This window comes from Vulpes vulpes, unplaced genomic scaffold, assembly GCF_048418805.1.
Source record: "Vulpes vulpes isolate BD-2025 unplaced genomic scaffold, VulVul3 u000000652, whole genome shotgun sequence".
Taxonomy (NCBI): Eukaryota; Metazoa; Chordata; class Mammalia; order Carnivora; family Canidae; genus Vulpes; species Vulpes vulpes.
The window spans coordinates 3,046,142-3,187,778 of record NW_027325771.1 but is presented as its reverse complement, the minus strand read 5'-3'; the positions used below and the strand labels follow the sequence as shown (position 1 = coordinate 3,187,778).

The 141,637-nt window shown below is 41.7% G+C and overlaps 6 protein-coding genes, 1 non-coding gene and 2 pseudogenes across 24 annotated transcripts in view; 4 read left to right on the top strand and 5 right to left on the bottom strand.

Moving 5' to 3' along the window:
* Positions 1 to 24,724, top strand: part of CDK7 (cyclin dependent kinase 7) — a 38,765-nt gene extending 14,041 nt beyond the window's left edge. Inside the window, exons 8-13 of one of the 7 annotated variants that reach the window (XR_011999154.1) lie at positions 1,870 to 1,969; positions 12,110 to 12,196; positions 13,899 to 14,048; positions 16,361 to 16,508; positions 21,492 to 21,619; positions 22,703 to 24,724. Coding sequence is in view for 5 of the 7 variants with exons in the window: in XM_026019832.2 (XP_025875617.1) it covers positions 1,870 to 1,969; positions 12,110 to 12,196; positions 13,899 to 14,048; positions 16,361 to 16,508; positions 17,923 to 17,954 (517 nt within the window). In the remaining 2 variants the exon portion in view is untranslated. Of the gene's footprint in view, positions 1 to 1,869; positions 1,970 to 12,109; positions 12,197 to 13,898; positions 14,049 to 16,360; positions 16,509 to 16,914; positions 21,274 to 21,491 lie in introns of those variants that run through there. The other 6 variants (XR_011999155.1, XM_025981950.2, XM_025981941.2 and 3 more) reach the window with 6 other exon arrangements.
* On the bottom strand, positions 11,403 to 11,509 carry LOC112908342 (U6 spliceosomal RNA). The gene has a single exon (XR_003232900.1). It is a non-coding gene; the product is annotated as a U6 spliceosomal RNA (small nuclear RNA).
* CCDC125 (coiled-coil domain containing 125) lies at positions 19,499 to 50,416 on the bottom strand. 6 transcript variants are annotated; one of them, XM_026019817.2, is made up of 13 exons: positions 47,799 to 48,069; positions 43,974 to 44,067; positions 42,686 to 43,028; positions 39,958 to 40,004; positions 38,241 to 38,327; positions 36,316 to 36,393; positions 35,552 to 35,637; positions 29,694 to 29,776; positions 27,645 to 27,760; positions 26,773 to 26,880; positions 25,453 to 25,627; positions 21,728 to 21,858; positions 19,499 to 20,686 (listed from the first exon to the last, which is right to left on the bottom strand). In XM_026019817.2, exons 3-13 carry the CDS (start codon positions 42,987 to 42,989, stop codon positions 20,384 to 20,386), a joined length of 1,518 nt encoding a protein of 505 aa, XP_025875602.1. In that variant the 5' UTR covers positions 42,990 to 43,028; positions 43,974 to 44,067; positions 47,799 to 48,069; the 3' UTR covers positions 19,499 to 20,383. The 6 variants fall into 6 exon arrangements, 5 of the variants coding, with proteins under 5 accessions (XP_025875602.1, XP_072601455.1, XP_072601454.1 ...); XM_072745354.1 differs by lacking the exons at positions 43,974 to 44,067; positions 47,799 to 48,069 and adding an exon at positions 50,278 to 50,416; XM_072745353.1 differs by lacking the exons at positions 43,974 to 44,067; positions 47,799 to 48,069 and adding an exon at positions 50,211 to 50,402.
* LOC112908441 (U2 spliceosomal RNA) lies at positions 34,521 to 34,675 on the bottom strand (annotated as a pseudogene).
* Positions 50,417 to 58,850: 8,434 nt separating the features above from the next.
* AK6 (adenylate kinase 6) lies at positions 58,851 to 75,522 on the bottom strand. Its single transcript, XM_072745365.1, has 5 exons — positions 75,441 to 75,522; positions 74,451 to 74,543; positions 63,679 to 63,737; positions 63,205 to 63,350; positions 58,851 to 59,617 (listed from the first exon to the last, which is right to left on the bottom strand). The coding sequence occupies exons 1-5, from the start codon at positions 75,466 to 75,468 to the stop codon at positions 59,425 to 59,427; spliced, it is 519 nt and encodes a 172-aa protein (XP_072601466.1). The 5' UTR covers positions 75,469 to 75,522; the 3' UTR covers positions 58,851 to 59,424.
* TAF9 (TATA-box binding protein associated factor 9) lies at positions 71,251 to 74,543 on the bottom strand. The gene is made up of 2 exons (XM_025981995.2): positions 74,451 to 74,543; positions 71,251 to 73,492 (listed from the first exon to the last, which is right to left on the bottom strand). Exon 2 carries the CDS (start codon positions 73,473 to 73,475, stop codon positions 72,678 to 72,680), a length of 798 nt encoding a protein of 265 aa, XP_025837780.1. The 5' UTR covers positions 73,476 to 73,492; positions 74,451 to 74,543; the 3' UTR covers positions 71,251 to 72,677.
* A 254-nt stretch (positions 75,523 to 75,776) lies between the features above and the next one.
* RAD17 (RAD17 checkpoint clamp loader component) lies at positions 75,777 to 105,793 on the top strand. 2 transcript variants are annotated; one of them, XM_072745363.1, is made up of 18 exons: positions 75,777 to 75,922; positions 76,249 to 76,567; positions 77,219 to 77,322; positions 80,598 to 80,846; positions 81,352 to 81,435; positions 86,838 to 86,994; positions 87,693 to 87,829; positions 88,917 to 88,969; positions 89,050 to 89,175; positions 89,266 to 89,335; positions 91,123 to 91,234; positions 94,072 to 94,257; positions 96,133 to 96,218; positions 96,338 to 96,484; positions 98,328 to 98,477; positions 100,209 to 100,329; positions 102,693 to 102,750; positions 105,034 to 105,793. In XM_072745363.1, exons 3-18 carry the CDS (start codon positions 77,281 to 77,283, stop codon positions 105,296 to 105,298), a joined length of 2,043 nt encoding a protein of 680 aa, XP_072601464.1. In that variant the 5' UTR covers positions 75,777 to 75,922; positions 76,249 to 76,567; positions 77,219 to 77,280; the 3' UTR covers positions 105,299 to 105,793. The 2 variants fall into 2 exon arrangements, with proteins under 2 accessions (XP_072601464.1, XP_072601465.1); XM_072745364.1 differs by lacking the exons at positions 88,917 to 88,969; positions 89,050 to 89,175; positions 89,266 to 89,335 and having other exon boundaries at positions 75,787 to 75,922.
* A 237-nt stretch (positions 105,794 to 106,030) lies between these two features.
* Positions 106,031 to 126,886, top strand: MARVELD2 (MARVEL domain containing 2). Of its 6 annotated transcripts, XM_072745390.1 has the most exons (9): positions 106,048 to 106,173; positions 108,599 to 108,650; positions 108,844 to 108,911; positions 109,775 to 110,923; positions 114,171 to 114,206; positions 120,415 to 120,563; positions 120,829 to 121,000; positions 124,242 to 124,292; positions 125,113 to 126,886. In XM_072745390.1, the coding sequence occupies exons 4-9, from the start codon at positions 109,790 to 109,792 to the stop codon at positions 125,233 to 125,235; spliced, it is 1,665 nt and encodes a 554-aa protein (XP_072601491.1). In that variant the 5' UTR covers positions 106,048 to 106,173; positions 108,599 to 108,650; positions 108,844 to 108,911; positions 109,775 to 109,789; the 3' UTR covers positions 125,236 to 126,886. The 6 variants fall into 6 exon arrangements, with proteins under 6 accessions (XP_072601492.1, XP_072601494.1, XP_072601489.1 ...); XM_072745393.1 differs by lacking the exon at positions 114,171 to 114,206 and having other exon boundaries at positions 106,037 to 106,173; XM_072745388.1 differs by having other exon boundaries at positions 106,037 to 106,173; positions 108,599 to 108,911.
* A 13,462-nt stretch (positions 126,887 to 140,348) lies between these two features.
* LOC112907840 (MICOS complex subunit MIC27-like) lies at positions 140,349 to 141,315 on the top strand (annotated as a pseudogene).
* The last annotated feature ends 322 nt before the right edge of the window (positions 141,316 to 141,637 follow it).

The following is a 141,637-nucleotide window of genomic DNA, read 5'->3' as shown; positions in this document are numbered from 1 at the left end:
GCTCAGTCAGTTAAGTGTCTGATTCTTGATTTTGGCTCAGGTTGAGAGCTTAGGGTTGTGAGATCAAGCCCTGAGACCTGCTTTGGGCTCTATGCTCAGTGGGTAGACTGCTTGGGAGTCTCTCTCTCCCTCTGCCCTACCCCTTGAGGTTTCCTCTCTCTCTCTCTCTCTCTCTCTCTCTCTCTCTCTGCCCCTCTCCCTACTTGTGCATGCATGCATGTGTGCAAGCTTGCTGTCTCTCAAAAATAAATAAGTAAATCTCTCAAAAAAAAGATAAATAACTTGGCACTTTCAAAATAGATCTCATTGGGTGTCAATCACCTGAGCCTTAAGTAAGAAGTAAAGGATATAAGTGGTTATTGATGTACTTGCTGGAGAGATACAGCACATTATTTAGGAACTCTTGGAACTGAAGAAAATGGACCCACATATAAGTATTGTATACCAGTGCTTTATTTATTTATTTTTTTTAAAGATTTTATTTATTTATTCATGAGAGAGAACAGAGAGAGAGAGGCAGAGTCACACGCAGAGGGAGAAGCAGGCTCCATGCAGGGAGCCCAATGTGGGACTCGATCTCGGGTCTCCAGGATCATGCTCTGGGCCAAAGGCGCCGCTAAACCGCTAAGCCACCCCGGGCTGCCCTACCAGTGCTTTTCATATACCAGTTTCTGGTATATATATATATGCTAGTAATAGGTCAAGTTAAAACTAAGACTGAAAATTGTTAAATTATGATTTGGACATCACTAATGACCTTGACAAGAGCAATTTTGGTGGAGTAGTAGGATTAAAGCCTAATTGAAAGTATTTTTTGTTCTTGTTTAAATTTAATTTTAATTTAAAAAATTTTTATCTTAAATAGACTTGCCACCCAATGTGGGGCTCGAACGCATGATGCCAAGATCAAGAGTCACATGCTCTATCTAAACTGAGCCAGCCACCCGCTGAAAGAGTTTAAAAAAGATAATAGTAATTGGAGACAGTAAAAACAGGCAGCTTTTCAGAATAACCAGAGAATGTAGAGATAGCTGCTAGAGGAAGTTGGGCCTAAAGAAGTTTTTGTTTGCTACTTTAATTTTTTGGTTTATTTTTTAAGACTGAAGAAATAATGGTATATTTGTACGTTAGTGGGAAAAGTCTAGTGAAGAAGAAAACATTGATACTGGAAGAAGTGAATTTCAGTATCTTTGGAAATAGGCAAGAGAGCATGGTACCTAGTGCCCCAAGTTGACATACTGGCATTACAACAGTCCAGGACAGTTCATCTGTAGTTACAGATGAGAAGGCAGATGGTATAAATACAAATGACCATAGGTGAGTCCATGGAATTGTTTTTAATTTTTCTTTCTTTCTATTACTTGGATTCTTTTTAGTAAAGCTGGAAATAAGGTCATTGGCTTAGAGGATGAATGGTGTTGTGAGTTTCTGGAGGAAGTAGGCATTAATCATCAAGGAATGGGAGAGTAAATGGACCAAGGATGTGTTTAATTTCTAGTATGGAATTGCTTGGTTTTATAGCTAGTTTATCTTGAGTTAATCTATCCCTAAAAGTGAAGTTGATCAGTAGGATGATGTTTTGCTTAGGAGTTTTCTACAAGAAACACTTCAGTAATTCCATTTTAAAATTACAGTTTTTTGGGGTGCCTAGGTGGCTGAGTCAGTTAAAGTGTCTGCCTTTGGCTCAGGTCATGATGCCAGGGTCCTGGGTTCAAGTCCCACATTGGACCCATGCTCTGTGGGGAGCCTTCTCCCTCTGCCTGCCACTCCTCCTGCCTGTGTTTTCTCTGTCAAATAAGTAAATAAAATCTTTAAAAAAAAAAAAATAAAAGTAAACATAAAATTACAATGTTGCTTTTTGTTCTTCAGATGGTATCGGGCCCCTGAGTTACTCTTTGGAGCTAGAATGTATGGTGTAGGTGTCGACATGTGGGCTGTTGGCTGTATATTAGCAGAGTTGCTTCTAAGGGTAAGTCTAGGATTGATGTATGTACTACAGTATTGTAATAGGTATTTGTGTAACTTGTGTAAGATTATCTTCCCATAGATAATTCTCAGAGGAGCACTGTTTTTCCAATAAAAAGCCAACAATAGACCAGTTTAAAAAAATAAATAAATAAAGCTACCTCGGGGCACCTGGGTGGCTCAATTGGTTAAGTATCTGCCTTTGGCTCAGGTCATGATCCCAGGGTCCTGGGATTGAGCCCTGCACTGGGCTCCCTGCTCAGCAGAGAGCCTGCTTCTCCCTCATCTGCTGTCCTTACTTGTGTGCGTGCTCTTTCTCTGTTGCTTGTGCGCGCGCGCGCTCTCACTCACTCTGTCAAATAAATTTTAAAAATATTTAAAAAAAAACAAAGCCACCTCCTCCATTGAACTTTATTGATTAATGTTAATGTGAAATGTGAAGACCTCTCATTTAGGACAGTAAAGATTTTATTATAGATCATTTCTGTAATCTGAAATATAACTATAGTAAAACTCATCAGACTTACTAGCCATTGGCACTGTTGATTAAATCATTGTTAAAGTGGGGCACCTGGGTGGTTCAGTGATTGAGCGTCTACCTTTGGCTCCGATCTTGATCCTGGAGTCCTGGGATTGAGTCCTGCATCAGGATCCCTGCAGGACTTCTCCCTCAGTGCTTCTCCCTCTGCCTGTATCTCTACCTCTCTCTGTGTGTCTCTCATGAATAAATTAAAAAAATGAAAAAAAAATCATTGTTAAAATTATGAGGAATTTGACAGGCAGCTCTAATTTTATTTTTTTTAATTTATTTTTTAAATGTTTCCTGTTTTAAACTGTTCCTGTTTTAACAGGAAATGCTCTCCACACAGTTCTGAGTCTGTGGTGAGATCTTGCCATCCAAACAGATAATAATTGAATGCAGCTTAGTTCAAAAGGTTTGCTTTTTATCAGCATTCAACCTTTTTTAAAGTGTTATTTTTCCTTCATAAATATTTTATAGCTTGAAAGACTACTTAAACTAGAAAACAGGAACAACAATAAATAAGCCAATATGAAACCAAAGTATTCAGTATAGTTTGAATCATTTTGGAAGCAAATTGATCTACATTCTTAACATCCTCTGGATTGTTAAATGAAAAGGAATACACAAATACTTATACTGGTGGATTGCATAAATCTGGTACTGTGTCCTTAAATAGCACAAATATACATTTCAATTTATGATCTTTTTACATCCTTTTTCTTAAACATACTTAGAGGCAATGACTAACAGAAAATCTAAACTTGGATATTGGGGATCCCTGGGTGGCTCAGTGGTTTAGCGCCTGCCTTTGGCCCAGGATGTGAACCTGAGTTCCCGGGATCGAGTCCCACGTTGGGCTCCTTGTGTGGAGCCTGCTTCTCCCTCTGCCTATGTCTCTGCCTCCTCTCTCTCTCTCTCTCTCTCTCTCTCTCATGAATAAATAAATAAAATCTTTAAAAAAGGGCAGCCCCGGTGGTGCAGCGGTTTAGCGCCACCTGCAGCCCGGGGTTGGTTCCTGGGGACCCTGATCGAGTCCCACATCAGGCTCCCTGCATGGAGCCTGCTTCTCCCTCTGCCTATGTCTCTGCCTCCTCTCTCTCTCTCTCTCTCTCTCTCTCTCTCTCTCATGAATAAATAAATAAAATCTTTAAAAAAGGGCAGCCCCGGTGGCGCAGCGATTTAGCGCCACCTGCAGCCCGGGGTTGGTTCCTGGGGACCCTGATCGAGTCCCACATCAGGCTCCCTGCATGGAGCCTGCTTCTCCCTCTGCCTATGTCTCTGCCTCCTCTCTCTCTCTCTCTCTCTCTCTCTCTCTCTCTCATGAATAAATAAATAAAATCTTTAAAAAAGGGCAGCCCCGGTGGCGCAGCGATTTAGCGCCACCTGCAGCCCGGGGTTGGTTCCTGGGGACCCTGATCGAGTCCCACATCAGGCTCCCTGCATGGAGCCTGCTTCTCCCTCTGCCTCTCTCTCTCTGTGTGTGTGTGTGTGTGTGTGTGTGTCTATCAATAAATAATTTATATTTAAAAAAATCTTTAAAAAAATAATAAACTTGGGTATTATCTACTGAGCAACTGCCTTATATCTGGTCTACACAATTTTTTTTTTAAAGACTTTATTTATTTATTCATGAGAATACACAGAGAGGAGAGAGAGAGAGAGAGGCGGAGACACAGGCAAAGGGAGAAGCAGACTCCATGCAGGGAGCCCGACGTGGGACTCGATCCCAGGTCTCCAGGATCACGCCTTGAGCTGTAGGCAGCACTAAACTGCTGAGCCACCGGGGCTGCCCTGGTCTACACAATTTTAAAGATACCATTTTAGTTTATAAACAAGAAGTCTATAGTTTAGGGAGGACAATTTATGCCTTAGAGTAAGGTCACCTGGGCATCTTTCAGACCCGTAGTAGAGCCTTCTTTAGAGATAATATGGTGATACAAAAGTTTGATCAACCAGCATGTGCCTGCCTGCCTTTTATTTCATTTAAATGATCAGGATGCAGAACTAATGGCTTGACATATGGTTGATCTTCAGCACGCTGTCATTCTAGTACTTGATTTTGGCTGTATCAGCTCAGACTGCAGCTTCCATTATTTGGTTTGGCATAGGCTCCTTGATACACAAGGTACTAGAGGCTAAAGTGTTCCAGTTATTTAAAAACTATATTGTTAAAAAATAAATAAATAGGGCAGCCCCGGTGGAGCAGCGGTTTAGCGCCGCCTGCAGCCCAGGGCGTGATCTGGAGACCCTGGATCGAGTCCCACGTCAGGCTCTCTGCATGGAGCCTGCTTCTCCCTCTGCCTGTGTCTCTGCCTCTCTCTCTCTCTGCATCTCTATGAATAAATAAATAAAATCTTAAATAAAAATAAAAAAAATAAATAAATAACTATATTGTTGTTATTGCCTATCGCATTAAAAAATTACTGATTTTCTAATATTTGCTTTATGATTCCTGGCTCCCTATAAAGACATGAAAAAGAAAAAATAAATTTCTACAATATCAAAATTTTTTAAAGAGATGAATCTGAACACAAAAAGATTTTATGAATGGAGTCAAATTGAAAAGAACCAGAGAGAAGTTCCTCTTGGTTTCCTTACTCATGGTACCCTTAAATTCAGTGTCTCTCTTCCTTTTAGGATTAATTTGATTCTTTTTCCTAAAACTAAAAAGATTTCATTCACATACTTAGTCACAGTTGTGTGTTGGTAAAATTTTGGTATCCTCTAGGAAGTTGTTGAAGAACAGTAAAAAAATAAACACAGGCTCTTTCTTTGGTAATGCTTCTGTTTGCAATAATATGTGGATATGTTGAACTTGAACATGATTCACTTATGTTAACTAAATATGGATGACACACTAGTCCAAATTCCATATTTAGCAAATGAAAATCAATAAGATTATTAGTTGTTACGAATGAGATTATGGGGGACGTCTGGGTGGCTCAGTGGTTGGGCATTTGCCTTTGGTTCAGGGTGTGATCCCAGAGTTCTGGGATCGAATCCTGCTTTGGGCTTCCTACAGGGAGCTTGCTTCTCCCTCTGCCCGTATCTCAGCCTCTCTCTCTGTCTCTCATGAATAAATAGATAAAATCCTTTAAAAAAAAATGAGATTATGGAAGAGCCCCCATTTGAACTTAAATATGTTATACAGATTATTAAATTTAACCATTCACATTACTAAATGAAAATTAAAAGTAGTTATTCATTACTAGAAAAAAAAAGTTTGTCTTGGATTACATACTATATCTAGTACTTGCTGAGACATGCAGTGGATTTCTTCATTAATATTGCTTTGGTGTGGGCAGCCTTGGTGGCCCAGCGGTTTAGCACTGCTTTTAGCCCATGGTGTGATCCTGGAGACTCAGGATCGAGTCCCATGTTGGGCTCCCTGCATGGAGCCTGCTTCTCCCTCTGCCTGTGTCTCTGCCCTTCTGTCTCTCTCTCATAAATAAATAAATAAGTAAATAAATACTTAGTGAACTTAAAACTAATTTAAAAATATTGCTTTGGTGCTTAATAGAGGGAAGACATTTTCAAAATAAAGTGATAATTGTATCTTAAAGATTTCAAGATGCCAGGGCAAGCATCATCCCCCATAAATTATCTCTAAAAAGATAATTTAGAGATGGCTCAGCTTTGAGCACCTGCTTCAGCTCAGGGCATGATTCTGGGATCCCGCATCTAGTCCCACACTGGGCTCCTTGCAGGGAGCCTGCTTCTCCCTCTGCTGTGTCTCTGTCTCTGTGTGTGTGTGTGTGTGTCTCATGAGTAAATGGATAAAATCTTAAAAAAAAAAAAAATATATATATATATATATATAAATATGCCATCTTTGAAACTAGGAGATGCCCAAAATACTATGCCAGCAGATGTAAAACCAGAAATTAAGAAGGCTAAAATTTTACAGGAAAAGATGCCAACTAGAGGCAGTTGTGGCTTGGCACACAGAATCCTGAAGGTGCTCAGTTATTGAGAAGTACCTATGATCACTGATCACTGATAATGATAATGAAGTATAGGTCTAAAAACTTGGTCGAAAAAAAATTTTTATGGGCAATTAATACCAGGATCCCCCTACACAGCCAGGTCCCTTCCCTTTTTCCACCTTTATTGCCACCTGACTTATCCCTCTTCTAGAGATAGGTTTATTCCCTAAAGAAATTGAAACACAAATCTCCACGCATCACCATCTTAGACACAGTGGAGAATGTGAGTAAAAACATGCAGATTATATGAAAGTCTGTATGCTGAACTGTGAAACTTTCAATTTAGTTCTCTGCCCAGCTCCCAGAACCCTTTAGCCTCGTAATACTCTGTAGTAACTCTTTAACGCAGACCAAAGAGTAGAGGATCCATTACTGGAAGAACTGAATGACCCCGAGAATAGATCCACAAATAATTGGCATAAAACTCCTCACCCGGTCTTTCTAGAGAAGGCCTGTGAGCTGTAATCAACGTTTTTAGTACCTTACCCTTGAGTATGAACAGTTAGTGATTACCACATAGTTATCAAGGATTTCCAAATATTTAATGAGTGCTTCCATCCTGTTGGAATTACCAGGTAATCAGCAAGGATCATTAGATATTTGATGAAAGCATCCCACGTCAAAGACTAACTTAAAAAGAAACTTGGGAAAAATAGCAGAAGAAAATTAACTTTCCACCCCCGCCACATCTTCAGAGAACTAAGAGAGTATACTGCACCTGTAAAACAAGAACAGGATGCTCTATTACTAAAGGATCAAAGAATAAAAGATACTGAAGAATTTTCACATAGGATAACTAAAAGAAAATGAAAACTGGGGAAAGTATTCTTTTATCAAATAGGACCAAAAACTAAAACTAGCTGATTGATCCAGGATTGATCATAGAATATAACAAAAAACAGAAGAAAATGTAGGACAAGAAATTCACAGGAAAATAGCCCAGCATTGATGGATGTAAATTGACTCAAAGTGCAAAAAGACCCATCCCAATACATCTTGAGAAATTTCAGAGAACCAGAGTTTAAGAAAAATATTTCATTTCCACAGAGAGAAAAAAGAGAAGTTACATAGAAACCATAATGAAGGTTTAGAGAAGAGAATGGCATCAGGCTTCCCAAAAGCAGCGCTGAAATCTGGAAGGCAGTAGAATGCATTTTGAAGGAAATAATTTCCAACCTAGAATTGCATGCCCATTTGTATTTTCAGTTAGCTCTGAGAATAAATAGAATTTATTACACTAAAAATTTTACACCTTCCTTTCTTAGGAATTTCTTGGAAGCTGTGCTCTATTACATGAGAGTAAATCAAGAGAAAGGTGTGGGATTTAGAGAACATGAGATTCAACACAAAAAGGGGATGAATAGAATTCCACACCTGCACCAGCTATGCAACAGGCTAGAGAGCAACTAGTCAAGATTGAAGCAGGAGGGACGAGAGCTTTAGCAGGGGAGTCTTAGGGGAAAAATGATCCTCAGTGTGCCTACCAACCAGCTGCAGCAGTTTTTAACACATGACGAGCTTTATTTTATAATTCTCTCACACCACATTTTTTTTTCTGCCACAAATTCCAGACATGCCATCTTATTCATATTGCTATTTCTCTAAAAGATAAGAATTTTTTATAATTATAATACCATTATCCTCTGAAGAAAAGCAAGTATATAAATCAATATCAAGTCTATGTTCAGATTTCCCACTTTTTATCAGAAATGTGTTTTATAGTTGGTTTATTTTTGTAAACTTATTTGTAGAAATCCAAGTTCACACATTAAGCAGCTCATTATAATCATGGGGTGCCTGGCTGGCGTGGTCTGAGGAGTGTGTGACTTTTATTTATTTTTTTAAGATTTATCTCTTTTAGAGTGAATAGAAGGGACAGGGGAAGAGAGAAAGAGAATCTCAAATAGACTCCACTGAGTGCAGAGCTTGATACAGGGCTTGGTATCATGAACCTGAGATCACAACCTGAGCTGAAACCACGAGTGGGACACCTAAACTACTGCAGCGCCCAGGCACCCCAGAGTGTGTGACTCTTGATCTCAGGGTCATGTGTTTGAGCACCATGGTGGGTGTAGAGATTACTTAAATATTTGGAAAAAAATTTTTTTGTACATCATACCAAAACACCCATTTTTTTTTTTTAAGATTTTATTTATTCATGAAAGAGAGAGAGAGAGGCAGAGGGAGAAGCAGGCTCCCTACAGGAAGCCCGATGTGGGACTCGATCCCAGGACCCTGGGGTTATGACATGAGCCGAAGGCAGATGCTCAACCAGTGATCCACCCAGGCGTTCCCCAAACACCCATCCTTAAAATCTGATTAAATTGCTAGCTTGCCCGGGAAAGTAAGGTTATAATGATGAGTGTCCCATTCTTCAGATCTTACAGTATAATTTATATTAGTAGTCTGCAAAATAGGAGATAATCTTTTGCAGTATGAGAAGGAAATGTTAGGATGCCTAAAGATATTCATGCAGTGTAACTTAGTGTAACTTCAGGTTTCTTTTTTTTGGATGTACATTTCATATACATAAATGGTCCAGTATTATATATAGGGATTGTATTAAGTCTGGATCCAGTCAGAAAATAGAAACCATACATTGAAGAGAGGAAATTTTTTTTTTAATTTTTATTTACTTTTTAAAAGATTTTATTTATTTATTCAGGAGAGACAGAGAGAGAGAAAGGCAGAGCACAGGCAGAGGGAGAAGCAGGCTCCATGCAGGGAGCCCAATGTGGGACTCGATCCCGGGTCTCCAGGATCAGGCCCTGGGCTGACGGTGGCGCTAAACCGCTGAGCCACCCAGGCTGCCCAAGAGAGAAGTTTAATAAAAAGAAATAGAAGTGATTGCAATAATGAAGGATTGACTAATAAAAAGTAAAGAGAGCGGTTCCTGGGTGGTGCACGTCTGGCTCTTGGTTTCTGCATAGACCATGATCTTTGGGTTGTGAGATCGAGCCCCCCATTGGGCTCTGTGCTTGGTGCAGCATCTGCTTAAGACCCCTCTGCCCCTCCCCTGCATACTGTTTATCTGTCGCTCTCTCAGTCTTTAAAAAAAAGAGAATTTTAATACAGGAATAGACAGAAGGAGCAGCCAACCTAAGACTGAGACAGCACCTACGGCAGAGGACTCTGGGACTGAGAGCTGTTCTTTGAAGAGAGCACAGCGTGGCTTGCTGGATGACAGAAAAGTCCCTGTAGAGCTGTGTTGGCAGATTGTGTTGAAAATCTGTCCTCTTGCATGCAGAGGAAAGCTCATCCGGGGCCGGGGGTTTCTGGAGGCACTCTTGTGTACAACCATCTGTAGAGGGAAGCTGCTTGGTGCATTGGGCGCTGAAAGAACTGCCCACAGGTGCGGGAACCTGTTGCTAGAGGAGCTGAGAGTGGCTCCAGGAGCCGGCTAGTTGAGCCAGCTGGACCCAGGAAGCAAAAGTCTTCTCCTGTAGTGTTTCTCCAGCAGCTTCTGTTGACAGAGCTTCAGCTGGCAAAAGAAAAACATTTAAAGCCCCAAATGTGTTTTCTCATAAAAGGCAAGAAGGGTGAGATTGGAAAAAACTGATACCTGGCAGGGCTAAATGCTTTTTTGGCAGGGGTTGTTGGGGGTGGGTGGGAGGGGTCCACAGTAATAGAAATTTTGGAGACCTCGTACTTAATCTCATCTTCTCATTGAGTTTATAAACTTTTTTTCAAGGCCTCTAATAGTGTGAAAGGCCTCTTATTCACAGTGTAAACTCTTTTTTACCCTCCTATTATTTACACAGATGTTTGAGAATGAAGTGGAAAATGATGTCTGTGTGTAGCAAGGATTTTTATTTTATTTATATATTTTTAATTTTTTTTTTAATTTATTTATGATAGTCACAGAGAGAGAGAGAGAGGGGGGGGGGGCGGGGGCAGAGACACAGGCAGAGGGAGAAGCAGGCTCCATGCACCAGGAGCCCGATGTGGGATTTCGATCCCGGGTCTCCAGGATCGCGCCCTGGGCCAAAGGCAGGCGCTAAACTGCTGCGCCACCCAGGAATCCCCTATAGCAAGGATTTTAATTATTAGCCTTTAATTTTTAGCTTGCGGTCACTTAGCCTTTTAAAATTTGCCATCCTACCTCTTCAAAGAAATAGAACGCCAAGATATTACTTAAATAAGATTTCTATTTTTATTTTATTTTATTTTTTTTATGATAGTCACAGAGAAAGAGAGAGAGGCAGAGACATAGGCAGAGAGAGAAGCAGGCTCCATGCACCGGGAGCCCAATGTGGGATTCGATCCCGGGTCTCCAGAATCGCGCCCTGGGCCAAAGGGAGGCGCCAAACCGCTGCGCCACCCAGGGATCCCCGTTAAATAAGATTTCTAATATAGTGTTCTGCCTTCTAGCCTTTGCTCCTGTACTTCAACTAGAATAGTCTTCCTCCACCTTACACATTGCCTCTGGCTAACTCTTCTTCATCTTTCAACTTTCACTGCTGTTCCCCTAGGAAGCCTTCCTTGACCTGTCTGGAGTACGTTAGATGCTGTTCTGTGTGTGCTAGGACCCTGTGCTCTCAGTGAAAACGTCTGGTAAATGTCCCTTTTATGGTATTACCAGCATTCTCACATCCACCCTTGGGGAGAGCCAGGATGGTCTTGTTACCTTCTTTTTTTTTTTTTTTTTTTTTTAAAGCTCATGAAAGTCATTTAATTTCTTTGTGAAAAATAAGACATCAAAGAACAGATTACAGAAATGATGAGGTGGAAGGCTGAACCTATTTTAGCTGTTCTCCGGGGGCACAGGGGTGCTGGATGTGATTTTCATCTGTCATCCGCCTCCCTGAGCCCCAGCAGGCCTGAGCTTGTATGAAATGGGACCATTTCCTTGGGTCTGCCCGGCTGAGGGGTTCCCTCCCCTAGGTGCCTGACTCTCCCCCTCACCACCCTCCGGTTCCACATGGCATAAAAACATGGAACGCTTCGCGAATTTGTGTGTCATCCTTACCCAGGGGCCATGCTAATCTCTTTTGTATTGTTCCAATTTTAATATATGTGCTGCCGAAGTGAGCACATTTTTTTTTTTTGTAAATGTGCTCCACGCCCAGTGTGGAGCCCAATGTGGTGCTTAAACTCTCCACCCTGAGCTCAAGACCTGAGCTGAGATCAAGATACTCAAGCGACTGAACCATCCAAGTGCCCCTTTCTTGTTCCCTTCTTTAAATGCTTAGGGTTTAATTAATTAGCACAGTGCCTATTACCTGGTGGTTTTTTGTTTGTTTGTTGTTTTGTTTTGTTTTTTAAAGATTTTCCTTACTTATTCATAAGAGACACAGAGAGAGGCAGAGACACAGGCTGAGGGAGAAGCAGGCTCCCTGTAGGGAGCCTGACGTGGGACTTGATCCTGGATCCCGGGGTCACGCCCTGAGCCAAAGGCAGAGGCTCAACCACTGAGGCATCCCTGCCTGGTGTTTACTAACGATTTGAGGAGTGAATAAAATGGGAAGCATGGTGCTCTTTATTTGGTTAGTAGTGGTAGGAGCTAATGCCACATCTAGTATGCTTCAGAGTACATTTTGATTTTTGTTAGTTTAGTTTTTTTGTTAAATTTATAATACTACTTGTATAACTATTACATACTACATTGAAATAACTGCATCTTACTCTGTTTCAGGTTCCTTTTTTGCCAGGAGATTCAGACCTTGATCAACTAACAAGAATATTTGAAACTTTGGGCACACCAACTGAGGAACAGTGGCCTGTAAGCCTTCATGTTCTTTGAAAGTTAGTTAGGATTTTGTATGTTTCTGTCATGTAGGTATTAGTATTACTTAAATGTATTCTTTGTCTTAATTTACTAGTAATATATTTTCTGAAAAATTTATATCAAGTAGAAAGTTAAAACTGGTATACTGTCCAGCCTCCTTTGTAATGTTGCCTTTTCTCTATCCCAGTAATTCCCATTCCAGGGTTAATCACTGTCAGTTTGCTGAAAAGTCTTGCAGTGAGGATACGTACACAAACCACATACACAGAGAGTTGCATCTTTTGTCTTTTCTTTAATAAAAATGGGACCATACCATATAATTTTTTTGCACCCAACTTGCTCTTTTTACTTAGTATTTATTACTGATTTTTTTAAACAGCCTCATGATACTTCATTTGATGGGTATTTGGTGTTTGATTATCAACATCTTGGTGGATTTAGAGTATATTTCTAGAATTTTCACTAACAATTAACATGTCTCAGTACTATAAATATATTTAACCCATTACATTGTCTACAAAAAAAGAAATCTTAAATCTTGGTTAAAACTTACACCAATTTAAGTTGCTAAATTTTATGTATTGTAGTTCAGTAAGATAATCCCACTTGTTTATTCGTAAATAAAAATTGTAAATTTTTAGATTTACATTTAATATACATTTAGAATAATGTGTCTAATAATTTTGTCAGAATTTTGGTAGGAATTGTATTACAGAGTTGAGTCTTCAAATCCTTGAAGAAACCGGTCTCATCATTTATGTAGAACTTTGATTTACTTTACATAGTTGTATAGTTGTGGAGGTTTTTTTTGTTTTGGTTTTTTTTTTTGTTTTTTAAGATTTTGTTTTTAAGTAGTCTCTACACCCAGCACGGGGCACAAACTTAAAACCCTGAGATCAGGAGTTGCACACCTCACTGCCTACACCAGCCAAGTGCCCCAGTTGTGTAGCTTTTAGTATATGTGTCCTGCATGTTTTGTTAGATTTTCACATATTTCATTGTTCAGTTACTCTTTTTTTTTTTTTTCTTAAAGAGTGGGAGAGAGAGAGAAAGAGCACATGTGTGCAGGAGAGGGGCAGGGCAGAGGGAGAGAGAGAATTCTAAGCAGGCTCCACACTGTGTGGAACTTGATGCAAGGCTCGGGCTCCCAACCCTGAGATCATGACCCGAACCAAAAACAAAAGTTGGTTGCTTAACCAACTGGGCTGCCCAGGTGCCCACCCCCCTTTTTTTTCTTTTGAGTTATTCTGAATGGCATTTTTAATTTCAGTATTCACTTTTGTTGGGCAACCTGGGTGGCTCAGCAGTTTAGCACCGCCTTCAGCCCAGGGCCTGATCCTGGAGACCCAGGATTGAGTCCCACATCGGGCTCCCTGCATGGATGGAGCCTGCTTCTCCCTTTGCCTGTGTCTCTGTCTCTTTCTCTGTGTGTGTCTCCCATGAATAAATAAATAAAATCTTAAAAAAAAAAAAAAAAGTATGCACTTTTGTTATAGTATATAGAACAAGTTGTTTTTTTGTATGTTTATCCTACACCCTGTAACTGTGTTCTACTTAGTAGTTTTAGGAGTTTCTAAATAGATTTCTTGAAATTTTCTATATGGTTCATCATAGCCTCCATTTGACAGTTTTAGTTCTTCATTTGAGAACTATATGCCTTTCAGTCTTTAAGTTTGAATTATAAATATTTTTACAGGACATGTGTAGTCTTCCAGATTTCGTGACATTTAAAAGTTTTCCTGGAATCCCGTTACAACACATCTTCATTGCAGCAGGAGACGACTTGCTAGATCTCATACAAGGCTTATTCTTATTTAACCCATGTACTCGAATTACGGCCACACAGGTATTTTAGCATGTATTTCTTATATTAGGACATAAGAGGATAATCTTAATTCTGGCATTGATAAAATAAAAATGGAATTTAGTAAGATTTTCTAATATTCTTTAAATACTGTAAAGATGTGTTTTTGTTTTAAGGAATAACAAATTTTATCTTGTCCTTAAGCTTACAAACACTATTCAGACTGGTATTTTTTTTTTCAGACTGGTATTAAATTATATCATGCACACACGGTAATGGGAGAATTTACTTTTGTTAAAATATGTAATATAAATACATACTTATTTCATAATTAATTGGCTTTTCAGGTAGTTTACCTAGAGAATAAAAAATAAGAAGTATTCTGTACTTGTTGAGATAATGGTATTTCAATTAGGTTTGTGCTAATCCTAATGCCCAAAGTGTTTTGTTTTTTTTCCCCATGAAACGCAATCCCAATATGCTTGCTGATCATTTTCATAGTCAAAAAGTGATAATGGAGAAGAAAATAATATAGTTCTTTTTTTTGCTTTTCTTTTTTAAAGATTTTATTTTTAAGTAATCTCTACACCCAGTATGGGGCTTGAACTTAAAACCCTGAGATCAGAAGCCACATGCTCTTCTAACTAACTGAGCCAGGGACCCTAAACATCGTATAGTTCTTTTTTTTTTTTTTTTCCCATCGTATAGCTCAATACAACTATATGCTTACAAGAGATTGAAAGATACTCTAAATAGAACAAACATTGATACTGACCCTTGTTTAAGGGACATAAAAATCAAACTCAAAAAAAAATTAGGACGATCAAGATTATCTGCTCTTCAAAAAGAAGAAATGTTACCAAACGCAAAAATAAAAGACCTATAGATTGTGGGGGGAAACCCATTTTCTTTGTTTTAAAAACAAGTACAAAACAAAAAAAGAATAATGTCACAAACACTTAAAATTAAGGCAGGGCAAAGCAGAAACGCAACACAGTACAATGATTTGGCTTCATAAAGTAAGACCCTGATTCAAATGAAATTTCACAAGCCTTCATATCTAAGAAACCATGTTAATGTACAATAAATATACCAAGGATACAATAAGTGGAGTTTTTTTCACTTAAGTTTATTACAGACTACCAAATGATTGTCTAATGAATTCACTTTTATAGACCATCTCTTTTTGGCAGTACATGATGCTGCATTAATACAGCAATTGCACTGATACTTTACCATTAGAATGACTTTTCTCATTTCAAACAAGTACCTCATTGTTCTCTTTCCACCCTTACACATATACTTCTTACTTCTATCATAAGAAATTTGAGACTATTTCAGATTACCTAGAAAGTTGTTTTCATTAATAGTAAAAACTCAAAATTTATAGAAAAATACTAGTGACAACTTGAGTTGTATTTTGATAGAATGCATTTTAAAAAATGGGTTCTGACTCATGGATATCTGTCTTAAAGTTGGAATGAGATAATCTTCCATTCATAGATCTCTGATAGCTCAGAATAAGCTTAATTTAGTTATAGAACTATTATGATTCAGAAGCAGTATTTTAGAAGTAGAACTCTTGAAGTCAGGAATCTCTTAAATAATGTGGGAGGAAATGCTTAAAAAATTTATATGGGTTTAAGTTCCTAAAAGGAGTATCCAAAAGGAATATTGTAGTTACTGAACTATACTATGATGCAGATAAAGTAGAACTTGACAAGTTTGTCATTTGAAACTATTTTTATTGGAATTTTGGACCAAAGTAAAGGAAATATCTCATTGAACACTGAGCAGGTAATATATAGAAATAACTTTGTGCAGTTCCTTCCAAGTAAAATTTTTGTTAATTTGCAGTGGATTGTTAAATTTTAAAACATCATTTTCAACCTTTTACATTTTTTATAAAACTATTTTAAAGAATTTTTATTTACATGATTTGGCATTCGAATGCATACAGATGTGACAAACTTTTTTTTTAAACATGTTGTTTAAACAAAGTTTTTTTTTAAACATGTTGTTCTCTTTACGTGTTGAACCATAGAACCCCAAAGTGTAGAGTGCTGAATTATACAGTATCTTACTAAGGATATTTCATATAGTATAGGCTGTTTTAATGTAGAAAAGTTAGAAAGTAGTGTGTTTTTCTTAAGGTAGTGAAATTATTTGCCGATCTTAAGCTGTTACGTATTTATTTGTATAATTGGCTCATCGAAATTCTTGAAATTTCATTTTGGAAGTGGGTATTCACATAGTGTTTTTAATGTTCCCAACAATTCTGGAGGTTAGATTTTCTTAAAACACAGTTCACATACGTAAAACCCTACTTTCCTTGGTATCTTTCCTTTTTCAAGGCATTGAAAACTAAATATTTCAGTAATCGGCCAGGTCCAACACCTGGATGTCAGCTGCCAAGACCAAACTGTCCCCTGGAAACTTTAAAGGAGCAGTCAAATCCAGCTGTAGCAACAAAACGGAAGCGAACACAGGCCTTGGAACAAGGTAAAACTTTCATTTTCGTAAAAAATGAAATAAATTCAGAAAACTCCCAAGTAGGTAATGTATAGCTAATGACCAAGGGGCAGCTAAGAAATGTAGGTTGTGAGCTATTTACTTTTCTCAGTGTGGTAGAGAATGTGTTATTTTAGCAATATTAGTTTCCATTGAAAATAATTAAATCAAGCTTTTTGAAAGGACGTGGGCACTTTTGGGTACACCTCAGAGCTGTGAGAACTTACCGTGTATACCTTATTTTCTTCATAAATTTTTACTGGTATACCGTATGCTTAATGTTTAATAAATTTTATTAGTAAATCAAAGCAAGTGAAATGAATGTAGTTGGAATGCATTGATTGGTTAGAATTGCCATAAGATTAAATGTGAACCACCTCATTTTTTTTTCACCTAGGAGGATTACCCAAGAAGCTAATTTTTTAGTTACAGAGATCACTGGACAGTATTTTACTACTGAAGGAAATAGTCAAAAAGGCCAATAATGGAAAAATAGTAAACGTTAAGTAAATGTTATAGAAGGAATTTGTAAATATTCCACACATGTAAAATATGTAAAACTGGATTATTTTTATTAAATGTATTTTAAAACAAACAATTCTGATTTTTCTGATGAGAGTGCAAAAGTAAAATTAAAAGTTCAATTCTCTGAAATGTAGAATTGAAAATGGTTGAGGAAACCTTAATAAAAATAATCATCAGTTACTTTGGTGATCTGGCCCATTTAGCATCACAGATTAAAAATAGAAGCAGCAGTAGTAATGTAGCATCTACCTACTACCCAGAGTTAACAAATGTTAATATATACTAAATAGGAAAAAAGAAAAAATTAAAAATGAAATTGAGGTCCCTTTAACATGCCATGCCATTCTTTTCCTTTTCACCTTCCCAAAGGGAGAGTGACTCTCAGGAAATGAGTGTGTCCTTCCATGATACTATACTGCTATTTTATAAAAATACATTTGGTAATACACAGTATTGTTTGGGGTCTTAAAATTTTGTATGAGTCATAGACTGTATATCTCACACTTTTTTACTCAAAACTTTTTAAATTCCTTCCATGTTAATACATATAAGTGTAATAAGTTTATTTAACAGCCATTTAGTGTGTGTATATATATATTTTTTAAATTTATATAACACTACATATTCATGCTTTATTTATGGACTGTTATTTTTCTTTTGCTGCATAAAAGTTATAAATGTAGCAGCTTGAAATAACATAAATTTACTACCTCACAGATGTGTAAGTCAGATGTCTGACTTGGCCCCTCTATTTTTTTGCATAGCTCAAAATCAAGTTGTCAGCTGAACTGAGCTCTTATCTGAGTTTCTAGGGAAGGATATTCTTCCAAACTCATTCATTTCATGTAATTTTAATGCACATGCTTCCTGTCCTTCTTAGCTGTCAGCCTGGGGCCTTTCCCAGCTTCTTAAGACAGCCCACAGGCCTGGTCACATGGCGTCTTCCATCTACAAGCCAACAGCTGTGCTTAGAATCTGTTTGGTTTCCTTGTCTGCTACCAAGAGAGAAACTTAATGAACTTGCTTTCATTAAAAAGACAAAATAGACACCAAGATTTAAAACTTGTATGTATCAAAGGAGTGTGATAAGCACAGGGTGAAAACAACAGGAGAAATTATTTGCAAATCATATATCTGATAAAAGATAGCTCAACAATAAAAAAAATGATAGTAAAAAAATGGCAAAGGACTTTTTTTTTTTTTTTTTGGCAAAGGACTTTAGAATAAACATTTCACCAGTCATTAGGGAAATGCAAGTCAAAACCACAATGAGATACCACTTCATACCTGTTAGGATCACTACTATCAAAAAAAAAAAAAAATCGCAGAAAATACCAAGTGTTGGTTAGGATGTGAAGAAATTGGGATCATTGTGCACTATTGGTTGGAATGTAAAAGTGTCACTGCTTTGGAAAACTGCAGCCTTTCCTTAAACTTTTTTTTTTTTTTTTCCTTAAACTTTTAAAAAGCATCTTCATATGATCTGGCAATTTCACTTCTGAGTATATATCCCCCAAGATACAGCCATCACCAGTCTATGAAAGGATGTTTCACCCCATCATCTCTGTCATTCACATATTTTGTGATCTTTGCTAATTTGGTATCTCATTCTAATTTACATTTTTGAAATTTCTGTATGATTGAATAGTTCCTCACATTTGCTAAACCATATATAATCTAACTTGTGAACATGCTGACTTAGATTCTTTTGGAGTATTCCAAATTTTATCAGTTTATATGAATTTGCATTATACACGTACATATTATATACACACACATTAAAAAAGAACCTTTTATTTTTTTTCTTAAAGATTTTATTTATTCATGAGAGAGAGGCACAGACACAGGCAGAGGGAGAAGCAGGCTCCATGCAGGGAGCCTGATATGGGACTCGATCCTGGGTCTCCAGGATCACACCCTGGGCTGCAGGGAGGCGCTAAACCGCTGAGCCACCTAGGCAGCCCTATTTGATTTTTTTTTTTTTTACACTTCCTATTGTGGAACATTGCCAAATCTTTCCCTTTTCTTACCTATTATTTCACATTAAGTTGTCATATGTATGTGTGGTCTTTATCCTATTCCATTGACCCGCTGGTTACCACATTGTTCTAAATAACGTAGCTTTATATTACTGTCAAGACAGTGCATTCTTAACATCTAGTAACAGTAGTTCCTCATCATTACTTCTTTTTTCAAAATGTACTTGCCAGGTTTTCATATTTTATTAGTATTTATTAATGCCAGTGGTGTTGCTTTAACACAACTAGAAACAGTTTATATTTTCTATTCCCTCATTTTGCCCTGTTGTTACCTCATCTACTTAAGTAATATTCAACACAGCCAAGCCGTGCATATTCTTTTACTAGAGATCCTAACTAGATAAAAGTTTCTGATAATGTAATCCATTTCCTTTGACATGACAGTGATGTTATTAATGTAGTAGCATTCCCAGAAGGTTTTTTTTTTTTTCCAAAGATTTTATTTATTCATGATAGTCACAGAGAGAGAGAGAGAGGTAGAGACACAGGCAGAGGGAGAAGCAGGCTCCATGCAGGGAGCCCGACGTGGGATTCGATCCTGAGTCTCCAGGATTGTGCCCTGGGCCAAAGGCAGGCGCTAAACCGCTGCGCCACCCAGGGATCCCCCCAGAAGGTATTAAAGATCTTTACTATGTAACATTTATAGAAAGCAAGAAAAAATTAAATGGCTTAAAATTTAGCATTACAACAAGAAGTTAATTCATAATGGTGCGAGTGCTAGAATTCTGTGTAGTTCTAGCTACAAAGTGCCACTGCACCAACAAAAAAAGAAGTTATAGAGGTAACTAACGGGGCTTGGAATATACTTCTGCCAAAGTCCCACCATAATAACTTTATTGAAATTAAGGAAATTATTAGTTTTAAACTTCCTGTGACAAATGAACAATCCTGAAAAATACAATAAAAGATACACATATTTCAAAAATTAAGTCACTCCTAGGCATTATTTGCTCTAAGAAATATTTATATTGTTGCTTATGACAGAGATCCCTTTGACAGAGATCCCTTTAAGTTAATCTAAAGTTAAATAACTTTTTCTTAAAAATCATTTTTGTTGTTTTTAAGATGTTGGCAAACACTGAAAATTTCCTAAAGTATAGTAATGTAATTTATAAAATACGTCAACATGATACTAGTAAGTTTCTTGTAGAAAATGAGTATCTAAGTATTAAGCTGCCTTCTAAAACTTAAAAATAACCCAGAAAATACAAAATTTCTGAAGATATTGCAACATTTGTACAGTCCTTTTTTAAAGTCTCTCGATAGAAATAGCTCTTGGTTCTGATTTCAACTGGTTTATCTTCAAAATATATTTGATGGCAAAGAACAGGATCTCTTGAGAGTACTTGTGCAGTTTTGAACTCTGTGAGGGTGCTGGATTGAACAAATGCAGCCCACGGAATTTAAAATTTGAACACTTGAATATACAGGATCATGCAGTACAGGGAATTCTGAAGATTTCCCCCAGGACTTTAATGCAAAATTGTCTTTCATGGGATTTTTTTCCTTATTCACATTTGAGGTGGTGTTTTTCTCTTCCAGTGCCCGAGCAAGCATGTAACTAACTTTTCTTTGATGAGCCAGAGCTTCTTCTTTATCATTCAACTGCACATACAGAAAATAAAATTATGTCAGTTAGGGGTGTCTGGGGGGACTCAGTCCTGTAAGTGTCTGACTCTTGGTTTCAGCTTGGGTCATAAGATTGAGCCCTGAGCCCCATGTTAAGCTCTCACTGAGGAGTCTGCTAGAGATTTTCTCTCCCTCTGCCCCTCCCCCAACTTGCACACACAGGGTCTCTAAAACAGTCTTTTAAAAAAATAAAAATATACCAGTTAATAAATCAAAATCACAGATTGTAGAGCTATAGTCAGAAGAATTTTTCTCAAAAAAATTCTATCTTCAACCTGTCAAGTCCATCAATGAAAATACATTAATTAGGTGTCTACTGATCCCAAATAACATGCTACACATTCTAAGGACTTTTTTTTTAAAGGAACAGAAAGCTTTCCTTATGCTCAAACTTTTGTAGGTCATCCGAAGACGGGGACAATATATGTACATGGTGCGTGTGTGTATATGTGTATATAATATTAACATGTACTTATGTCTGTAAGAGAATGAAGTTATTTATATGTGAAATTGTTTTTGTATATTTATATGAGAATAAACAACTTGAACACTTCTATAGATAAGTATGTTCACATAGCATGAGTCTTTTTAGTCATTCACGAAATGGGGATAACAGGACTGATTTTCAGGGTTGTAGTGATGATTAAAGGATATAATGTGTAAGTTGCCTTGTACATTTTAAAAGTTCCTAAGTAAATAGAAGGTCTTGTCGCGGATTGTATGTATAAGTGCAGATGACAGAGGTGCCTGCAGTTAATTACAGGGAGCCCCCTCTTTTCAGAGGTGAAGCTTTAAACTTGTGTGCAGGAAGAACATGGATGGGAGAAGTGGGAAGAGCATGCAGGGAATTTAAGGAGATGAAGATCAAAACTGGAGGATGGTACCTCAGCTGGGAAAAGGGCATAAAAGGCAAGTATAGAGTGCTAAAGAATTAAATTTTTAAAAAGTTGAATTGATAGGAAGCAAAAAGACTAGCTTAACCACAACCTCTAACAAAAGGAAAGCAAAGATACTAACCAACTCTGTTAGCATCTTAAAGACTTCCTCAGGGTTATTCTGGTCATCCACCTTCTTAGAACTGTTTTCTGAAGGGAGCATCCCCAACAGTTTCTGCCCTAAGGTCTTCTTACTTCCTTGTGATGATAATCCTAAAATTGAACATGCAAATCCAACTGAGACATGAAAAGATACTTACTAATGTACTTCCAGGAAGAGAGGTAAGTATGAAGCAGGGATAATTCACTCGTAAATCAGCCAGAAGGTGGTTCTCTTCGTGAGTACAGCATTACAGTGTAATGGGAGAGGAACGCAGACCTTAGAACCAGGATGGCAAACGGAGACTGAGAGGGTGGGTGCACAGTGTGAGGACCCAGAGCAGTGCCCTGCCGGCCGCTCTGTTTCATCGAGCAGCTGCTCCCCAGAACAGCACGCAGCCCACGTTATCATTTCAGTCTTCAGAGGAGGCAGCAATCCAGTTACGTATGGGAAGTCTCCCAATGTTGAATATCATTTGTTATTTGAGAGCACAGTGCACAGCCAATAAAACATGGCCTCAGAACTATGCAAATTCTGCTTTAGAGCAGAGAGACCTGGACTTGAATCCTCATTTAACTGTACTAAATGATGTTGGATAAGGTCTCTGAGCTTTGTTTCCTTCCCTCTAGAATGAGAATAATAGCACCTATGCTTCAGGATTGCTGTGTCATTAAATAACAAGAGCACGGCGGGTGGGCGTGGGGAGGAGTTGCTGGGAGAAGGGAATTTACCCATTAAACAGTCTGGGAAGATGAAAAGAAATGTTCTAGAGATGAAGGGTCATGATGGTTAGAAAACAATGTGGATGTAGTTAATGTTATTTAAAAATAGTTAAGATGGTAAATTTTATTTGTATTTTGTTACAAAAACCTAGCACAGTTGTGAAAACTAGCCCAGGTACCGACACGTTTAAAAATCCGTATCCTGAAATGTATACACTGACGATGTTCTTCATAGAAAAACTGCAGATTCAAACAAACATCAAGAATGCCTTTGGAATGCTCCACAAATGGTCTTATGGAAAACTGAGAACAGATAAGAGACCTCTCCCTTTCTCCCTAATTCTCATAAACCACAGGGACTGGCGCTCACTCGTGACCTCCTCCAGCAACTGTGGCAAAAGGAGAAAAGCCAGACAAGCTATGCTCATCAGCTTTGATGAGTGGATGAATCTGTGTCTCTGTGTGCAGTCTAGAAAAAGAAATATGCTTATAACCTCTCTCAGAACTCCTCTAGGCTGCGTATCAGTGAGAAAAGTTGATGCCGCCTTCACATATTAACCACATAGAAGAAAATGACCTGTGACAGTCCTCCTGTTCCTCTTCAGATCATTGAACCACATGAGTATCAGTCTCATCACTAGGAAACTGACCAAAGAGCGATTGACGCTTGTATGGACTTGGGAAAGGCCTTTCCCAGAGGAATCAGTTACTAGGACTTCTGCTTCCAGTTTCTTCAGGGCCGTAATGGAAAACAGATCGAGAGCTTTACATATCAAAGCATATTTTTTATGGAAAAGTTCTTAAGGTTCCTATCAGCTAAGAAAGGCAGGAGTTCTGGAATATGAAATGAATACATACTTAAGGCACTGAAATGTCTATGAATCTACATGAATCCACCTCTTAGGGAAAACCCAGCTATTTTTCTACCAACCACTACCCTTGTGGTCAACTTCCATGCACAGGGGGTGGGGGTCCTTCTGTGCAGGTGACAATGCAGCAGACTCCCTAAGATTAAGCATGCCTTTTCCTTCCTTTTCATTCTCCCATAATGCTTTTCCTTAACTTCTTCTGTCAAAACAAGCAGTTAAGATCAGATTTCCAAAGGGATTTGACTTCACCTTCTATCACAGAACACCAAGGCTAGCCTCAAAAGGATACCTTTGAAAATTTAGCAGTCCAGCTCCTACTAGTTTAGAAGAGGTGCCCACAGGCGCCTGGGCAGCTAAGTTGGTTAAGTGTCTGCCTTCAATTCAGGTCACGATCCTGGAGTCCTGGGATCGAGCCCCACACTGGGCTCCCTGCTCAGAGGGAGCTCTCGCTCTCAAATCAATAAATCTTTAAAAAAAAAAAAAAAGTGCCCGAAGATGACCTACACATTTGTTATCCTTAACAGGACTAGATACTCTTCCATCGATTCCAAAAAGCTTAAGTATATGGACTGTGTGTGCTTATTTCTCTGGCCGACTCGCCCACCTTGAGCTGGACATTGAGGCCATGCATTCAGCTTTGACCAAGGTGTTAATTATTATAAGTATCAGCCATATAAAGAACTGATTTTGTATTTACCATAAATGACTGTTGGGGGTGAGACGTTATGTTAGCCAGCACAGTGATTTCTTTTGTAAGTCTCATGTCAGAAAAACTCTTACAGAAACTAATTTCAGGACGTGGACTGTCTCTTTAAGAAGGAATGTTCAGAAATAGGTTTTCCTGTGTTGCTCTGACTTCTATCTCGTGAAAAGTCTGTCCATAGCTCCTAACGATCTCCTACTTTCACAGTTCTTGTTTAGTGCTTCTAATTTATTATCCCTGTAAGCTTAGCACTTTTTACCATTTCAACAAAGAGAAGGTAAAGTTTAGTTATACTAAAATTTCAAACGCTTAACCAGTATACTGTAAGAAATACGTACTACTTGGAAAAGAGGCATCTATTATGAAAAGTTTAATTTTAATATTATAAGATTCTTATTCCCCAAATTCATCTAAAAATGAGAGATACTGGAATTAAGATAATGGATTTTGACATATTAAAAAAAATTTAGAAATAGTCATCTCAGAATTTTAATACTAAAACATTTAGGGCAGCCCGGGTGGCTCAGCAGTTTAGTACCGCCTTCAGCCCAGGACGTGATTCTGGAGCCCCTGGATCAAGTCCCATGTCGGGCTCCCAGCATGGAGCCTGCTTCTCTCTCTGCCTGTGTCTCTGCCTTTCTCTCTGTGTTCATGAATAAATAAAATCTTTAAAAAAAAATTTAAACTTACAAGCTTCACTGTAATTTTCTTGACTAATAAGTCTGAAATTGAGAGTTTTAAGTTGAAGCAATAGGAGCTGCAGTGAATAATATAAAAACTGGTACTGACCATTTAGAAAAACATTTCTAAAAAGTAACAGCTGCTTTGATTATATTGAGTGATTTACTTCAACTGTAATTTTATTCTTTTATGCCATTTTTATAGATTTTGTTTACAATACTCAAAGATGACAATGAGCTTTTGATAGGTTTGTGAACCTAAACCTTAACTTGTTTCATTTTTATTTTATAAGCATTTTATTAGTATTTCCAACTTAAGATTTTTTCCTCAACCCCTCAGTCTCTCTTCAGAATCACACATTTCAACAAAGTTTAGTTAGATATATTTAATGTTGGGTCTATTTTCATTATTGCCTCCTAGGCAGTTTCCCTTTAGTCACCTGGCACTCTTTAGAAACTTTTCCCACAAAATACAGTCTGGTTTAAATGAGACAAATGAGTAGTAAAAAAGAGATTCTACTGTTAATTTAAGGTTTTGGTGATCCTAATACCTCATCTGCATGTGTTACATTTAGTGACCCCATTCTTCCCATAGTTGCCAAATTCTGTAATAAATCACAACTATCTTGCAATATTAAATTATATTCTCCATTGCATTAACTGTGTTTAATCAACTTTGATTATATCGAAAACAAAATTACACCCGATTATTGCCATTATAATTCATATTTACCATCCTCTTTAAGGTGCTTCCAATTTATCCATTTTGTTGGTTTTTTACACATTTTATCCATTTGTGTCAATCTTAGTGCCTGGTCATTTTTCCTCATTAATTGTTGCTCAAATGCAATTCTGAATGCATCTGCCATTATGTAAGCTTCGTCTTTACTCTTCTGTAAAAGTCCCAACTAGTTTAGAAAGAAAGTTTGAGAGGTTTCAGAAGCAAAACGTTAACAATTCTTGCCTGAATGGGGAGTCAGACTAGCAAATGTAATCTCCCCACCCGACATGGGTCTGGTGCTGTCTGACCTCTTTCATCTGCTTAAACTAATTAGTACTCGCTGATTCCCCTCCGTCTACAGTAGCCACCCACTCTGAACTAGATTACCAGAACTTTCCCGTGTGGTGCCTGATCAGTCCTTGTTATCCATTTCTTGGACTTCACCACATTACCTAGCCAGGCCCCGTGCGTGTCCTGCCCCAAGAGGGCTGGCATGTCAGTTCCACCCTGGGCCATTCCAGACAACATCACTGAAAATAATTACATGTATCACCTTTAGATACCTGCCATAACTGACCCGGACTGTGATCCATGTAGTCAATACTTTTCTTAATGAATTGCTAATGTTTAACTGTTATTTTTCCTATATCTAAAGACTAAATCCCATACTTAAATAAAGGGAAAAATATTATTAAAATTATGGTCCATATGCTGTATTTATTATTATAACTAAAGATAATGGCAAAGGTTGTTTGTTTAAATGCCAAAGGTTGGTTGTTTAAAGGCATCTGCATGGCACTGCTAAACATTAAATGTCTGCTTCCTCTATTTTGACAACAACCTAATAAGTAGTTATTAGTTTCTGTTTAACATGTGTCCATAGCTACACATGAAAATTCTAGAGCTAAGACTCAAAACCTAGGTCTGCGGTACTAAGGTTCCTTCCACTGTACTTTGCTGCTTTTCTAATAAACTTTATGTTCATCTCCCCATTTATCAGTGTTGTGGATCCTAGTGGCTTTAAGCATGAGTGTGATTTTTCTTCTCATAAAGTAATTTTTACAGCCATTTATAGAGAAAAATATAAATTTAGGAAATATTAACTACAAACTTAGGCAAACAACTTGCACATTGCCACCTTACTGTACCAAGTGCTATTTGTATTTTGCAACCGTGTGAATAAAATCCAGTTTATAAGTTAATTCTAGGACATAAAACTAAGTATAACATCCAAAGCTAATGCCTCCTAAAATGAAGCTAATTATTGCAGATATTTTCCTTTATTACTAGAGAAACAAAACCAAAGCTTTTAGTGTTTTGATAATACGATACCTCCTGTTTGAGTTTAAGAAGCATTTTCCGAGCAGATGCCGCCATTTGGGCACAGGCACAGGGACTCCCTCCGAGACCATGGCAGAGGCAGGATCCCAGAACAGCAAGCTGTAAATGCAAAAGTGTTACTCCTGTTACCAAGTGCCATACAGGGCCTTGGCTGCACACAAACACCAGGATGCATGCACACATGCGCATTTCCATTCAAGCATCTAATTCAAAGAAACTGGAAAGAAAAATACAGCTAGAAGAAAGTGGAGACAAGGATTTCAGGAAGCAAGTGGAAAGTAACTACAAATGAATAAAGAACATTATTACTTGCAATAAAACCTTAAAGGAATTGTGTCTTGCTGCTTTTCCTTCTCCAAAACCTTAAGTTGGCACCAGTTTTCTATAGTTCTGTGTCCCTGGCAGTATTGTGACCTAATGAAGTAATATTAACACCGGGTGTTAGTTCTTGGGACTGAGCGTGGTCCTGCTGCCCAGCACGTACTCCTACCAGCTCCCACCAGGGGTGTGTGCTCAGAGATGATGAATGACTTAGAATATATCAGGAGAATAATCATCCTTCCACTTGTAAAAAATACCTGTGATCATGTAATGTGAGACACAGCTACCACAGCTTCTGCTAAAACTATGAAAATAAGTAAGAGGGGCAGGAGGTGGTCCACACATCCTGTGTCCCAGAATATAATGCATGCACAGGTATGGTGCCAGTAAGGCTGAAGAACGGCCCTGGGGAAACATGGGCCTCTTACCCTTAGTCTCAAATTGCTAAGTATAATGCTATTCTAGAACATGTAGCAGATGGTGATGGGGAAAAGGAAAGTAGAAAATTTCCCTCTTTTCAAGTTTCATACAGGCTTACCTACCTCAAGACTTGAAACCTCGGTAAAACCACTTTTATCATGGCATATGTTTTCCTGAGCCACCGTCTGCTTTTTGACCTCAAGCATGGCAAGGGCCTCCAAATACTGTTGATTTAAAACTAGGAAAGGCCAAAGAGAGCGTTAGTTATGAAATTACAGCAACAACATACACTCACTTCTAAGCAGTGCGTATACACAGACATTGCCTATTAAGACGGGCCCCATCAAAAAAATCTGATGGAGGGCAGCCCGGGTGGCTCAGCGGTTTAGTGCCACCTTTGGCCTAGGGTGTGATCCTGGAGACCCGGGATCGAGTCCCATGTTGGGCTCCCTGCGTTGGAGCCTGCTTCTCCCTCTGCCTATGTCTCTCATGAATAAATAAATAAAATCTTAAAAAAAAAACAAAATCTGATGGAATAGTGGGTATCAAGGGAGATAACGTACATGAAACACTGGATTAAACATTACTATTTTTAACATTGAAGTATCTTAATTTTTGCAACTAAAGTCTGGTCTTAGTTTGCGCAAAGAAAATTTGTAAGATTTTCAAAGAGAAGAAAAAAATGCAAATTATTTGCCCTTGCTGGATAGGAAGACAACCAGATGCCGAGATCCCATACATCAACATCAGATGTACCAGTTACATAATTTTAGCTGACTTCACAAGAGGCTCTCAACCAAACATTTAGAACAAGAAGGGTACTGCTGTCTACTGAGCAGAAAATAACTTTACCCCCTCTTACTGCAGGATGAGTTGGTAGAGGGGGAGGGGATGTGGTCATGGGCACCTTCTGTCCTGAGCTCACCCAACACAGGAGAAGCCCCCCCATCTGCTCAGTCACTGCTGTTGAGAAGCATCATCTTCTGTGTGCAGTTCTCACCCATGGGCTCTACCATAGTTCACTTACTGAACTACAGAAAGTGCCCATGACCTGATTTAGAACCTTGTCCCCTTCAAGCCACTACTTTAAAAGTTTCTGCTAAGAAAAGCAAGAATCAACATTTAAAATTTTATAAAAGGAAAAAAATAAAAATAATATTTTATAAAAGGGATCCCTGGGGGGCTCAGCAGTTTGGCGCCACCTTCAGCCCAGGGCATGATCCTGGAGACCGGGGATCCAGTCCCACATCGGGCTCCCTACGTGGAGCCTGCTTCTCCCTCTGCCTGTGTCTCTGCCTCTCTGTGTGTCTCTCATGAATAAATAAGATCTTTAAAAAAATAAAATTTTATAAAAAGTTGATGCCATCTTAATATTAAAATACCTTAACTTTTGACATATGGTGCCTCATAACAAGGGATGTATATATATATACACACATGTAAAACATTTCAAGTTTTCAGAGAAGTCATCTTAAAAATTTCTTAGTAATAAAGTCACAAGACATTTTTGAAAATACTGAATAATTATACAATTACAAATTTTTTTGCTAGTGTTCCAATAAAACATACACCTACTCAGATTCCTCAAACATCAGGTGCTCTACCGTTTTACAACAGTATAAAAACTAAAGGGTAAAGGGAGGATGGGGGGAAATAATGGATACAGGGTTTTGTTTTGGAGTGATGGAAATCTTTTGGAACTACACGGTTGCAAACATTGTGAATGTTATGAATTACTTTTGAATGGTTTTGTTATTTGAATTTCACCTAAAAATTTTCTTTTAATTACAAAAACCCCAAATGATGCATTTCTTCTATTATCCTTACAGTCTATTACTTCAAAATAAGAGCACCTTGTCTATCAATATGTATGTTCTTAACAAGGGGCACTCTATTTAAAACTGATCTTTTATTTTTTTAAGATTTTATTTATTCATGAGAGACACACGAGAGAGAGAGAGAGAGAGAGAGAGAGAAAGAGAGGCAGAGACACAGGCAGAGGGAGAAGCAAGCTCCATGCAGGGAGCCTGATGTGGGACTTTATCCCGGGTCTTCGGGATCACACCCTGGGCTGCAGGCGGCGCCAAACCGCTGCGCCACCGGGGCTGCCCTAAAATTGATCTTTTAACATACTATTTTAAACAATCATCAAAGTATCACTGTCCACTTACGTGCATTTTCTGACTTGAGCATTTTAATTTCTTCTGTTTTCATGTTCAAAGCTTCTTGGAGGACTGCATTTTCACAGTTTAGCCTGGAAAACAGTACCCTCCAAATAACTAAAACATTAACATTTCATGGTTGAATGGCAATATTTTTATCCTATAATTAAAACACAAAAACCCAAATAAAATTTTTCCTACTTCAAAACAGTGCAGAACTTACGTGAGTCACAAAACGTGTGGTAAGATTTTGAACACACTTTTAATTCTCCTATATATTTAGCTGAGAAAGAATCAGAGGTATCTCAAATTAAAAAATAAAATAATAAAAACAGGAGGGGGCAGGTCCCTAGCTGGCTCAGTTGGTAGAGCATAGGACTCTTGATCTCAGGGTTCCTGAGTTAAAGCTCCACAATGAGTGTGGAGCCTACTTAAAATAAAAATTAATAGGGGAGCCTGGGTGGCTCAGCAGGTTAAGCATCTGTGTGATTCCTGATTTTTAGCTCAGGTCATGATCTCAGGGTTGTGAGATCAAGCTCCATGTCAGGGTCCATGCTGGGCATGGAGCCTGCTTAAGATTATCTCTCTCCCTCTCCCCCTTAATTAATTAAAAATAATCAGGGGCACCTGGGTGGTTCAGTTAAGCATCTGACTTGAGGTCATGATCTCAGGGTCGTGAGATAGAGCTCTGTGTCAGGCTCTGTGCCTAATGCGGAGTCAGCTTGGAATACTTCCTCACCCTCTGCCCTTTTCCTCTGCTCGTTCTCTCTCTCAAATAAATCTTTAAAAAAAAAAAGTTACTAAGAAAATAGATCTTAAAAGTTCTCATCACAAGAACTTTTTGTTCGCTATGTGTAGTGACAAATGTTATCTAGACTGATCATTTTGCAATATAAACAAATACTGAATTCATTATGTTGTATACCTGATACAAATATACCTCAATTATATCTCAGTTTTAAAATCAAGAAAAAAAAAACAAGAAAGGAAAAGATATGTGGGGGAAAATATACTGAATAAAAATTGGGGGGGCAACTGGGTGGTTCAGTCGGTTAAGTGGCCAATTCTTGATGTTGGCTCAGGTCACGATCTTAGGGTCTCAGGATCCTGACATAGAGCCCGGTATCTGGCTTCCTGCTGAGCAGAGTTTGCTTGAGATTCTCTCTCCCTCTGCCCCCCCATCCCAATAAATAAAATCTTTAAAAAAAAAAAAAATTGGGAGTTACTTACAAGAGTTCTAAATTGCCCAGTATTAGAGGCTTAATGTTTTTGTAATTGAAAACAACAGTCAGATTGGTCATTTTAAAACTTGATAGGTAAAAGTATCAGGATACTTTGTAGTGATGTTTGTGGGGCATGTTATATGTGCTGCTCATAACTAGCCTTAGATCTTTTTTTTTTTTTAATAACAATGGGATTTTGCTCACTAACTGCACTTTATTTTTTTTTAAAGCCTTATTTTTTTTTAATTTTTATTTATTTATTTATGATAGTCACACACACACACAGAGAGAGAGAGAGGCAGAGACACAGGCAGAGGGAGAAGCAGGCTCCACGTACCGGGAGCCCGACATGGGATTCGATCCTGGGTCTCCAGGATCGCGCCCTGGGCCAAAGGCAGGCACTAAACCGCTGCGCCACCCAGGGATCCCGCCTTAGATCTTTAAAACAGTGGTTGGTCATGAAATTAAAGCTTTTCAATTAAAAGTGAAATGTAGATCTAAGGCATTCATTTTCCATGAATTACTTAACCAATTGATAAAATGTGAAATAGGTTCCTCAAGCAAGGTCTGCAGCACCTTTGTTAGTACAAATTCTAAGACTCTGAAAATTAAAGACCGAGTGTCTTTAATTTTCAAACTGAATTCTAGTAGTTGTAAGGCTATGAGAAAATTCTTCAGATGCTCACAAACATTTTATTAGATCCTCTTTAGCTATCTTATATATTATAGTTTTTAAATACCCACTTAGTCAAAAGTAAATAAATAGATAAAATTAAAAAAAATCCTACTCAATCAATTGCATTAATTTTTCTGTCTGGTTCACTGTCTTCTTGTGCAGACTTCATCATAAAGTATCTGTTGTCCTCTCTGCTTATTGGAGAATATACTAGAAGACAATTACTGACAAGTACAAATATGTGTGTCTGAATCAAGATTTTTCTGGGTTCTGTGCAGCCAAAACAAAATACGAAAACCAAGACAAAACTAGCAAATTGACAAAAATTAATATTTATGATGCATTCTCTTGATGAGGCGCTTTTCATAGATTGCTGGTAGGCAAGTGGAGTGGTATAAGCCTCATAGAGCATGTGATAACATCTCATAAATATACATATGAATTTACGTTTTGACCCAGCAATTCTGCTTCTAAGAATTTACCCTAAAAGTATGTCTCACAAAAGTATATATGTCAAGGCTGTTTATTGGAGCACTGTTTATAATTGCAAAATACTGGAAACAGATAAGTGCCTATACATTGGAGAATGGTTGAGTACACATGGCCCACCCACACAGTGGGGTGGTTTCCAGGATAAACTCTACTGTTAAGTAGAAAACACAGTGCAAAAGAGTATCTACAGCCAACCAACCATTCTCTGGTGTAAGAAAGACGTTGTTAGAGAACAGACACATACACACATATCTACAGATGGTGAGAAAAGGAAGGATGGCAGGACATCGGGAATGCGGGGAGTAGGCATGCAGGGAGAAGGACATTCCTGAGTATACCTCTCAGAATACTTCTGACTTTTGGAAGCATGTCAGTGATTTACAAAGTCAAAAATAAAAAATATGAGTAAGTAAATCAACAAGAATGGCGGAGAAAGGGCAGTCCCGGTGGCGCAGCGGTTTGGCGCCGCCTGCAGCCTGGAGTGTGATCCTGGAGACCGGGGATCGAGTCCCACATCGGGCTCCCTGCATGGAGCCTGCTTCTCCCTCTGCCTCTCTCTCTCTCTCTCTCTGTCTCTATGAATAAATAAATAAAATATTTTTTAAAAAAAAGAATGGTGGAGAAAAGCCCAGAACACAGATAGAAACAAATAAATTTAAATGAACAGTGTAACCATACTGAAGAGAAAAAAGAAATTAAATTAATTTTAATGAATTAATTTTTAATTTTTTTAAAGTTATTTATTTGAGAGAGAAAGTGCAAGCAAGTGGGGGTGGGAGGGTAGGGGCAGATTCAGACGGGGAGAGAAGCTCAAGCCAATGACTCCTTGCAGAGTGCAGAGCCTGACATAGGGCTCGATCTCGCAACTCTTGAGATCATGACCGGAGCCAAAAACTGAGAGTCAGACCATCAACCAACAGTGCCTCCCATGTGCCCCCCACTTTTTTTTTTTTTTTAAGGGAGAAAGAGTCTTAAGCAGACTCCACATTGAGCATGGAGCTAGACACAGGGCTTGATCTCACGACCCTGAGATCATGACCTGAGCCAAAACCAAGAGTCAGACTGTAACCCACTGCACCCTACCCAAGTGTCCCCCAAATTGGAAATTTTAAGCAACAAGAGAAATTATGATAGTAATGGCTTTTAACCAGCTGAATAATGCAAGAATTCATGAATCCATTTTGGTATAAATAAATGGGAGGAAAAAAAAGCCCTTTCTTGGAGTAAAATGCCAGCAAGTAAATGCAGAAGGACTAACAGAATTAGCAAATTACCTTTTGGTAACTATCATAGTAATGACTGCTTCAGGCAGAAAAATCTGTGGATATAAAGACTAGTGGATGAAAATCTGATAAATCACAATCTCAGAGCATCTCCCCACAGATGCTGATTAATCACAAAGGGAATAAATAGTGACTTTATAGCGGAGAGTGAGGGTACACACCACACCTTAACCAAGTAGTCAAGATTCACAGGCTAGGAATGGAATAGATCAGTTTCACCGGCCTCCTGAGAACACAACATTGCTTCACTGGTAATACTGCCCAAAATGCATGACCTGAATTAAATTCAGAAACATCAGAAATCTCCAATGTGGGATATGTAACTAGCCTGTCCTCAAGTAATGGCGAGGACAAAGAAACACCGAATAACTACTTCAGATTTTTTTCTCCTGCCCCTCACCGTGGCCTCCCTCCCTCCTAATTGTTTCAGATTAAAGGGGACTCAAGTTTAGATGGGACAACCAAACGCAGTGCTTGGTTCTGGACTGCCTCCCAGAACACAGGAATGTTTTTTTTCTCTTTTGCTACAGGGGTATTTTTTTTTTAAGATTTTATTTATTTATAATAAATCTTAATGCCAAGAGACACAGAGAGAAACAGAGACACAGGCAGAGGGAGAAGCAGGCTCTATTCAGGGAGCCTGACATGGGACTCGATCCAGGGTCTCCAGGATCACGCCCTGGGCTCAAGATGGCACTAAACCGCTGAGCCACCCGGGCTGCCCAGCTACAGGGGTATTTTAATAGGATAATTAGCGAATCTAAATAAGGGCTAGAGATTAAATAAGTATTGGATTAATATAGTATGATCATAAAAGTCCCCTTTTGTAACACAAAGTAAATATTTAGAGTAAGGAGGCCTTATATGCAACTTAGTCTTAAATGGCTCAGATATCTTTATATATTTAACTACAAAGAAAGAGAGAATGATAAATGTGGTACAGAGTTCTACTTTGAAGAATCTTGGAGAAAGATATACAGGAAATCTTTGTACTATTCTTGCAACTTTTCTGTACGTGTTCAGTTCTCTTGTATTAAAAGATAGTAATGAGTTAAAAATTAGGTACTAAAGTTATTTATAATAACCCCCAGTTATCAAATTAATTTCTCAATTTATAATGTGTATCTTATAATTTAAAAATACCTAATAAATTCACACTAATAAAAACTGCCAAAAAAAAAAAAAAAAAACTGCCCAAAAGATTTGGTTTGTAAAATGCCAGCACTACAGTAACTTGGAAAACATGGCTCTTAGACTGCTTCTTACTGAGAAGAACAGATACTACACTTTATCTTAGCCAAAAGGCCGAGAAGCTATTATAATGCTTTTTATTTTTTTATTTTTATTTTTTTACAATGCTTTTTAAAATAAAGTTTATAAGGGGGGACACCTGGTGCCTAGTCTGTTAAGCACCTGCCTTGGGTTCAGGTGCTGCATCAGGCTCTCTGCTCGGCGGGGAGCCTGCTTCTCCCTCTGCCTGCTGCTCTACCTACTTGTACACACACATGCTCTCTCTCTCTCCCTAATACATAAAACCTTTAAAAAATATATAATATACACAATAAATGCATAATTTATAGAGGTGCCTGGCTGGCTCAGTTGGTATGCACACAACTCTTGATTTCGGGGTTGTCAGTGCAAGCCTCATGTTGAGCATAAAGCCTACTTAAAAAATATATAGTTTAGGGACACCTGGGTGGCTCAGTGGTTAAGCGCCTGCCTTCGGCCCAGGACGTGATTCTAGGGTCCCAGGATTGAGTCCCACATCGGGCTCCCTGCATGGAGCCTGCTTCTCCCTCTGCCTGTGTCTCTGCCTCTCTTATGTGTCTCTCTCTCTGAGACACATAAAATTAAAGAGACATATAAAATTAAAAAAATATATATATATATGGTTTATACTATATTAAAAAAAATACTAAAAAAATACGAAACCAGTATGGGTGGAAAAGAAGACTTTCATAATATTCACAGCTCACAAAAGAACACCTAAACTATATTTGAATTCTACATACTTCACGGGGCGCCTGGCTGGCTCAGTCAGAAGAGTGATTCTTGACCTCGGGGTTAAGAGTTTGAGCCCCATGAGGGGAATAGAGATTACTCAAATAAACAAATATTAAAAATAATAAAAATATAAATTATACACATTTTAAAGATTTCCAAAGAAAAACTATAGAATAAGAATATACAAACCTGTCATATTTTTGGGTCCATGATTCCTCTATACTTTTAAATCTATTCTGATCAAATTCTATTTCCCACTGCAAGGCATTTACTTCCTATAGAAAGAAAATAGCACTTTTCAAAAAAAATTACTACAAATCACTTTAGGACATTGTGAATAGCTGAAATAAATCACTTAACAGGAACAGGTTAAAGAGAAACTATTCAAAAAGAGTCTATGACATCTATAAACACCTCACAGGCCACACATACAGCAGTCAAGAAAAGCTTGCTTCCTATAAGAAACTGCTCCAAATGTTGCTGCGCAGAGCCTGGATTTCTCACCGCCGCCACCTCCAACCCATTTCAGACCCACAAGCAAAACACGCCTCGGAGTTTGAGGCCAGGACACTGCCATCAAGGGAAGGTACAAGAGGCAAAGGTACAAGCCCTTCCACGGGGATTCCTTACGACCATCTTCGTGATGATGTGATGGTCAGAAAGAGGCAGGCTCTGACAGGCAAGCAGAGAACAAAAAGAAGGAAAAAGAAGAAAAAGTGACGACCTGGCAAGCCTCCTACTGCCTTAGAATGAGGAAGTAAAAAATCTTAATTCTTGGCCTGTGTAACAACAGGTTTGGATCGGCTCCAAAAGGGAAGGGACTGTGTAAAACAGAAGCACAACCAACAGAGGGAATACACGAATAACATACCCTGTAGTGTGGTGACTTCTAAAGAAAATCCTATTTGAGATCTTAGTGGATCAGTTTACACTACACTAGAAGTGGCAAATACCTTCTCCAAGGATCTCTTTTGTTCCATAGTTTTTTGAAGCACCACTTGAGTGTGACTTGTGGCTTTGCCAAATATTGCCTAGGAAAAAATAAAAATCATTACCCGTATAAATTAAATTTCTCATTACTCCTTTTGCACAGTAAGGGTCACATTTTTATTTTAAGACCATAGAAAACACAGAATTTCCACAGAGACCACCTTTTATGGAAAATTTGATAGTTCCAGGGTCAGAAGATCTTGGTTTAAAAAAAAAAAAAAGAAGATCTTGGTTTGACTCTGATGAATAGAAGAATGAATGAATGAATGAACGTTCCACACAAAGACTGGTGCATGAACAAATACAGCAGTGTTATTCATAAGAGCGAAAAAGAGGAAACAGTGTAAGTGCCCATCAAATGGTGAATGGATAAACAAGATGTGGTCTATCCATACAACGGAATATTGAACAATAAAAAAGAAGAAAACACTGACACATGCTACAGTATGCATGAGCCTCAAAAACATGTTAATTAAAGGAATCCAGACTTTTTTTTTTTAAAGAATCCAGATGCATATTAAAGCATTCCATTTATATGAAATAGAAAACACAAATCCGGGCAGCCTGGGTGGTTCAGCGGTTTAGTGCCACGTTCAGTCCGGGGCGTGATCCTGGAGACCCGGGATCGAGTCCCACGTCCGGCTCCCTGCTTGGAGCTGACTTCTCCCTCTGCCTGTGTCTCTGCCTCTCAATCTCTGTCTCTCTCATGAATAAATAAAATCTTTAAAAAAAAAAAAAAAGAAAGAAAGAAAAGAAAACACAAATCCAAAAGACAGGAAGGAGATTAGTGTTTGTCTGGGGCCGGGGATGGGAATAGGGAATGACTGCTAATAGGTTAGAGATTCCTTTGGGGAAATATTGAAAATACTCTAAAATTAGATCATGGGAATGGATCCCCGGGTGGCTCAGCGGTTTGGCGCCTGCCTTTGGCCCAGGGCCTGATCCTGGAGTCCCAGGGTCGAGTCCCACATTAGGCTCCCTGCATGGAGCCTGCTTCTCCCTCTCCCTCTGTGTCTTTCATGAATAAATAAAATCTTTTAAAAAAATAAAATAAAAATAATAAAATAAAATAAGATCATGATGATGGTTATGCAACTCCAAGTTTAGCAAAAATATACTGAAAACAATTGAAATTCATGGCATATAAATTTCATCTCAATAGAAACTTTAAAATCTACACCTCAATAAAAAACAACTACATTAAGCACTGATGCTTTTATTGTTTTTTGTTTTTGTTTTTGTTTTTTTTTTTAATTTATGATAGTCACAGAGAGAGAGAGAGAGAGGCAGAGACATAGGCAGAGGGAGAAGCAGGCTCCATGCACCGGGAGCCCAATGTGGGACTTGATCCCGGGTCTCCAGGATCGCACCCTGGGCCAAAGGCAGGCGCCAAACCGCTGCGCCACCCAGGGATCCCTTTATTGGTTTTTTTAAAGATTTTATTTATTGGAGGGCAGGCCGGGTGGCTCAGCAATTTAGCGCCACCTTCAGCCCAGGGTGTGATCCTGGGGACCCAGGATGGAGTCCCGTGTTGGGCTCCCTGCATGGAGCCTGCTTATCTCTTTGCCTATGTCTCTGCCTCTCTCTCTCTCTCTCTCCCCCCCTCTCTCTCATGAATAAATAAATAAAATCTTAAAAAAAAAAAAAAGATTTTATTTATTTGAGAACAGGAGCAAAGGGGGGTGTGGCAGAGGGAGAAGCTGACTCTGCTGAGCAGGGAGCCTGATGCAGGCCTGGATCCCAGGACCCTGGGATTTTGACCTGAGCAGAAGTAGACGCTAAGCAAACTGAACCACCCAGGTGCCCCGATGCTTTTGTTTTGAAACATAAAACCCTGTTACCTATGATTCGAATGTGTAAGTGACCAAATTTAAAAACAATTTCTTACCATGCTCTGAAGAATTTTCAGTGCTTCCTCTTTACCTTCAAGCTGTCTTTGCGATGCCTCAAGTTCAGTTTTTAAAATTTCTACCTCCTGAGGAGAGAAGTAAAAGTAGTCTACATATCTGTAAGATATGCAAGCCCAAAATGATCCGTTTGGATAGTTTACATGTAAGCTCAACGTGCACTCTGACTCTAGGCACTCTAGCCTTACAAAAGAGGCTGGAAATTACTCCCGGCTTCCTAAGCAGCCCAGGCAGGCTTTAGACTGAGACTCACTGTCCGGCACCAGTTGTGACTGAAAGCCCAGATCATTTGCTTTTGCCCTTCTAGACCACACAGCTAATAATCTGAAAATAACCTTTAGAGCACCTAAAATAAGCTCATAATCATCCACAGAGCTACAATAGCTACTATCAGTTGGATTATGTCCTCCCCACCAAGTAAAAAGAAGTCCAAATCCTGACTCCTGGATTTGCAGACAGGGTCTTTGCAGACACAGCCAGATTACGGTTGGGTCACACTGGATTAGGGCAGGCCCCAATCCAATGACCGGTGTCCTGAGACAGAAAAATTTGGTCACAGACACACAAGGCGGCCACGTGACAACAGAGGCAGAGACTGGAGTGATGCACCTGTAGACCAAGGAATGCCAAGATCTGCAGGGCAAACACCAGAGGCTTTGAGCTGTCAGAGGGCACATGGCCAATTGACACCCGGATTTCAGGTTCCTGGCTTCCAGAACAGAGAAAGGATACATCTCTGTAATTTAAACTGCCTGTTTGTGGTGCTTTGCTACAGCAGCCCTAAGAAACAACTACAGTAGCTTACTGGCTTTCACCGGAAGAGTTACACATTAAGATGGGCTTCCCGTTTCCCAGAAGACAGAGACCTCTGCACAGAAACTCCTAACCCGGCAAGCTGGACTGCGGGTGCCTGGGATACCTGCTGGTCTCCTGACTTCAAAGAGGTTAAATTAAGTCCGTTTATTGCAAGCCACACACCCAGGGAAGAACGATGGAAGGAAGTGTGTAACCCTTTTCTCCAGGAAATTAGAGAAGTGGTAAAAGATGAGGGGTGAAAGGTAAGCTGGAGGGCGTGCTTCCCTGAATGGCTCTCTTGAGAGATGAGAAGAATGAAAAATGGAGGAGGCCAGTTGAAAGTTAAGAGCTTGATATTGTGGCTCATCGAGAAATATCTGGAAAGCCACAACTGCCTTCCAGACAATTTTAGTATTACTTAAAGTATCAGTGGGCTTTGTTCACTGGAGAATTTTTTTTTAAAAAATTGTCATTTAGGGCAGCCCCAGTGGCTCAGCAGTTTAGCACTGCCTTCAGCCCAGGGTGGGATCCTGGAGAACCAGGATCGAGTCCCACGTCAGGCTCCCTGCATGGAGCCTGCTTCTCCCTCTGCCTGTGTCTGTGTCTCTGCCTCTCTCTCTCTCTCTCATGAATAAATAAAATCTTAAAAAAAAAAAAAAAAAGATTTTATTTATTTGAAAGAGCACAAGTAAAAAAAAAAAAAATTAAAAAAAAAAAAAAAAAAGAGCGAGCACAAGTGAGGGGAGGGGCAGAGGGAGAAGCAGATTCTCCACTGAGCAGGGAGCCTGATGTGGGGCTCAATCCCAGGTCCCAGATCATGACCTGAGCCGAAGTCAGATGCTTAACCAACTAAGCCACCCAGGCACCCCCACATGAAAATTTTTATTTAGCCAGGGTACTTACCTCTAAAGTATCATGAAGACGTTGCTTTAATTCAGCGTTTGACAATTCTGAATTTGAATTAGGGAAAAACAAACAAAAAAAATATTTTTTTAACTAGTTGAACACAGGACATCTGTTTACAAAATATCAAATACGATTTTTTGTCAGGAGGGAAGAATTGGAATAAACCAAATACTGATAAAAAAAAATAGGTTAAAACACTGCACTAATGAAAAGACACAAACTTTTGAAGAAAAATACTCTTTAAAAAAGGACGGTAATAAAACTGTTAATGAACTGGTTAATTACTACATGCCAAACAGTAATTAACGTTGGTGAGTGAAGTAAATTTTGGTGTTTGGCTTAAGTACGATCAATACAGTGATATGAATATCTAAGAAATAACCTGAATTTAGTTTCTTTTTTTTTTTTTTTTTTAATTTTTATTTTTTATTTTACGATAGTCACAGAGAGAGAGAGAGAGAGAGAGGCAGAGACATAGGCAGAGGGAGAAGCAGGCTCCATGCACCGGGAGCCCGATGTGGGATTCGATCCCGGGTCTCCAGGATCGCGCCCTGGGCCAAAGGCAGGCGCCAAACCGCTGCGCCACCCAGGGATCCCCTGAATTTAGTTTCTTTCCAAGGAGAATGACTAGAAGTCTCCTGTAACTTCAATTATTCTCTCCTTAATGTGATCAATTGAGACATTACATTGAGCTTCCCAGGAGCTTCATTTTCATTGTGGTCTCACTGGCAACAGAAAAACATGAAAGTGATAAATTACAAGCAAGATTAAGAAGAAGTGAAAGGAAGAAAAGATTTTTTTTAGAAAGAGTATGTTGAGGGACATTAAAAAGTTTCAAAACAGTTTTTTCTTTGCTGTTCTGAACTCTCCATATGATGGTATCAAGGCAAAAACTAAATCTTGTTTTTACTCTGATGACACAAGGTTCCAGAGGGACAGGTGACACTGGGTTGGCAGTGACCAGTTCCACTGTTGTAACACATGTGGTAGGTAGAATAATGGCCCTAACCATGAGCACATCTTAATCCCCAGAACCTGTGAATACATGGCAAAAGGGACTTTGTCCGTGTGATTAAGCTAAGGACTAGGGGTTTATCCTGGATTAACCAGGTGACCCCACTGTTCTAACAAGAGTCCTTCTAAATGAAAGAGGCAGGAAAGTCAGCGTCATGGTGAAACAGCATGAGAAAGACTTGACCAGCCATGGCGGGCGTCGGAGATGGAGGAGGTTGGCCACAGACAAGGAGTGCACCCAGGCTCTAGCAGAAGCTGGAAAAGGCATGGGACTCTGGAGTCTCCAAAGGAACTCCAGGGGAGTTCCTCCAGGCACAGTAAAACGTGTAAGATAAGTTATCTTATTATTATTTACATTTGTGGTAATTGGGAAATTACCTATTAGCCATAAGAAACCAATAACAATATCCTTATGTAGGATGACGCTAAGTTGAGATAAAAGACCCAACAAGACAGGAACTCGTATCTCTACTGTTACATCTTGTTTATACCCCAGTGGTTTCCTCAGTTCTCATAAAGGCATCTTAGCATCATGTGCCATTTTCAACATCTTGCTTGCAAAACTGAGCCCATCCTCTATGCATGATAAGGAACTGCAAGAAAAACAAGTAAATAATCCCATCATAATTTCAAGAAGGATTTTGAAAGGTGGAGAAGAACCTCATGAACAACATGTTTTTTTTTGTGAATCTGAAAACCATGTTTCTTAAATTATTCTCATGTTGTTCTAATTTGTGCTTGTTCCCCTTTGATGGGGGAACTTTTACAACATGGATTATAAAAGATTCAGCCAGACAAGAGCTGTGCCACCAAGGAGGCATGGAGTCACCCCGGGTTCCCAACCATTTTGGAGTTGTAACATTCTCTCACAATGATTCTGAATTTTATTCTTTCCTTAATATGTGACATAATTTTATATTTGGTTATGATAATCTTTTGAGGGCATCTGGCTGGCCCACTCAGTGGAACGTATGGCTCTCGATCTCGGGGTTGCATTACCCCCGTTGGGTGTAGAGATTACGTTTGAACAAGATTAATCTTTAGGTGGAGGATTTCATGACATTCCTAAAAAAAAAAAAAACCCAGAGGTACACATTTGCCTGGAGCACACCTTCCCCAGATAAGTATCAGGTTTGGACATCAGTTCATTCTGGGGCTCAGAAGCCACCTCTTTAGATAGGTACGCCTGGCCCTTGCCTGAAAGAGCATGCTCCCACCCCTCCAAATACTCTGTGTCCCAGCACTTAGGACTGCCTGCTGTTACACAGCTGTTGACTGGTAGATTAATTTTTTCTCTCCTCCACTAGAATGTCAATTTCATGACACAGAGACTCTGTGGTTCATTCATGTTCCCAGAGCCTCCAACAGCCTCTGGCATCTAACAGGTACCCAATAAATATATGAATTAAAAAAAAAAAAAAAAAAAAGGTTGAGGCATACCGCTGAGTCATACACACACCAAGAGCAAGGTAGGTAATTGCTGGTATCACCAACATCCGTGTTAATATGGAGTAATCACTATACTTTAGCATTTGTACAACACTTGGAAATAGAAGCATGGGCTACTTTTGTGCTGTCACCAATCCCGAGAGGTGAATAGAGATGAATTTCCGAACTCCACTGCAGTCACCTTTACCTTATGCTGGAAGGGTGGAAGGACAGGGGATTCACAGGACAGGAGGGTCAAGGAGAGGGCACGAGGCATTCTTACCACTGCTACTCTGGCGTCCGTAGTGGGAAGGCCTGGATTCTTTAGGGCAAGTATCCTGCAAGCTCTTAGGCCTGGAAGACTGAAAACTGGCCCTTCTTTCTTCCCCCTTTCCTGGAAGCAGGAGAGGGCTAAAGTTCTTTCCATCAGATCTTTTTCTAGATGTCGACAACTGGGAAACTTGCGCTTGGAAAACCGCGCCAGGCCTCCTCCCGAGGCCATACCCTAAATCGCCGTCCGCCAGGTCGTCCTCAGTTTCCCAGGGCTGCACCTCTGCCTCACTCGGCGGCCTCACCAGCCTGCTCATCGGCCAGATGCCTTAGTCACATAAGGCAGAACAGGTCACCTGCGGTTCAGAAGAGCACTTGTTTAGAACCATCAGTATGACAGGCTGGCCCTGGGGAGGGCGGGGAGGGTGTGCCAACTAGGCAGGCAGGCCTGTCCGCTTCAGGGTCTCTAACAGGTAAGGGCCTTGCAGGGAGGAAGAGACCCAGCCCTCTGATTTCAGAGGCTGCAGGGCACTGCAAGGAGGCAGGGAAGGCCTTGACTGAACCGCCGCTGATCAGGGGAAAGCGGCTCAGCCTTGGCCCAGGAAAAAGGAGGGCCATGGTCTTGACAAGCCTGGTGGCAGGAAGAAACTGAGGGCGGCCCCAGAAACCAGACGTGCAGCCACTACGGAGCCCAGCCAGCCACGGTTCCCTCGTGGCCCTTGTGCAGGCTGGGGGCGTGTGGCTCTCAGAGCCTCTCCTCCGGCTCTGCCCTGCTCATCCTGCTTCCGTGGCGGGGGGGGGGGGGGGGGGGGGGGGGGGGGGGGGGGGGGCGGGGGCTCAGCAGTGGAGCATCCGCCTTCGGCTCAGGCCATGACCCCAGGGTCCTGGGATTGAGTCCCATGTCAGGCTCCCCACAGGGGGCCTGCTTCTCCCTCTGCCTGGGTCTCTGTGTCTCTGTGTCTTTATGAATACATAAAATCTTTAAAAAACAGGGGGATCCCTGGGTGGCTCAGCAGTTTGGCGCCTGCCTTTGGCCCAGGGCGCGATCCTGGAGTTCCAGGATCGAGTCCCACGTCGGGCTCCCGACATGGAGCCTGCTTCTCCCTCCTCCTGTGTCTCTGCTTCTCTCTCTCTCTCTATATATATATATGTCTATCATAAATAAAATAATAAGTAAATAAATAAATCTAAAAAAAAATCTTTAAAAAACAAACCCTTCCATATTTTTCTAAATCAGGCCACTTAAAGGGGGAAAGGTAGTGGGAAAGTGGGAGCTGAGTAAAATAGGAGTGGGTTCTGACCGGCCTATGATGCCTCCCCAAAGGTAGGGCAACCTGAAACTTCTCCCATGCTGGCGCCCAGGCCTGTCCAGTGGGCCAGCGTAGAAAGTCGGCTCTGTAAGAATAGAGAATTTTGTCTGTTTCCATCATCACTGCATTCCCAGTGCCGAAAACAGGATCTAAGACATCACTGGTGCTCAGTTAATACTTCATAAATAAGTGAATGAAGGAAGGAATAAACAAATTGAAATCCTCGCCTATGGGGCAGAAAAACAGTCACCCCAGCAAGACTCCACTCTGAACACTGTGCGGCTAACTGCCTCCTCTCTTCCCAGAGGAAAATATTCCAGATCAAAATGCCATACAAGGGATCCCTGGGTGGCGCAGCGGTTTAGCACCTGCCTTTGGCCCAGAGCACGATCCTGGAGACCCGGGATCAAGTCCCATGTCAGGCTCCCGGTGCATGGAGCCTGCTTCTCCCTCTGCCTATGTCTCTGTCTCTCTCTCTGTGTGACTATCATTAAAAAAAAAAAAAATGCCATACAGTACGCTGAGCCCTCCCTGTGTGCAGATCCCCGGCCCCTGCGGGCACCTGCCTGGTAGCTGGAGAGCATCTTAATGCTCAGCCTTGTTCCTCTTGTACCGACTATAGTTGAGAAGGACTTTTACCACCAGCCCTTTCAAAATAGCTGTTTTGATGTAGTTGTTTAGAAACATCTCATCCTTTTCTCTCAAGACTCAGAAAAAAAAAAAAAAATCTCTTCTACATACCCTGCTGTTTAAATAATTGTTCACCAGGACTTTCAAAAATAATTGTCTTAGTCTTGCATTTTTTAGTGAGATGTTTCTTTTAATCTTCCACTATTATAACCACACAAAGATGCCAGATAAATTTGATCATATTTGAAGGGATTTCTGTTGTTTTTAGGGTTAAAGTACCATATATTCCTATTTTTTTTTTAAGATTTTATTTACTTGAGAGAAAGAGAGACAGCATGTGCAGGGGGAGGCTCAGAGGGAGAAGCAGGAGCCCCACTGAGCAAGGAGCCTGACGTGGGGCTCGATCCCAGGACCCCGGGATCATGACCTGAGCCGAAGGCAGATGCCTAACCAGCTGAGCCACCAGGCACCTCAGTACCATATATTTTCAATATTTGAAAGCAAAGACCCTTAAAGATTTGAAAAGATAACATCATAAAAGAAGGTACACCGATGGAAAGATGGTCAGTGTCATTAGCTGTCAGGGAATTGTACATTTAAACTACAGTGAGATTCTGATGCATACCACTATCAACTCTAAGTGCTGCTGCGGATGTGGGCACACACAACTGGCAGAGGTGTAAGACGGTATGGCTACTGTGGGAAAGTGTGACAGTTTCTTTGAAACAGGTGATCCAGCAATTGCAGTTCTGATATTTACCCAACAGAAATGGAAACATGTTCACACAAGGATGTATGCACAACTGGTCACAGCATTCCTCAAATTGGAAACAAACCCGAATGTCCATCAACAGAAAAACTGTATGGTGAGTCCATACAACAGAATATCTTCAGCAATAAATAACAAATGCCTAATGTATGTAACAATGTAAATGAATCTTAGAGCCATTATACAAACAGAGGAAGCACATGCCATGCAAAATCCTGGCCAAACTAATATACCTAACAGACAACAGATCCTGGTTGCCTAGGGTGGGTGAGAGGCTGACCTCAGGGAGCATGAGCAAACTCTCCGGGGATGATAGAAAAGTCTTCTATCTTGACTGCATGAGATGGTTTGTCAAAACTCATCATCCTCACAATGGTACATTTACTGTATGTAAATTATATCTCAATAATATGAAAAAAAATTTTAACAAATAAGGGACCTTTATCTGGATTAGGGGACAAGAAGAGAAATGTGTTAATCAGTTATAAGAATATAACTCCTAAATAGGAAAATTATTGGGATCCCTGGGTGGCTTAGCAGTTTAGTGCCCCCTTTGGCCCAGGGCATGATCCTGGAGTCCAGGGATCAAGTCCCACGTCGGGCTCCCTGCGTGGAGCCTGCTTCTTCCTCTGCCTATGTCTCTGCCTCTCTCTCTCTCTCTTTCTGTGACTCTCATGAATAAATAAAATCTTAAAAAAAATTATTAAACTAGATGCTTTATTTAATATATTTTCCTTTTTTAAAAATTTTTATTTATTTATGATAGTCACAGAGAGAAAGAGAAAGAGGCAGAGACATAGGCAGAGGGAGAAGCAGGCTCCATGCACCAGGAGCCCGACATGGGATTCGATCCCGGGTCTCCAGGATCGCGCCCTGGGCCAAAGGCAGGCACTAAACCGCTGTGCCACCCAGGGATCCCCAAAACTAGATGCTTTAAATCAGCACCGGTTCTTTTCCAATGATGTAATAATAGCACGTGTTGCTTATTTTCTGTGTGCTAGGCACTATTTAAGTGTTTTATTTAGATCACCCTATTTAATCTTGACTTTGCAAGATAATACTGTTACTGTTCGGGGCAGCCCCGGTGGCGCAGCGGTTTAGTGCCGCCTGCAGCCTGGGGTGTGATCCTGGAGACCTGGGATCGAGTCCCACATCGGGCTTACCGCATGGAGCCTGCTTCTTCCTCTGCCTGTGTCTCTGCCTCTCTCTCTTTGAATAAATAAATAAATCTTTAAAAAAAATCCTGTTACTGTTCAAGTCTAGACAATTACACTTAAGCACAGAGAAGTTAAGTAATATAGCTAAGAGAGAGAACCAGATTCTGAATCCTGATCCCTAATGTCAGAGACTGTGACATTCTTAGCTGTCATTTGAGGAATGTGAGCTTAATATCAGAATAAGCCACATTCCTATTACTTATGACATCATACAGAACTGAAAATCATTTTTTTCCCCAAATTTTTTACAAAACCATCTTGGCTCCTTCACAAGTTCATTTCCAAAACAAGTCAGTCTATTTTTATTTGTCAAGATAGACAGGAAATTATTTCCCGACTCAAAGTATAATCCCTAAGCAGCTGTGCTCTACCTCTGGCAGATTCCTGCTCATCAGTGCACTCACACGCCAGTTAAGGAGGTGCAAGCAGGGCTAGGCAGCCGGCAGTGGAGAAAATGGAATTGGTCAACTCAAAGGGAAAAAGCAAGAGGAAAGAGTAAGCAATCGCAGGATGAGCTAAGAACCTTTCGTGATGTGTCACATAAATTCAGGTATCTGGGTTCACGTGGCACACAGTGAACCTCCCATGACCCCAGTACTCTACCGCTTTGAAAACTGTGACTTTGGAAACGCTGGCTGTGTACTCTTCCCACGTTTTACGTGCTAATATTCATATGTAATACAGTCAGACGGACTGACTTTTAGAACACATGCCTTCTAAGAAAGGGAAAACGTCTGAAATTACTGCTGTTCCATTCCGTCCGTTTTAAACGTATTGAACGTTGACCACCAGGGGGGCAGCAGGATGTGTGACAGAGAAGGTCTGAGTTCAAATTTCACTCCACCACCCACTGCTCTGATCTTAGGCAGGTCCCTTAACTTCTTGGAGCATGTTTTCCAATCCCCAAAATGACTTTAAGCATTACTACTTTATAGGGTTATTCTGGGTGCCATCGATTTATTTGAAGCTAATGTTCAGTGAATCAGAGTATCAGTTTGTTAAAGGGGAGGCTTGGATAGGATGATGCTTTGGTGCTCCGGGGCTCCAAGATTCTAGATGGATACCGGCATTTCCCAGTGTGCCCCAGAACACTAGTTCGCACTGTCAGCTGTTGCCAGGAATGAGAGAGCCTGTCAGTTTTACTCTCCGTGCTGGACGAGCTATCCACGACTTCCCCAAGTAACGCGGGCAGGTGGTCACCTGGGAAAGGCTAGAGGAGGAGCGGCCTGCAGCCAGCCGTCCTACTTCTGCGCCGCACAGCTCTCTGAGAAGTGACGGAGTCCAAGGCCCAGTCTGGCTCCTCAGCCCGTCCACCCCGCAGGACTGACCGACGGCCTCACGCCTGCCTGTCAGGCTCCTCCTCCTCCCTGCCTGCTGGCCATGCTTGGCTGCCACTGTCAACACAACTGCATTCACGCTTCCAGCTGGATATCCTACCAGCAACTCAAACACGGGCTTCAAAACAAACGCACTAAAAAAAAAAAAAAAAGAAGAACAACGCACTGCCCCCCCCCCCCCCCATCCCGAGTCCTCCGTCTCTGCAGGTGCCCGACCAGGCCAGAACGTTGGGATTTCCCTTTTCCTTGATCCCTTCAGCTGCCGTGCTCCAGGCCCACAGAATATCTCCAAACCAGATCCTTCTTTGGATATGAACTTTGCAGTCCCCGCTGAGATTCTTGTCTCTCCTGGATTTAGCCTGCTGCCCCAGGCACGGGTCCAGTGGTGCCCCCTCTCTCACCCTAAGACACCCCGTGGCTCCCACGGCATAAAAGTGTCACCCTGAGACTCCAGTTCTGACTTCCCATTTCAGCTGTCACTGCTTCCTGCACAGGCCCTATGCTGCCTTGAGGACAGCACCTGCACCCAGGCGTCGCCAGGGCAGCCCCGCTCACGCTTGCGCTGCTGCCCTTCACCCTGGGAATGCTCTGTCCTCAAGTCCCCCTCAGCTCGTGACAGCCACTCCCTACAGCAGCTCTCCTGACACCCCTGGGCCAGACGTGGCTTCTCCTACCCCTGCAGTATCCCTTTTTATTTAATTTTATTTTTAAGATTTAGAGAGAACGTGCAAGTGGGAGGAGGGACAGAGGGAGAGAATGTTCGGGGAGACTCGGGGCTCAATCTCCCGGTCCATGAGCTCATGATCTGAACAGAAACCAAGAGTCAGGCACTTGGCCACCCAGGCGCCCCATTTAAAAAAAATTTTTTTTAATTGTTATTTAGGTCAACTCTACCCCCAACATAGGTCTCGAACTCACGACCCCAGGATCAACAGTTGCATGCTCTTCTGAGACAGCCAGTCAGGCAACCCTGTACCTTTCCATTTTCTTAAAGATGTATTTACTCCTGAGACACAGAGAGGCCGAGGCCCAGGCAGAGGGAGCAAGAGACGCCCGCGGGGACCCGAGGCGGGACTCGATCCCGGGCCCCCGGGTCACGCCCTGGGCGAGGCAGACGCCCAACCGCGGAGCCACCCGGCTCCCTGCACCTTTCTAACAGTCCTGCCTGGTATTTTTACTGCACTGGCCCTTCTGCAAGGAGTATCCTGGTCTCACCCGCCCAGAGACAGGCGACGGGCGGAGCTGACAGGAAGCCGGCTCCTGCCCAGGGCGCTGGCGCTGGCGCTGGGAGCGTCCACACCCACCGGTGCTCACACGCCCGTTCCTGTCGGGCTCGGCAGGGGCGGCCCCTCGAACCCCCGCTGCCCGGCGAGGACCCGCCGCACCACCCGGCCCGGCCTTTGTTTTTCAACTTTTTGAGAACCATGGCCTTAGCTGGCCGTGGAGCTGCAGAGACGGCGCCGGCGCGCCCGCGCTGACCGGAGGGCCCGCTGACCCCAGCCACCCGCACGGCCGCCACGGGCGTTAGCCGGGCTGCCCTGCGGCCCTCGGGGCGCGAAGGCTCCGCACTAACAGGAGGCGGCGGCACGGCGGGAACAGCACCGCTCCCCCCCACTCCTGCCTTCCATTCCTCACAGCGCCTCACCTGGGGAAGGCGGCCCGAGCACCAGGACTCCGCTCGGGCCCGCGCCCCCAGAGCGCCCGCCGCGGGGACCGGGTGCCCCGCGCCCCCCGCTCGCCCCGAGCCCCCGGCGCGCCCCGCTTACCTGGCGTCCGGCCGCTCGCCCCGCGCCCCGCCCTCCTCCAGCCACGTGACGCTCGCCCCGCCCATCCAGCCACGAGACCGCACCGACCCCCCCGCGCCTCAAGTCACGTGACCGTGAACAACCCACCCTCCAGCCGCTTGCCCCGCCCCCTCCGGCCACGTGACCGCGCGCCGCCCGGATGGGAAGGAAGGGTGGGGCCGCCTGGGACGCCGCCGCCCGCCCGCCCGGCCCGGGGTTCGCCCACCACGAGGGGCCGAGTTAGGGACGGGCACGCGGCTTAGAGAGCGAGCGAGAGCCTGTGTGCCTCGACAAGGTAAAATGAGGCGGTTTAAACCAGAAGTGTCTAGGGGGCCCGTAGGAGGAAGCCGCAGGCGAGCGGAGGGTGAGCGGCGCCCGTGGCCCGGGAGCGCGGGCTTGCTTCCCGCCGCGGGGGGCGGGGGGCGGGCCCTCGGGAGCTGCCCCCGGGAGCGGTGCCCACGGCCCTCAGGACGCGCGCCCTCGCGCCCCACCGGCCGCCGCCGCGGAGAGGATTTCCACGGTTATTTCCGAATATCCAACGTTCACGCAGTAACTGACGGGACGTGGCGGTGTCCGACCCTTGGCAGGACTTGAAATGAACTCGGCGTTGGAATAAACGAACGAGCCCCTTCTCCCCAGGAGCGGACGCCGTTCATCCCGCCTCGCGTCCGGACGCAGCCCGCGGGGCCCCGAGCGCGCGCCCAGCCCCTTCCGGCCGGCGGAGCGCACGTGCGGGCGGGCGGGGGCCGTGGGGGCGGCCCTTGCGAACCGGAAGTGGCGTCGCTCCCGTAGACCGGTCGCCTGGTCGCGGCCGCCGCCTTCCCGCTGAGGGGTCTCAGAACCGCACCCCCGGACGGACCCTGGCAGTGTTCTGTCAGACCCAGCGGGCGGAGCTTGGGACGCAGCCACACGGAACGTTTACTTAAAAGATACCCGACTTCGTTTGCAAAACTGCGCGATGCTGCTGAGCCGTCGCATAACAAATGTGTGCTGAACGCCTTTAAAAACTCGTATCTGGGGACGCCCGGGGGCTCAGTGGGTGTGCGCCTGCCCTCGGCCTGGGGCGTGACCCGTGATCCCGTGTGACGGGATCGAGTCCCGCGTCGGGCTCCCCGCATGGAGCCTGCTTCTCCCTCTGCCTGGGTCTCTTCCCCTCTCTTTCTCCCCCTCTCTCATGGATAAATAAATAAGATCTTGCATCTGCCCCTTTGAGTGCACTTCGAACCTAATATATATTTTTTATTTCCTTTTTTTTTTTAAATTTTTATTTATTTATGATAGTCACACACAGAGAGAGAGAGAGAGAGAGAGGCAGAGACACAGGCAGAGGGAGAAGCAGGCTCCATGCACCGGGAGCCCGATGTGGGACTCGATCCCGGGTCTCCAGGATCACGCCCTGGGCCAAAGGCAGGCGCCAAACCACTGCGCCACCCAGGGATCCCTATTTTTTTTATTTCCTAAAGATATTTATTTACTTGACAGAGAAGGGCAAGAGAGCAGGCGAGGAAGAACCACCCCCGCACCATGACTTGATCCAAAGGGGCCCCTGATATCTGTTATTTAACAGCTTTATTTAGCTATTATCCACGTAGCATGCAATTCAAAGTATAGGACTCTGTGATTGTGGGCAGCCCTGGTGGCGCAGTGGTTTAGTGCCACCTGCAGCCCAGGGCGTGATCCTGGAGTCCCGGGATCGAGTCCCACGTCGGGCTCCCCGCATGGAGCCTGCTTCTCCCTCTGCCTGTGTCTCTGCCTCTCTCTTTCTGTCTCTATGAATAAATAAAATAAAAAATCTTAAAAAAAAGAAAAGGGACTCTGTGATTGTTAGTGGTTCACAGAGATGTGTAAGCATCAGCACAACCAATTTTAGAATATTTCCATCACCCCAGAAAGAAACCCCTTATCCATTAGTAATCACTCGTCACTCTCCTTCAACTGGACCGAGCCCTGGAAGAACCACTACCCTCCTGTCTGCTTCTAAATAGCTACCTGTTTTGGACATTTCCTTTTTTTTTTTTTCCCCAAATATTTTATTTATTTATTCATAGTGACACAGAGAGAGAGGCAGAGACACAGGCAGAGGGAGAAGCAGGCTCCGTGCAGGGAGCCCGACGTGGGACTCGATTCCGGGTCTCCAGGACCACCCTGGGCCAAAGGTGGCGCTGAGCCGCCCGAGCGGCCCTGTTTTGGACATTCCTTAAGTGGAGTCAAACAATTTAAAGTGTTTTGTGACTGGCTTCTTTCACCTAGCATTATGTTTTCAAGGTTTACCTATGCCGGAGCATGTATTAATACTTTTTTTTTTTTTTTTTAAGATTTCATTTATTCTTGAGAGACAGAAAGAGGCAGAGACACAGGCAGAAGGAGAAGCGGGCTCCATTCAGGGAGCCCGATGTGGGACTGATCCTGGGCCTCGGGGATCACGACCTGAGCCACGGGCAGATACTCAACTGCTAACCCACCCAGGCATCGCAATACTTCATTCTTTTTATGGCCAAATAATATTCCATTTTATGGATATACCACTTTTATTGGCCATTCATCAGTTGATGGACATTGGATTTTTTTTCCAATTTATGGATATTATGAATCACGCTGCTGTGAACATTCAACACGTTTTTGTGTGGGGCCCTTTGGGAGGCTCAGTGGTTGAGCATCTGCCTTTGACTCAGAGTGTGACCTCGGGGTCCTGGGATGAGTCCTGCATCTGGCTCCCTGAAGGGAGCCTGCTTCTCCCTCTGCCTGTGTCTCTGCCCCCACCCCTTTCTCTCATGAATAAATAAATAAAATTTAAAAAAAACTTTTTGTGTGGACAGATGTGTGTTTTCATTTCTCTTGGGTATATTCCTAGGAATAGAATTGCTGTATCATATAATACTTTATTTTTAACATTTTGAGGAACTGCCAAAAGGATTTTTAAGGCAGTTGCACCATTTCATGTTAACACTAGCTATATGAGAGAGTTCTAACTTCTCCACATCCTCACCAACACTTCCTGTTTTCTAGAGTTTTTTTGTTGTTGTTTTGTTCTTGTGTTTTGTGGGTGTTTGTTTGGTTTTGATAATAGCTATTCTAATGGGTATGAGGTGGTATCTCATGGTGGTTTTTGTTTTGTTTTTGTTTTTTTTTTAAAGATTTTATTTGTTCATGAGAAGCACAGAGAGGAGAGAGGCAGAGACACAGGCAGAGGGAGAAGCAGGCTCCACGTGGAGCCTGATGTGGGACTCCATCCCGGGTCTCCAGGATAACGCCCTGGACTGAAGGCTGAGCGACCCGGGCTGCCCTCATGGTTTTAATTTGCATTTTCCTAATGACTAATGGTCTTGAGCATCTTTTCATGTGTTTACTGGCCATTTTATATATTTTGAAGAAATATCTATTCAAATCTGTCCATTTTCAGTAGAGTTCTATATATTTTCAAGATTGAGGTGTGAGAATTCTGTTTTGGATACTTGACCCTTATCAGGTTTATGATGTGCAAATATTTTGCACCATTCTGTGGATTACCTTCTCACTTTCTTTATGCTGCCTTTTTTTTTTTTTTTTTTTTTTAATGTAAACTACACCTAATGTGAGGCTTGAACTAACGACTCTGAGGCCAGGAGTTGCATGGTCTACTGACTTAGCCATCCAGGTGCCCCCCATGGTGTCTTTTTTTTTTTTTTTTTTTTTAAGGCAGATACTTAACCTAACTGACAGAGCCACCCAGGTACTCCTGTCATTTCTTTTAAATAGATACAGTTAATTTTTGTGTATAGATTTTGAATCTTGCTGGTTTGTTTAGTAGTGTAATAGCTTTTGAAAAAGAAAAAAAAAAAAGAAAGAAAAAAAAAAAGAAAAAGATTCCAGGGGCGCCTTGGTGGCTTAGTTGGTTAAGCCTCTGCCTTTGGCCCAGGTTATGATTCCAGGGTCCTGGGATTGAGCCCAACGTGAGGATCCCTGCTTGGAATGGAGTCTGCTTCTCCCTCTGCCCCTGTCCCTGCTTGTGCACACACACTCTCTTTCTCTTTTTCTCTCTCTCTCCCCACCCCTTCCAAATAAATAAAATCTTGAAAAAGAAATAGGTAGATTTCAGGAGCACCTGGGTGGCACAGTCAGTTAAGCCTAAGACTCTTGGTTTCACCTCCATCAAAAATTGTCTATATTGGCATGGATTTCTTTCTAGACTCTCTGATCTGTTCCATTGATCTGTGTGTCCATCCTTTCGGTTTGCACATTATCTTATTTTACTCATTAATACAGATCTTGAAATCAGTTACAGTAAGTTTTTTTTCTTTTTCTTTTTTAACTTTGCTCTTCTGTGTCAGCATTGCTTGGCTACTCTAGTTCCTACATGTCTCCATATGAATTCTAGAATCAGCTTTTGTGTGGGTTCTCTTTGGAATTTCTACATAGATAATTTTTGTTAACTGAGAGTAGTTTATTTTTTCCTTTCAGCTCAGTATGTCTTTTATTTCTTCTCTGGCTTAATGCACTGGTGAGGGCCTTCCCCACCCCCAGATGACCAAATGACCAATTGGCTTTTTATTCACCAGCCTTGTTAATAACAGCAAAGTTTTTTGAATCCTCTCTGGCATAAAAATAAACCCCTTAGACAATAAACCTCTGAATGGATTTCAGGAATCTGTGAGTCTTTGAAAAACAAAATATTTTATAGTAATATATGTATTTGTATTCCTTAGAGGAAGTGTGTTCATAGTTATATCAGACTGTCAGAGGAATTTATGTCATCAAAGGAACTAAATTTTAAATAAAAGCCTACATAGGTATAAAAAACTTTCAGGACATTGTTTCTCACATATACAACAGTTAAAGTTACTGAGAACTGTGATCTACGTATGTATCATATACATATGTTTTTTGTTTTTTCTTACCTTCGACTCTCCCCACTCCATGGGAGAGGATACATGCTTCTTAGCTTTGACCCCATCACTTTTTTTTTTTTAACCTTCTTTTTTAAGATTTTGTTTTTATTTATTCATGAGAGAGAGAGGCAGAGACACAGACAGAGGGAGAAGCAGGCTCCATGCAGGGAGCCCGACGTGGGACTCCATCGTCTCCAGGATCACATCCCAGGCTGCAGGCGGCGCCAAACCGTTGTGCCACCAGGGCTGCCCTAGTCTTTTTAATAAAAAAGTTAAGTAGGTTTGAATAAAACCAAGCAGTAAATGAGGTTATTTCTAAAACCTTCTTCAAATAACTGTAAGATGTTTAAAGAATTATCAATAGTTTCACCTAGGATTGAAATAGTATATTTACAAAATTCCCAAAAGGTGTTGTATAGGTCCACATTAGACTCTCTATTAGATCATAATCTCCCTTCCGTTGAAGGAAAACTTATGATGAGTCAATTTCAGTGTTAAGATAATCAGCAATTGGGATCCCTGGGTGGCTCAGCGGTTTGGCGCCTGCCTTTGGCCCAGGGCGCAGTCCTGGAGTCCCGGGATCGAGTCCCACATTGGGCTCCCGGCATGGAGCCTGCTTCTCCCTCTGCCTGTGTCTCTGCTTCTCTCTCTCTCTGTGTCTATCATAAATAAATAAATTTAAAAAAAAAGATAAATCAGCAATCATTTAATAATTCATTGAATCCCAGTAACGAATACTGTCTTTTCAAAACAGCCATTAGTTTCACTAAAAATAGTAACAAACACATATATGGTGCTAAGTATGTGCCAAACACCATTTAATCCTTACAAGAGTCCTATGAAGTAATTATCCTCATTTTTTGTGATTTGACTCCAGGTACTACTGGATAGCACCTTTGTAATATTATCCTAATCCGAGTTCTCTTTCTTCTCTACCTCCATACTCATTCTTTTTTTTTTCATTTAAAGATTTTATTTATTTATTCATTATAGACAGAGAGAGAGGCAGAGACACAAACAGAGGGAGAAGCCGGCTCCATGCAGGGAGCCTGACGTGAGACTCGATCTGGGGTCTCCAGGATCATACCCTGGGCTGCAGGTGATGCTAAACTGCTGCGCCACCGGGGCTACCCCTATACCCATTCTTCAAAGCCCTGCATCCTACATCATTTGTTCTTTTCTGATATTCATAGTAGGGAAGAGTTCTGTCTTTTGTCCTCTCCTGCTGTTAGAATCTCCAGTAAGGCACTTGCCACCATCTACCCGATTTGTTGAAAGTGTCCATTTGCTTGTATATCTTCCTTGTATACTAGGTTACAATGGTCTGGAGGTCAAGAACTTACCCTGGGAGGCACTGCCCTTCAGTCACTTTTGTCCCCAAAAGTGCACATATATAAGACAACCTATGGTTATTAAAATGAATCTGCTAAATGTTACGTTCCTATGAATTTTATCCAGAAATTGACTTGACAGATAGAATCGCTCATATGCAGAGTTCCATGTACATTAAGCAGCATAACTAAATGGGGTAGAGCCTGCTAAGGTAGAGTCCTGACTCTTGATACTTTCTAGCTGTGATCTTGGCTAAGTCACTGAAGTGACCTGGTTCCATCACATGTACTGGAAATAATAATACCTGCTTCAGATGTGTACTGAGAGAGTTCACTTTTTTTAAAGATTTTATTTGAATGAGAGAGAGAGCATGGGGGAGAGGCAGAGGGAGAAGCAGACTCCCCCCCTCCCCCTGCAATGATGCAGGATGTGGGGCTCAATCCCAAGATCCTGGGATCATGACGTGAGCAGAAGGCAGATGCTTAACCGACTGAGCCACCCAGGTTCCCTGAGAGTTTACTTTTGAAATGTGAGTGTTGGACAGCCCGGGTGGCTCAGCAGTTTAGTGCTGCCTTCGGCCCAGGGCATGATACTGGAGACCCCAGGGTCAAGTCCCAGGTCGGGCTCCCTGCACGCAGCCTGCTTCTCCCTCTGCCTGTCTCTCTCTCTGTATCTCTCATGAATAAATAAAATCTTTTAAAAAATGAAATTAAAAAAATGTGGAGTGCTTGTTATATGATAATATATATACATGCTATTCTCTTACCATTCTTGGCAACATTGTAATAGTAAAAAGCTGGAAACAATCATCAGTAGGGAACTGATTTAACCGATTATAGCCATCCTAAATGGACTTCTGTGCAAATATTAAAGATATTAGGGATCCAGGGGCACCTAGCTGGCTCAATTGGAAGATCATGGGACTCTTAATCTCAGGGTTCAGTGTGAGCCCCATATTGGGTGTAAAGATTGGTTAAATAAATAAAAAAAAAAAGAAAAGAAAAAAGAAAAGATAAGGGATCCAAAGATGTAGGAATGACTAATAGGTGTATGAAAACAGGCTCAAGGTGTATGGTGGTTAAGTAACTTAAACCTCTGACTTTTGATTTTGCCTCAGTTCATGTTCTCAGGGTCGAGCTGACTTAGGATTCTCTCTCTCTGCTTCTGCCCCTTGACCCTCCCAGCCTGCCCCCAAATGAACCAAAATGAAAAGCACTGAAGATGGAAATGAAATATGACTATTTTGTCCATAGGATGGCTACTAGACAAACAGTAGCATGTGTTGGCAAGGATGTGAAAAAAATGAAATCCCTATTGCATAGATGGTGGGAGTTAAATAATGCAACCACTTTGCAGAAACAGTTTGGTATTTCTTCAAAACGTTCAACTCAGTTGCAATATGATGCAGCAATTTCACTGTATACCCAAGAGAATTGAAAACCTACATACACAAAAAAACCTGTACACATATATTCATAGCATAATTCATAATACCCAGAATGGATACAACCCAATTGTACAGCTGATGGAATGCGTAAACAAAATGTGGTACATACAGTGGATTATTATTTTTTTAAGACTTATTTATTCATGAGAGGCAGAGGGTGAAGTAGGCCCCCCGCAGGGAGCCCAATGCAGGACCTGATCCCGGATCCCAGGATCACGCCCTGAGCCAAAGGCTCAACCGCTGAACCACCCAGGAGTCCCAAGTGGAATATTATTTGATCATAAAAAGGAATGAGGTGCTGATCCAGCCTACAACATGGATGACCTTGAAAACATCATGCTAAGTTAGAGAAGCCAGACACATATTGTATGATTCCTTTTATATGAAATTCCCAGATATGCAAATCCATATAAACAAAGTAAATTCATGATTCCAAGGGGCTAGGAGAAGGGAAAAATGGGAAGTAATTGCTAATAGGACGGGACTACTTTTGGGTGTGGTAATAAAACTGTCATATGGAGTTAGGTAGTGACAGTTGATATGTGATGGCTGTACAATCTTTTTCTTTTTTTTTTTTTTGTTAAACATTTATTTATTCATGAGAGACAGACAGGCAGAGACACAGGCAGAGGGAGAAGCAGACTCCCTGCAGGGAGCCCAATGCAAGACTCGATCCTGGGACTCTGGGATCACGCCCTGAGCTGAAGGCAGACGCCCAACCACTGAGACAACTAGACGTCCCATGGCTGTACAGTCTTATGAGCAGAATAGAAGCCAGTCAACTGTGCACTGTTAGATGGTGAATTCTATCTTAATTTAAAAGAACAGTATATCTGGGATGATATACTCTAAAATACATTAAATGAAAAAAGAAAATACACAACAGTGCACACGGTGTACTACCACATGCTTAAAGAAACTAATGTACACACAGTTCGCAGGCATAAAATCTCTGACATGGGAGACATGGGAAAACCAGTAACATTACTCCGAAAGGGAGGGGATCTGGGTGGCCGAAGAATAGGGGTGGCCTGGAAGGGAAACGAACCTTCCCAGAATACCCTTTTGTATCTTTCGATTTTTTTATTTTAATTTTATTTATTTTTATTATTCATGAGACAGAGAGGCAGAGGCAGAGGAGGAAGCAGCAGGCTCCCTGAGGAGCAGGGAGCCCGATGCGGGACTCAATCCCAGAATCCTGGGATCACAACCTGAGCCACTCAGGTGCCCCACCTTTTTATTTATTTATTTTTTTGTTTATTTTTTAAAAGATTATTTATTTGTTTATTCATGATAGACACAGAGATTGAGAGAGAGGCAGAGACACAGGAGGAGGGAGAAGCGGGCTCCATGCCAGGAGCCCAACACAGGACTTGATCCCGGGACCCCAGGATTGCGCCCTGGGCCAAAGGCAGGTGCCAAACTGCTGAGCCACCCAGGGATCCCCCCTTTTTATTTTTATACAGAATATAAGTATTACCACTTGCTTGTGTGTTTGTTTTTTATTTTTTAAATTTTTTTTAATTTTTTTTAGATTTTATTTATTTATTTGTGAGAGACACAGGCAGAGGGAGAAGCAGGCTCCATGCAGGGAGCCCAACGTGGGACTCGATCCCGGGGCTCCAGGATCATGCCCTCGGCCGAAGGCAAACGCTAAACCGCTGAGCCACCCAGGGATCCCCCTGTTTCTTATTTTAAGGAAAGAAAGACGAAAAACTCTGATTTATCATTAGTCTTAAGGTTTTTTTTAAGGGATCATCTTCATTTTCTTCTATAATCAGCTGAGGAGATAGCCACCCATTTAGTCAGGTTTATTTATTCTTTAGCCGTTGAAGTATTTAAGATGACAGTTTTTACTCTAGATACTTAATGATATTGTATACACTATACTTGAGAATGTTTTGCTTTCTCATGGAGAAAGAAAGCCTAAATATAAATCTCTAGACTATCCATCTAGTAGTCCTGCAACACAATTTTAATAAGTTTTACTGATAACTGAACAATTTATTCAATATGGCAGGGATATGACAACCGTGCTTGTAAAGTAGCTGGTCTTATAAGTCAGGAGCTATGATCCTTGACCCACTGCTCAATCCACTTCAGTATCTGATTGATGTTATCTTCCAGATCTTCTGGTTTATTGCTGGGCAGCTGATGTACTATTTCTTCTTTGTAGGATGCTAATGCTTCCTCATAAAGAACTTGAAAAATTTCACACTGAATATTGTCTTTTAGTTTCTTCTCATTATAACCCCTGGAAGGCAATGAGAAGGTAAGAAAACAAAAAGCAAACTGAATGACATTAACTAGAATTTTAGGAACACACTAGAAACTGGACACTTTTAAATACATGAAAAATCATGCAAAAATACTTCTTGTAGTCTATTTACCTCGAGAAGACGACTGGCAGCTGTAAGTATGAGTGACTTTTTTGGCAAGAGGGTTAACTAAGGTCCAGTGTTTACAGTTATCTAAAATTGCCCCCACAATTTGTCGTCCACTCAATTAGCAAACATACCTACCTACCTCATCAGATATTGAGCTATGAGATAAATATGTCTACAGCTGTGGTCCTAGATTTCAAAAGAATTAGAGGAGTTAAAATATAGATAAAATAACTAGATGGCATATAAAAATGAAATATTTGGGACGCCTGGGTGGCTCAGTAGTCAAGCGCCTGCCTTTGGCCCAGGGCGTGATCCTGGAGTTCCGGGATCAAGTCCCACATCAGTATCCCTGCAGGGAGCCCGCTTCTCCCTCTCCCTGTGTCTCTGCCTCTCTCTCTCTCATGAATAAATACAGAAAATCTTTAAAAAAAAAAAAAGAATCATGGGAGGCGACTGGCTGGGTCAGTTGATAGAACATGTGACTCTTGATCTTCGGGCTGTAAATCTGAGCCCCACATTGGGTGGAGAGATTACTTAAAATCTCTAAAAAAAAAAAAAGGCATATTTATGATAGGATGCTATATATTAATTGGGTACTTGGTCATACAGATACATGTATCTATGCTTTCCCAATTCCAAAGATATTAAAAAATTAACACATAATCTTTACACAGATATATAAATTAAGCAACTAATTAGCTAATGAAAAAGATTAAAAAATATTCAAATTCAACTTTTGACAAGATTAAAATGAATTACTTAAAAGGTGATTAACTTTATGAAAACATAACCACAATGAAAGAAAACTTTTGCACATCATGTATCTGATAAGAGATTTGCATCTGAAATACAAAAAACTTATAACTTAATTAAAAAGGAAGAATAACCCAATAAAAAATTGGGCAAAGGATTTGAAGGGCTCTTTCTCCCAAGAACACATATACAAATGGATAATAAGCATATGAAAAAATGCTCAACATCATTAGTGAACAAGGAAAAGCAAATAAAAACTACAATGAGATACTACTTCATATCCACTGGGATGGCTACTATCAAAAAGACAAAACAATGAGTGTTCGCAAGGATATGGAAATAAGAGTCTTCATACATTGCTCTTGGGAAGGTGAGTTGGTACAGCCACTTAGAAACACAGTCTAACAGTTCCTCCAAAGGCTAAACATGGAGTTACAGTAACACCCAGCAGTCCTATTCTTAAATTCCATATCCAAGAAAAATGAACATATTATGCCCATACAAAACCAGAGGCATGGATGTTCATAGCAGTATTATTTATAACAGCCAAAAAAGGAAATTCAGACATCTATAATCTGATAAATGGATAAATAAAATATGGCATATCCATACAACGAAATATTATTTGGCAAAAAAAAACAATGAAATACTGATATGTGCTGAACCCTGAAACATGCTAAATAAAAGAAGCCACGAAAGACCACATATTGGAAGATTTCATTTATATCAAATGTCCAGAACAGGGAAATCCAGAGATAGGTAAATTAGCAGTTGCCTAGGACTGAGGGAATGGGGATATATGAGGGATTTTGCTAATGGGTATGGGTTTTTTGGGAGGAGGGGGACAGTGAGCATTTTCTAAAATTGGTTGTAATGATGGATGCATAATTCTGTGAATATACTTAAAACCATTGATTTGTATACTTCAAATGGAATTGTATGTATGTGAACTTATCTAAATAAAGCTGTTTTATTAAAGGTGATTATTTGTAACTTTTTCAGTGGCTAAAAACAACAAAACCCTAGCAAAAAAACAAAAAACAAAAAAACAAAACAAAAAGAAAAAACAAAAAAACCCTAGCGCACTCATAGTTTTTTCAGACCCTAGTCAGTCTTGGCTATTTACATAAAACAGTAATTTTAAGATTTTATTTTTAAGTAATCTCTACATTCAAAGTGGGGGTCAAACTTACAACCCCAAGATCGAGTTGCATGCTCTACCAACTGAGCCAGGTGCCTCAAAACAGTAATTTTTCTAAAAGATTGTATTTACTTATTGGAGAGAGAGAGAGAATGGTGGGGGGGGGGGGGGGGATGGAAAGAGGGAGAGGAAGAAGCAGACTCCCCACTGAGCAGGGAGCTGCATGTGGGACTTGATCCCAGGACCCCAAGATCACAGCCTGAGCCAAAGTCAGATGCTTAACTGACTGAAGCACCCAGGTGCCCTCCAAAATAATAATTGCTAATAAAAACTTTGAATTGCCTTGTTTGAGAAAAGGAATGTGTACCATTACGGTCTCTGTTACTTCTCATTTAAAATACTTTTAATGGCTTTTCACTGCTGAAAGAAAGATTAAAGTTTTAGGTATAGCTCCAACGTTCCTTGTATATTTGCTGCCACACTCCTTGCTGCAAGGATTTTGCAAATATCCCATGCAGTTATGGCTAGTCCAAGCTGATTACCACCAGTGAGACCTATAAATTCTACACCTGGACTTAGAGGCAAACTTTTAGAGCTTTCCTTCTGAGACTGCCTTGTAAGTCCCTCTAGAATCTCCATCTTACCCAGCTTGAATCAAAACACAGTGGAAAAATGTTTCCCATAAAAATATCTCTTTTTTGGTTATTCTGGATTAAGTCTGATGCTCTCGTGGAGGGACCAACCCAATTATATTTTAAAGGTTGTGGAATGTTGACATGTCATGCCTCTTTTTCATAAGCTCCCCTATTCACGTTGTGGGGATGATATGACTCCTGAGGTTACGTTCACTCAGGAGTCAGAGTATGTTATTGGCTTCGCTGTTTTCCCAGCAAGGTTTTACACTGAAGAAAGAGCGCAATTAAACAGGGTTGTTGTAGGGACGCCTGGGTGGCTCAGTGGTTGAGTGTCTGCCTTCAGCTCAGGATGTAACCCCAGGGTCCTGGGATCCCCCACAGAGAGCTTGCTTCTCCCTCTGCCTGTGTCTCTGCCTCTCTCTCTCTGTGTCTCTCATGAATAAATAAAATCTTAAAAAAAATAGAGTTGCTCTATAGTATATTTTACTGAATCAAACTGTCAACTGCACTATTCATGTACCCAGTTATAAACTACTGCCTGTGTGTGTGTGTTTTTTTTTTAAATATTTTGTTTATTTACTCATGAGAGACACAGAGAGAGAGGCAGAGACACAGGCAGAGGGAGAAGCAGGATCCATGCAGGGAGCCCGATGTGGGACTCGATCCCGGGACCCTGGGGTCACGCCCTGGGCTGAAGGTGGTGCCAAACCGCCGAGCCACCCAGGCTGCCCCTTGCCTGTGTTTTACACACACATCTTTTTCTCATGAATTCAAAACCTTGGTACCATACAGACTTGGTTATATAACGAGACACCAAGAGCCAAACTTTCAAACAGAATCCTTGATCATGGTGGTACTAGCCAATTTCAGGAATCTGAATAAAGGTTTATATCATACTTTAAAAATTGTGTTTTTCCTTTCTTACCTTGTTTCTAGTCTTTTGTACAGTACACTGTTATCTGCTTGCAGCACAAAAACTATATGGAACCAGCGTTCAGGGAAGAAATCACAACCATGGTAATCAACAATAACTCCACCTTCACTCATTTGGTTTTCTAATTCATCAACTACCTGTAAGAAAGGGGAAAAAAAGAATGCTTAAAAAAATGTCAACCTTCCTATTAAATTTTAAGAAGTATACTTTAAAAAAAAAATTTTTTTTAAAGTATACTTTATAGGGGCACCTGGGTGGCTCAGTTGGTTTTGATTTTGGCTCAAGTAATGATCTCAGGGTTGTGAGATCAAGCCCTAGGTTTGGCTCTGTGCTGAACATGGAGTCTGCTTAAGATTCTCTCTCTCCCTCTCCTTCTGCTCCTGTCCCCCCGACCCCAACTCGTGCTCACTCCCCTTTAGAAACAAACAAGAGAAGTGTACCTTATTTTTTAAAAATTGTACTTACTCTGTCTTCATCTAAAATGGGGCAATCATACTCTTCATCGTAGCCATCATATAATTGCCCTAAAAGAGATTTATATTGGCTTACTAAAGTAGTATTTACCAAGTAACTTTCAGAAGTCTTCAATCAATTTTAAACTCTAGGAAAAGAAATACATCAATTACTCTTTTTTTTTTTTTTAAGATTTTATTTGTTCATGAGAGACACAGAAAGAGAGAGGCAGAGACACAGGTGGAGGGAGAAACAGGCTCCATGCAGGGAGCCCAACATGGGACTTGATCCCAGGTCTCCAGGATCAGGCCCTGGGCTGAAGGCAGCGCTAAACCGCTGAGCCACTGGGACTGCCCCAAATACCCTTTTAGAGACCGAGGAGGGCGCTAACATGAGAGCTATCACCTGGAGACCACATATAAAGAGCCCTCGTGGCGCAGCGGTTTAGTGCCGCCGACAGCCTGGGGTGTGATCCTGGGGACCCTGGATACAGTCCCACATCAGGCTCCCTGTATGGAGCCTGCTTCTCCCTCTGCCTGTTCCTCTGCCCCTCTCTCTCTTTCTCTGTCTCTATGAATAAATAAATAAAATTTTTAAAAAAAGAGCAATTCTGATGAATTTGAATTTTATCTAGAAGGAAATTGAATAGCAATCTATCTTTTACCAATTTTAGCTATCAAAATATCAAATTTATAGTATCAAATTTGTAAGGCTAAGGAGATGGAACTTAGTAAAAGCAACAACAGATTCTAGATTCTAAAAATGAACCTTCTGTCATAGAAGTCACATCTTCATAAGGTCTAGGTAAGGAGAGTCAAAATCTAGGTGTTCCTGAACAGTATTGTTACTTCTAGATTTCCAGTATCCCCAAAACCCACAGGTTAAATAAACATCTTACTTCAGGAGGCAAAACAAGAATAATGGGCAGTTATAAAGAAGGCAGATTTAAATCTCACATTAGAATTTTCCAACAGGGATACCTGGGTGGCTCAGTGGTTTAGCATCTGCCTTTGGCTCAGGGAGTGATTTTGGGTCCTGGGATCGAGTTCCGTATCGGGGTCCCTACAGGGAACCTGCTTCTCCCTCTGCATGTGTCATCTCTGCCTCTCTGTGTCTCTCGTGAATAAATAAAATTTAAAAAATTTTTCCAGCTAATCGAAACTGGCTTTCAAAGGAAGTCTTGCGGGCAGCCCAGGTGGCTCAGTGGCTTAGCGCCACCTTTAGCCCAGGGCCTGATCCTGGAGACCCAGGATCGAGTCCTGCGTCAAGCTCCCTGCATGGAGCCTGCTTCTCCCTCTGCCTGTGTTTCTGCCTCTCTCTGGGTCTCTTATGAATAAGTAAATAAAATCTTAAAAAAAAAACAAAACAGGGGATCCCTGGGTGGCGCAGCGGTTTGGCGCCTGCCTTTGGCCCAGGGCGCGATCCTGGAGACCCGGGATCGAATCCCACGTCGGGCTCCCGGTGCATGGAGCCTGCTTCTCCCTCTGCCTGTGTCTCTGCCTCTCTCTCTCTCTGTCTCTGTGACTATCATAAATAAATAAAAAAAAATAATTAAAAAAAATAAAAAAAAACACAAAAAAAGTCTTGTTTTAGAAGGTGGGACACAGGGGCACCTAGGTGGCTCAGTTGTTTGAGCGTCTACCTTTTGCTCAGGTCCTGATCTCAGGGTCCAGCCCTGGGTCAAGCCCCACATCCAGCTCCCCGGGCTCCCTGTTCAGCAGGGAATCTGCTTGCTCTCTTCCTTTGCTCCTCCCTTCCACCCCTGCTTGTGCTCTCTCAAATAAATAAATCTTACAAAAAAAAAAAAAACAAGTGAGACATAATCCCACTCTAACCTGAATCTCTAGATACATGCAGTAAGGCAGGCTTAGACCATCCTTTTAGCCATCTTTAAGAGCATGCTGTGGTCTTCCCACATCTTTCCCTTTGATATTTTGGCGAAAGTTAGGGGTGCCTGGGTGGCTCAGCTGGTTCAGCATCTGACTCTTGATTTTGGTTCGGGTCATGATCTCAGGGTTGCTCAGCAGAGTCAGCTCAAGATTCTCTGTCTCTCCTGGTCCCACCCGCCTTTATGCACATGCACACATTCTCTATCTCTCAAATAAATAAATGAATGAATAAAATCTTAAAAATATTTTGGTGAAGGTTGAAATTAGGTTAAAACGAGTATGAAAAAAAAGGAAAAAAAATAAAAATAAAATGAGTATGAATTCTGAAGTGACTCATGGGTAGTCCTGAGGACTGGTGGGAAGCACAGAGCAGCTGCAACTCTTTGTCCTGCCTGGACGGTCTATGGACTGATTCTGGGCACACAAGCCACCTCCAGGCATCTTAGTCTGGCCTTTGCTTCCCTGGATTATTGCTCTACTACCAGAAACTCTAGCTAAAACTGAACTGTCTTCATATTGGGAAAACTGGCTAACAGTTTAGAAAACTGTACCTATAAAGTAGGTGGATCAAAGAGCTAATTTTTTAATTCCAAAGATAACTTAGTGGAAAATTTAATCTTTAAAGGAATGATTCATTTGAGTCTGTGAATGACTGAATAAAATACATAAAATGTTAAATCTCTGTTCAATGAAAAATAATATACCAAGAAAAATAACAGAAATTTTTGTAGTAGGACAAGATACTAAAACGTAGATTATATACTGACCTTCAAAACCCAGATAAAAATATGTAACTTAAAAAAAATAAGAGTTCACACAGGATGGAAAAGATATCTAGTAAACATACCATGAAAAATGTTGGACTTTCCCAGCTATTAAAGAGAAGCAAATTAAAATGAGCCTTTTTATGCCGGTTGCATTAATTACATACATACACAGTACACTGAAAATGTATTTTTAAGACAATTATAAAAAGAAAAACATTGTACTCATTCATAGAGTTTCTCTACCATTTAACTTCTCACCTGAAAAAATTTTAAGTGATGAAGTGATAAAAAGCATTCAATAGGGAAATACTTAAATCTCAGTTTTCTAATTGGATAAAATATTATGTAATTAAAGTTAAGGAAATAAATATTAGTAGAATAGACTAGATTGCACATGAGAAGTGCTTATGACACAAAAGGTAAAACAAAAAGCAGAATTCAAAGTTGTATGCCATAGGACCAAGGATTAGAAGAAAAACAAAAGAAGGAAATGAATTAGGATTTGAAGTACTTTTTCTGTGTATTGTTTTTACAATGCCACAAAACCCATTACCTACTGCTGATTCTGTACTACGTTGGAATCCCTTTGTTCCTTCATATTTCAAACCCTTGACTCTCAAGACTAGTGAAATGATTAAAAATCTATGCTGTCGAGAATAAGACAGCTACTGCAATATTAACTTAGAATTAAAGTTTTTGTACTGCAATGCTGAAGTGCAGTATTTCTTAAATCATGTTAATGTAGTTGAATAATGTAATCCAAGCTTTCAAACATTCATTTAAAAAACATTTATCAAATACCATGTACAAGTGTCTGTAGACGTAGTAAGGATTTACTACTGCTCATTATGACCAAGGAGGCAAACAGTCTTTCCCTCAAAGAGTTTACAATAAAATGAAAAAGAGATTAGATCAGTAACCTGGAAATTATACTAGGATAATATTTTAATGTTATGATTCATCATGTTATAAAAGCAAAAGCATGGACACCTATTATGTGGGAACATAAATATGGAATATTAGAGGAGGCTTCCTGGAGGAAGTGACTTCTAAGGGGAGACCGGAGCAGTTACCGGGGGAAAAAAGGTAGAGAAGACTATTTCCAACAGAGAAAAAAGATATGCAAAGCCAGAGAGGGTGGGGAAAAGTCTTTTAGACTAGTTAGAAAATAGGTAATAAAGGGTCAGGTTAATTGAAGCCAGATCAAAAAGGGCCTTTAAGGTTGCAGAGTTAGACTTTATTCTAAGGCAAAATAAAATAATTAAAGCAGATTAAGCATGAAATGACATTATCAATTACAAATATTTTAAAATGGTTTCTCTGCAGAAAATGAGTTGAAAGAAGGCCAGTCAGGAAGCAGGAATACCAGATCGTGGCTACTGCAGAATTTTAGGTGACTGATTATTACCATCTGTACCACAGTGAGTGGAGAAATGGATTGTCAACTTCATTTCAAATTTCCCCAAAAAAGGGAAAAACGTATGTTACTTTAGAAAGTTTCAGTTGGAAGTGAAATGTACAGTTGTATATGTATAGAGTCCTAATTTAAAAAAGATGAAAAGGCTTGAATTGATTAAATGACCAAAAGCTTAGAAAATTAAATCTATTTTCTAAACAAAGTTTTATGTTTATTTAAAGAGATCTTAGTTGTAGAAGAAAAATTGATTGTGGGACCAGAGTTAAATGGTAAGTTCTGGGCAGCCTGGCTGGCTCACTGGCTTAGCGCTGCCTTCAGCCCAGGGCGTGATCCTGGAGAACCGGGATCGAGTCTCACATCAGGCTCCCTGCGTCCCTGTGTGGAGCCTGCTTCTCCCTCTGCCTGTGTCTCTGCCTCTCTTTCTCTCTCTCTGTGTGTCACATGAATAAATAAATAAATAAATAAATAAAAGCTTAAAAAAAAAAAGGTAAGTTCTTACCTCAAAGATCTTTCCTGCTGTTGTTAGTCAAGCTATAAAAATCATTACGTTTTCTTTAACTGCAATCCAAGAATTTATAAACTCACATAAAAGCTGTTAATGATATTGGGATGCTAGCTATTTTGATGCTGTTGCCACTACTTAAAACATTTTCAGATTTCTTACATTATACAATTTTTTTTAAAGATTCTATTTGAGAGAGTGAGTGAGCTGAGAGCAGGAGCAGGGATGGGACAGGGGCCAAGGGAGAGGGAGAAGCAGACTCCCTGCTGAGCCTGATGCGGGGCTCCATCCCAGGACCCCAGGGTTATGACCTGAGCCGAAGGCAGACTCTTAAGCGACTGAGCCATCCAGGAGCTCCCCCCATGCCTACCATGGGACCTGAACTCACAATCCTGAGATGTGAGTATGCTCTATTCACTGAGCCAGCCAGGTGCCCTCAGATTTCTTACTTTGGAAACATATTTACCACATTTACCTCAATCCAACAAGTTTTTATCTATAATGCAATTACCACAAGAAGTTAGTGGATTTAGAAGTTCTCAGTGCTTTGCTATCTGACCTTTTATTGTTTAGAGAAAAGCACAATGAATTCTACTTAGAAAAGTGAGCACTAAAGATGAGACATTTGAGTTGGGTCTTTTATGTATTTTTTTAATTTCTTAAAAGATTTTATTTATTTATATATTTGAGAGGGAGAGAGAAAGTGGAGAGGAGCAAGGGGAGGAGGGGCAGAGGGAGAAGCAGACTCCCAGCTGAGCGGGGAGTCCAATGCGAGACTGATTCCAGGACCTGGAGATTATGAGCTGAGTCACCCAGGCGCCCTAGTTGGGGCCAAGTTGGGGCCTTTTAGAGTTGTTTATATACTAAATAAGGAAAAGCATCTATAGGTAAAGGGAACAGTACGTATAACGACATGGAGATCAGTTCCCTTGGCTGAGGAACAGTAAGTGCGCTGTGCATAGACTGAAAGGGACCTCAGGGACTGGCTGCAGGGAAAGCTGAAGGTAAACTATGACCAGTTCATCACCTATGTCATTATAGAGGATGGACTTTATCAGAAAAAAAAGTTCAAGTCTTGTTTATTCCTTCTTTTTTTTTTAAAAGGATATAATGAGGAGGGAAGGAATAGTTACTGAAGAGTGTAAGACTCAGCAGAAATGGGCTTGAAGATGGAATGGGGTACCATAGCAATTTTTCAGGCAAACCATCAAGATTTTCAGGGCAAGTGCATCTGTGTAGCGTTAGAATGCATTTCTTTTTTTTTTTTTTTAATTTTTTTTTTTAATTTTTATTTATTTATGATAGTCACACAGAGAGAGAGAGAGAGGCAGAGATACAGGCAGAGGGAGAAGCAGGCTCCATGCACCGGGAGCCCGACGTGGGATTCGATCCCGGGTCTCCAGGATCGTGCCCTGGGCCAAAGGCAGGCGCCAAACCGCTGCGCCACCCAGGGATCCCTAGAATGCATTTCTACATGTGGGGAACAGGAATCAAAAGTGGGCAGGTAAGTATATGCTTCTTTTTCAGCCTATTAGTCTGGCAACTACCAAGGTAGTTGCCTTTAGTGGGTGTCTAGAAACTAGCCTCTTTTAAAAGGGAGTGACTAGGCTAGAGTGAATGAGATTACTAAAGGGAAGGCAAAATCACAACACAGCTGGCGTGAAGTCAGGAGAAGGAGGTACAGGGTGGGAAGGAGAAGATCACATGCAGACTGGGAGACAACAGCACTGGAGAGGGTAGTTTCAAAGCCTTCCAAGGAAGGTAAAAAATTAGATAAAGACGAGGTTAGAGTAGGGCTGGCAAAATTTTTCTGTTAAAACCGCCAGACAGTAAATACTTCAGGCTTTGTGGGCTAGTCTTCAGCTCACGTGGTTCCTATAAAAAACAGCAGCAGCCTGCCAACTTCTGGGGTAGAAAAAGATCACAAATTTAAGTGTTGAGGGCTCAGCTATGGTTTACAAACAGTTTCCAATGGATCCAAAGTTAATGTGATACTTTGTCTAGACCTGTGGGACTCCTGGGGTTTACCCACAGGGGCTGAAAACTGATAAACATGTGGCAGGAAAATTAAGGGTGTTGTTGCTAAGTGATTACATATGGGAAAGGCTATCAAGTGAGGAAGAATCTGAGACTGGAATAACAAAGGTAAAAAAAAAAACATTTTTAGCCACACCATATCAGGATTCCCAATATTATTGAATTAAATTCCCCACCTAATTTTTCCTGCCTTGGTTCCAAATGGCCTAAGAATGGTCTCTTACAAATAATACAGCAATTCAACAGGATTACTAGACTGGCAATAAACTCCATTTGGATAGATTTAAAACGAGGGTGGTTTTTGTTTTTGGTCTTGTTTCTTTCTTTTAAAGATTTTATTTATTTATTCATAGAGACACAGCTAGGGAGAGAGAGAGAGAGGCAGAGACACAGGCAGAGGGAGAAGCAGGCACCATGCAGGGAGCCTGATGTGGGACTCGAGCCCGGGTCTCCAGGAGCACGCCCTGGGCTGCAGGTGGCTGCCCTGGTCTTGTTTCTTTATACCAGGGTGACCCAATCTCACTACTACTGACATTTTGAGCTTGGTAATTGTTTTATGGGAGTGGAGGGTATTCTATGAATTGTAGGATGTTCAAAAGAATCCCTGGCCTCCACCCCAGTCTATCAAGTCTCCAGAAATTGCCAAATAGCCCCTGAAGGGCAAAATCACACCTGAGAGCCACTGCCTTATAGATGAGTAAAATATAATCACTATTAAAATATATCACTATTTTTTTTAAGATTTTATTTATGTATTTATTTATTTATGAGAGATACAAGGAGAGAGGCAGAGACATAGGCAGAGGGAGAAGCAGGCTCCATGCAGGGAGCCTGATGTGGAGCCTGATGTGGGACTCAATCCCAGAACCCCAGGATCACACCCTGGGCCGAAGGCGGATCAACCACTGAGCCACCCAGGCATCCCAAAATATATCACTATTTGAGAAAAACGAGGACAGGTGTCTCAGTGTATTTTCTAATTAAGATTTTATTTTGGAATGTTCTCTGGTTAAATTTTCAGATATATTCAAGTGGCATCCATGAACAAAACCAGTCTGGTACATTATGAAAAACCTTATAAAGAACCACCTCTAACACATATTAAGTCAGGCAGAAATCCTTCATCTGGTATTGTTAAGGGGGGAACCCCAACTTTTCCTTTAAGGCTTAGATTCTAACTCATTAAATAATTTCAATAAAATCTAGAGAATGTTGGGTGCCTCCGTGGCTCAGTTGGTTAAGCATCTGCCTTCAGCTGGGTCACGATCCCCCTTTCATCGAGTTCCCTGCTTCTCCCTCTCCCTCTGCCTCTCCTCCCACTAGTACCCAGGCTTGCTCTCACATGGATAAATAAAATCTTTAAAAAAAAATAAAAGCTTTAAAAATACAGAGGACACCTGGGACTATACACCCTAAGGTGTACACACACTGGCTGGCTAAAACAGTGTTGAGTACAAGTATGAAAGGAACCAAACGTCTAGTGTTACTGTTCCTCTCAGTACTACTCATGATAGATTATACCAACTTCATTAAGTTTAGAAATGGTAAATTCAGTGGGTAATATAAACAGGGAGGCTGAAATTGACAACTCTGTGACTCTGAAATCACTTGTGAAAGACGGAGTTCAACAGACAAGGGAAGAAAACCAGATTTTATACAGGTATAAAACGGGGACTGACTAGCCATGTAAAACAGCAAAAAAATATTTAAATTTTAACTATACTTAAATACCAGACCTGGACTAAAAATACGAGCATGATACTATCAAATACATGAAAAAGCCAAGATGTACAAAAATAACCTGCAAAATGGGATAATGGGAAAAAAAAATTTAAGTTTTAAAATGGGGACATACTGGGAGGCACGAAGAGTCCTTAAATATAACCAGAGATAAATAGGACCTAGGAAGAAACTGAGTAACTGAAGAGAAATCCAAACAGATGAAGTGGACTCTCCAAAAAAGAGACACGGTTAAACTTCAGCAATCTCAATGAGGCCCTAAGAGTGATTTATACACCAGGGATGATACTGTGATCTAAATATATGAAGGTACTAGAAGTACCGCTCTAGTGTTTATGAATAGACCACAACTTCAAGTTGTCGTCACTGCTATTCCTACTGGTGACACGTAAGAGAACTGATTCTAAAAACATAACTGCCAAAGTACCAACGACCAAACTGATGAACAATTTTATTTTTCACACTTAAAGGCTAATGAATAACCATTACTAATCCTATTAAAGAAAACCCAACATCTCAATAGGAAAGGGTAACTATATTTACTCATTAAATACCATTTAAGTTTTCTACAACACAACTTGAAAATACCCAGCATGCACGTTTAATCTCAGTACAATGGATTTAAGACCAAGTTTACAGGTTACAGCATCAAGGCTAGATTACAAATTATCATAGTCATCATCATCATCGTCATCATCATCATCATCATCTTCTCGTTTTCTTTTCAATGCATTTGATGATTCATTGGAAGTATTTTGTGATGACACCATGTTTGTAGTAATAAGAATGTTTTTGGACCCAATTAATGATGGATTAATCAGAACATTCTGAACTGCGGATGTGGCAGGAATTGATGCTTTTACAGTTGGGGACTGTGATGTGGGCATCTGTACTGTAAACCTCTGCCCTGTGAGGGACATGGGAGTCCCTACTTTAGTTGACACTGACATGGTTTGTGGGGTTGGTGTACCAAGAGTGGGAGTACTTGGTCGGCTAGTAACAGAACCAACACTTAACCGTGGAACTGTTATTCTTCCCGCAGAAGTTGATGCCTTTTTTTGTAAAGACTTAAGTCTATAGTTTGGAGCCGTCAAGCAATATCTATCAGGTGGCAGCCTGGGGCCTGAATATGGCTTGATTAACGGCAAAGGAGTTTGATTTCTTTGCCTTGCAATATCCAATAAAAAATCTCTTGGGGGAGGAGAGGTAAAAGACTGATCAGCACGACACTGAATGGCCAGCCGCACATCGTCTGCATCAACAGTAGCCTTCTTAGCATGGCTTGAATAAATTTTTGCATCATCTAGGATTGTGGTCACATATCGGAACGCAAACTCCAACATCTGATTTATAACTCTTGGTTCATATTCTGTAATCCCCATATCCTTCAGGATTTGTGCCATCATCTGTGCATCTTTCGGCATGCTCTTGGGAGAAGCCATCTTGCCAGACTCCATGATATCTGTTGATCAGACTTTAGATCATTTGAAAAAAATACGTACATTAGATCAAACCTGAAATAGTTACTGTAGTAGCAACTGTCAGGAACTTTAAAAATTTTAAATACTGTTAAATTTTTGAAAATATATTTAAAATTTCTTAATGTCAAATCTTTTTAATGAGGCACACTTTGAAGTTACCTTTACTTAAATTTATTGAATTTCTATTCTGTACAAATCACAGAATAAAAAAAAAAACTAAAGACACAAATAAGGAGGTGATAAAAGAGCAGGGGAAAACTGGGTAAAATAAATAAAAACATTTATCACTGTAGAATAATGTGCAGTTGTGTGTGGGCATGCAACTATCTAATCTGAAAAGAAACCGCAGAAATGTCATGTCGTAGTGAGCTCCAAGTAACCTGTCCTTCCGGTGATATCTCTACTCACTGTCTCCACAGGTAGGCTTTGTACCATGCAAACCTTTATGTGTCTCCCCATCTCAAAAACATTCTCCCCAAGTCCCGTCCGTCTCTTTTAAGGAAGCCTTCCCAATTACTACCATTCAGAAAAACTCCTGGCCAACAGGGTGGGGCAGGATGAGGGATCAAGTTCAACATCACTGGGACAGAGTACCACACACTTTATTATTTTCTCTTTCCAGGGATCCCAACGGAGTATGTATTCCTTAACGGCACTCTATCTCAGCTTTTCTTTTCTTTCTTTCTTTTTTTAAGATTTTATTTATTTATTCATGAGAGACACAGAGAGAGGCAGAGACACAGGCAGAGGGAGAAGCAGGCTCCACGCAGGGAGCCTGACGTGGGACTCGATCCTGGGACTCCAGGATCATGCCCTGGGCCACAGGCAAGCAAACTGCTGGGCCACCCGGTCTGCCCTGTCTTGGCTTCTTGTGTCCCCTCACAAAGACGGCACCAAACACTCTACCATCGACTCTTGTTTGAAAAAAACCAACACCAAAGTATCCCTTACCTTCTTGAGCTAAATCACCCACATTAATGTATTTCAGTCCTGATCTCGATGCAAGTTCTTTGCCTAGTGTGGTTTTTCCAACCCCCGGGGTACCTGTAAGACAAGCCACAGGACAGTACTTACTGGTCGTGAAACACGCTCCTTAGACTTTACCGACCCATCTCCCCTTTTTAAGGTCTTTAAAAAAAAAAAAAGAAAGAAAACACTGAAATGAAAAATGTCCCAATTAATACTCTGTGAACTAATACACTCCGCGATCTTATCAAACGGCTCAAAACCTGCCGCCTAACAGGATCTCACCCGAGTGTCACCTGGTTTAGCACGAGGGGGCCTGGGTGACTCAGATACCGACTTGCAGACCCGCCCGCCCCCGAAACAGATTCTCCCAGAATCCCAGCTATCTCGAACTAATATCGTTTATTTGCTTTACTTTTTTTTTTTTTGGTTAAGAACTTATTCACAGAAAAAAACGTAACCAGTATGGAAGACAGCTATCCCCCCGGGAACTTCCCAGTCGGAAAGCTTCCGATGCCAGCTCAACACACGAACAGGGTGAAGATAATCGCCCTACGTTCATAAATATCCGAAGCCTCTGACCCAAATGCGACCGTCGGATACAAAGGGAAATGCCAAACGGCCCGGGAAGGCCTAAGGGAAGGCGCCGAGCACTGAGAGACCGGCCAAGGGTCGGCCCGGGCCTTACGTCATCTCGGGAAAAAAAAAAAATTACAAACAAAAACCAGAGTAGTTAAGATCCGGGAGTGTCCAGAAAGGGGACCGGGGCCGGTCCGCGTCCCCGAGCGGCCTGGAGCCGCGGAACCCCCGCCCCCACCCCCGCCCCGCATCGGCCGGAGGACCGCCCAGGACCCCGGAACCCAGCACCGGTCGGCACCCCCGGGGCGCCCCGCGCCTGCCCCGCCGCCCCACGGCACGCGGAGCCCGCCGCCTGCCTCGCCTGCCCGCCCCCCGCCCGCCCCCCGCGCGCCTGACCGGTGAGCAGGATGTTCGGGAGCAACATGGTCCTCGGCGCGCTGGCTCCGGCCGCCGGCGGCTGACGCACGGCACGCACAGCGGGAGGGGCCGGAAGGGGCGGGCTGCGGCGGGCGCCCGCGGCCCCCGGCTCGTCACCGCCCCGCGCGGCGCTCGCGGCCCCCGCCCGCCGCCCGTGCCCGAGTGCCGCTCCGCGAGCCCCCGAGCGCACGCTGGCGGCGCGGACGCCGAGGCGCGGGGCGCAGGCCGGGGCCGCGCTCCAGGTCAGGCAGTGCGGGAGGCGCCCCAGCCCGGCTCCGTCGGAGGCCGCCCTTCTCCGCGCGTCGCGGAAGCGCCGGCCGGCCCCGAAGGCCCCCGGGGGGCGGGACCTCCGACAGGCTCGGCGCTGGGCCCGAGCGGGGCCGGGAGCGGGTCCTTGGGCGCGAGCAGAGCCTGGGCTCGTCCGCTCCTCTCCGCCCACGAGGGGATGCAGCTCCCGGAAAGTAAGGCCGCCGCGGCCGCGGCCCCGCCGTGAATCCCGTGTCCGCCCCCGCGCCGGCCCGCGTCCCCGGCGCTCCTCCGAGCTGCCCTTCCCTCCCCTTGCGGCCGAGCGCTGGGGGTGCACCCCGCTGGCCGCGGTCGGGGCTCGGCTCTCGCCGCCTCGGGGCCCCCGGCGGGCAGCGCCCGGGCCTCGGCTCCGCGGCGCGGGGGGGGGCGGGGGGTCGCCCGGCGCCGCGCTCCAGGGTCGCTTCCACCGCCGGAACCTGACGTAACCTGGGACCCTCGGCTTCTTTCTGAAAGGAGGTAACTGTCGGTCTCGCTTTCACAGAGCGACTGGCGCCCCGGCCGTGAGAGCAGCCCTGCCGGCGGCGGCTCCTCCGTACGTGTTTTCTGCACCTTCAGAGCCGAGGCCCCTCGCACCGCGAGCGCTTGGTTTGGTCGCGCGTGGAAGCCTGCACGCCCTACACGCGCCGCCGTGCGTCCCCGCCGCGGGTGCGCACCTGCCGGCCCCACGCCCCGAGCCCGCCGCTGAGCCCCCGGCTGCTGCGGACGCCGGCTCGGTCGGGGTCGGAGACCCAGCGCGGCCCCCGGCTCTCCCCGTCGGTCACAAGGGTCATGAACGGTCAGATTTAAAGTCTTTTCCCAAAGTAAGTACAAGTGGGTTTGTTACCTGGTGAGGTTGCTGTTTGGGGTTGCTTTTTTTTTTTTTTTTTTTTGAAATTTTGCGGGGATTTGGGTAACCTGGAACTGTAATTTAAAATGAGGGAAATTAAAAATAAATAAAATAAAATGAGGGAAATTCAAACTTTCAGCACAGGAACCACATAGAGAGAATTGTCTGGTTTTCTCACTGGTGACATGTCGAGTATGTGGTTTTTTTTGGGTTTTTTTTTTTGCGTTTTCTGTAATACATTATTGAGTTCACGTGCTGTTGATACCCCTTGTGGGTTATTTGACTCATTTATAGTAACTAAAAGTAGACTTTATTTTTTTATTTTTTTTAATTTTTATTTATTTATTTTTTATTTATTTATTTATTTTTTTTTAATTAATTTTTATTGGTGTTCAATTTACCAACATACAGAAAAACACCCAGTGCTCATCCCGTCAAGTGTATTTATTTTTTTAAAGTAAACTTTATTTTAGCATTTTGGACTCCTTCACCTATGTTGACGTCATCTCACTAGTTTTTTGTTTTTTTTTTTTTTGTCTCACTAGTTCTTGAGCCTATATTTGTTTCCTATTTTTTCCTCATTTGAGTTTTTTTTTTTCTCTCTCCCCCCTTTTGTTTTCCTTAGGTGAATTATACTTTAATGTACTACAGGTTGCATACTACGGATGGGAGCTATTACAGTTTATAATGTCAAAAACTTTTCTTAGACCAAAGGTATCTTCCACAAAGGTATGATACGCTAAAATGGCTATGTCATAATTGCCTCCAAATAATGATTTTCCTGCATGTTTTTTATGCCATTAAAGTAGCAATGCCCAGTAACGTTCTAATTGGTGGTCTAAAAATTGTAATAATAAATTGTGAAATGACTAAAAGCACAACATTAATTTTTTTTAAATTTTTATTTATTTATGATAGAGAGAGAGAGAGGCAGAGACACAGGCAGAGGGAGAAGCAGGCCCCATGCACCGGGAGCCCAATGTGGGACTTGATCCCGGGTCTCCATGATCGCGCCCTGGGCCAAAGGCAGGCGCCAAACCGCTTCGCCACCCAGGGATCCCCAGCACAACATTAATTTTTGAAAAAGTGTTTGCCATCTCTGTCACAAAGAAAGGCTGAAATCTCTTGAATGAAAAATCAGTAAAAATAAATATATGACTCGTAGGTAGTGTTGATGCATAACAACAAGAGGTGTTGGGACAGGGGGAGGGACGAGGGGGAGGCTCAGTGAGTTGAGCATCAGACTCTTGGTTTTGGTTCAGGTCATGATCTCGGGGGTTGTGGGATTGAGCTCTGCAGTGGATTGTGTGCTCAGTGCTGAGTCTGTTTAGGATTCTCTTCCCCTCTCTCCCTCCCCCTCTGCCCCTTTCCTCCCTGTCTCGCTCTTTCTCAAATAAATGAATAAGGAAAATCTTAAAAAAACAGATAAATAAAAATAAAGCTTAACCACAAGCCCTGCCTCATAAAAATCATATGTTTTTTCAGCAAGGCTAGTGGTAGAGTAGGATTGGGGTCATTCAGTGTCATGGTCATTTACAGGGTAGTTATTTTCCTAGTGGTGGGTCCCGTTTTTCTCTGATCCTAAGTAAATTATTAAACTTCACTGTTTCTCCCTCTCCCCTCCCCAAGTAAATAGGAGTCCACGTTTATGTAAGAAACAAAATTATAAAATGTATAAGTAACTTGAGATCAGAATTGCAAGATCAGATTTGCTATCAAAAGGTTTAATATAACATATTTTTACATATTCTTTTTTTTTTAAAGATGTATTTATTTATTTTGAGAGAGTTTCAGTGAGCCAGGGGAGAGGCAGAGGAAGAGAGAGTCTTAAACAGGCTCTGCTCAATCTCACGACCCTAAGATCACCACCTGAGCTGAAACCAAGAGTCAAGGTTCAACCGACTAGCCACCCAGGTACCCCTGCATACTCTCTCTAATTTTTTTCTTTTTTTTAAGATTTTGTTTATTTATTTGAGAGAGCACCAGCAGGAGCTGGGGGAAGGCAGAGGGAGAGGGAGAAGCACACTTCACAGGTGGGGCTCCATCCCAGGACTCTGAGATCACCACCTGAGCAGAAGCTTAACCAACTGAGCCACCCATTCTTTGTTTTTTTTTTTTTTTTTTTTTTTTTTTTAAAGATTTTATTTATTTATTCATTCATGATAGTCACACAGAGAGAGAGAGAGAGGCAGAGACACAGGCAGAGGGAGAAGCAGGCTCCATGCACCAGGAGCCCGACGTAGGATTCGATCCCGGGTCTCCAGGATCGCGCCCTGGGCCAAAGGCAGGCGCTAAACCGCTGCGCCACCCAGGGATCCCTGAGCCACCCATTCTTAAAAATGCCCCCATATTCTTAAAAATAGAAGAAAAGAGCCAAAATTGTAGTATTATGGACAGTCTTAAAGAATAAGAAATTAATTATTTGGCAATGACTGAAATTTTTCCCCATAGGTCTTCATTTCTTTTCTCACTGACAATAATATTCCTAACCTTCTCTCCTTAAAGGGGGTGTGAAGTGTGACTTTCATTACTAAAGTAGTTCTAACCCCCAGCTTGCTTTTCCTCAGCATTGTGTAACAAATCGTTCACAACTATGGCTGAGTATTCTTCAGGAGAAATATAATCTTGATTCCTCCCTACTAGCCAGCCAAGGAATTTCAAAAGCCATGTACTAAGCTAAGTTTTTAGATTTATAGCATGGGAATGTTAAGAAAATTCATCTTAAAAATTTTAGTTGCTGGGGATCCCGGAGTGGCTCAGTGGTTTAGCACCTGCCTTTGGCCCGTGGCGTGATCCTGGGGTCCCGAGATCAAGTCCCTCATCGGGCTACCTGCATGGAGCCTGCTTCTCCCTCTGCCTGTGTCTCTGCCTCTCGCTCTATCTCTCATGAATAAATAAATAAAATCTTAAAAAAAATAAATTTAGTTGCTAGAAGAAAAGTTTTTAACACTCCTAAGTAGTTTTGGGTTTAAATTGTTTGATTCATCATCTTTCTCCGTGTGTATTTTGAAAGGATTCTTTAAAAAAGGTAATGATGGGGATCCCTGGGTGGCTCAGTGGTTTAGCTCCTGCCTTTGGCGCAGGGTGTGATCCTGGGGTCCTGGGATCTGTTCCCGCGTCGGGCTCCCTGCATGGAGCCTGCTTCTCTCTCTGCCTGTGTCTCTGCCTCTGTCTCTCTCTCTCTTTCTCTCTCTGTGTGTCTTTCATGAATAAATAAATAAAGAAAATCTTAAAAATAAATAGAAATAAAAAAATAAAAAAGGTAACGTTAGAGGGATATGTAGAGAAAGATCAGCAATTTCTATAGACCAGAAGAACATGAGGTAGGACTCACTGACTTTCCTGTTCTTTTATCCCAGTTTTGTTTTCTTAGATGAATCTGGTAAACAAATCATCCTCCCTGGAAAGCCTGCTTCCCTTTTATGAAAATAGTATTTCCTTTATGGGCTGAAGAGTAATATAATCATGATTTACAAAATATTCATAGCATTAGGATTATTAGGCTTTATCTTCTCCAAGTCCTAAAGATGTTAGGGATTATTTAGCAAAATGCAATGGTTCTTGGTTTGTGAATGTATTAACCAGGACAAGGCAGGTTTACTCTTTGTACAGTTATATATGGTTAAAATAATATTTTATTTCTTTGTTTTGCTTCTTTTTTGGTACATAATTTTAATATTCATGTTTCAGTCCTACAAATGAGCTTAAGAAGAATCAGTCTGTTTTATACTGGGAAGATTATTAGTAAAAAAATTTAAGTTTGTATTCTATATTCCTTTATATGGCATTCGTCTTTGCCCTGGTCAAGTGGACAAATATGTATATGTACCAACCATGAAGTAAAAAAAATAATATGTACTGTGCCAGTCTTAATTTACAGAACTAGTTTCTGAGGTTTTTATTTAAAATGTTGCAAATATGTCAATTTTTTTTTTTTATTGTAGAGTACTTATGTAGGGAATAAATGCAGATAATGTAATGCTTATATGATTTCTGTTTTTCAGGTAACAGACTGGGTAGACCCATCATTTGATGATTTTTCAGAGAGTACGTGCATCTCTATTACTGCCACATCATTAGGTGTGAATAACTCAAGTCACAGAAGGAAAAATGTGCCTTCGAGATTAGAAAGTAGCAGATTTCCAGCTAGAAAAAGAGAAAAGCCATCAGAACACATTTATGGTCTTGAAAATTCAAAAGAATATCTGTCTGAAAATGAACCATGGGTGGATAAATACAAACCAGAAACTCAGGTACTATATACAATGCAAACAGGCATACATAATTTAATTTCAGGAGGGAGAAGATTGTACATTTTTAGATTATTACTCATAAAAAGCTTTGAATTAATTAGAAAAAAGATAATTCCTAGTTTTTATTATGTTCTGTTTCTCAGCATTTCTCAAGTTACTTTGAAATTACCATTGGATATTTGTCTTAGATTTAATTTAATCCCAGCACAGAATTGATCTGTTAATTTTTTTCTTAAATGTAGTATCTTTCCCTATTCACATCCCAAAATGTATTTCAGGATTTCAAAAAATTACATAATTCCAAACCTGCCCCGATGTCTCATACAATGGTGTCAGCATTAAGAACAGAATTTTTCAATATACAAAAGTGTAATAACAAAGACTGTTTCTCATAGCATGTTGTTTGCTAGTTTCTTCATTAAAAATGTTTGATTTAGATTAATATGTGCTGCTATACCAAAAATCCTTGAGTTAAAATGTTGTATTTTAAACTTGAAATTTTTAGCATGAACTTGCTGTGCATAAAAAGAAAATTGAAGAGGTTGAAACCTGGTTAAAAGCTAAAGTCATAGAAAGGCAACCAAAACAGGTAATTCAATAAGAAATGTGTTTTTAAAATATATAACATGACGTGTGTTTCTCTGATTTACAGGGGGTTGTAAGAAGCTAAATTTTTTTTTTTTTTTTAAGATTTTATTTATTTATTCATGACAGACACACAGAGAGGGAGAGAGAGAGGCAGAGACACAAGCAGAGGGAGAAGCAGGCTCCATGCAGCGAGCCCGATGAGGGACTCGATCCTGGGTCTCCAGGATCCAGCCCTGGGCTGAAGGTGGCGCTAAACCGCTGAGCCACCCCAGCTGCCCGAAGAAGCTAAATTTTTATGGTGATTTTGTTAAGTCCAGATCACCTAAAATAAAAAAAGTTTCTGATTTGCTACTATAAACTTTGCTAAAAGACACAAAATTTTTGAGATATCTCCTTTACTTGTACCTCTTTTTCCTGCTTAAGTCTCATCATTATAAAACGTAATATGCCAGTTAGGGTGCTATTAGCACATCAGATTATCTTATGCTGAAGCAAGCAGGCAAATTACATATTAGTTTTTGTACTAAATACAGCCTAAAACAGTCATCATTCATTTTAAGGCTGATGTTTTTTGTTTCACTTCCTAATTCTGTGATCACTCTTAGCCTCCAAGCTAGAATATTCTTTCTCTCTCTTAAACTTAACTTTACTTTGAGATTCTTCAAACATACAAGAAAATAGAATAATAAATGAATACTATAATGCCCATTATATACCCATCATTTCTACTCTTGAATATTTCAAAGTATTTATATAAATACTTCATTTCAGTATGTGACATTTCATTCAGACTTCTGGAAACATTAGTATGCCAATTTTTTCCTTTTTTTTTTTTTTAAGTAAAGCACTTTCATAATCAACTGTATGTACCCTTATTCTGTCTAACAAAATTAATTATAATTCCTTAAGGTTATCTAATGCTCATTTCATATTCACATTTCTCCATTTGTCTGCAGAATGTTATATGTAGTGGATTTGTTACAACCAGGATCTAATCAAGGACCACACATTGCATTTGATTGTTAGATCTCTTAGGTGTTCTAAAATCTAGAATGGTCCCCTTTTACCCTCTTTTTCTCTAAGACATTGCCTTACTGAAGAGGCCAGCCCAGGTGACCTGTAGAACTCTCACATTCCAGATTTGTCAGATTGTTTCCTCTTGATGACTAGCTTGTTCTTCTATCCTGTATTTCCTATAGCCTGGAAATTTGACTCAAGGGTTTGATTAGACTCAAGTTGAACATTTTTGTAAGAATACTTTTAAAATACTATGTATATTTTATATTGCACCATACCATAAAACAGGTTTGGAAAAAAAAAAAAAAAAAACAGGTTTGGTTTTCCTGCTGTCTTTCATATTAAGTTTGATCACTAAATTAAGAAAATAGAAAACTTTGTCGTGAAATTATTTTCCCTGCTGCCACATAACATATGGGGAGTTAATTTGACTTAAATGTCTGTTTCCCCAGCAGTCTTTCACGTAAGTGTAAGTGCTTTAGCATCCATTTTCAGTCCTTGCTTGAATTCAGTTATTTTGTTAAGATTGTGATGTGGGGGCAGCCCAGGTGGCTCAGCGGTTTAGCGCCGCATTCAGCCCAGGGGGTGATCCTGGAGTCCCGGGATTGAGTCCCACATTGGGCGCCCTGCATGGAGCCTGCTTCTCCCTCTGCCTGTGTCTGTGACTCTCTCTCTCTCTCTCTCTCTCTCTCTCTCTCTCTCTGTGTCTCTCGTGAATAAGTAAAATCTTAAAAAAAAAAAAAATTCTATTTATTTGAGAGCCAGTGAGCATAAATGGTGGGGAGGGGGACAGAGGGAGAAGCCAACTCTGCTGAGTAGGGAGCCCAACTCGGAACTTGATCCCATGACCCCAGGATCATTACTTGAGCCAAAGGCAGATTCTTAACTGACTGGGCCACCCAGGCGCCCCGTGAAATGGTGATTTTTAAATTTTACTATTCTGTAATTGTTAGCTGGCATCTATCTTTTTCTTTTCTCTTCTTTTTTCTTTTCTTTTTTCTTTTCTTTCTTTTCTTTCAAGATTTTATATATTTATTCATGAGAGACACGGAGAGAGGCAGAGACACAGGCAGAGGGAGAAGCAGGCTCCATGCAGGGAGCCCGACGTGGTACTCGATCCCGGGTCTCCAGGACCACACCCCGGGCTGAAGGCGGCGCTAAACCACTGAGCCACCTGGGCTGCCCATCTGGCATTTTTTTTTCTTTTTTTTTTTTTGGCATTTTTCTATGAAGAATAGTTTGCCATCACTAACGGGCTAGTTACCTTTAAATGCAGTTCCAAATGGAAACACAGGATAGATTTTAATTCATTGCCTTTAATTTTCAACTTTGACATGAAGGAGTTAGTGTTTTAGTTGCCTCTCATGTTAACAGACCTTTCTCTTTTTTAAATCGAGGTATTTTTCTGTCTGGTCTGTGGATCTAACCCATTTGGTTTAGGGTTTAGATAATGTATTTAAGGTTGATTTGCAGTGTCAGCCTTGGTATCCCTCCACTGGCTCATAAAAATCTCCCTTCTATGAGTAGATTCTTGGGCAATTTCCCCGATGCACTTATATCCAGGCATTTTCTTAGCTCAGCTAATATTTATATAATTTCAGTGTTCACTATGTTTTCTTACTTGCCAGTACCTTTTTAGTATAAACATTATCATGTTCTAAATCTATACATGTTACTGTTAATATTCTAATAAACTTAGGTGTGTGTGTATATGTTGGTATTTGGGGAAATATTTCCTCTACGGTTTTAAAAGCTTTCTTCCTCTAAGAATTTGGAATCTCATCAATCATATACTCTTTTTTATATAAAAGTTCAATGATGTCAGTAATTTTAAGACATTTTATTAAAAAACATGTTTGATAACTTCAAGAATTTTCTTTGGGAAGCTAAAATTTTTTTTTCTTAAATGTATTGTAAGTACTTAAAATATTCGCTGAATTTGGGATCCCTGGGTGGCGCAGCGGTTTAGCGCCTGCCTTTGGCCCAGGGCGCGATCCTGGAGACCCGGGATTGAATCCCACATCGGGCTCCCGGTGCATGGAGCCTGCTTCTCCCTCTGCCTGTGTCTCTGCCCCTCTCTCTCTCTCTCTCTCTCTCTCTCTCTCTCTGTGTGTGTGTGACTATCATAAATAAATAAAATAAAAATTAAAAAAAAAATATTCGCTGAATTTAATTATTCGGGGAAACATCTTTCAAGATATAATAAAACTATTTATTATAATTTGATGGAAATGTACAGCATAAGGGATACAGTCAATATTGCAAGTGACTGTGGTGATACATGGTCTAGACTTACCACGATAATCATACTGTAACACATAAAACTATCGAATCACTATGATGTACATTTGAAACTATCAGGTTGCTATATGTCATTTATATTTCACTTTTTTTTTTTAATTTTTATTTATTTATGATAGTCATACAGAGAGAGAGAGAGAGAGAGAGGCAGAGACACAGGCAGAGGAAGAAGCAGGCTCCATGCACCGGGAGCCTGACGTGGGATTCGATCCCGGGTCTCCAGGATTGCGCCCTGGGCCAAAGGCAGGCGCCAAACCGCTGCGCCACCCAGGGATCCCTATATTTCACTTTAAAAAGAGGAAACTTGGGATCTCTGGGTGGCGCAGCGGTTTGGCGCCTGCCTTTGGCCCAGGGCGCGATTCTGGAGACCCGGGATCGAATCCCACATCGGGCTCCCGGTGCTTGGAGCCTGCTTCTCCCTCTGCCTGTGTCTCTGCCTCTCTCTCTCTCTCTATCATAAATAAAAATTAAAAAAAAAAAAAAAAGAAGCACAAACTCTAAAAAAATAAATAAATAAAAAGAGGAAACTTTAAAAAAAGGAGACTATTATAATGTAGATGATAGAAACATTAACAGAAGTCTTCATGTTTTAGTGTTCTGATAGACTATCTCCCACTTCTCTTACTGGAAGCAAAACTTACTATGTGGCTGTACTCACTATGTCAGAAAACAAGATGCTTCACTCTATTATCTAAGAAACATATGGGTGTGCAGGCTTGATCTTCATCTTTTTTTTTTAAGTAAAAGACTACTGCTTGAAAGTAGTCAGTTATCATTATTTACATTAGGTGTGTCCTGTAAAGTTACAAAAAACAATAAGCAAAGAGTGAATCATAGTTCCTAGGAGAAATAAGGAGTAAGGTTCCTACCAATCTTTCTCTGTCCACATTTACCTCAAGTCATCAAAATAGAAACTTGTTTTATATTTGTTTTTAAAGAAACCATATTTGATATATATTATTGAATCATTATTCATGGCCAGTATCACTATGACCCATGCACTCATACATTTTAAAAAGTGAGACTGGTTCTCTTCTGGGGCCAAGTACTAGGGCACTTATTTATAAGTTAGTAAAGGTAAACAGTTGAGCAGGGATTTCCTCACCAGAGAATGTAGGAAATCTTCTGATATTTTTTTAGCTTTAACTTTTTGTTTTTTAAACTTTAACTTTTTTTTTTTAAGATTTTATTTATTTATTTATGACAGACACACACAAAGAGAGAGAGGCAGAGACAGGCAAAGGGAAAAGCAGGCTCCATGCAGGGAGCCCGACATGGGACTCGATTCCGGGTCTCCAGGATCATACCCCGGGCTGAATGTGGCACCAAACCGCTGGGCCATCGGGGCTGCTCAAACTTTAACTTTTTTATGTGATTTATTATATAAGGAGATACTATTGTGACCTATAACCTATATAGTCTCTTGGAGTTCTAGCTCTGTAAAATATGTTTCTTAATATACATTTCTTAAAGAATCATATTCTGACTAACATCCTCCCGTAAGAATATTATACTTGTTTATTATTAATGCATATAATCCAAAGAGATCAGGACTCCTGGGTGGCTTAGTGGTTGAGTGTCTGCCTTTGGTTCAGGGCGTGATCCCAGGGTTCTGGGACCAAGTCCTGCATCGGGGATCCCCGTGGGGAGCCTGCCTCTCCCTTCTGCCTGTGTCTCTGCCTCTCTCTGTGCCTCTCATGAATAAATAAAACCCTAAAAATGAAATTCCAAAGAGATCTGTATTAAGGTAGAATTTTGAGTTCAGGTAACATCTAAAAATACTTGTTTCAGACATTACTTCCTTAATATAGCTGAAGTTTAGTTGTTTTGTCTAAGTAGTCCTTGGGAGGGACATAATACAAGAATTGAAGAATTATCAGCAGCTATGCTTAAAGTTTAGGAAATAAGATTATCCTGTTTTATCTAACGCTGGTATAATCCAGCTAACATCAGTGTAATTTTAGGATACACCAGAGATTAAGTAAGTATTTATAGAAGTAACTAGTATTTGAAAGAAAATTCAAACATAATAGTCTAGCATTCCAGTTACTTTGATTTTTGATTAATGTTTGTATTTTGTTTTAGGGTGGATCTATTTTATTAATAACAGGTCCTCCTGGATGTGGGAAAACGACAACTGTAAAAATACTATCAAAAGAGCATGGTATTCAAGTACAAGAGTGGAGTAATCCAATTTTACCAGACTTCCAAAAAGATGATTTCAAGGAGATATTTAATCCTGGTAAGGTTTGCTATGAAGGTAGTGGAAATAGTGGGAAAAGTGTGTTTAAAGGTTTGAGACTCCCCATCAATATTTTTGAGATTCCTAAGATCCTTTTTTTTCCCCTAAGATCCTTTTGGGTATATGTTTTTATGAGGAAAATCCATGTTGTCACTCCTTTGCTAGATTGGCTTCTGCCCACTATCAATAGCTTCAGAAAATAGGAATAGCAGTCAAATGAAGCCATATGAGAACATTTTCTTTCATACTTACCCATTTCAGACAAAAAAATTTCAGGAGAAGAGGGGAAGCTTTCTTCCAGTAGAGGAGAATGCAATTCTTTGAGAATTAAGTCTGACATTGATTCACTGTCAGCATACTCATTTGGAGTATCTTCATTGTGTAGGCAAAGACATATAAATGTTGTTACCAGTTGTGTGACTATTATATTGACAGCTGTTTCATGAAGTCAGTTAATTCTATATTATATTCATTGGTATAGAAAATTCATTGTCCATGATGACTCTTGTCTTTTGAAATGAATATCCTATTTTAAATTTCTGCAGTTTTGCCTAAATAGAAAAAATCTACACTGTTGTGAGCTCCTTCAGGTATATGCGAATATGTTTAGAAACATGTGTTTACATACATATGTGTAATATGTATACATAATTTGTTGAAAGTGTTAAATATGTTTTTTTGTTTTGTTTTGTTTTCAGAATCAAGCTTCCATGTATTTCCCTACCAATCTCAGATAGCAGTTTTTAAGGAGTTTCTACTTAGAGCAACAAAATATAACAAACTACAAATGCTTGGAGATGATCTAAGAACTGATAAGAGGATAATTCTGGTTGAAGTATGGACAAATTTTGAGATCCTGCTGTAACTATTGAGTAAATAATTGCAAGCTATATCTTACTGATAGTGGCATTAACTTTCTCCATAGTATTAATGGTAGTAAAATATAACATGAAGGCTCCCTGATAGCAGAAACCTCAGGTCTTTTTCAGTAAACGTGAATAGAGTGGCTATAGAGTCATGAACTGTAAAACTTTAATGGCTTAAGTGTAGAAAAGCAATAATTTGGATGTCTTAGTGAAAATACTGTAACTAGTAGTAGTGACCCTAAGAAATTTGATCTGAAAATTGGATTTCCCATTGATGCATTTTATTGTTTAAGATACCTACTTTTTCACGTTTTCCTAAATTTCTATAAAAGTTTTAGTTATAGTACATTGAATAGGAAACATTTTTTTCCCCTAATTTGGTAAATATGAATCTTGTATAAATTCACACAAGGAGCAGCCCGGTGGCTCAGCGGTTTAGCACCGCCTTCAGCCCAGGGCCTGATCCTGGAGACCCAGGGTTGAGTCCCACATTGGGCTCCCTGCATGGAGCCTGCTTCTCTCTCTGCCTGTGACTCTGCCCCCCCCCCCCCCCCCGCTCTGAATAAATAAATAAAATCTTTTTTTTTTTAAGATTTTATTTATTTATTCATAGAGACACACAGAGCGAGAGAGAGAGAGAGAGAGAGAGAGAGGCAGAGACACAGGCAGAGGGAGAAGCAGGCTCCATGCAGGGAACCCGATGTGGGACTCGATCCCCCGTCTCCAGGATCACACCCCGGGCTGTAGGTGGCGCTAAACCGCCGCGCCACCAGGGTTGCCCTAAATAAATAAAATCTTAAAAAAAAAAAATTCACACAAGAATAGGGACACCCGGGTGGCTCAGTGGTTGAGTGTCTGCCTTTGGCCCAGGGCGTGATCCTGGAGTGCTGGAAATGAGTCCCACATCAGGCTCCCTGCATGGAACCTGTTTCTGGTCCCTTTGTCAGTGTTTCTGCCTCTCTCTCTCTGTGTCTCATGAATAAATAAATGAAATCTTTAAAAAAGTTTTTTTTTTTCCACAAAATAATAGAACTAATACTTACTATTTTTTAATAGGATTTACCTAACCAGTTTTACCGAGATTCTCATACTTTACATGAAATTCTCAGGTGAGTTTCAGTGAAGTTTCCTCAAACGTTGAATTAAATGGCAATAGTTTATAGTTCAACATTGCTATATTTTATTTTAGGAGATATGTGCACACTGGTCGATGTCCTCTAATATTTATAATTTCTGACAGTCTCAGTGGAGATAATAATCAAAGGTTACTGTTTCCCAAAGAAATTCAGGAAGAGTGTGCTATAGCAAACATTAGGTAAGAGTAAACTTCTGCTTGTAGTGTTCATACATTATATTTTTAAAATAATCATGTAACCACTACCTTTCTTCATAAAACTTTTGACAGTTTTAACCCTGTGGCACCAACAATTATGATGAAATTTCTTAATCGAATAGTGACAATGGAAGCTAACAAGGTAAGCCTCTTAAGAAACTAATTTGAATCTTATATTGTTATTTTATTTATTTATTTTAAAGATTTTATTTATTTATTAGAAACAGAGCGAGAGAGGCAGAGACACAGGCAGAGGGAGAAGCAAGCTCCACGCAGGGAGCCTGACATGGGACTTGACCGCAGGCCTCCAGGATCACACCCTGGGCCAAAGGTGGCACCAAACCGCTAAGCCATCGGGCCGCCCCTTATATTGTAACTTTAGAAAGCCACACTTGCAGGGTTAGAAACATATATTATTTCACTTTTTAGAATTAAAATACTTGATTATATTCAACAGGCCTGTCATTCTAGAAAAGGCAGGAAATATTGATTTTAAAAATCCTTACCCTTTCTCTGCTATTAAACCTAGCTTTGTCTTTCACATTGAAATAAATTTGTCTTTGCTTGACTTTAGTGCTCTAAATTGTGTCTACTATCAAGAAAATGTTTCCTGGCATCTAGGTACCTCATCAACAGTCCTACTCTACATTTCTCCTATTGTCAGGTTTTTTTATTGTGGTGAAAAAAACATACATTAAATTTACCATCTTAACCATTTATTTTCTAATGTTGTGGAGATATACTTATCACATAAGTTTAAAGTGTACGGCATATTGATTTGATATACTTACATATTGCACAATGATTACCACTGTGGCATTACACAACACCTCCATCACTTAATGTAATTACCATTTCTTTTTTGTGGTGCGAAGATCTACACTCTTAACAGTTTTCAAATATTTAATAATACAGTATTACCAACTATACCATCTTAATTATTTTTTAAGTGTACAGTTCAGTGTTCTATATATTAACATTGTTGTAAAACAGCTGTTGTCTTATTTATTTATTTATTTACTTACTTATTTAATTTAAGGAGAAGCAGGCTCCACACAGGGAGCCCAATATGAGACTCGATCCTGGGACCCCAGGATTACGCCCTGAGCCAAAATCAGGTGCTCTATAGCTAAGCCACCCAGGCGTCCCGCTGTTGTTGTCATTTTTATTTATTTATTTTATTTTTATTTTATTTATTTTATTTATTTTTTATTTTTAGTGCATCATTTTTTTCTGTCTTTCAAATAATGATGGAACTTCTCCCAACAGCACGGTTCTAGGGGGCCCTACTGCTACAAATCGACTAGATGTTACATGAAACGGAATTTTTTTTTTTTTTTTTTTTTTTTTTTTTGCACCCCTCAGATAGTAACTGAAGGAAATCTCCAAGGGAGTGGTTACTTTGAGGATTAAACAAAATTATGTTATGTACAACACTTAATGGAGTAAATAAAAACTATTAATAGTAAAAAATTAGAAACAATGGAGTCCAGTAATAGAAGAAGCAATTATTATGGTGAGGTATTATATTCATTAGTGTTGTGAGAATATTTAGTAACGTGAGAAAATACAATTTAATGTCAAAAAATAACAAGATGCAGGGGTGCCTGGCTGGCTCATTTGAAGATCATACAACTCTTGAACTCGGGGTCTTGAGTTGGAGCCACCACGTTGAGTGTAGAGATTACTTTAAATAAGTAAGGGCAGCCCCGGTGGCTCAGCGGTTTAGCTGGGCTTCAGTCCAAGACCTGATCCTGGAGACCCGGGATCGAGTCCCACATTGGGCTTCCTGCATGCAGCCTGCTTCTCCCTCTGCCTATATTTCTGCCTCTCTCTCTCTCTCTCATGAATAAATAAATAAATAAAATCTTAAAAAAAAAAAAAAAGACCTAGAAACTAGTTTTTTCAAACTTTAATCTTTCATTTTAGAATGGAGGAAATACTATTATCCCTGATAAAACTTCTCTGGAGTTGCTTTGTCAAGGATGTTCTGGTGATATCAGAAGTGCAATAAATAGCCTCCAGTTTTCTTCTTCGAAAGGTAACTGTGAAAGATAAAATTTTTACAGCATTATTTAGGTAACTAACTTCCTCTTAATTTGTGAAATGAAAATAAACCATTTTAACTTTTAATTAATATATATCTCCATCTACTGTTTGTTTTGAGACTTCTATAAAATCATGTATGTGCACATGCATACACGCACCCCTGTTAATATGTCATTGTATGTATCTGTATACCTGAGATAAAACCTAATGGTTTTGCTACTTTACTTTTTAAAGTTAATTTGGAGGGCAGCTCGGGTGGCTCAGCGGTTTAGCGCCGCCTTCAGCACAGGGTATGATCCTGGAGACCCGGGATCGAGTCCCACGTCAGGCTCCCTGCATGGAGCCTGCTTCTCCCTCTGCCTCTCTCTCTCATTCTCTCTCTCTCTCTCTGTGTGTGTGTGTCTCATGAATAAATAAAATTAAAAAAAAATAAAGTTAATTTGGATGAGACTTTTTGGGTGAAAATCCTGGCTCTGTCATTTACTGGTGACTAATCTTGCAAATGACAATCATTTTGTGTCTGCATATTCACACCTTTTGTATGAGAACCTCTCTTAGAGTTGTGTGAAAAGTGGATGTGTATTCCAGTGCTTGATATAGATTAAGGAGTCAATAAATGGAAAAAAGAAAAAGGAGTCAATAAATGGTCAGCTGTTAATGAATTTTTATTTTATTTTTTTTTAAGATTTTTTTATTCATGAGAGACACACAGAGAGAGGCAGAGACACAGGCAGAGGGAGAAGCAGGCCCCATGCAGGAAGCCCAATGTGGGACTCCATCCCAGGTCTCCAGGATCACGCCCCGGGCTGCAGGGGGCGCCAAACCGCTGCACCACTGGGGCTGCCCTGTTAATGAATTTTAATAGTATTGTGCTAAAGGGCTCCTCGGTGGCTCAGTAGGTTAAGCATCCAACTCTTCAGCTCAGGTTGTGATTTCAGGGTTGTGAGATCAAGCCCCAGGTGGGGCTCTACACTGGACATGGAGCCTGCTTAAAGTTCTCTCTCTCCCTCTCACCGTCCCTGCTTTGTGCACGTGGGCATGCTCTCTCTCCAAAATAAATACATTTTTTAAAAAATACATAGTATTGTGTGTAGGTAGGTTTGCTTTTTATTTATTTTTAATTTATATATGATAAATTTAGCAAATTGTTTTACCTTTATTGTAAAAAAGGGTGCAGTATCATGCCGTATAGAGATCGCATAGAGGCTCCTTAGTGGCTCAGTTGGTTAAGTGTCTGACTCTGTTTTGTTTTGTTTTTATTCATGAGAGAGAGAGAGAGGCAGAGACACAGGCAGAGGGAGAAACAGGCTCCATGCAGGGAGCCCAACATGGGACTCGATCCTGAGTCTCCAAGATCACACCCCGGGCTGAAGGCGGCGCTAAACCGCTGAGCCACCTGGGCTGCCCCAGTGTCTGACTCTTGATTTTAGTTCAGGTCTTGATCTCAGGGTCCTGAGTTCAAGCCCTGTGTTAGGCTCCAGATTGGGCATGGAACCTACTTAAAAAAAAAACAAAAGGGCACCTGAGTGGCTCAGTAGCTTGAGTGACCAACTCCTGGTCTTGGCTCAGGTCATGATCTCCTGGGTCATGGGATGGAGCCTCATGTGGGGCTTGGCACTCAGGGAGTCTGCTTGACGATTCTCTCCCTCTGCCCCCTCCCCCCACTCACATGCTCGCATGCTTTCTCACTTGCTCTCTCAAATAAATCTTTAAAAAGTTTATATAGAGAGATAGCACATGGTTTCTTGCACATTGTCCTCATCAGAAAACATTTAACCAAGCACCTTACTTGATATTTCACACTGAAGAATTGACCTTGAAAAATTAAAAGCCATCTTTGGAGCTCTCAAAATCTATTTGAAATCCTAGTATCTACCTACAAGTGAAACTTGTTTGTTTAGGTTACATCTTTCCTTTTCAAAATAACTGAGAGAAAAGTAAATAGGCAGCATAATACAACTGAAACTGGAATTCTCATTCAGGCACATAAATGTAAGTGGTGCTTAGGTTCACTATTGGAATTATGGGTTGAGAAGTCTGAAGTAAGCCAGTTTACAGTCCTAACTACCATTTATAATGTTATTATTCTGAGCTCAGAAATTTTAAACGGAAGAAAATATTTTCTGAGTGGGTCAGGAACTGTATTCGCAATCATATATTTTCTCATTTAATTCTTGACCAGCTTAATGAGATAGACAATAAGAAAAATAAAACCCAGATCCTATGTTCTGTCTGCTCTTCCAGGCTACTTAAGTGATGCATTCTGGGTTTTGAATGGTAGATTTACCAATGAAATGTCAAAACAGGTCTATTCATAAATTGAAGACTGCCCAAATGAGTAGAGAGGTAATACAGAATAGCTGTTGAACATGCACTACAGAACTGTACGGCCTGGATTCAAATCACTCACTAGCTGATGACCTTGAGGCAGTTACTTAACCTCTTTATATCTCCTATCTTTAATGTGTAATAATAATAGTTCTCCCCTAATCAAGTTGTTTTGAGGATTTAATTGGCTAATACATATCATGCACCAAGAACAGTTCCTTGCACAAGCAGTACCATGAGAAATCAAAATGATAGGCCTGTATTAGAGAATATGTCATTTCTATGTGTGAAACTTTGAAATCTATGTCGTGAGAGATTTTATTCCATTTTAATAACATAGCAACTCAAAGCCGACTCTTAGTTCACATACTTTATAATTACCATTTATTAGAAAAATATATTTTAACTAAAATACTTATTGTTACTGTATATAAAATATTGTCAGTTTTTTCATATTTTAATTTTATTTTCAATATTGTCTCTTGGGTGTATATTATTTAGGAACAAACAGTTTATGGCCAAGGAAGAAAGGAATATCTTCAATAAAATCAGATGCTGCGCTGTCAAAATCAAAACGAAGAAAAAAAACTGATAGGGTTTTTGAAAACCAAGAAGTCCAAGCTATTGGTGGCAAAGATGTTTCTCTCTTTCTCTTCAGAGCATTGGGGAAAATATTATATTGTAAAAGTAAGAGAATCCTATATATATTTTTTTTAATCTGTTAGTCTTACAACTGACATTAAATACCAGTTTTTGAAAATGTCACTTATTTGGCAGGTTGGGCTAGGTCTGACACTGTTGGGCAAGGGCTAAGACAGAGCAGGTGAATGTATTTAGAGCATTTTTGGACTATGGACAGGATTAAATCTAAAAGCTGTAGACTCAATCCCTGACTGTAAATCTTTAAAAATATAGTTTGCTGCAGGTAAGACATCAGGTTCTCTAGAATTTTAGCAACAATTGGTGGTAGTCCAAAGCACCCTTAGACCTGAACTCTGGACACGAGGACCCTAGGCAAATTGCCAGGTAGCTTCAGGCTTCTTTGTATCTCTTTACATTTCTCTTCACTATTGGCTCTGTCCCCCAACCTCCTGTTTCCCTCCTGTCTTTAATGCCTGCTTCACCTCAGTCCTTCCACCTGGATCACTGATGTCTAAGCTTCCGAATTGTCTCTCCTTTCAATAAAATCCCAAACTGGTTTTTTTATGTGGAAAATAACAGTTCTCAGGATGCCTGGGTGGCTCAGTGGTTGAGCGTCTGCCTTTGGCTCAGGGCGTGATCCCAGAGTTCTGGGATCGAGTCCTGCATCGGGCTCCCCGCAGGGAGCCTGCTTCTCCCTCTACCTGTGTCTCTGCCTCTCTCTCTCTCTGTAGAGTCTCTCATGAAAAAATAAATAAAATCTTAAAAAAAAAAATAGTTCTCTATCTGCTGATCCTGAAGGAAGAGAATTAGGATTGGGGCGGTGGGGTCAGACATGCTTTTGTATAGATTGAAACAATTCATACAAAATTTCGAAGGAAACTATTGCCATAGTTGGGAATCGTTTTACCTGTTACAGCACTGAATAAATAATCATAATGGACCATTGAGAAAAGTTCTATGTGTACAATGTCCTCGATTTTCTCCCAGGTAGTTTTTCATACCTCTTGTAGAATAGCTGCTTTCCTGGGTCACAAATAGTATGTGAACCAAGCATTCACTGAAGTTTCATGTTTATTACACTTGTTATTATCTGAGACTATTTTCTGGTTGCCAAAAACCCACTTGTTCTAAACGACTGTTTTTAATCTTCCTATAAAACTCTGAGTGCCTCCCATACCCATTTTCCATATTCTCATCTTCCTTGCCTCTTTGTCCTCTATTGTCTCTCTGTATTTCTGCTTCATTGTCTCTTCACTGCAGGCATCCTTCTTGTTTTAGGCTAATATCTCTCAGTTTCTTCTTTCCAGATGGTTGAAAATTTGGGATTTCTATATGGAAACCTTCATGCCACCCAAACCGAATGAAACAGGCATCACTTAGGTGAAAGTGAAGACATACCCCTGTCCTTGGATCCTCTTACCTCTGAATAGCCTCAGTGGCTATTCCCACCAATTATTTTCCCTCTACTCTTTGTTTTCCTTCTCAACATTCATTATAACTTCTTGTATCAGGGAACAGGGTTCCTGTTCTCTCATGCAGAAAGCAATCTCAGCCTACATAGTAGAGAAAACAGTAAAGATTTTTATATTGAGACTGAGGATCAAAGAGGAAAGCAGCTCAGAGCTGAAAAGGTGAAATGCTGCAGAGCACTTTGAGAATTGGAATATTTAGTTTAATAATCCAGGCATCAGAATTCTAATTTGAGTTAATAGTGATAATGAGGCAACTCACTGCATATATAGTGGCAAGGCACGGTAATAGTGAAGCAACTCACGTAAGCCTCCAGTTACTTTGTTTTTTTTAACATCTTAGTGTGTTTGGTATTATGTGCCTAAAGTGCTGAAAAAAATCTTCATATGGGTGGTTCTATGTAACTATAGGATGGTGTTATTTTTAGTAATTCTAGAAATTTTTTTACAGGAGCATCTTTAACAGAATTAGATTCCCCTCGATTGCCTTCACATTTATCAGAGCATGAGCGAGATATCTTACTTGTTCAACCTGAGGTACAGTCTTTAATAACGTTTAGTACTTCGTAGAGGATATATATTATTTACATTTGTGGCTATATACATTTAACCCCTAGATTTTTAGCTAACTTATATGTTTATGCTTCTTTTTATAGGAAGTGGTAGAAATGTCACACATGCAAGGAGAGTTATTTAATTTATATCTTCACCAAAACTACATAGATTTCTTCATGGAAGTAGATGATCTTGTGAGAGCCAGTGACTTTCTGAGTTTTGCAGATATCCTCAGCGGTGACTGGAATGTAAGACCATTTGAATTAACTGTTTTTGGTTATGAATGTTTCCTCAGATTTGAGAAAGTTTGCTTTTATTTCTCATTATTTGACATCTTACATAACATAACAATAATGAAATTAATTCATCCATCCCAGTGTTTGACAGTGGTTAATTTGACTTTTTTGGTGATAACACCAATCTTTTCTAAAGTTATTTTCTGATTATAAAATTAATATATAGATTCAGAAATTTTGACAACCATTGGAAAGTAGAGGGGGAAGAAATGTGCTTTTTATACTTTTTTTAAATAATTTTTTTACAAATTTGAAATAATTCACTATAAAATTTGTGTTATTCCTTAACATTTTAGCACGGCTCTGATCAATGCAATAGCTACTAGCCACATATGACTATTTATATTAGGTTAAATTTAATTTTAAAGTTCAGTTCCTCAGTCACATTGGCCACATTTCCAGCATTTGATAGCTACCTGTGGCTAGCAACTACTGTGTTGAACAGCTACTGTGAATAGTTTATTAAATAACAAATATTTCTGTTACAGAAAGTTCTTTTGCATAACACTGTTTTGGTAATGTTTCTGTGTTATAAATACTGAAATAGCATTAACAATTAAAATTAAGAAAGATATAATAAAAAACATGTATGATATGGTTTATTTAGAGTTTCATTATTCAGCAGTTGCATTTAATTCTTCTTATATTCTTTTTTACTTTGAAATTTTCTAACCTATAGACAAATTGAAAGAATAGTATAATGAATGTTTATGTACTCTTAGCTTTTGCTCACCAGTTTTTCACATTTTACCACATTTGCATAACCTCTTTGCGTTTACACACTTGTTTTGGCTCAGTAGTTGGGAAAATATTGCAAACATCAGACCACTTAATGCTTAAGCATATATAAGGACATTGCCCTTTTTACAACCACATAGCATTTATCACACTTAAGAAAAATAACATTCATTAAGTAATATACGGTCCTTATTCTGACTTCTTTAATTGTCTCAAAAATGTATTTTAAGGGGCACCTAGCTAGCTCAGTCAGTAGAACATGCAGCTCTTGTACTTCTGGGGTTGTAAGTTTGTGCCCCACATTGGATGTAGGGATTACTTAAAATAAAATCTTAACTTGATCTTGGCCAAAAGGCTGAGAAGCAATAAAAAATAAAGTCTTTAAAAAAAAAATGTATTTCGGGCAGCCCCAGTGGCGCAGTGGTTTGGTGCCACCTTCAGCCCGGGGTGGGATCCTGGAGACCCGGGATCAAGTCCCACGTCAGGCTACCGGCGTAGAGCCTGCTTCTCCTTCTGCCTGTGCTTCTCTCTGTCTCTCATAAATAAATAAATTTAAAAAAAAAAAAATATATATATATATGTATTTCAAGTTGTTTTCACCATCCACATCCAAAATCCAGCCAGAGTTCAAAGATGCTACACAATTGATTGTTGTGGTTCAATTGAATTTGATTTAGGTAATTTTATAGCATATTATTTTTAGGGGTGTGGTAATACTAGAAAAAGGAAACACACGCAAGGGGTATCTGGGTGCTTGGTTGGTTGAGCATCCAACTCTTGGTTTCAGCTTGAATTTGATCTCATGGGTTACCAGGAACCCTGCATCTGGCCTGCAGTTGGCAAAGAGTCTGGATTCTCTCCCTACACCCCTCCCCCTACCCACATGCGTGTGTGTGTGTGTGTGTGTGTGTGTGTGTGTGTGCGCGCGCTGTCTCTAAAATAATTTTTTTTTAAGTGAACATAAATCAAGTAAATATGATTAGCGGTTCTTTGACATCAGAAATACCAATTGTAAATCTCTTATTTTCTTTATTTTACACTTTGTCTCCTTTTTTAGACACGTTCTTTACTCAGGCAATATAGTACATCCATAGCTACGAGAGGTGTGATACATTCCAACAAGGCCCGAGGATTTGCTCATTGCCAAGGAGGAGGATCAAGTTTTCGACCCTTGCACAAACCCCAGTGGTTTATCATAAATAAAAAGGTAAAAAAAGAATTATATACTTTTTCTTTTTAAAGATTTTTTATTTATTTATTCATGAGAGACACAGAGAGAGAGGCAGAGACACAGGCAGAGGGAGAAGCAGGCTCCTTGCAGGGCGCCCAATATGGGACTCAGTCCCTGGACCCCGGGATCATGCCCCAAGCCGAAGGCAGATGCTCAACCACTGAGCCACCCAGGCATCCTGAGTTACATAACTTTTAATAGGTGAACTTTATGTTATGTGAGTACATCTCAGTAAAGTCATTTTTTTTTTAAGTTTTGAAAAAGTGTTTTTTTATTAGTAAGAAATAGTTGCTAGCACCCACAATTTTCTTAGAATTATAGTAAGACATATAAAGGACACTCTTCTTAAATGCCTCATTATTAAGGAAAAAAACACTCAAAATTTTCAAGCACATTATTTATTGGTTGACTGTTACTGAGTTCATACTATCATTATAATGATCTTTTAGTTTTAGTTGAAAATAGGGCACCTGGCTGGCTCAGTTGGAAGAGCCATGTGATTCTTGATCTCAGGGTCTTGAATCAAGAATCAAGTCCCCATTGGGTATAGAGATTCCTTTTTTTTTTTTTTTTTTTTCTACAAAAGAAAGAAAAAAATAAATCCTTGCTTTACCTCTAACCATCTGGACAGGATGATAGGATATTTATCTAATGTGCACTTAGTTTCCACAGCTTTAAATGTGGAGGATTGGATTAAAAATTTAAAAAGTAGCTGGCCCCAAAGTTGAATACTGCACACAGGAAGGTGTTTTTTTCATAAATTGTCCGTCTTTAAAAAATAAGTATAATAATTCAGATACGGATTTCTAGCTCAGAATTCCGGGACTCTCCTGAAAATAATGCAAAGTAAGGCAGCACTGGTCTGTATTTTTCATGGCAGCAATCTGATGAAGCCAAGTAGCATCTGTCCCTTGAAGGTGGGAGTGGTGGGTACTCCCCTCCCCAGCTGTCTCACTAGACTGATTTATATACGTGCCTGTCTCCTCCAGCATCTGAATTTGTGGCCCTAAACTACATCATCTCTAAGATGTCTTCCAAGTCATAAATCATACAGTTAAATATGAGCTTCTAATTCATTAACTGAGACATTTTTTCCAACAGATTTCTTAAAGAATTTCATGACGTGTAACAATTTATGTCCTTTATTGACTTGCTTTTCTCTTTAGAGCACGTGTATTAATTTTGCCTTGTAGAGTTTTTGTTTGTTTTTTTAAAGATTTTATTTATTCATGAGAGACAGAGAGAGGCAGAGACACAGGCAGAAGGAGAAGCAGGCTCCCTGTGGGGAGCCCAATGTGGGACTCCATCCCAGGACCCCTGGATCACGACCTGAGCCAAAGGCAGATGCTCAACCACTGAGCCACTCGGGCGTCCCAAAGAAATTCTTTTACTGAGAAACAATATCCTCACATAGTTTGTGGTTATCCTTATAAAAAGAATTTCTTCGATTGTTAAGGGTTTTTTTTCCTTCTACCTAAGTCTCTTAAAAAATTCTGATTGCTATTATGTAAAATATGGAATAGTCACGTAGGTGGAATGCTTTATTAAATAAGCTTAGGATAGTTACAAAAAAGATAAAGTCTTAAAAGTATGTTTGTGTCATGTAAACACACTTTGTAATATAGTAAACTTAGTGTGTCTAGGAATACATCTCCACGTTTTTTAATTTTATTTTTCACTTCATCTTTTTTCTTTTCTTCTGTACAGTATCGGGAAAATTGCCTGGCAGCAAAAGCACTTTTTTCTGACTTCTGCTTACCAGCTTTATGCCTCCAAACTCAGCTGTTGCCATATCTTGCCTTGTTAACCATTCCAATGAGAAATCCAGGTAATAACATGAGTTTTTATTTATCCCAAGAAGTAGTGTTTTATAATTTTATCCTTCTGTAGGTCAACTCATTGCTATATTCTAGTGAGGCTAAGTTGTTTTCCCTTCATTTTTTAACCCAGAATTAATACATGTTTTTGATTTAAAAAGGAAGGAAGAAGTCAGTACAGAAGTATATAAAGTAAAAATTACAAGTCCCCTATAACCACTGGCAATTCCTTTTGAAAGATTGGTATGAACTCTACCAGACTTTTTTCTGTACAGAAACAAGTATTATGCATACGCTTTGACATATATCACTTACCATGGATAGCACTCCATATTTTATAAGTGCTCAATCAGCTCCGGAGGTTGGGAAGTCCAAGCAGATCTAGTGTCTAGTAAAGGTCTCCTTCCTACCTCACAGCCACCCTCTTGTATTCCTACATGGAGAAAGCAGAGCAGAGAGCACTCTCTCATGTCTTTTTCATAAATATCAGAAATCCAGGATCATTTTGTACTTTCTTTGCTCTAGTCCTGGAAATAGGAATTTCAAGGAGTGTTTGTTCCTTTTAGTGGAAGTTGTATTTAGAACTTAAGATCTGGCGGTGCCTGGCTGGCTCAGCCAATAGAGTGAGTGACTCTTGATCTAGGGTGTAGGGGTTGTGAGTTCAATCTCCGTGTTGCATGTAGAGCGTACTTAAAAAGAGAGAGAGAGAATTTAGGATCTGGGCACTAGGTATGTCATTGCTTCTAGAGTATCATTGTGTCTAAGCTGTTTCAGTGGAACAAAGTGGGAAGTGTGTATGTATAAACCATGAGTTCACACCAGGACATTCAATTTCAGTCCAAGACCACAGTTTATTCTCACCTTCCCCAGTTTAGTATCTAGTACTAGTTTAGACTACCTTACGTTGGAATTATCTGGAGAATCATTTACCCACTGGTTAAAAATTCAGATGATAGGATTGCAACTCAGTTTCCCATATCAAAAAGCTCTTTTTAAAAAGTCCCAATTCTGTTCTGTAGTGGATCTTTAAAAAGGTAAGTATTCAAGGTCAATCTACAAACTTTGAAAGTTTATAAATTCTGCAAAAAGTAAGATGTTTTGGGAGTGCCTGGCTGGCTCAGTTGGTAGAGCATGCAACTCTTTTTTTTTAAAAAGTATTTATTTATTTATGAGAGAGAATTTGTACACACAAGACAGGTGGGGAAGAGGGGCGGGCAGAAGGAGCGGGAGAGAGGATCTTAAGCAGACTCAGCACTGAGCATGGAGTCCTCGGGCTCCATCCCACAACACTTGGCATCGTGACCTGATCTGAAACCAAGAGTCCGACGCTCAACCCACTGCACAACCCAAGTACCCCAAGAGCATGCAACTCTTGATCTTAGGGTGGGAGTTCAAGACTCACGTTGGGTGTGGAGCCTACTTAAAAAAAAAAAAAAAAAGACATTTTGGTTTTTCTTTGTATCATTTCATGCCATTTCTTTATTTACTGTGTCATTTTAGACATTTATTTTTTACTCCTTTCTCTTTGTCTTACACTCTGGTCCTCTGTTAGTGTTTGCTGGAATGCTTATAGCATTCCTCTGATAACTTTGTTCATTTTGCTCCATTTTCTCTTCTCTTGGATTACACAGTATTTATCAGTCTTGTTCAGGTTGACTGACTTTCTTCTGCCAGTTCAGACCTACTGTTGAGCCCCTGTAGCATGTCACTGTTCTGGGCGAGTGCTCACGTGGAGGCGGCCCCTGATCATCACGGCTGGGCCCCTCTGTCCTGTGCGGGAGCTTGGGCAAGGGCCAGCGCATTCCAGGAAGAGGCAGGATTCTCAGCCTGCTGTGCTACTAGGATAAAGCTTCATGCTACAGTTGGACAGAGGGAGTCCTGAATTCCTGGCTATCCACAGGAAGTAGGGGGTCCTATGGGGCCTCGGCTACAACCCCCACCCCGGAGTAAAGTCTCCCTAGAAAATTACTCTGTAAGACCCAGCTGTCAGTTCTTTTGGGTGTATGTTCAGAAGTGGAATTGCTAGATCATATAGTAAATCTGTCTTTAATTTTTTGAGGAGCTACCTTACCATTTCTGTAGTGATTACACCATTTTACATTTCTACTAGCAATGTCCAAGGGTTTCAGTTTCTCCATATCTTTTCAAAACCTTTTTTTTCCTTTTTTAAAATAACAGACACCCTAAAGGATATGAAATGGTATCCTGTGGTTTTAATTTGATTTTTTCCAGGGATTTATGATTTTGAACATCCCTCCATATTCTTGTTGGCCATTTTTCGGGGGGGGGGGGGGGGGCACTTGTATATATTCTTCAGAGAGATGTCTTTTTAAAGTTTTTTTTTTTTTTTTTTTTTGTTAATCTCTTGTTTCAGCTCAAATTTCTTTTATTCAAGATATTGGAAGGCTTCCTCTGAAGCGACACTTTGGAAGGTAAGCTGATTATTTTAATTTTCAAAGACTTGTTACTGAAATGTCCACTGACAGTTGTTCATTCAGTATACAGCCAGTAAAATTTATCTGTAAAATCTAAGAAATACATATTATTCCCCGTGATAAATGACCATATGATTGCATTGTAGACCCATCATTTTATTACATGTAACAGGATATTTTCACTAGCTCACAAAGGAATATCAGGCCAAATAGAATCATGGAATCATAAAAGCAAAGGAATCTTTATGATCTTCCATTTAATAAATCTTGCATATCTAGAGACCCCTTTTCACCTTTTCTGCCCAGAGGTGTTCGTAGCCTGTGTTTAAAGCCTGCAGTGACCAGAACTACCACAAAATACTGCCTTTTTTTTTTTTTAACTTCTTTCTCTTAAAAGATTCAGACAAATTTTGTTTAAAAAGTAAACATAAAAAAAAGAAAAAGTAAACATAGAGAGGTAAATCTGTATCTGTGCTGTTCATTTTATTACAAATCACTTCTAGGCTAATTTCAGTGATTAACACAACACCTATATTTCATTTCTACTTAGGTTATTTGTAAGGTCAAATTATATACTCGGGCTTTTGAAAAATGTTTAATAAAAGGGCTTTTTAACTGCTATTACTGGTTCAACTACTTGATCTAACTTGGGAGACAGGATTTGTCAGAGCTTCTAATTGCAGTCATTCATGATGACCATATTTAGGGACGCCTGGCTGGCACTGTCAAGATAGAGTATGAGACTCTTGATCTTGGGGTTGTGAGTTCAAGCCCCACATTGGGTATAGAGATTACTTAAGTAAATAAACAAACATGATGACCATATTTAACATCAATGATTCATGTTAATGATATTAAATATTAATATTTAGCTTGATAGGTTAATACTTAATAGTTCTATAGTTTCCTGTAATACAGCCTGTACCTTATTTTGTACATTTAGCTTATTTCCAACTTTATCATAGTTTTCCTTGTAGCTTTAATCATTTTGGACATCAAATGCTATTTACATAAGATGTATTCCTAGAAATAAAGTTGCTAATCAACAGATACACACTTTTCTGAAGCCTTTGCTGGATACTGCCAGATTGTTTCCAAGAATATTTTATCAATTTTATGTTCACTTACAATGTATCAGTATATTCTTTTCTCCTAACTCTTGACACTGCTGGGTTTTTATTAAAACCTTTTTAAAAGGTTTTGGGGTGCCTGGCTGGCTCAGTCAGGCATAGGCCATTCTTGATCTCAGGGTTGTGTGTGTGAGCCCAGCGTTGGTTTAAGATTACTTAATAAATAAAACATTAATAAGGGCACCTGGGTGGCTCAGTTGGTTAAGCACCTGCCTTTAGCTCAGGTCATGATCCCAGGGTCCTGGGATTTAGTCCTTACTCCAAGTCCCTCCACAGCAGGGAAACTGCTTGTCTTTCCTCTGCCACTCCCCTTGCTTGTCCTCTCTCTCTCTCTTTCTCTCTGCCAAACAAATAAAATCTTAAAAAAAAATTAAAAATCACTGCCACTTTTAAAGATGATGGTAAAGTAATGATAGTTCATTATGTTAACAGTTTTTAAAATCATTAATTAGGTTGAACAATTTAGTTACCATTTGTATTTTTTATGTAAGTTGCCCATGTTTTATACTCATCTTTCTATTTCTTTAGAGTGTGCAAGCGCATCCGTGCTCACAAGGTTGGGGAGGGGCAGAGGGAGAGAGAGAGAGGGAATAATATTAAGAGAATATTAAAGACTCTGAGATAATGACCTGAGCCAAAATCAGAAGCCCGTTGCTTAACCATCTGAGCCACCCAGGTGCCCCTACCCATTTTTCTATTCAATTTATTTTTTTCTTTTTTATTTGTAAACATTCCTTAGTTAAAGACGTTAAGTCATTTGTTTTGTAAGTTGTAATGATTTTTTTCATTTTGTCATTTACCTTGTGCTTTTGTTTATATAATTAAACTAAAGGGTTTGGGGCACCTCCATGGCTCAGTGCTTGAGTGTCTGTCTGCTTTTGGCTCCAGTCGTGATCCTGGGATCGAGTCCTGCATCAGGCTGATGGCAGGCAGGGAGCCTGCTTCTTCCTCTGCCCATGTCTCTGCCTCTCTCTGGAAGAAATAAATACTTTCTAAATAAGTAAATAATAAACTAAAGGGCTTGGCAAAACAGTGAGCAGAGTCCAGATAAATGAATGACTGGAGAAAACATAATTCTCACATGCATGGTATAATTTAAAGGTACCCCCTTTTTTGGTTATTATTAATGCTTGTATTATGAATCTGGCAGGTTGAAAATGGAAGCCCTGACGGACAGGGAACACGGACTGATAGACCCTGACAGTGGAGATGAAGCCCAGCTTAATGGAGGGCCGCCTGCAGAGGAAGCTCTGGGCGAACCCACTCAGACTGCTGAGACTGAAACGTGCTGTCTGCCTTGGAGTCAAAATAGTGGAAGTGAACTGCCCGCCAGCCAGCCTCAGACGTTTTCAGGCCAAGGAGACGAGGAAGAAGAAGAGCTGGTAATAGAAGACTATGAAAGCGATGGGCCATAGAAGCCAGCCTGCTGCTCATGGTGCCACTGGCAGATTCATGTTCATTTTACTCCGTTGTATCTGAACAAAGATAATACACTTTTCAAGTGAATGACAGTTTAATTCTCCACTCTTGTAGTATTTCAGCACAAGAAACTGACTTCTCTGTCATCTTGAAGTAAACAGAAGATCAAGCCTCAATTTTTTTTCTAGTATTTATTTAGTCTTGTGTCTGGTGTTGGGAGAGGTCAGTGTGAATGAAGTGTGTTTGAACATTATGCCAAATATCAAAAAATGTGAAGGAATAATTTAGAATACTAAGACTTTATGGGGTTGTAAATACGAATTATGAAAGTTTAGTATGCAATTGAGTGTAAATAAATCTTGTGCCTTATCCAGTTTCTCTATGGTCTCTGACTTCTCAATACCATTTTTATATGCTGTACAGTGGACTACTTTAGATGCTTTTTGGAAAGTATTTACTTAATTTATATCAAAATTAAAATGTTGAATTTCTTTTCGTTTCTTCTTTTAATATTTCCTAATATGTATTGCCGGCGAGGTATCATTGGGCATAGTGCATGCGTCTCCTTTATCCATTGTTAAGTTTTCAAAAAACCGGGAGAAACGTATCAGCCTTGCGCCGGGTACTCCAGCAAGGTTAGGCCCACCTGTCGGGGCCTTTCCGGGGTGCGTGGGCGGCGCTCCGGCGGGCGGAGCTGGGCCCGGCGCCGACGCTGCGAGGTGCGGGGCGGGTCCGCCCCTCCGGGCCGCGAGCGAGCGGGAGTCCGGCTGACAAAGCCGGGCGGGGCGCCCTGGCCTCAGCCCCGCCCCGGGAGCGGAGCCCGGTTTCCGTGCGGCGGGCGGCGTGCGCGCTCCTCCCGGCGGCCGCGCAGGTGAGTGGGCCGGGGGGAGGGGCCCGGCGGCCCCCGCAGGTGCGCGGGTGGGGACCGGAGGCCCGCGGCGCTCGCCCCTCCGCCCCGCCGTAGCCTGCGGCCGAGGCCGGTCGGAGGGGAGGCCCGGGGGAGCGGGGCCCGCGCGCAGGGGCTCCAGCAGCCCGCCTTCGCGGAGGAACGCGGGCGGGTGCGCGGGGGTGGGGGAGCCCCGCGCGGGGGGCAGGTGCGCGGGGCGGGGAGCCCTGCGCGGGGGCAGGTGCGCCGCGGGCAGGTGCATGGGGCGGAGATCCCGGCGCTGGGGTCCCGGGATCCCGGCCTGCGCGCCGACTCAGTTCCGTTCGCTTTGGGGCGTCCCGTCGGCTCTGCAAAGGGGCTGGTATGTGGGACGCGCGGACCCCAGGGTCCTGCCGCTCGCGCCTGGGCCGTGAGCACCCCCGGGGCCTCCCGCTGCCCTGGGCCCTGCGGAGCCTCACGGCGCGCTAACCCGCTCCTGGGTCCGTGCGGCCTCCCGCTCCGGGCCCGGCGTCCCCGAGGAGGGCAGCCCGGTCCCCGGTGCCCGCCCCGACGGCCGCGGTGAGGGCGGGGTGGCCGCCCCGTCGAAGAGCACGTCTTTTGTTATTCCATGATTCTTCACACTGACTTTCTGCTTTTTATATAAAAATCATTTTTCTCCCTTAAACCTCGATAAGGTGTTCTAATCCAGATGCGCCACTCTGCACAGGTGAAGATAAGGTGAATCCATTAGAGCCCGGGGCACTCTTTTTTTTTTTTTTTTTTTACTGGTGTAGGGAAGTAAGCAATGGGATCTCCTTTAGACGCATGTGCGTCAAACAGGTGACGTCTGTAAGACTTGCTCACCTTACTTCTGTGTTTTTGGTTCGACTTTTCATAGCAAAACCGTATTTCAATTATTTATCTATTTATGATAGTCAGAGAGAGAGAGAGAGGCAGAGACACAGGCAGAGGAAGAAGCAGCCTCCATGCACCGGGAGCCTGACGTGGGATTCGATCCCGGGTCTCCAGGATCGTGCCCTGGGCCAAAGGCAGGTGCCAAACCGCTGCACCACCCAGGGATCCCCTGATTGAAATTTTCTATAATTAAACCTTTCTAATCCCCTGCATTAAAAAAAAAAAACCTGAATTCTTTCTATCTCCATTGCTACCACCATGGTCCACTGGATCAAGTCAGCGGCCTCTTGGCCCCCTGCCTCCCCGAGTATGCTGTGGACATAGCATCCAGACTGATCCTGCTAAAACATGTCACATCGTGTCACTGCTCTACTCAGAACACGCCATTGACTTCTCTCCCAGCAAAAGCCAAAACCCTTCCCATTTGTTTTCGAGGCCCTAATAATTCAGGTGGACTTAATTCTGCCAATTACCCCCCCTCTCTCTGCTCTCCCCCTGGCCTGCAGGGCTTCATAGGTCTTGAACTTGCCAGGCACTCCTGCTGCAAGGCGTTTGCACTAGCTTTTCCATCCGCCTGGATCACTTCCCCTGATGCTTGCCTGGCCTCCTCCTTCCCCCCTTCATTTCTACATTCAGACATCTCGTTCTCTATGAAGACGTCCCAGGTCATTCTATTTAAAATTGTATAAACCCTGCCGGCAAAGTGCTTTTCTTAATCAGCATTCTTAACTTTGTTCCTTACCGTCCAGTCAGTGTATTTCATTTCCCTTATCTGTTATCTGGAATCCTCCCCCCATCCCCCATTGAGATTTAAGTCCCATGAGTGCAGGAATTTCCGTTGGTTTTGTTCATGGATGCACTTTTAGGACGTCTGGTGTAATGGCAGGTGTTTGGTAAATATTCATTGAGTGATAGGTTCCCATCTTACAAAGTGAAACATAGCCTTAGTGGGGCACTCGAGCTGGTCATGATCTCAGAGTCGTGAGATCGAGCCCCACATCGGGCGTGGAGCCTGCTTAAGATTCTCTCTCTCCCCCTCCCTCTCCTTCTGCTCTCTCTCTCTGTTAAAAAAAAAAAAAGCAAACAAACAAAAAAACCAAAGCCTTAGGAATTTCTAAGCGGTTCAACACCACAAAGGTGAGATGCTCCAGTTAAACTTTGAGACCTTCATAGTGCCAAGTACAGTGCTACATGCCCGGTGCGTTTTCAGTAAGTGCTCGCTTCTAAGCAACGTGAGGGAGAAATTCATTGTGCCTTAAACCTCGTAGTTACATTAGCGAAGAGTGTCCTTTTTGTCGACAGAAAGTGGCTGGTTTTGTGAAGGAAATCAACAGGTGTAGGAAAAGTGCTTTTTCTCTGCTTTATTTTTTATTTTTTATTGCTTAAAGCACTTTTTAAATTTTTTTGAAGAACAATATGTTGTGGGTTTTTTTTGTATTTTTTTTTTACTGGAGTTCAATTTGCCAACATATAGCATAACACCCAGTGCTCATCCCGTCTCTGCTTTATTTTTTAGGTGGATCAAAGCCCCTCTGAGATACTTTTGAGTGTCGCCGTGCAGCAACAAGGTGCCTTTGGGTGACTGCTCTATAAAGATTTCCACACGTGATGTACATGGTGGCTCTGCGTTGTACTTTTGTGGAATCTTAACCTTCAGTGATTTTTCCCCCTCTCACAATTCAGTTTTTTAAATCTAGTATCAAGTATTCATATTTTAGAGGGGAAGCCGCAACTCCCCTAAATGCACTTTCCTGACTTCAGAAAAAAGGGCTTCAATCCCTGTGTGTAACGGACCGCGTCTCCCGGGCCATTCCAGAGCAGGATTTGAGGTGAGGAGAATGAAGACTATTTGCTGACCCATCAGACTCTGGTATGCTCAACTATTAAATATTTTGATTTCGATGTTTCGGGAAAGGATTCTGCTTGGGGGTGTCTTGGGATACTGCATTATTAAAATTCAGCTTCTTGTATGGTTTCTGCCCTTTGTTGTTCATAGGGCTCACAGGTAGATTAGACTTATCAATGTTTTCACTCAGAACTAAGATCGTGGGGATCCCTGGGTGGCTTAGCAGTTTAGTGCCTGCCTTCAGCCCTGGGTGTGATCCTGGAGACCAGGGATCGAGTCCCACATTGGGCGCCCTGCATGGAGCCTGCTTCTCTCACTGCCTGTGTCTCTGCCTCTGCCTCTCTCTCTCTCTCTATGTGTCTCTCATGAATAAATAAAATCTTAAAAAAAAAAAAAACAGAACTAAGATCTTAATTTTGACTGCCCTTAAAATCATAGAGAACAATGATAATATCCCTGGCTCCTATGTGAGGTATGTTTAAAATAGTTTATGTTCTCATTTTTACATGTCTCGACAATCAGACATGATCATACTGGTTCCCTAAATATGGTCGTCTGCCATTAAGTGAATAAAATCAAGGGGATCCCTGGGGGGCTCAGCGGTTTAGCGCTACCTTTGGCCCAGGTCCTGACCCCAGGGTCCCAGGATAGAGTCCCACCTCCGGCCCCCTGCATGGAGCCTGCTTCTCCCTCTGCCTGTGTCTCTGCCTTTCTGTCAATCTCTCTCTCTATCTATCTCTTATGAATAAATAAATAAAATCTTAAAAAAAAAAAAGTGAATAAAACCAAGCCTACCTGAAAGAATGACTCGCTGGGCATGAGCGATGACTTTAATCTCGGCCACAGGTGTAAAGGTCACCAATGTCATCGGATGATGGAAGGTCCAGGAGCCGGGACAGGCACTACGATGGCGTCCCAAGGGAGTCCCCGTCCAGCGACGGCCCCACAGGTACCCTGCGGACGCTCGGCGACAGTGAGCTGGCGGTGAGCGCCGATCCCTTGCCGCCGCCCCCTCTCCCGTTACATCCGCCCTTCGGCCCAGACTTCTACTCAAGTGACACGGAGGAGCCGGCCATCGCCCCGGATCTCAAGCCCGTGAGGCGCTTCGTCCCGGAGTCCTGGAAGAACTTCTTCAGAGGGAAGGCGGCCCCGCGGTGGGGCAGGGCGGGGTCTGACGTCAGGTACATCTCGGACGGAGTGGAGTGCTCCCCGCCGGCCTCTCCTGCGAGGCCCGCCGGGCGGCCCAGCCTTGGCTCCTCCTCCCCGCCGGGCCCTCGCGTGGCGTCCCACGGAGACGCCGGTGACGCCGAGGCCGCCTGGGCCCCCGACGCCTGCGGTTGGTCGGGCGGCCGCGCGCGCTCGGGCAGCGAGAGGGAGGAGGCCTTGCGCCTGAGGTACTCCTTCATGAAGTCGTGGGCCGGCCTGCTGCGCGTGCTGGGCGTGCTGGAGCTGCTGCTGGGCGCCGGCGTGTTCGCCTGCGTCACGGCCTACCTGTACAAGGACAGCGAGTGGTACAACCTGGTGGGCTACGGGCAGCCCTACGGCCTGGGCGGCGCGGGCGGCCTGGGCGGCCTGGGCGGCGGCTACTACTACGGGGGCCCCAGGACCCCCTTCGTGCTCGTGGTCGCCGGCCTGGCCTGGGTCAGCACGGTCGGCGTGCTGGTGCTCGGCATGACCACCTACTACCGGGCCATCCTCCTGGACTCCAGCTGGTGGCCCCTCACGGAGTTCGCCCTTAACGTCGCCCTGTTTATCCTGTACATGGCCGCGGCCATCGTGTACGTCAACGACACCAACCGCGGGGGCCTGTGCTCCTACCCGCTGTTCAACACGCCCATGAACGCGCTGCTCTGCCGGGTCGAGGGGGGCCAGGTCGCCGCCCTCATCTTCCTCTTCGGCATCACCATCGTCTACCTCATCGGAGCCTTGGTTTGCCTGAAGCTGTGGAGGCACGAGGCGGCCCGGAGGCACAGGCAGTACCTGGAGCCGCGGGAGGTGAGACCTGCGGGCCCTTTGCCGCTGCCGCTGCCCCTGCCCCTTCCCCGGGGGCCGCTCCCGCAAAACGCCTCGTCCTCAAGACAAGGTGTTTATAAAAGCCCTTGTGTTATTTTATTTCATTTTATTTATTTCATTTTATTTATTTTTATTTCATTTATTTTTTTTAATTAATTTTTATTTATGATAGTCACAGAGAGAGAGAGAGAGGCAGAGACACAGGCAGAGGGAGAAGCAGGCTCCATGCACCGGGAGCCCGACGTGGGATTCGATCCCGGGTCTCCAGGATCGCGCCCTGGGCCAAAGGCAGGCGCCAAACCGCTGCGCCACCCAGGGATCCCTATTTCATTTATTTTATTTTACTTTATTTTATTTTACTTTATTTGCTTTATTTGTCTTATTTGTTTTATTTTACTTTATTTTATTTTATTTATTTTATTTGCTTTATTTTACTTTACTTTATTTGTTTTATTTATTTTACTTTATTTCATTTATTTTATTTGTTTTATTTTATTTTATTTCATTTGCTTTATTTTTGTTTTATTTTAAGTATTTTACTTCATTTTATTTCATTTATTTTATTTTACTTTATTTGTTTTATTTTACTTTATTTTATTTGCTTTATTTTATTTGTTTTATTTTATTTTATTTGTTTGTTATTTTATCATTTTTAATTTTTTTTAAAGATTTTATTTATTTATTCATGAGAGATACAGAGAGAGAGGCAGAGACACAGGCAGAGGGAGAAGCAGGCTCCACGTAGGGAGCCCAACATGGGACTCGATTCCGGGTCTCCAGGATCTTGCCCTGGGCCAAAGGTAGGCACCAAACTGCTGAGCCACCCAGGGATCCCCTCATTTTTCTTTCTTTTTTTTTTTTAATTTTAATTTTAATTTTAATTTTAATTTTATACGATCTGAAATTCGAAACTCCTAGCTCCCCGTATCCAACCTGCTTTCCGTGGGACGGCCCATGCTACCGCCATGTCACTTGTTGTCAACACCCCAGGCAGGTCCCAGATGTGTAATCCGATCTATGGTTCATTGGCTGCACCGTTGCCGCCGCGATGCCCAAGGGGAGCAACATGGCTACCCGATTTCTGCATCGGAGAATAATACCGTTTTCAGTATAGTAAATGTGTCCTCGTGGAAGCAAAAGGTTGAGGACAGCGTGGATGCTTGAGTGCAGCAAAGGTTAATTAAAAATAAATTTAAAAAAAAAACCTTTTCAGTTATCGGAGGAAAGTGTTCATTTACAGGTTACGATGAGTGCCGCTCTTTCGGTGACTAAAATTAAGGATACAGGGATCCACATTTTTTCTTTTTTTTTTTTTTTTTAAGATTTTATTTATCCATTCATGAGAGAGAGAGAGAGAGGGGCAGAGACACACAGGCTGAGGGAGAAGGAGGCTCCACGCAGGGAGCCAACACGGGACTTGATCCCGGGACTCCAGGATCGTGCCCCGCGCCAAAGGCAGGCGCCAAACCACTGAGCCACCCAGGGATCCCCTTTTCTTTTTTTCTTTAAGTGTTGAGAGGCTGAGTTGCAGTGAACATGCACTGTGAACACTTGCCCAGGCATTTGGATGTTTTCTTATTTGGGGGTTGGGGGGAGATGAGTGTACCCAAATTAGAATGGGAGCCTGGCACTTGTTTTTATTTCTGGATTTGACTAATTAAATAGGAGAAATAATAATAATTAGTAATAATAATAATAATAATACCTGGAGGATCAGATTCTACAAAAGTCATATTTAAAATTATTTTATTGGAGTGCTCTCTTCGGCAGCACATATAGTAAAATTATTTTATTTGAAGAGTAGCAAAAATGTTAAGAGTGTGTTCTTTTAGCTTCATTATACCCTGAAATAAGTTAATGTTTTGTTTTCTTCTAAGGAGGAGTGTGTAGCAGTAATTTCTTTCTTTTTTTTTTTTTTAAGATTTTATTTATTCATGGAGACAGAGAGAGGCAGAGACACTGGCAGAGGGAGAAGCAGGCTCCCTGCAGGGAGCCTGATGAGGGACTCGACCCCAGGACCCCAGGATCACACCCTGAGCCAAAGGCAGATGTGCTTAACCAGTGAGCCACCTAGGGGCCCCTGTATCAGAAATTTCTATATTACCAAAAATATCTTATTAATTTTTTCTTAATTTTAAGTCAATATATTGTGTGCGTTTTTCTTTTTGTGCTTTTCAAAGATTTCCTAGATACTGAATAATTATAAATTATATAAATATATATATATATATATATATATATATATATATATATATATAGGCAAACCTGTAGATAAAAATGAAATCCTGTCTTTATTCACTCAGTAACCTATTTATTTACTCACTGACCTATACATTTTGTGTCTAAACTTCTGCATGAATCTTATGCATAACAACGAAAAACTTTCCTGGTTGTATGAAAGATACTTTAGCGTGTTATAGGAAGAACCTCAACATTGTTTCAACGTGATCCATGCTCTCTCGTCACAAAATATATTAATCCCAGTAGAACTCCACATAGAATCAAGTTATTTCTAAAAATTCATCGCAGCACATTAAGCCTATTTCTTAAATTCACCTCTGCATACACAAAATAAAGAATTTAAAAATTTTGGGACGCCTGGGGGTGCTCAGTGGTTTAGTCTTTGGTTCAGGGCGTAACCCCGGGGTTCCAGGATCGAGTTCCGCATCAGGCTCCCTGCATGGAGGCTGCTTCTCCCTCTGCCTGTTTCTGCCTCTCTCTCTCTCTCTGTGTCTCTCATGAATAAATAAATAAAATCTTAAAAAAAAAAAAAAAAACTTGAGTTACCTCTCACGTGGGAGCTTGTGCCAGTCTCTGTGTTGCTGTGACTTCTTAAAAGTGAGAACTTATAACGGCCCGTAGGGTTTTTTTCCCCTATTAACTTTATGACTATGACTGTTTCAAACTAATTACATGAGGTAATAGGAGCCAAGAATAAATGAGGCCTCCAGCTGATTCAATGCGATTTGCCTGTTAGTCCCTGTCCTGTGTGTGATTCCAGCTGTGCTGTGTGTTCCCGCCTGGCAGGGAGTTAGTGAACCCCGACCCTCCACGTCTGGTAGCCCCTCAGATGACACTGGGATCCGGAGGAGTAGCATCTGTCAAGTAGAGAAGCAACGTCTGTGAAATGGCAACTGGGCTTTAAATGCAAATGGATGAAAATATTTCCAACCAGCCCCATACCCTCTGAAAAAATCATTTTAACTTTTTTTTGTTGTTGTTGTTCTAGGTAAGTGAACCATCATTGCCATCAAAAAGGAAAACGGTAAGAATAAGGATCACATTGTATTTGATGTCTAGATTTGCTAAATACTTTCTCCCCAGTCTATTGACCTGTGGAGCAGATCCTCACTGTGTCTCTGAAAGTGAATCTGTTACACTGAGTCTCGAACTGAAAGTTGAGTTCAACTTTGAGCTTTTTTTTCTCATTGTGAAAGGATCAAATTAGACATAAACACAAAGTATATTGGGCAAGACCGTAAGTTCTTATACTTCTTGTAGCTTCTTTTCATTCTCTGGGTTAAAAAGATTATGCACATGAGCAATTGGCTCTCTTTATATTTAATAATTTTTTTTAACTGAAGAACTGATTCTCTCGAACTTTCCATAGCCTTTTTAAAAGTTCTTTGCTGTTCTTTGCTGTCCTTTGCTGTCTTTTGCCGTCCTTCTCACCTAACTTCCAGATGATGCCAAATTCTGTTGTGGCAGGAAGAAAATTCCTATTCCAGAATTGACTAACAGCGCAGCAGTGGTCAAGGTATCTCACTTTGCTTGCCTTGATTTCTTGTCAAGTCGGAATAATAGCAATAAATCCCTACCTCACATGTCTGTTGAGAGGATTACATGAGATGCTGTCGTTACAATTATTTACGTATATGTAAATGCCTAATATATCTTAATCAAAATTTCACCTCATTGAAAAGTCCATTTTTTAAAATATTGGGCGTTATTTCTAAGCAAGAGGTTGAGAATCCAGCCTTTGGAACTTTTTCTTTGGAAAGGGAGTGCGTTTACTTGGTTTAGAATTCAAAGGATTTCTAGTCCGAAGTCTTCTCTCATGCCAGTTCCTCAGCTTTACAGCTCTCCCGACTGGAAGGAACTGGTGTCATCAGGACCTTGTGGTTCCTTTCAGATGTACGTTCATATTACTCATACGTGTAAATATATGCATGCACACACAGATGCTAGTACCTCATACACATGGATATGCCCCTTATATTTTCTTTCGTAACACTATGTTTCTAAGCTGTTTCCTTACTGGTACATAAAGAACTGGATTCTCCTTTTATAGCTAAATAGTATTGCATTGTATGAATGTGTACGCTTGTTTTGACTGCCAGGTTGCCTCATAGGTGAAAAACGATAATATCTAAGGTAGTTACAATGTGCATTTTTCTTATAAGGAGTGAGATTGAGCATTTTTCATGTATTATGTTGCTTTTCCTTCCCTGTTAACTTTTTTGTATCCAGTCCATTTTTTATTGAATTGCTCGTTTTTTGTTCTTTTTTTTTTTTTAAGATTTTATTTATTTATTCATGAGAGGCACACAGAGGGGCAGAGACACAGGCAGAGGGAGAAGCAGGCTCCCTGCAGGGAGCCCGATGTGGGACTCGATCCCAGGACCCCGGGGTCATGCCCTGAGCCAAAGGCAGACGCCCAACTGCTGAGCCACCCAGGCATCCCTGGATTGCTTGTTTATAAAGTCCTTTAAGTGCGTACATTTTGAAAATACCTTTTATAGGTGGGTTTTTTTTTTCAACTTTATTCTCTAGCACAAATACTATATGAAAATGTTTGGTTCACAGTAAAGTGAGGGATTTCTGGAGTGGACAGATGATACTTTGTCCAAGGGATTGTGGTGAATACATCCGTGTCGACATTCATTCCTTGAACAAGCTATGTCCCAATTAGATGGTGGGCTAGTGATATGAATACTATGTGGTACATCATCTCCATTTCCTGGGAGATTTTACAAATCTAGTGGAAAAGAAAACCATAGACAAAGTGTCTGTGTGTGTATGTGTGGAATAGAGAGTAAGCAAGAACTACAAAACTAAACTTGTTTCTCAAAAAAAAAAAAAAAAAGATTTATGTTCCCTGCTATTTCCTGGGGAAATCAATTTATTGATGATAATGTCTCAAACTCAGCATTTTTAATTGTCAGAGCATCTTTTGGGAACTGTAATTTTGTTTTAAAGATTTATTTATTTATTCATGAGAGACATAGAGAGAGAGAGAGAGAGAGGCAGAGACACAGACAGAGTGAGAAGCAGTCTCATGCAGGGATCCCGATGCGGGACTGGATCCCAGGACTCTGGGATCACGCCCTGAGCCGAAGGCAGATGCTCAACCACTGAGCCACCCAGGCGTCCCTTTTGGGAACTGTAATTAGCCAGAGTTTTTAATGGGTCAGTTGCCTTAAATTACTTCTGACACTTAGGTTATCTGAATTGCAGTTTGCAGTGGAGCCTTGCCGAGATCCATAAATCTTTAGAAATCATGATACTTGAGCAGCCTTGACTAACCAGGGATGGGATAAATGGGTGGTCTACAGAAGACTGAGGACTTCCTCTATCCCAAGGCAATATGGACCTAGAGCTACAGGCCAATGCACTATGCATATTGTTCCTATGGTTACAGTGGTATTCTTTGATCTTATTGTACTTTAACTTCCTGATTCCCTTGTGTGTTAATTTTTGATATTTATATATTATTGCTGTCAGGATGTGCATTTCAGTTAGGCTTGTTGTAACTCAGTGGTACTCACAATCAGAGTAAGCTAAATGGATGCTCACTTTTAAACTGTTATATAACAGGTAGATAGACCAACAGACAGTAAGAAAGCAGCTGCCTTTAGGCGGGCCACCACCTAACTGTGGGGAGCCAGGGGAGAAGGAGACTTAACTTTTCATCATATACCCTATTGGCCTTTTGAATTATATGTCAGGTGTATGTATACATTACCTTTTCAAAAATTTTTTAAGTTTTTAACGATTTAAATTAATAAACAACTTCAAATAAAATTGACAAGCAAGGTAGAGCATATGTTTAAAGCATTAATAATACTAACCCTTTGAGATTTAAGCGCAGCTTCCTTAATTTACCCTATGGCTGCCTTCCAGTATTAGTACAAAGACCTAGGTGACGTTGACCAAATGAAGAGAGCCCTCCTCCCAGTTGGGAGTCATCATGGGAATGGCTTGGTCAGATGCTGGCCAGTACCCTCATTCCCTGTTGCCAGTACTACTGCCTTAACCCTTCGGTAACTCCTGCCTCTCAGAGGGACTGACCTGAAAACCCATGAACCCACCCTGGCAGGGAATGACCGTCATGGCTGCATGGCAGCCCAGTGAGAGTCCTAAAATAATGCTGATTGCGTGAAAAATACCCAGCTGAAAAGGACTTTAGAAGACAGTCCCTGAGGATGATCTGAAACCTGCTTCCTCATGCTAACACTATGACTTGCTAACCCTGACATCAGATTATGCTATCAGCTATTCACAAGACTTTCTAAAAGTTGACAGACAAATCAAGGCGTGACAAGTGAGTTTCAGGCGTACAACATGGTGATTCGACTTCTCTAGACGTTTATCCCGTGCTCACCGTGGGTGTAGCTGCCATCCGTCCCCACATAACACTCTTATACGGACTACATTCCTTACGCTGGGCTTTTTATCCCTGTGACTTAAATAAGTTCCCTGGAAGGGGACCCCCCCCCCACTCACTTTCACCCATTTTGCCCAACCCCCAACCCCCCTCCTCAGCGTTTTTTTTTTTTTTTTTTTTTTTTTAATTTGAAAAGCTTAGTAATTATAACCATACCATTACTTAGCCCGGTGCTTAATTACTCTCTCTTACCCCACAGTAAGAGGTTTCCTTGATACCTGCTGACAAGACTCGTTTTCCCTAGAAGCAAAGAAAGGTCCTGTGAAACCTGGGGCTGTGTGTTTGTAGTCGGGAATACTGTTTGAGCGGGGCGCGTCCCAGGGCTGGAGCCTAGTGCAGCCCTCCAGGAAGAGCCTAAAGAGGTTTTGATTCTCTTGTCTTATCTGTACTTTCAGATCTTTTTTTTTTTTTTCCTCAGTGAGGATTCCTGAACTGATGATCGGTGATATTTCACCCAAATACAGTGGAGGAAAATCTTAAGAGCACAAAAACAGAAAAATTTAAAGCAGATAAAATAGTCCCGGTGAAAATCATCTGACTTCTTAAAGCTCCCTTTTTGTATTAAAAAGTGAATCTTAGGGATCCCTGGGTGGCGCAGCGGTTTGGCACCTGCCTTTGGCCCAGGGCGCGATCCTGGAGACCCGGGATCGAATCCCACATCGGGCTCCCGGTGCATGGAGCCTGCTTCTCCCTCTGCCTGTGTCTCTGCCTCTCTCTCTCTCTCTGTGTGTGACTATCATAAATAAATAAAAAAGAAAAAAAAATAAAAAAAAATAAAAAAAAAAAAAGTGAATCTTAGAATCAGGGCTGGGCAAGTAAGGAAGATGAAGAGTTCCTGCTTGGAAAACTTTACCTAGGGGGAAAAAAAATTTTACCTGGGCAGAGTTTATGATTTTGACCCAGAAATCTGAGCTTGACACCTAGGGCTGCTGCCAAACTCAAGAGAGGGTTGGCTTGCTCCCTAGTGGCTCCCTCCGCCAGCTGTGTGGCAGGTGGATTGTTAAATATTTAGAAGCTAAAGAGGGATGCCTTGAAATAGAAATCCATTTATTGAAGCCAAGAAGAGGCTCCCCTCATTTTATTTTACTGTTAAAGATTTTATTTTATTTGAGAGGGAGAGCACGGGGCAGCAGGGGGTGGGGGGTGCAGAGGGAGGGAGAAGTGGGCTCCCCGCTGAGAAGGGAGCTAGATGCCGGACTTGATCCCAGGCTCCCAGGGTCATGACCTGAGCTGAAGGCGGATACTCAACCGAGCCAGCCACCCAGGAGCCCCGAAGTTCTGGGTTTTAATTATGGCTTTTCCACTTCCTGGCTGTGAGGCCCTAGAAAATTTACTTAACCTCTCTGAATCTTACTGCTTCCAGCGTAAAATGGAAACCCCTGTCCCGGCTTCCACCAGCCTCGCCGGTGTGGTTGGTGTTCTGGGCCCTGCCCATTGGGGTCCCTGAACAGCCTTTCCCCAAAGCTGTACATGCGTATCAGCCTGCCCATTCCAGACTGGGTTCCCCTGGGCGTTGACATCCTGTCCATCGGTATTTTAGCGCTTGGAGGCCAGTGGCCCACAACTTCCTCTCCGGGCCTTTTCATCTTGTGCTATTTCTCCTGTTTTGAATGTACCATTTTTTTTAAAAGATTTTATTTATTCATAGAGACAGAGAGAGAGAGAGAGAGAGAGAGGCAGAGACACAGGCAGAGGGAGAAGCAGGCATCATACAGAGAGCCTGATGTGGGACTTGATCCAGGGTCTCCAGGATCACGCCCTGGGCTGCAGGCGGCACTAAACCACTGTGCCACTGGGGCTTCCCTGTACCATTTTTTAAAACAGATTTTTTTTTTTTTTTTATTTGAGAGTGAGAGAGAGAGAGAGAGAGCGCGTGCACAAGCAGGGGGAGCAGCACAGGGACATGGAGAAGCCGACTCAGGGGCTCCATCTCAAGACCCAGGGATCGTAACCTGAGCTAAAGGCAGATGCTTAACCAACTGAACCCCATGGGCACCCCTTGAATGTACCATTTTTTACCAAAAAGACCTCAAGGAACTTTCCCTTTGGGCAATCGGGGAGACTTCAACCAGGGCACCACAGGTCAGGACTCTTGGAGAACTGAAAGGCCTCCACTGCCTTTCCTTCAGGTTGGCTTGCTTTCCTTTCTCAGGCAGTGAGAACAGTGTAACTTGCCTCCCTTTCCGACCTACTTGGGGACTCCGTGGGGTTGGTGCATATGCAGTTCCCCAAGACCCTTTTTTTTCCTCTTTCCACTTAAGGAGCCTTGTTCCACTCTTTCCCCTGAATTTCTAATTTTTAAAAAAGATTTTATTATTCATTCATGAAAGACAGAAAGGCAGAGACACAGGCAGAGGGAGAAGTAGGCTCCACGCAGGGAACCCAACATGGGACTCCATCCCGGGACTCCAGGATCACGCCCTGGGCCAAAGGCAGGCACTAAACCACTGAGCCACCCAGGGAATCCCCCTGAATTTCTAATTTTGAACTATGTTTTGTATTCTCTTATAGCTAGTTGGGGGTATAAATCCTAAATAAAGTGCGTAAGACCCCACTTTTAACATTTCATCACCCGCATGTGACACACACACACCTGTTTACCTGTCAGGTGGTCCCCCTTACCTGCCACGAAGGCATTCAGAACAGCTTTGTGACCATAAAGCATGCATTTCGCAAGTGAAATACTAATCGTGGCTTCCACCTTCTCCCCACTGTTTTCATCTAAGAATAAATTCGTGGGTCTTTTTTTCCCCTTCTCCCTCTGCCTCTGTTTACAAATAAATCCTCTTTTTCTCCCAAACTGTAGTGTGAAGTGGCCATCAGTGGTGACAGACAGAGAGACCAAGAGGTTAACTTCAAGGAACTGAGACCAACAAAAATGAAACCTGAATTCCTGAGTGGGCACATCCCTCCTGGCCACATCCCTAAACCCATCGTGATGCCCGACTATGTGGCGTGAGTGTCTGTCCAAACCCTTCTTTGAGGTAGAAAGAGAGAAACGCCCCCACGTGGGCGTTTCATCTTCCTGTTGGTCTCTAAGGCCATGCCCTCTGCTTAAAATCATTTCTATGTAAACAGTTGTCTGTTGCCCAGGAGGTAATATATTGAACTGAAGATACTACTGCATGGCCAGGGAGGAGCGAGCTAAGCTTATTGCTGATTCAGCCTCTTTTCAGTGAAAAAGTTACAACGTTGGTTAACTTTTCTCGCCCCCACTCAGAAAATACCCTGTGATTCAGACAGAAGATGATCGGGAGCGCTATAAGGCTGTGTTCCAAGACCAGTTCTCGGAGTACAAAGAGCTCTCTGCCGAAGTCCAGGCGGTCCTGAGGAAGTTTGATGAGCTGGATGCAGTGATGAGCAGATTGCCGCGTTGTTCAGAAAACCAACAGGTCAGTGCCTACAGCCACCTGGGGGGAGCCGCCAGAGGAAGGATCGAATCTGACCTTCCCATGAGTGGGGGGGAGGCCACACGAACCCTGTGCCTTTGCTGTCTGTCTAGGAAAGTTATTTGAGATCCTCAGGGGCACACGAGTCAGGATTACGATTCACATTATGTAGTTTCCTGTATTTTACCCCCAATTATTATTATTTTTTTAAAGATTTTATTTATTCATGAGAGACACACAGAGAGAGAGGCAGAGACACAGGCAGAGGGAGAAGCAGGCCCCCTGCAGGGAGCCCAATGTGGGACTTAATCCCAGGACTCCAGGATCATGCCCTGAGCCAAAGGCAGGCGCCAAACCGTTGAGCTACCCAGGCGTCCCTTTACCCTCAATTATTAAATAGTTTAAATAGTCATAAAACAATTGTTTTCTTTTTATTTTTTTAAGGTTTTATTTATTTATTCATGAGAGACACAGAGAGAGAGAGAGGCAGAGACACAAGATGAGAGAGAAGCAAACTCCATGCAGGGAGCCCGATCTGGGACTCAAACCCAGGACCCTGGAGTCATGCCCTGGACCAAAGGCAGACGCTCAACCCCTGAGCCACCCAGGGATCCCCTATTTTCTTATTTAAGTAAACTATGAGTTTGCCTCAGATACATACTGAGTCTATCAGGGTCCCCAAGGAGACCGATGGCATGCTTAAACTAAGGTCAGTCAAGAGAGATTTATCCACAAAGGGGGGAGCATCCAGTGGTCATGCCTTCTCTGCATTGTCCAGGGCTAAGTGACGGCCAAGTGGTCACTGCCCCAGATCCAAAGAGCACATGGTACGTGAGGATGGATCATAGATCTGAGCTGCTGGGCCCAACCAGACTGGTCGCCGACATGGTGGCAGAGGAAACCAGGGGCTCCCTCCCTTTCTGTCCCGTTCTGGAGTTGGTGGGGGGTTTCTCATCTTAAGATTTCTGAAATGAGGAATGCCCTGATAATCAGCGGCATTTTTTTTTATCAGATACGTTTTTTTATTGAGACACAGTTCACATACCATAAAATTCACCCATTTATTTATTTATTTACTTGAAATATTTTATTTATTCATGAGAGACACAGAGAGAGGCAGAGACATAGGCAGAGAAGCAGGCTCCCCGAGGGGAGCCCGATGCTAGACTTGAACCCAGGACCCTGGGGTCACGCTCTGAGCCAAAGGCGGACGCTCAACCACTGAGCCACCCAGGTGTCCCTTCAGTGTACATTTATTTATTTATTTATTTATTTATTTTTTTTTCAGTGTACATTTAAATCACTTTAAATTACAAAGTTCTCGGGCAGCCCAGGTGGCTCAGTGGTTTAGCGCCGCTTTCAGCCCAGGGCATGATCTTGGAGACCTGGGATCGAGTCCCACGTTGGGCTCCGTGCATAGAGCCTGCTTCTCCCTCTGCCTGTGTCTCTGCCTCTCTCTCTGTGTGTATTCTCATGAATAAATAAATAAAATCTTTTAAAAATAAATAAATAAATTACAAAGTTCTCTAAGCCAAAATACCTAGACTAGTAGCATTTTCCCAATCTTGGAGCAAAGGAACGGTTTTGTCTATGAGACGCCAGTACCAGGAAGCAGGAGAAATCCAGCAAATATTGTAGGTCAAGGGTTGCTTAGTACCATTTGAAGGGTCAGTAAGGTCCACAGGTCCAAAAAGGTCCCCCAAATTTATAGGCCCTCAGAGAAGTGCAGGAAGGATTGAGCAAGGCTGCGGGAAACCGGTTGGGCCCACACTGGGGAGAGCAAGCTGCTTGACAGACATGTCATGGAGCGATCCAATCGTGCCATGTAGTTTGAGCCTAGCCCACGGGGCTCTGGTTTGTGGGCTCTGTGTAGTGGACAAGGGCTCGGGCATGCAGGTCTGCCTTTGAGGACTGGCAGGGTCCCCATTAGAGAGGGGCTGAGACTGGGTCCTCCCACGATATTTCGGTACAGCGTCATCAACCGTCGTTTCCTCTGGTTTGCACACAGCATGGTAAGTACATAAGTAGCCAAACACGAAGGCCACAGCGAGTCTCAGAGTCTCCTCACGTCCGTCTCTAAAGTGGAGATAGTGACTGTATCATGAAAGCCAACTTCTCATCAGGCATCTGCTGCAGCTGGCAAGGCCCATTCATTTCCTAACGGGGCCTCAGGAAGGTGTTCAGCGCAGCGGGCTGTGTGGAGGCACAGGTTCTCTCACGAACCTGGTTGTGTGCCCTTGAAAAGTTTACCACATGACTTTCCTAAGCCTATAAAATAGGAATATTGCTTAAAATCATCTCTCTGGTCCTCGCTGTCTTTTTTTTTTTTCCTAGCTGTCTTAAATTCAGTTTCTCTGACAGACTCTAGGAAAAGTTTTGCCACTCTTACCTCTGCCTGCGTCTCCGTCACAGCACCCCCTGGCCCCAGGCAGCCCGCCCACTCCCAGTTAAGGGCCTCTTCATACAGGTGACAACTGAATGAGCAGGGTCATTCTTGATGCTGGCATCGAGATCAAAGTACAAATGAAGCTCACGCAGGAGGCTCTGAAGAACTAAAATATATTGCAAAAAGAATGTTGGGTGGGTGATGAGAAATGTTCTCATTATTATATTATATTATTATATTTTATATTTTATTTATTATAGTGTCCGACAACTCGAGCGCACAAGTTTCCTTGGATAAATGAGGGCCTTGCTCTAGTAATCTGTTCCCTTTGGATAGACTGTTCAATCCATTAACAAATCTCATATGTACCGTAAAACTTAGAAGGAACCTTACTAGTTATTTTTGAAAGTCAAATAGTCTCAACCGCTTAATGCCCGTGTGTAATGTGGTTATGACATACCAAGGACTGTACGAGGACCATTTCAAATATGTGAACCTTCTCACCACTTTATGAAGCACTTGGGGTTATTATTTCCACCTCAGTAAGGAAACAGAGTCTTAGGATAAAAGGCTTGCCGAGCATCAGACAAGTGGCAAGCAGTGGCCCTGGGATTCAGTTCAGATTTCACGCGGGCGGGTCCTTTCTCTCTTGTTCACCCCTAGATCCCAGCGCGTGGCGGGTAGTAAGCCCCCTAATCGTTATCTAGTTCATCGAATTCTAGTGCATGAATATTTTCATTATAGTCTTCAATACAAATTATTCCCTGTTCTAATTCCCAGTGTACGCTGAGATATTAGGAGACAATCTGAGTAAAAGCAAGTGTCTTAATTCAAGTATCTACAATATGTTATTTTTAGGAACATGAGAGAATTTCAAGAATCCATGAAGAGTTTAAGAAAAAAAAGAACGTGAGTAAAACCATTTTCTTCGGGATCCCTGGGTGGCTCAGCGGTTTAGTGCCTCCCTTCGGCCCAGGGCCTGATCCTGGAGTCCCAGGATCAAGTCCCACAAAGTCCCACATCGGGCTCCCTGCATGGAGCCTGCTTCTCCCTCTGCCTGTTGTCTCTGCCCCCCCCCCCATCTCTAATGAATGAATAAATAAAATCTTTTAAAAAAAATCATTTTCTTTTCAAATTATGTTCCTCTCCAGGTACAGTGATGTCAGCTGACAAACCTTAGAGTCTTTCAGCTAAAGTCGTTTGTTTTTAGTATTTCTTCAGATGCTACGTACTAGAGAATAGGAGTGGCTCCTGAATGCCTTTTCTTCTCCTCTCTGTCCTAAACACATTCTGTTATAACCTGGTTTCTAGCAACCTAGAGAAAGGAGCACCAATATAGAACTTTTCACTGCCACTTCCTTCAAAAAAAATTAAGTTATTATATGTTTTTTACTCCATCCTTAATTGCATAGGTCAGTAGAGGCTGGAGAGAGCTTTTATTCATCTTTTCCATATGTATTATTTGCTTTTAATATATTTTAAAGTACTGAAGGTTAAAGTTGTCTCAGCTCTCTGTATTTCCTACTCAACTTTGCTGTGAAACTAAAAGTTTTCTAAAAAATAAAATCTACTTTAACAATGCAGAGAGCATAACTGTTATTAGGAAGATTTTCAAACCTGTTGTAGAAAATCTGCTATGAAGGGTCAGTTTCTGGATGATAATCTACATTTTCTAGGTTCTTCACTGAGGAAACTAGAGGCTAAAATAATGGCTGTGTTTCTTTTCCAGGATCCCACGTTTCTGGAAAAAAAAGAACGCTGTGATTATCTGAAGAATAAACTTTCTCACATAAAGCAAAGAATCCAAGAATATGATAAAGTAATGAATTGGAATGTACAAGGTTATTCTTAAACCTTATTTGAAACCACTTTTTTAATATTAAGCTTAATATTTATTTACTGTCCTTTTCGTGCCAGTCTGTGCTGAGAAGCAAGTGCTTCCTGCATCAGCTTCTAGTTGATTTAGCTGGTATATCATGCCATGTTTGTACGATTTCACTTCAGACATTTCAAAACAAATTCGTATTTACCGAGGGCCTTTACTCAGGATGGAAGAAATGCTACGTCTGTGTACGTTTTATATCTATCCTATTAAAAGTTGTTTAGAGATCACATCCTCACAGCATGATGAGCACACAGCGTATCACTTCTGGTGCTGCTTTTTTTCATCTTTAACTCGGGCAGGCTCCTGGGATTTCTCTAGAACACATTTCTCTTCCAAGCCTTCTTTTGAAAGGGCTTTGAATCTGAGATCAACATTTTCAAGTCTTATGATCTCAGGCAAGTTACCTCATCTCTCTGTGCCTATTTTCTGTAAAAATGGACCTAAGAGAAGTGCCTACCTTGGAGACGATTGTTTTGAGGGTGAAATGAGTCCTGTCTGGAAAGCACTGAGCGGAGACCCCAGTACGTTATACACAGTCCATCAGAGGGTGCAGACTGCAGAAGCAATCGTCACTTGAACAAACTGCCAAGGAAGGGTTCTTAATGAGCAAGCTCCAGCAGCTACCCAGGAGGCCCATGTGTCTCATGGATTTCTTTTTCTGCAATCGATAACTCTTATCACAGGTTGCCAGAGGTGGATGCTTCCCTGTGGTCCTGGGCCCACTGAGGTCAGTATCACAGAGGTCCCCCGACCCCACAGCCTGGCCGTTCCTGTCCACGTCCAGGACAGGGATTGTGTGACCACTGTTGCCTCTCCTGCCCCTGTTGGCTGAGACTCCGTGATCCTACATTTACTTAGAATGTCCTTTTGATGTATTGTAATGCTTCACCTTCCCAAGCATTATCTTGGCTGCGACGCTTTATCCGCAAGAAGTGTTTTGTTTCTATTAGTATGAACAATGGACTACCTTAAAAAATGTTTTTAAAACGTCGTTGTTAATGGATCCTATTTGGTGGCATCTACCTTGCGGACAGATTCCTAGGCACAAAAGTATAACATAGCTGCCATCTGAACAATTACTGTTTAAAGAATTTTCTAAAGCAGTGAAACCAAAGAGAAGCAGTTGGAAAAGCCAGAGGCCTAAGAAGTGTTGGATATTGAATGGACTTCCTAGTTTTTCTTTATCACTGAAATCTCATTTAGTGTTTATTGTTGATATTTTAATGCCGCGGCTCTCAGAGTAAGCTTACTGCCCTAAGTGTCTTGAGAGGTGACACCTAAGAAAATGCAAGGCCCCTCTAGAAGCCCCTTAACCGAAACAGCTTCACTTTCTGTTTTATATGTTAGGGCCGCATGTTAACATTTCACTTAAGCACACCAATACTTTTTAAAAAGGGGAAAAAGAAAAAACCCAAAACCATGAAATAATGCCATTTTGATAGATTTTCTAAAGAGTTAGATTCGTATAGAAATGAAGTGTTAAAGAAGTTTAACTTTGTGAAGCTTGATTCTACTATAATTGTAAGCGTTAATCTTCGAAAACTAATGTTGTAACACTAACTTTTTAAATTTTTTCATGTCAGTACCTGGGCATATTAAAATTTCGACGACTTGTTTATTTCTGCGTACCCTTTATTGTTTGTTTTTCTAGCATTCCTATGTTGACTGGGCATGTTCTGGAAAATATTCCCCATTATCAGAAAACAAACTGAAAGCCATCAGAAACCTGTAGGTCATGATGTTCAGGTGATGATTTCCTCCTCCCCCATTATTTGCAAAAATTCAAAGCCAAGGCCACTGTGTACCGCAAGCCGAGAGGCTTACAAGAACAGACGCGTGTTGTCTCATGGTTCTTGGGGCAGAAGTCTGAAATCAAGGTGTCAACAGGGCCAAGCCCTCTCAAACCTTCTGGAAGTTACTTTGCTGGCAATCTTTGATGTTCCTTGACTTGTGTGTTTATCGCCCCAGTCCTCCACGTTCATGTTGCCTTTTCCCTGTGTGTCTGTCTTCACATGGCTGTCTCCTCATAAGGACAGCAGTCATATTGGGTTACCCACCTACCTTCTGTCCAATGACCTCATCTTAACTAATCACTCCTAGAAACACCTTATTTCCAAGTAACATTCTTAATGTGCCAGAGGTTAGAACTTTTTTTGCGGGGGAGGATACAACCCAACCCAACAGCCACCATTAGCACGTTGTGAGATCTAGAAGCAAAGATAATATCCCTGTACATTTTTCTTTCTTGCATATGACTTTAACATGTATCCTGACTTTATTTTTTTTTTAATATTTTTAAATTTATTTATGATAGTCACAGAGAGAGAGGGGGGCAGAGACACAGGCAGAGGGAGAAGCAGGCTCCATGCACCGGGAGCCCGACGTGGGATTCGATCCCGGGTCTCCAGGATCGCGCCCTGGGCCAAAGGCAGGCGCCAAACCGCTGTGCCACCCAGGGGTCCCTGTATCCTGACTTTAAACTTAATATGAGAAAATGTGTCAATATACATAAAACTTAGAAAGAAGAGAAGTACGTATTCTTCACGCATTCCTTTGCCATTTAGGTGCCAAATGCTTTTGTTGGCCAGATGCTGTTCTAGCACTGAAGATACAGGAGCTGGTGACACAGAGAACCTGAGGCCATTGTCCGGGGGGATCTGTGTGAGAAGAGCATGGCTTGGCGATGAAGCACCCGCTTTGGTTGTGTGCATTTCTAGAAATGATTTGTGTACTGAATCTGATGTTGAGATGCGCCAATGTTCAAAAGATAGGCAACATAGGAAGAATCTGGATTTTTTTTTTCTGATTTGCACCTTAAAAAAAAAAAACTATTGTAGAAAAAATTTTTAAGAGAAAGAAAAGCTAGTAAGTAGAAAAGCTTGGAAAATAAAGAAGTCCCACCACTTTTGGGGCACCCAGCTGGCACAGTCAGTAGAGCATAGGACTCTTGATCTCAGGGTTGTGAGTTCAAGCCCCATGTTGAGGATGGAGTTTACTTTAAAAATAAATAAATAAAAGTCCCACTACTATCAGTTCAGCTCCCTGGTGGGATATACTGTTGGGAATATAACATTCTGGGCTTTTTACGATACATATAATCATTTTTAAATTGTCTACTTTAATATTTTAAATGTGGTTCTTTTTCTTTTTTTTTTTTTTTTTTTTGGATTTTATTTGAGAGACAGTGAGAGAGCACACGAGCAGGAGCAGAGGGGGAGGAGGGAGAGGGAGAGGGAGAAGCAGGTTCCCCTCCTAGGCAAGGAACCTGATGTGGGGCTCGATCTTAGGACCCCAGGATCATGACCTGAACTAAAGGCAGACTTGTTACCGGCTGAGCCACCCAGGCATCCCTTTAAAAGTGTTTTTAAAGAAAAGTATCTGAGAGATGACACCAGCATGTGATAGAGCAGCTCTCCTGCCCTAGAAAAGCTGGGAGTGGTCAAAGGTAGGAGGGATGGTGCAGCCTAGCAGATGGAGAAGGTGGACTTTTGACCTCGCTATAACCAAGACTCCGTTCCTTCCTGTGTGATCTTGACCGTTGAACCTCCCGAAGCATCAGCTTCCTTATCTGTGACATGGCGATACCACTACTACCCGATGAAACTGTTGTAAAAACTAGAGCGATGTATGTCAGATACCAGGGAGGTGCTGGTTGGATAAGCCGTAGCTGGATATTCAAAATACACTTTTCATTGAGTTCATTGAGATAGGTAACGAGTTGGCTGTTTTAAAGGTACAATATCAAAGTGACCATTTGATAATACCAGTAATAAAAGGCTTTTTCAGACAGTATATAGGTCGTGCATTTATTGTCGAAAATTTAGAAAATGAAGCTAAGCTCATACTTCCTCTTCCAAACACACACAAAATTGCCAATACTTCTACCCCAGGGATAGTCCCCGGTAACACTTTGGAGCATATCCTTCCATTTTCATCTCACTCGGGCATGTACTTCTATACATACATAAAGGGCTTTGGTAGTCACAAAATGTTTTTTTGAATTATATAATATGTTTTAACTAATAAGCCAGCTGATTCCATTTTTCTGAATTTAGAGTTTTCTCCATTTTAATGCAATTCATAATTGTTTTAAAGTTTTTGATGTTCACATTATAAAAAGCAAGGAATGGGCGTTAAATCTAGGTTCAAGCCGTGCAGCTTTAGGCAAGTCACTTAACTCCTCTGAGCAATGGGAGCCGATGAGATTCAAAAAAAAAAAAAAATACCTGAAATCATACCGTGAATGAAAATTCTCGGGACGCCTGGGTGGCTCAGTGGTTGAGCATCTCCCTTTGGCTCAGGTTATGACCCCGGGGTCCTGGGATCGAGTCCTACATCGGGCTCCCTGCAGGGAGCCTGCTTCTCCCTCTGCCTGTGTCTCTGCCTCTGTGTGTCTCTCACGAATAAATAAATAAAATCTTTAAAAAGAAAAGAAAAGAAAATTCTCTGTGAAAACGTTAACATTTAATTTTACATTTTTGGTTCTGATAATGTAGTTGGTAAGAACTTTTCATTAGCAGAAGTACAGTTCGTTATTAACAACGAGCTACTGATGAGTGCATTGATCCTATAATCCAGGCTTCTTTGGAAATCTGTATATTCTGGTGCAGCCTTTACCATTTCTACAATGGCTTTTGAAACATTCAAATAACATTTCCATTTCAACTGTTTGACTTGACAAAGCCACAAGGTTTGATGCCAGCTCCAAAGAAGGAAAAGAGACGAGAAGACTGGAGAATGGGAGACGTATCTTCCAACTAACACGGTGTAGATTTGGCACCTTCCTCTCTTCTTTATACCAAAGGGAAAAAAGGCCACCAGATATGAGAAGCTTATCACGCACCTCACCCCCGGGTACGTATTTAAAGACGTAATTCTGTTTGCCCTGTGATTTGTTTAATGGATAACCCTACCGTTTCACTGCTTTGGAGAAATTACAAGTTTTGCAAGATGTTAGACCCCTCCTAGACATTAACCAGGACAGTTGGGATTGTAAGTAGCGTGTAAGGTTTCTTTCTTTTTTTACACCAAGCACCCTTTTGTGCTATCAAGGAAAATGATATATCTATTTTTAATGTTTAATAGAAGTATCGTTAACATTTGCTATATTAGTTTCAGGCGTACAACATGGGGATTCAGCAGTTATAAACATTGCGTAATGCCTTCCATGATAAGTGCAGTCACCACACAAAGTCACTACAATATTACTGACTTCGTTCCCTATGCTGTCCTCTTCATCTCTGTGACTTCTTTGGTTTCTAATGAAGTTTGTACCCTTATTTCCCCTCACCTATTTTGCCTGTCCCACCCAAGCATCCCCTCAGGTTTGTAAGTTTGAACACCACGATGGGTGTGGAGACTACTTAAAAATCTTTTTTAAATTTTTTAAAAGTCTATTCAGGTTCTCTACCCATTCTTAATCAGATGATTTGTGGTTTTGGTGTTGTATGAGTTCTTTATATATTTAGGATATTTACCCCTTTTCAGCTATATCGTGACTAAATATCCTCTGCCATTCAGTAGGTTGCTGAATTGCTGCTGAATTTAGTAGGTTTTCATTTTGTTGGGATCCCTGGGTGGCGCAGCGGTTTAGCGCCTGCCTTTGGCCCAGGGCGCGATCCTGGAGATCGGGGATCGAATCCCACGTCGGGCTCCCGGGGCATGGAGCCAGCTTCTCCCTCTGCCTGTCTCTCTCTCTCTCTCTCTCTCTCTCTGTGAGTATCATAAATAAATTAAAAAAAAAAAAAGGTTTTCATTTTGTTTATGGTTTCCTTCACTGTGCAAAAGTTTTTTACTTTAACGTAGCCCCAATTATTTATTTTTTGCTTTTGTTTCCCTTACATGGGACATATCCAGGAAAATATTGCTAAGGTCAATTCCATAAGTACACTGCCTATGTTTTCTTTGAGGAGTCTAATGGCTTCAGGTCTCACATTTAATTCTTTAATCCATCTTGTGTGTATTTTTGTGTCTGGTCTAAGCGGTCCAGTTTCATTCTTTGCCTGTCGCTGTCCAAATTTCCCAGCACCACTTGTGGAGAGACTGTCTTTACTCCCATTGTATATTCTTTTTTTTTTTTTAAGATTTTATTTATTCATGAGAAACACAGAGAGAGAGAGACAGGCAGAGGGAGAAGCAGGCTCCACGCAGGACACCCGACATGGGACTCAATCCCGGGACTCCAGGATCATGCCCTGGGCCGAAGGCAGGCGCCAAACCACTGAGCCACCCAGAGATTCCCCCTCATTGTATATTCTTGCCTTCATTGTCACAGACTGGCCATATAAGTGTGGGTTTATTGGGCTCTGTATCCTATTCCGTTGATCTGTGTATCTGTTTTTCTGTGCCAGTACCATCCTGTTTTGATTATCATAACTTTGTAGTATGGCTTGAAGGCTGGTGTTGGGATTCCTACAGCTTGTCTCTTCTTTCTCAAGATTGCTTTGGCTCCTCAGAGTCTTTTGTGACTTCGTAAGGATTTTGTTGTTGTTCAGTAAAAACAATAAATATTTGTAATCACCATTTTTTAAAATTTTTATTTATTCATGAGAGATACAGAGAGAGGCAGAGACACAGGCAGAGGGAGCAGCAGGCTCCCTGCAGGGAGCCCGATGCGGGACTCGATCCCAGGACTCCAGGATCACGCCCTGGGCCAAAGGCAGACACTCAACCACTAAGCCACCCAGGTGTCCCCCTGTAATCATCATTTATAGGAGAATTTGGTTTGGAGGAATTAGCAGCCAGAGTGTTCTTAGTTGTAAGTGACAGAAACCGAAGTGGGTTGCTTTAAAGATAAGAGGAATTCACTAGCATCTGCTCTCTAGCTTACAGCATCGTTGGGATGGCTCAGGAGATGAATCGGAGGCTCTGCAGTAGGAGCAATGTCCAAAATGTCACCTCCCGTCCCCTCTGCTGAGAACAGCTCTGCTGCTCCTGCTGCCCTGTGTGTGCCAAATGCACCACCAACTCTGCCATCCGTGGATGCTGGAAGGACTCGTGACTCAGATCCAGGTGATTCAAAGGGACAGGTGGATTGAGGCAAGCGGGTCACGTGCCCTGCTCTGCTTACAAAGGAGAGACTAGGACAGCAAGGGCTGTTTAAGTTTCAGTACGTGGGCTGGGCCTCCCAACAGAGAGGCATCACTTGGGAAACTTGCCAAGTGAGTGAAGGGATTTGGATGCTGACAGCAAAGGAAAACAAATGCCACCCACAGAATAGTAGTTTTCCTAATTGTGGACGTAGTCAGGGACTTACCCTACTATTTATGAATCATCCAGATACACAAAAGGTGGCCAGTGCCAGGACGTCTTTAACCTTAGTGCTTCCAGGACTGAGAGAAAAGGGAGGAAGAGTCCCCACTAATTTCCTAGACATGGGAGCTGTGTTCCTGGACTCTAGGTTTGAAATTCAGAAAACACTATCACCCAAAAGGCATTTTAGTGCAGTAATTTCCTGGCCTTGCCAGAACAGGTCAAAATTTTCCTATTATATGCTCCGACACACCCGTACCTCTTGTGGAAACGAGTAGGAACGTTTACCAGAAGACATGTCCGAGAATGTTCTCAGCAGCTTTACACAGGGTAGCCCGAAACTGGCACCAGCCCAGATGCCTGTCAACAGGGGGGCTGTGGAGGGGCGCCTGGGCGGCTCAGTCCTCTGAGCATCCAATTCTTTTTATTTATTTATTTATTTATTTATTTATTTATTTATTTATTTATGATAGTCACAGAGAGAATGAGAGAGAGGCAGAGACACAGGCAGAGGGAGAAGCGGGCTCCATGCACCGGGAGCCCAACGTGGGATTCGATCCCGGGTCTCCAGGATCGCGCCCTGGGCCAAAGGTAGGCGCCAAACCGCTGCGCCACCCAGGGATCCCTGAGCATCCAATTCTTGCTTTCGGCTCAGGTTGTGATCTCGGGGCGTGAGATGGGGCCTCACCCTGGGCTCCCTGCTCATCGGGGAGTCTGCTTGGGATCCTCTCCCTTCGCCCCTCCCCTCGCTCACATGCACTTTCTCTCTCTCTCTCTCTCAATAAATCAATAAAATTAGGGAAAAAAACCCAGTAGAGTCATGAAAATAAGAATAAATTGTAATAGGGGCACCTGCATGGTTCAGTTGGGTAAGCGTCTGCCTTTGGCTTAGGTCATGATCCCAGGGTCCTGGGATCGAGTGCCCAGTTGAGCAGGGACTCTGCTTCTCCCTTTCCCGCTGCTTCTCCCTCTCCCTCTCCTTCTCCCTCTCCCTCTGCTTCTCCCGTTCCCTCTGCCCACAATCCCGGACCACCCACCCCCACACTCATGCACATGCACATGTTCTCTCTCTCACACACACTCACTCAATCTATCTTGAGTAAATAACTAAAATCTTTCTTAAAAAAGAACAAATTATGATACAGTCATAGGATATGACTGAGCAATAAAAAAAAAAAAAGAGGACGAATGCCTGTTACATGTAAAACACAACACACTGTTGAACAAAAGCTGGACAAGCATGCATGCTGCATAATTTAATATATCTAAAGCCTCCAAACGTGCAAAATTAAACAAGGATGACCTATAAATAGGGATGACTTCAGGAAAGCCAGTTATTTAATTTATTCTTTGAAGTAGTCTCCACGCCCAACCTGGGGCTTGAACTCACAACCCTGAGATCAGGAGTCACATGCTCTACCAACTGAGCCAGGCAGGCACCCCTTTTTAAAAAAAAACTTTTTTTTTCAAGAGAGCCGGTTATTAACTGGAAAGAGGTTGGAGGGAGCATTCTGGGGTACGAGAATGTTCTATATACTGTTCTTGACGGTAGTTACATGGGTGCATATGTATTCAAATATTTATGTCACTCTACCCTTGAGGTTCACTCACTTTTTTTTTTAAGATTTTATTTATTTAGGGGCAGTCCGGGTGGCTCAGCAGTTTAGCGCCACCTTCAGCCCGGGGTGTGATCCTGGAGACCCAGGATCGAGTCCCACATCAGGCTCCCTGCATGGAGCCTGCTTCTCCCTCTGCCTGTGTCTCTGCCAATCTCTCGCTCTCTCTCTTTGTGTCTCTCATGAATAAATAAATAAATAAAATATTTAAAAAATAAAACAAACCAAAAAAAAGATTTTGTTTATTTATTCATGAGAAACGGGGGGCAGGGGGCAGAGGGAGAAGCAGGCTCCATGCAGGGAGTCCGACATGGGACTCGATCCTGGGTCTCCAGGATCACACCCAGGGCTGAAGGTGGCGCTAAACCGCTGAGCCACCTGGGCTGCCCAAGGTTCACTCACTTTTTGCAGATAACTTATGTCTGTTCTATATTGATAAAAATAATTATTTTAAAATTTTAATCTCTGCTGGTGGAATTCATAATGGAGGTTACGTCTAAGAGATGGTGATGGCTGGGAAGGGTCATGACGGAGCCTCCTGGGGGTTACGCCTTGATCTGGATGCTTAGACCTGGGTATGTACCTAGATAAAAATCCATCCTGCTGAGCCGCTAAAATTAGCTCTTTTTAACTGTACCTACGCAATACCTCAATTTTTAACAATCATGTGTGTTTGAAGAAAAGTATGTTTCCACTTTAGAGCATCGATATAAACATAGAAATGCAATCCTTTCATAAAGTGAACTCTGCTTGGCATCCTACTTGGTGTCCGGAGAGCATTTATAGCTACAGCAACACCCTAGTCTTACCAGTGTTGGCGTAATGGGTCCTGCTTGAAATCCAAGATTGTGTTTGTGACCTTGAACCAAGTCCCACCTCTGAGATGCCAGATACCAACCATTCCCTTCACCTTCTCCTCCAAAGCAGCTCCCAGACAGAAGACTCACAGACGAACGAACCTGAACATCCTTTCTCCTCGGACATTGTGGTATCAGGGCCTGTGCGGTGTCTCTGCGCAGTGTCCCCGATTGTCTGTAAGGAGTGAGAAGCGGCAGCCCCCTCGCCACCTAAGTCCTGTTTGTGTGGGAAGCCTGCCAGCGTGGTTGGTGTGCAAGCGTGCAAGCATGTCTGCGGGCTGCTCTTGCCCCAGGCAAGCCCACAGGACCAGGGGTCACGACTAGGCCCCCTGACCTTCAAAAGTACTTGGAAGGCGTGTTCCTTAACTGTGACTCAAGCACCTCCCGTGTACAAAGCAGAGGCTTTGCTCGCACCACTTGCGAGACCTCTGCATGTTTCTTCCTTGCACGGAAGTCATTTGTGCGCCTTGTGCCCAGGAACTTTGTTGGAAGCTGCAGCGGAATGACTTAAGTACCGGAACCAAATCCTGCCAAGGCCGCTTACTTGCTGTGTGACCTTAGTGAAGTGACTGCACCTCCTTGTGCCTCAGGTTCCCTAATGTATAATGAGAATACCATCACTTTCCCCTTAAGGCCTTTGCAAAGATTAATTGAACTAAAATACGTGAGGCACACTTAGGACAGTGTCTTCATACATGGTAGTGAAGAAAACATTGACAAATTATTATTTTTCATAAAATGTGCTTTTTTTTTTCTAACATTGTCTTTATGCCAATGAATTCTCTTTGCTCGTAATGGGGTACTTGCTTATTCACTCACCTGTTGCTGGATGCGGATTATTTCCATCCCTTGGCTATTATAGTGAATAATGTTACTATGACTATTGAGATGTTTGAATCCCCACTTTCACTTGTTTAGGTTTTATATGTAGGGGTGAGATCACTGGATCATACGGTAATTCTATGTTTGATTTTTTTTAGGAACCACTAAACTATTTTCCACGGTGGTTGCACCATCTTGGATTCCCACTAGCAGTGCATGAGTTCCAGTCTCTCCACATTCTTACCAACCCTTGTTACTTTCTCTTTTCTTCAAATGGCCATCCTATTGGGTATGACGCAATATCTCATGATGGTTTTGATTTATGTTTCCCTAAGGGCTACTAACGTTGAGCATCTTTTCATGTGCTTATTGGTCACATGTGTATCTTCCATGGAGAAATGTCTGTTTAAGGCCTTTGGCCTTTGCCCCCTGGCAGCCCAGGTGGCTCAGTGGTTTGGCACCGCCTTCAGCCCAGGCCTGATCCTGGCGACCTGGGATCGAGTCCCACCTCAGGCTCCCTGCATGGAGCCTGCTTCTCCCGCTGCCTATGTCTCTGCCTCTCTCTCTCCCTGTGTCTCTCATGAATAAATAAATAAAATGTTAAAAAAAAAAAAAAAAAAGGCCTTTGCCCCTATTTTATTGGTTTTGTTGTTGTTGTTGTTGTTGAGTCATAAAAGTTCATTATGTATTCTGGACTTGATTTAGTTTTGAACTTGGCTAAATCCATACTTGTTCGTCATAAAATCTATAAGACTCCAGAAAATACTCTTAATTATATTATCTTTAGAAGCACAATATTAAATAATATAATCTGATGGGTAGTTTCAGACTCTGTGTTTCCTGTGTACCATGATGCCCAAGCCTGCGGTTGGCCTCTGTACTCTAAGCTACATGTACTCAGTGTCCAAGAAGTGGTGCAAAATGAAGGGAGAAGTTTCAGAGGTGTTCCCAGCTTAGAGTGGGCGAAGGAGTGCCCCAGTGTATTATTCAAAGGTCTTGTAGGTCAAAAGAGTCTGAAGCAAATAGAGTCTACGCTTGGTGAATATCCTGTAAGACATTAGAATGAAATTAGGAGTCCATTGTGGCAGAGTGCTTTCAGAGACATTGAGGGATGGACATTTAAATATATAAATATTGGGGATCCCTGGGTGGCTCAGCAGTTTAACGCCTGCCTTTGGCTCAGGATGTGATCCTGGAATCCCGGGATTGAGTCCCACATCAGACTCCCTGTGTGGAGCCTGCTTCTCCCTCTAACTGTGTCTCTGCCTCTCTCTCTCTCGCTCTCTCTGTGTTTCTTATGAATAAATAAATAAAATCTTAAAAAAAAATATATATATATATATATATTGGGACGCCTGAGGGGGCACAGCAGTTGAGTGTCTCTGCCTTTGACTTAGAGCGTGATCACTGGATCCGGGATCAAGTCCCACATTGGGCTCCTTGTGGGGGGCCTGCTTTTCCCTCTGCCTGTGTCTCTGCCTTTCTCTGTGTGTCTCTCATGAATAAATAAAATCTTAAATAAATGAATATATATATATTGACTAAGAGAATATGAAAGTAGTTATTCAGAAGTGAGTATTGGGGGCTAAAGTTTAAAAACTTTTAAAAAATACCCAATTATCCTTTTCACCCTTGGAGCTGGATTTAGAAATGCTGTCTTTCTTTTTTTTTTTTTTTTTTTAAGGATTTTATTTATTTATTCATGAGAGACACAGAGAGAGAGGCAGAGACACAGGCAGAGGGAGAAGCAGGCTCCTTGCAGGGAGCCCCATGGGGGACTCAATCCCGGGTGTCTGGGATCACACCCTGAGCCAAAGGCAGACGCTCAACCCCTGAGACACCCAGGCGTCCCTAGAAATGCTGTCTTATGGGAATATTGCACGTGGCAGAGTTATTTTAAGAGGCAATGTAAATATTTAGTTTGTGCTGTAACCTTTGCCTTGTTTGTAGTCTAGTTTAAGCCTTTAGACTGAAGACAAGATACAAGCCTTTAAGTGTTGAGAGAGCGGCGTGAACGTTACGGATAACTGCCACGCCATGCTGACAAAGATGGACCCTTTCAAAATAGCAACACAGAAATTGGTTATATCTAATTTTATAGAAAGCGATTTTTATCTAGCTATTTCATTATAATCATTCAACATCTGTTCCAAAGAAGAAGACAGAAAGTGATTTAAAAACTCTACCAAGGGGATCCCTGGGTGCCTCAGCGGTTTAGCACCTGCCTTCAGCCCAGGGCGTGATCCTGGAGACCAGGGATCGAGTCCCATGTCGGGCTCCCTGCATGGAGCCTGCTTCTCCCTCTGCCTGTGTCTCTGCCTCTGCCTCTGTGTCTCTCATGAATAAATAAATAAAATCCTTTAAAAAAAGTTAAAATGGACTGAAATCTCATGTATTTGGCTATCACGTATGCACTTTAATATATTAAACTGTAAAGAGAAAAGTGGAGTGGGGACAGAAGGCAAATATTTACTTATTAAATCTTTGCCAGGAGGAGGCTGAGAAGTAGAAAAAGCTCTGTAAATGTTTGTTTTTGTTTCCATTTAAAATCCCCAAACTTTGTTACTTTGCCAGGTTTGAAAGCATGCCTTTTCTGAGGCGCTGGGGTGGTGGAAATCGGAGGGTAAGGCCCGCCAGTTCAAAAGACCCGGAGCAGTGTTATTTCCTTTTCTTCACAAGTTTTAAAATCTGTGGACAGCTAACACCAGTTCCCAAGGCTAAAGAGAGGATGTGGCGTCACTACTTTTATTCTCCCCAACATCCAGTAAAACGAGTACCAGGTTTTCCATTCTCAATATTTCTCAAAACCCTCGCCTCCAGAGGCCTTTTTTCATTTATTCAGTCAATTTATTGACCACCTTGGCAGCCCCAGTGGCGCAGCGGTTTAGTCCCACCTGCAGCCCGGGGTATGATCCTGGAGACCTGGGATCGAGTCCCACGTCCGGCTCCCTGCATGGAGCCTGCTTCTCCCTCTGCCTGGGCCTCTGCCTCTCTCTCTGTGTGTCTCTATGAATAAATAAATAAAATCTTAAAAAAAAATTTATTGACCACCTACTCTGTGTCAGGCTCCAGTAGCCACTGGGGACCCTGGTAAAATCAGACTCTGGTGGAGAACCCAGTAGAGCTTAACGTTCCAGTTGATGGCTCCCCAAGGAAACCAAACCCAAAACACCACCACTCCACATGGCACCCATCATCCCCCCTCCGACCCCGCAGCACACACACTTCTCCCTTTTAAAAAAAAAATTATTTATTCATGAGAGACACAGAGAGAGAGGCAGAGACACAGGCAGGGGGAGAAGCAGGCTCCATGCAGGGAGCCCAACGTGGGACTCCATCTCGGGTCTCCAGGATCACGCCCCGAGCCCAAGGCAGACGCTCATCCACTGAGCCACCCAGGTGCCCCCACACTCCTCCCCTTTTTACAGATGAAGACGCACAGAGTTGGAATCGCTACATAACGAGCCTTAGGTCACAGAGTCGGCGATGGGCTGGAATTCTTTGTGATTTTTATCCCTTCATCATCCAAAGAGTGTGGATCATCTGCCATCCGCTGGGCATCTCCCCAGGATACAGTGGTGAGCAGAAAGGAAAAGGTTCCTGCTGTCACACAGTTTGTATTCAAGTGAAGCCGACCAATAGTAAATAGAGTATCAGAGAGGAATTGGGACGGCAGAGAGAGCAGGTGCATGGCTACCTAACACCGGGCCTCTTTACAACAATTTTTTTTTTGTTTTTTTAATTCCAGGAATTTAACATCCAATGTTATATTGGTCTCAGGTGTTCAGTACAGCGTTCAGCCTTTCTCTTCAGTGCTCAGTGCTCATCAGGGTAAGAGTACTTCTAGGCAAGGCCACTTGCAGCCTCTGAACCTCTGTAAACGTACCTTGTGTTTTATACCTCAGTGCATTTTCCTGGCCGGAGTGATTAAGAGCAAAACCTTCAGTAGGATCAGACTACTTTTCCGGAACAGGCCAGAAAAGAAGCTGGATCTATTCGTTGTAATAAAGTACTACAAACTGAGTGGCTTAGAACAACAGAAATGTATTGTGGCGCAGCTCTGGAGGCTGGGCGTCCAAAATCAACGTGACCGCAGGGCCATGTTCCCTCTGAAACCCATGGGGGGGAGTCTTTCTTTGTCTCTCTCCTTGGATCTGGTGGTTTGTGGCAATCCTGGGCCTTTCTCGGCTTCCAGCTACCAGCTACAGCACGTGGATTTCCGCCCCTATGGTCACATGGTGTCTTCCCTGCATCTCTATCTCTGTCTCCTCTCTTCTCATAAGGACAGGCAGCCGTGTTGGGTTCAGGACCCAACCGACCCAGTAGGACATGATTTTATCTCAACTCTATCTACAAGGTCTCTATTCCCAAATAAGGTTACATTCTAAGGTACCTGGGGGTTAGTCCATCCAATGTTGCCATGAAGATATATCTTATTTTCATATAGTCAAATTTATTGGTCTTTGGGAGGTTTTGACTCATTCTTAGAAAGGCCTTCCCTGATATGAAAATCTAGATGGAGAAGGTCACAGATATGGTGGCTGTTAGGATGGGAAAGCTGACACCCGTACCTGCAGGTCTGATATGTGCATCTATAACTGTGCATGCGGCTGAAGAAGAAGGATACAAAAAGCAGCTAGTAAAACCAGAGCAGCTCCCATATATACTGCACCACCTCTGCAGTCTAAATACATTGAAGAGCAGCCTGGTCGTTTACAAGTGGGCTTTGCATCCATCCACACTACAACTAGTCATCATATTGGCTGGTGCAAGGGTGCTTATGTGTTTGTGAAAAATGGGATAATGGATACAGTACAATTTGGAAAAGATGTGTATGTCTATCTGAAGAATCCACCTCGAGATTTTCTTCCAAAAATTGGAATGATTACTGTTTCAGGATTGGCAAGATTGGTTTCAGCAAGAAAAAGTTCTAGTTTTTTTTTGTTTGTTTGTTTTGTTTTGTTTAAGATTTTATTTATTTATTCATGAGAGACAGAGAGAGAGAGAGAGGCAGAGACACAGGCAGACAGAGAAGCAGGCTCCGCACAGGTAGCCCGATGCAGTACTCGATCCTGGGACCCTGGGATCAGGCCTTGTGCCAAAGGCAGGTGCTGAACCACTGAGCCACCCAGGCATCCCAACTGGCTACTTTAGGAGCAGCTGTTTGCTCCTCCAGTCCAGTCAGTAATAATTGCAAAGGTAACTGGGAAAAAGGCATACACTACAAGTGAGCCAATTTATGAAGCAGTTAAATCATTGTGGACAAAAATCAACAAAAAAGAGTCCTTTCCTAAACCTAAAGAAAAATCTAAGTTAAGAAATTCTGCTGAAATAGAAATACCTGCAAAAACAACTGACAGCCTGAAATACTCAGTTTCTTTGCTAACTGAACTCATCTCCGAAACAGAAAATCAGAATCCACCTCAGGTGCTACACAGTTTATGACTGACCCTAAGCTCATGGATCACGGGCAGTCCCACCCAGAAGATGTAGATATGTAAGGCACTAGAAGCTGAAGAGTCTGCACAGAGAGCTGCAAGATGTATGAAATTGAAAATAATGAAAAAAAATCGTGTTGGGGATCCCTGAGTGGCTCAGCAGTTTAGCGCCTGCCTTTGACCCAGAGCGTGATCCTGGGGTCCCGGGATGGAGTCCCACATCCGGCTCCCCACACGGAGCCTCCTTCTCCCTCTGCCTGTGTGTGTATGTGTGCCTCTCTCTGTGTCTCTCATGAATAAGTAAATAAAATCTTTAAAAAAAATCATGTAAAGGGCAACTGTAACACAGAGAGTATCACTTTTTTTTCCCTTAGTATATAACTTT

What these genes read in the sequence shown, in the direction of transcription:
- CCDC125 (XM_072745354.1), bottom strand. Translation starts at nt 42,989, where the DNA reads ATGAGCAGGCTGGTGAGGCCGCCGAGTGAGGCAGAGGTGCAGCCCTGG. An exon ending in CCGAGGTTTCAAGTCTTGAG is followed by an intron (nt 26,881 to 27,644) that starts GTAGGTAAGCCT and finishes TTGCATTTACAG; the next exon opens with CTTGCTGTTCTGGGATCCTG. An exon ending in GAAGCACCTTAAAGAGGATG is followed by an intron (nt 21,859 to 25,452) that starts GTAAATATGAAT and finishes GTTCAATTTTAG; the next exon opens with GATTATCATCACAAGGAAGT.
- TAF9 (XM_025981995.2), bottom strand. Translation starts at nt 73,475, where the DNA reads ATGGAGTCTGGCAAGATGGCTTCTCCCAAGAGCATGCCGAAAGATGCA.
- AK6 (XM_072745365.1), bottom strand. Translation starts at nt 75,468, where the DNA reads ATGTTGCTCCCGAACATCCTGCTCACCG. An exon ending in CCCGAACATCCTGCTCACCG is followed by an intron (nt 74,544 to 75,440) that starts GTCAGGCGCGCG and finishes CTTGTCTTACAG; the next exon opens with GTACCCCGGGGGTTGGAAAA. An exon ending in CCATTTTAGATGAAGACAGA is followed by an intron (nt 63,351 to 63,678) that starts GTAAGTACAATT and finishes CCTTTCTTACAG; the next exon opens with GTAGTTGATGAATTAGAAAA.
- RAD17 (XM_072745363.1), top strand. Translation starts at nt 77,281, where the DNA reads ATGTCAAAAACTTTTCTTAGACCAAAGGTATCTTCCACAAAG. An exon ending in ACTTTACATGAAATTCTCAG is followed by an intron (nt 88,970 to 89,049) that starts GTGAGTTTCAGT and finishes ATTTTATTTTAG; the next exon opens with GAGATATGTGCACACTGGTC. An exon ending in TGTGCTATAGCAAACATTAG is followed by an intron (nt 89,176 to 89,265) that starts GTAAGAGTAAAC and finishes AACTTTTGACAG; the next exon opens with TTTTAACCCTGTGGCACCAA.
- MARVELD2 (XM_072745388.1), top strand. Translation starts at nt 109,790, where the DNA reads ATGTCATCGGATGATGGAAGGTCCAGGAGCCGGGACAGGCACTACGAT. An exon ending in AGTACCTGGAGCCGCGGGAG is followed by an intron (nt 110,924 to 114,170) that starts GTGAGACCTGCG and finishes TTGTTGTTCTAG; the next exon opens with GTAAGTGAACCATCATTGCC. An exon ending in GTTGTTCAGAAAACCAACAG is followed by an intron (nt 121,001 to 124,241) that starts GTCAGTGCCTAC and finishes TGTTATTTTTAG; the next exon opens with GAACATGAGAGAATTTCAAG.